The sequence below is a fragment of the Pinus tabuliformis genome, chromosome 2_2, assembly GCF_031772625.1.
Source record: "Pinus tabuliformis cultivar Carrire ecotype Pingquan chromosome 2_2, CPIR1, whole genome shotgun sequence".
Classification (NCBI taxonomy): domain Eukaryota; kingdom Viridiplantae; phylum Streptophyta; class Pinopsida; order Pinales; family Pinaceae; genus Pinus; species Pinus tabuliformis.
In genome coordinates this window covers 786497278-786641456 of record NC_142300.1, presented here as the reverse complement: position 1 = coordinate 786641456, position 144179 = coordinate 786497278, and positions in this window count along the sequence as shown.

Genomic DNA, 144179 nt, shown 5'->3' with positions numbered 1-144179 from the left:
GGTGATCTCCATTGGGCTTTTGCTCATTCCTCCTTGCTGCATCGAGATAACTCTTTGAGGTGGATGCTTGAGATGCTTCTCCATTATACCCCAGACCTGTCTTGATTAGTGGAGAACGCTGTACATTGATAATCTCATCCAGAGTTTCAGATCCTTTAACAAATTTAAGATTAAGAGCCTTTGTTTTCTCAATTTCTTTTCTAAGGCCAACAATTTCACATTCTAACTTCTCACGAAATTTTTCATTTTCATCAAGTTGAAATTGCAGAGTATCAATGATCACATTCTTTTCTTCTAAACATGTTTTGAGTCCAGAAATCTATTCATAAAAGCCATCCATATCTATAGCATCCATGTAATCATCATCTTCAAAAGCCATTAAAAGTTTATAGTCATTACCTCGTTCATCTTCATCACTATTTGAAAGACCATCACTATCTTCATGAGTATAGTAACTTTTCTTAGTTACATTCTGTTTCTTGTTCCATCTAACAGGTTCCTTCCCTTTGTCAGTTTTATCCTTATGAGGACATTTGGCAGCATAGTGACTGACTCTCCCACAAGCAAAACATTTGAAAGGTAACTTACCTCTGAATCTTCCAGTACCCCGTTGAAGGTTTTTGACAAAATTTGATTCTTCTTCCTCTTCTGACGCATGTCCTAACTCATAGTAGTCTCCTTTTCTTGAAGCCTTGAAAGCTGCTTCTCTCCTGTCTGATGGTCCTCCCTTTCTCATTTCATAAGTAGTTAGAATCCCATGTAGCTGTGACATGGTAAGGTTTCGTAGATTCTCCTTTTCTTCTATTGCAGAAACTTTAGATTCAAACCTAGGGGACAAAGATCTTAAAACATTTTCAACCACAACAGCCTCTTTTATTTCTTCACCCAAATTTTTCATACAATTAACAATCTCATCTACACGAAGGAAATAGTTAGCCACACTTTCATCATTGTGCATTCTGAGATATTCATACTAAATCCTGAGGGTTTGAAGTTTTGCTCGTTTTACCTGTCCATCTCCTTCATAGCTCAGAACAATCTTGTCCCATATTTCTTTTGCGGATTTATACTACATTACCTTGACAAATTCTGATTGAGATAGGCATCCTAATAGAGTATTGACTGCTTTTGCATTTGTTTCATATTTCTTCTTCTCATCCGGATCTGTAGGAGTTGCTGAAGGAAAAGTGTACCCTGTATCTATGATATCCCAGACTTTTGTACCAAGTGATTGAAGATAGGCAGTAACTCTTACCTTCCAATATACAAAGTTTGTCCCATCAAAAATCGGTGGCCTGATAGATGCTTCTCTCTCGTAGTTGCTCATGATGATGGATCTTCCTCCAAGCGATCAAGCTTCTTCCGAAGGACCTACTCTGATACCAATTGTTGGAAATAATACTGAGAGGGGGGGTGAATGTTATCAAATTCTTTTCAATATATCATCCAGATTTATACTTTAAGTTATTCTTCAGATATTGATCATTAGTTTGTATGTCAGTACCATATAATAATGAGCAAGAACAAGAAAAACAGATAATAACACCAAAGAACACCAGATATAAGGTGGAAACCCAATGTGGGTGAAAACCACCTGCTGTAATATCTCTCTATCTTCTTTCAATTAGAAACTTCTTTTACAATGATTTTGTATTGGTGCAGTCCTTTACCAGTACGCAGGCTGCAACCTGCAGAGAGCTACAACCCTCTCTCGTTTTCCAGTCTCTCCTGGAAGGGAGCTACAACCCCTTGCTTCTTTTCTTCCAAGGACCACTTTTCATAAATTTTCAAACTGGATCCATGAACATCAAATAATTATCAAGTACATGTAACTCACCCAATCAACTTTTTCAATCAACCAATGAATCAACCAATAACTTCTTAGAATGCAGTAACTAGATCAGCAATTCCAGTAATCTAAACCCAGAACTCTTCAGCAATAGATAAAAGATAGCCAAAAAATGTTTCAAGAAAGGTCTGCAACTTCACCAATAGAGGCCTGCGAATATCCACAGCTCTTCTGTGTCTAAACTACATAGATCCGAACCTAGTCCTTCTGCTGCCCTGCGTACCCCCGCACCTACTCCTTCTGCTGCCCTGTGTACCTCTGCTTAGATCCGCAACTGCACTGTCTACCTGACAGCGTACCTCCGCACCTGGTCCTTCTGTTCCCCTGCGTACCTCCGCACTGTGCCTTCTTCTGCGCTGCGTACCTCGCACCTGCGCCTTCTGTTGTGCTGTGGATCCTCGCACTTGCGCCTTCTGCTGCGCTGCAGACCTTGCACCTGCGCCTTCTGCTACGCTGCGGATCCCCGTACCTGCGCCTTCTGCTGCGCTGCGGACCCCCGCACCTGCATTGTGGATCGCATGCAGACCTCTGAATAGAGCCAAATTAATAGTCCTCCAATGTGCCACAGACAGTCAGATCCACATATCTGATCATGCGCCCGAGAGATCACGACCTATCAATAGATTCGCTTTAAAATTCACCTTGATTTAGATCTAGCTTTTAAAACCGATCACCCAAAATTTCAGATCTTAAGATATTCAAATTTCACAAGTGTCTAGCCAAGTGATCTCCTTTCCTTTTTATAGGCAAGCCCTTATTCACACCATGGGACAAAACCATCGAAAACCAATACAAGGGATCCAAACCGGGGTTCAATACTTTAGATCCTATACCACGGACCAAAACCATAGGATCATGATCGACGGGCTAAATACCAAGGGCCAAACATAAGAAACCCCACGTGTGCGCGCTTCTCTGCATTGGAGTGAGTGAACTGGGGTCCACACCTTCTAAACGGAGCACCTGCGGATATGTCCGCACTTCTTGGTCGGCGTACCTGCAGGTCCGCAGCTTCTCTTAGGATCACCTGCAGGTATCTCATTTTCTATGATTTTGAGAGCTTGAACAGAGATCTGCCACTTGAGTGAGTTGCCATCAAGTACAACACCTGTGCCATAGCACCAAACCTGAATCATAATGCCAACATCTTCTTCCCTTTTCCCTTCTCCCCCTTTCCAACAAAGGCAAAAATTTCTTCATCCTGTGCTTTAGATGAAGTTCCATCCAAGTTATTTCTCCTGAACTCTTCTTGAGCCAAATCATACCACAACCTTTCCTAATTTGGTAAATTTCCCTTCCATTCACAGAGTCCTGGTAGTTGTGCCAGGATTTTGGAAGACCTAAAAGAGCTAGGCTCACCAGGTCATCTTCTGCAACAGTCACACCAACCCTCTAAACTTATCCCGAACTTGTGTAAATTTAGTGAGATAATGTGAAATAATATAATTCATCTGCATCTTAATGTTTTTAAGTTTGTCTTTGAGGGCCAATTTCTATGGTCATTGCTATTTTCAAATAGCTCAGTCAACGCCTTCCACATAGAAAATGGTGTCTCTTTTCCATGGAGATTTGAGACCACATGGTCCCTCACACGTTTCAGAAGAATTTTGTTGGTCTTTGCAACATCCTTCTTCCATTGGGATAATTGTTGTGCATCCGATTGTGGAGGTTTTGCAATGTCAGTTTTAACATATTCTAACACACCATTGTCATCGAGCACTGCTTCCATTCGATCCTTCCAGGCTATGAAATTTGAGCTACCCTCCAGGGCATACTCCAATCTTAGTCCATTGAAAGACATCCTCTTGATCCTGAAGAAAAAACTGTTGCAAGAAGTCTGCAAATTTGAAATTATTGAGAGACAAGTTCGAAATACTAGTTCTAATGTGAATTTAGGGTTCTGATACCTTGTAGAAATTTGATAGAATTGCAATTGCTCAAGGAATTTAATCTAAAATTAAGAGACACAATTCTACTTTACTGATATGCAGAATGAAATTCACAATTTAGAACTACATTCATAGACATGCAATAAGAAAAACCACAAATACACAATGATTTCTAGGGGAACCCAACTGGGAAAAACCCATCAAGCCTCTTTGCATTAATCAGATGAGTAAAGAATCTATTACAATTTCTAGCTCCAGCTCTGAGCTCAACCTGCAAAAGAATAACTGTTCTCTTTGCTTAATGACAGACACTGGCTAACCCTTAGCCAAATATCAGCTCACCAAGGCTTCTATTTCCTTGCACAATTCTTGAGGAAATTAACACCTATTATTTAGGAATTTTCCTCTAATTGATTGCGCAGTTCCCAAGGATTGATCATCTAACTGCATGCAACACTTGTACACTCAAACTAGTTTACAACTACTTGTTACACTACTTTGTCATCTCCACTTTAGTTGAGGTGTTGAGAAATCTAGAGCATCATGTATCTAACTTGATTTCTCTTCTATTATGACATTATCTTATGATGTTTTACTTGTTATATCTTCTTTCAATTTGTTATGTTCTTATCATTAAGACTAATGCAAATCCATGAAGATCACAAACAAAAGGGAAAAAAAGATGCAGACACACTTCCAGGAAAAAACCGCAAAGTAGGGGAAAACCCAGTCAAGAACTCTTCTTTCAGTGGATTCATATCATAGTGAGACAACCAAGACTCTTGACACCTAGACCAAGAAACAACCTTCCATCCATCAAGTCAGCCTAGCTCACATATGTTGGTTCATTTCTTCATATGTAGTTCATCTTGTCTTTCTTATACTTTGGCCTTGCAATAGTTGTCATCTTAAACTTTAGTCCTGTAACTGCATGAACTCTTTGACCTTAGTCCTGTAGTCATAAATCACAGTCTTGATCTCTAGAGTACATAAAAACTTCACTCCTATGTAATATATACTTTTGTACCATATATGGACTTCGGTCTCCTGTCATATATATGCTTTGATCCTCTGTAATACATATATAAACTTCGGTCTCTTGTCATATATACTCTAGTCCTATGTAATATATACTTCTATACCATACATAAATCATAATCTCATGTCACATATATATTTCGGTCCTTTGTAATACATTTATTTAAACTTCGGTCCTTCTGTAGTATATATGCACTTTGGTCCTCTGTCATATTTCAATTATGAGATAACTTAAGAGTTATGACCCACAAACTTATCCAATACTTCGACCTTGTGAACTAGCACTCCATCGTTGTCCTGCAATCCGAGTTGCTCTGAAGTAGATATCCAAACTTTTATGTGATTTCCATTTGGGTTGAGATCATGTTTGTATATACAGTTGTTTCTATGAGTCGACATAAGTAATTTAATGAGCTGACATGGAAACAATAGAATTTTGAGGTTGACTTGCAAGGCTTGACTTGATGGAAGAGGTAGGACTTTAATTTGACACTCAAATATGTTCTCAAGAAGGGTTTCTTACATCAAATTTTGACTTTTACTCAACATAAGAAATCCTAGAAGCCTAAAATGAAGGCTTGTCCTATGACCATTGACCCAAACATGAAATCCATGTTTTAATAAGTCAATTTAATAATAAAAAATCTTTTTGACAAATATATTACATCTTGACTTAAGTTCAGTTATGAATACCGACACTAGTTACATTTTCCAACATGAGGAACTCAAATTCTTTGCATGCACTAGCCATTTTAGGTTGATTGATCAGTTAACTAACAAATCTCTGAGTTAGACAGATGTCCCACTACACAAATGACCTTTAACTGACTCCAACAATAGTTAGAGGCCAGTTAACTAAATACAACTAAAAATAACTGGTCTGGATTACTAAAATTTAGCAATCACAAATTCTTAACTGAACTCCAAGTCCTCTAACTCGAATTCACTGAGCAAACTTAGTGACACAAGCCATGCCACACTAGTTAACTACCTACAAGTTGTCTCGCTGATGTGGAAATTTGATTTGCTCAATTTGACTAAGGCTAAAGTCAAATTGAGCCTTTCTTGCTACATTTTTTCAACAATTGGTATATATGATCCCAATAAAATGTTAATTCTAGAGAAATAATGAAATAAGATAACACAAAAGCACTAAGACAAAACAAATATTTATGTGGTAAAACCTTGACAGTGTGTTAAGGAAACATGCACGTCCGCGGGATATGGTATCAATATTCTATTGCTCAATGGACAAGATTACAATCTTCATAGATCATACTTACAACATTACATCCTCTTGGTACCTTAGATATATATCTAACTTGGCACCGTTACATACATTATATGAACTGCCATGGTTCTCATGTCTACATCATTATACAAACTACCAAAAATTTATGTGAAGTAACTTTTGATTCTTACAATATATTTTTCTTTTGAAATTGTTGTCATGTGACCATAAATGTGAGAGTTAATAACGTGAAACTTGGTTTAGAGAAAGGTTAGGTTGGTTATTTCCTAGAAAAAAGAAGAAAATCACAAGCAATACTCATTTTAAAACCCGTTGGTTTCTTGATTGGAACAAATATCATGACCATGTTCTCTCTCTCTCTCTCTCTATATCTCTTGTTCTGTGGTTGACGGTCCCTGGAGATTAGTGATCACTACATCCACAAAATAATTGTACTAGACATATTTATCCGAAAGGATCACTTCCTGTGGGCTCATCGATAGAGCCTGGACTATAAAGTTCATGCTTGTATGATAGGAATGATACATGGAATCCATTCAAAGTTTATTCAAATATGTTGAATTCATTACTAATTCCATCAATGAGTGGTTGTTTGTATTGGTTGAAGAACTGTTTAGACACCATGCCTACTTGGTGCACCAGTTCCTCTTTCAACAACATGAAAAATTTGAACACCATGGATTGAAGAAGGTAAATGAGATGTGTAAAAACCATTTTTTCTATCCCTCTTGTAAATGTTGATGCCAATATTGATTCATGTAAATTATGTGGAAAATACAAAGGACGACTTAGTTGGAGGAGTGGACATGAATTCAAAGACTAAGGAGGAAAGGTTGCTGGAATGTGATTAGCACAGACCACTTCTTTTATTTATTCTATCGATTCCTTGATTGATTAAATGGTCTACACAACAAACAATGGAGTTGCGTATGGGTAGTCTGAGTGAAGGATGAGCCCATACTGTCCTTGTCCTCATGGGACGTGTTGGTGAAGTCAACATACTATAGAGAAGAAGAAGAAGGAGGACGAGGAGCAATAAAAGGCAGAAAAGCATGAGCATGGAGCATAGTGTGGTATGAGACACACAGAAAAGTCGAGCGCAAGGAACAACGAACGAAAAAACTTGTGGAGGAGCGAGAAGAGAAGACAAGATGACAGTCTTTATGACTTTTCTGGTGTATCACTGATGTTGTTATTGGTTTTGGGATGGCCTAGTGAAGACTCAGTGGAGAAAGTGACTCTCTAGAGCTAGCTGTGTCAACTGATAAACCTCTTAGTGCTTTCCTTGGGGCTGATAAATCACTTAGAGCATGATGATTGGGCGGAAAAACCATCGGGGTGCTTGTTTGAAGGCTCATAAACAACTTAGAAGGTGGAGACATTGTAGTTCATACTACTGGAGACAATTGATAAACCACTTGGACAATGTGCTCTGGATACATGTAGTGCTTACTTTGAAAATTTAGCGGATAAACTACCTTTAGAGTGAGATCATATTCCTGGATTGAGAAGCCCTTCACTGTGCCTAGGGTGAAACCTTGTGATCTATTCCAGTGAGATAGAAGAGTCACTGTGGCACTTACTGCAAGAGGCATTTAATAAAACCCTTGGACAATGCACTCATTCTCTTGTCTAGTTGAATTGATATTGGTGTGAAATTCCCTTGAGAACTTAACTCCTTAGACTCTGAATCCATCTCGGCGCCGAAAAACATCAAGAAAGATTGCAGTGTAAGTGGCCTATGGTTGGGTGTAGAGTTAAAGTCCCTCGCTCAATTGCCAGTCATCCAAGTTAATAGAGTAAGTGTATTTATTTGTATATATGTTGCACCATGAATGGTGAATATTGTCTGGAATGTATTATGGCCATGGTTGCATCAACACTATTGATGGAGGAATGTTGATGCTCCTGTATGCTTATGACTAGTGTGATATTTTGCATGGTCATGAATGTATTGAATTTTTGGATGCTGGAGTTCACTGAATTTTTATTTATAGTTAGAAATACGAATCCGTATGATTATGATTAGGATGACATGAGTATGTGTAATATGATTATGGACTGTTTTGTCTAAACATTATGGCTATGAATGATCTATAATGCGATAGTAATCAGGTTAGTCTGAATAACTGTCACATTTCCTTGATTGAGTCTAGAATGTTGTCTAAATAATTATTGGGGCCCTTGCCCATATTCGTGTCTTTCAATCCATGAACTTTGGGGGTTAAGAGGTGCTTGATATATCGCCATTGATTGATCACCATCAACAAATGTTCTATCTTAGGCCTTTGTACCTCAAGCCAATGATCTGGGGTTAACTCATTGCCCCATCATGTTCATTGCGAGTAGATGTCGTTGACTGTTTTGCAAGCCTGCGACCCCAGGCACTCTAAGTCAACTTAGAGTTGGGGCTAGATCCAGGATGAGTGGAAACAAGATGACGTAATCATGGCCCTAGGGATTTCATTTTCAATTGAATTTGGCATGGAGAGAGAGAGAGTTGCTGGGATGGGATGACGTGTGCACGTTCTAGGCCCTCAAAGTTAAGTCCAAGGAAGGCATAGTTGAGAATACTCGCAGATGGTATGCAATATGCGTGAGAGGATTCTCCACTAATATGACATATTTTTGGGTGGATTTCCTATTGGGATGACGTGTGCATAGGTAAAAGCCACCGGGTGTGTGCAGGGTGGCATTCTCTGAAGGACCTAGAAATGCGACAACACAAAAGTTTGCAGTTGTCAGGAAAATCCACGACATTTAACAAACGTCTTAGTCACATGACCCCACCCGCTTATGTTGTGGTATTAAGTGAATGACCTAAGAATACACAATTGTGATCACTGTGGTCGATTTGTTGGTATAACAGGGTGTTGTCATAGAATCCTATGGCACTTGGTCTACATGGAAGCCATGTGGGAGAATGTTGTTGGGGTGACACCTTTTAATTAGTCGAATATATAGAAGGGAGTAACTCTCAATCCAAGAGTCGAATTGAGGTGAAGTTTATACCATCGGAAATATTGACAGGAAAAGTTAATATCATTGGAAAGCTTGTCAAAATGAATAAGTTGGTGTTATTAGAAATTAATTCCGTAAATGTGAGAGGAGGATTTTGGTAATCCCATCTTCATAATGAGACCATGGAGGTCGGTTTAATTAAAAAGTAACACTTGCCACAACTCGAGGAGTCCAAGCGGGTGGGAGGAAGCATTATAGTGTGGTATCAGAGCTAAGGTTCAATACTATACCTTTGGGGAATAAATTTGGACCTTTGTTACAGAGTGACCTTAGAATGGAGGTTCTATAATAGGCCTTTGGGGAAGATAATATTAGAAGTCTGTTAGGATTGCAATGTACAATACTTAAGATGATAATTGGTTTTTGGATGCATATGTGTATTGATTGTAGAATTTTGACTAATGATTGTGTTCCTTGCATATATGTGTTGATGTCGGAATTGTAAAATGATAAAATGGTTGGCCTGGCAGATTTTGATATGTTAGTTTGTTTCTAGACTGGCACATTAACTTGAGGTTTGATGCTTTAGATATACCCACAACATGCTTATTGCAAATATGCCAAGGTGATGGGTAAATATGCTTGATGATGTTTCGATTTGGCTAATAGTTATGTGTGTGTAACAACACATAAGAAAACACCAAGGTGTAACAAGAAAGAAAACAAATGAGTCACAGGATGGTGTAGTACAACACTGATAAATCCTAGCATTTTCAAAAAGAAGAATCAGTTGGGAAGAGGAGAGATGAAGAATCCCTCAATTGGCTAGACACCCTTAGAAGATTTAGGGCTGAATTAAGAAGTTGTAAGGCAAACATTGAGAAGATTATCAGATCTCAAGAGAAGCAAGTATAAGTAAATGCAGTAATATTGCAGAGTTTTTCATATCTACAAAGTAAGAAATAACATGAAGTAGGTTCCATCTACCTAGGAAAATATAAGTCCAAGCAGAGTCCATTTGGAATTTTGAAACATGGATTTGAAGATAATAAGAAAATGCATAGATAAGAAAGTGAAGATATGATGAGAGGAGGAAATCCACTCAATACTCTAGAGAGAAGAGCAGGTCATCATGAGCAACTGTCTAGTGCTACAACTAAGAGACACCACAAGTAGAGGAGGAATGAAAAGAACTCGATGTAGTGGAATTTAGGAAGGCAAATCCTCCTAATTTTTATGGAGAGGTCAAAAAGGACGGATAAAAGAACCTCTGGGAAAAGTACCTATCTAGAAGGTACTATGACAACAAGGTTAAAGAGTTTCATGAGCAAAAACTGTGACAAATTACACCTCACGAGTACACTAATAGATTCTTGGAACTGCTAAGGTATCTACCTTACATCAAGGATGAGAAGGTGAATATCTAGAGGTATCTCAGTAGGTTGCCACAAGCTTATGAGGATACAATTGAGTTCGATCAGACAAAAACATCAAAGGACACTATTTGAAAAATGAAGTATTGCTGTGAATAGTCCAAGCATAATGCAAGAGGTAAGTCTGAGTTGATTGGAAAGCAAGAGGTAAGTCTGAGCTGATTGGAAAGCAAGAGGTAAGCCTAACTTTAAAGGAAAAGGGAAAAAAATCTTCAGGACATTAACTAGGGGGAAGGAATGTGAAGTTTACCATTTCTGCCAAGGGTGAATTTCAACAAAAAACTACCATTGCTAGTAGAGAATCTTTCTCTAAGTCTGCAAGAGAGGAAACTGAGGGGTTTAGGAGAGGAACCATACAATGTTGGACTTGTGGATCAAACCAGATGCAAAAAGATTGTCCTTAGCTACAATAGAATAGTCCAATAATGTAAAATGTGCAAGAAGCATAGACCATGAATGCTGTCACTCATAACATGCCACAAATATATGCCATGTTGGACAATAGGTAGTCTGATCACCGTGCTTTAGTGATCGAGATGGAAGGTGCAGCCAATAACCAATCTATTTCGATTTTGATTGAATTAGGCTCTAATTTCAGTTATGTTAGTTCGAAGGTTGCAAAAAAATGTGCGTTTTAGAAGAAAACCCATGAAAAATCATGGTTGGTTTAGTTGGCTACAGGGACCAACGTGCGGGTTTAATATTGTGGTGAAATCATTCCTAGTAGTGGTCACATTAATGAACCTGAAATTGTTTCCATTGGGATAATACAACGTGCTAGTGGGGATGGACTGGCTAGCATCCAACAAGATAAAAGTCGATTGCTACAACAAGTTGTTAGATTGCCTCGACGATGAAGGAAAGAAAGTAATGTGGAATAAGAAAGGCAATGACTATTAGGCAAATATCAATGTTGCAAATGAAAAGTTGCAGCTGGAAGGGATGTGAATTGTATGTTGTCCAAGTGACCAATGTATAAGAAGCTAAAGGAGATAGAATAAAGGAGCATCCGATATTGAGACAATTCAGTGATGTATATCTTGAGGAAATGCTAGGATTGTTGCCAATAAGAGAAATTGATTTTTCAATTTAATTATTGCGAGGATCAACATCAATGTCAAAAGCTTCATACACATGAGCAAACTAGAGTTGGTGGAATTGAAGTTACAATTAAAGGAATTGCTGGACAAGTGGTATACAAACCTAGTGTGTTGCCCTAGGGAGCCCCAATACTATTCGTGGAGAAAAAGGATGGCACATTGTGCATGTGCATCAACTATAGAAAACTAAATAAAACCATAATAAAGAACATGTACCCCTTATTTTTGATGACTTGTTTGATCAACTTAGAGGAGTTGCAGTATTCTCGAAAATAGACCCGAGGCCTAGGTGCCATTAAGTTTGGATAAAGGATGAAGATGTCCACAAGACAATTTTTAGAAGTATATATGGACATTATGAATTTGTGGTGGTGCTGTTTGGACTCACCAATGCTCCAACAACATTTATCTCTCTGAAGAATAATGTCCTTAGCCCTTATTTGGACAAGTTTTTGTTCGTCTTTTTTGTAGATGACATCTTTGTTAAGTAATACACCGAAGAACATAAATTAATATTGAGATTTACGGAAAGGAATAATAAAAATAACCAACAACAAGTATTCACATAAATAATACGCACAAGATTTAACCAGGAAAACCCCAAATTTGGGGAAAAACCCAACCCAATGAGATCTCATTAGCCTTGGCCAAAACCCTGGCCAAGATGGCCAAGTGAGCCTTCACTGCTCACCTCCCAGGCCTCTATTACAATGGCCTATTCCTAGCATTTTATAGGCTCCATTACATGCAATACCATAAGCAGAAAAACATGGGTGCACAATACCATGTGCCCAAAAACCATAACTGTTTAATGTGGTCAACTTTGACTCTATCCCGAGTCACGTTTACCTAATAATTCCCCCCTTAAACTTGACTTGGGGTTCCTTGACTAACTCCAGCCAAACCTACTAAGAGAGACAGCCTTGCTCGCTGTACCCCTTAACCCCCTCAAAGTTTTTTACTCGAGATATTGTTAACCTGACATTCCCCCTATCACCTAGGTCTAACTGAGACTTTACCAACGATTACCCAGGGTTACGCATGCCTTACCAGGTCTTACAACAGTATGCCCATTTACATGCAATAAAATTTGACTCCATTATATATATATATATATATATATATGTCTATTTTGTTTACCCTTGTTGCTGTATTTGTACATATGACATCAATGTCCATATAAAAAGAACCCATCCACTGGATTACATGGGTCACCAGTTGCTGTAACCACTTGTCCTCTAGGAGTTCTCTTCAGGTACATGGTTCATCAATTAATTAATCCACGTGCACATATCCTCTCTCACTTTTGATTGCTCCATACAGAAGCGAAAGCTTTGAAAAGTAAACTGCTTGAATTCCCATTAAACATCACTGTAGAATTATCATCTACCATGCATTCCTTCATTCCTGTGTCGAGTTAATAACCTTCCTCAACCCGTGCTGCTTGATTCAAACATGTCATCATCACCATTACAGTGTCTCCATTATTCTAGAGGCGAATCCCTAACCAGCTGGTGGCTTCCCTTATCCAAATGTAGTGTCTTCATCTCCACCACGGTCACCTTGGCATATGCTTCCTCGGATCTGACGACAAAACAACGTAAAACCATAGATTTTCCTACCAGAACATCATCGTCATTTTCATTGACGCTGATGTTCAGCCCTCTGTCGATTCTTTGACGCAACACTTAGATATCTTGCTTCCTGTTGCCTGTCAGCCAACCTCTACGCTCATATCATCATTCAGGATCTTGTGAACTCAACAACAATGTTTTTTCATGCCAACGTGTGCATATTTTCTCTGATATGTCGATCCACACTTATCAATAACTTAAAAACTTGCTCCAGTTTCAACGTAGTCCTCCTCAACAACCGCTTGCTGGCACCATTATATATCAGGGCATCATCGTTTGTCTCCAGCGAGTCCACCTACTATAGGTACCTCTAGTTCAGGGCGTCGACACCTCTGCTTCAGGGCGTCAACTTCAACCATGTACAAGATCCAATAATATTCTTCTTGATGCTAGATTTCCATCGGTGGAAATACTAAACAGTGCCACTAATCGTGACGAATTTGCAGCCAGTGAGACAACCCTCTTCCCTTGCATCCACCATTTTTGCAAAAAAAAAGTTGCATCGACCACGCGATCACGCCATAGGAACCAGATCTAATGGGTAGCTTAGTTATCCCTTTAGTAGCCTATATTTCATTCTTATGCAAGTCACAATTCAAGGCATTTTGTGGCATTTAGTCACTCCACTTTTCCATGCAGTTCAAATATTTGACATCGACAATCTTGGGGCACGCTGCTCTAACTCATAGTTCAGACCCCATGTTAATTAACAAGATCCATCGTCCTGGAGGTGACACACGAGAAATCTCAGACTCCTCGTCGCTGTGCTACTTATGTAGTGCGTGTCATAAATTGTTTTATGTTCCTCACCATGGAGACCACTCTTAGGATCAAATCCTAAAGATATCGTTTTGCTGGTAGTGGACATAAATCAATGTTTGGTTTCCAAGCCTCACAGGCTTTCCACTGCCAACCTGACAATAGCATTTTTAATTACACCACAATCATCCACACTTCGTTCTAACATCCATCAACATGCATCCACAATCACACATCATGGGCTTTTTATAGTGCTCACATCTCTCCATCCACCACTGGCTCTGACAGTGTGCAATGCAATTATCGTCACAGGCCTTGACCACATAAACGTAACACCAATATTCTGCGACCATCATCGTTGATCCAGATCCATACCAAATTTGAATTCGATTAGCTCTTCAACCATTTTCAATGGTGATATCACGAGAAACAACAACAAACTTTTGCGCCGATCTTTCTATCCATTGGGCCAAAATAAATCGTTCATTGCAGAGGCGTACATCCAAAGCCCAAACCCTCTGATACTAGTTGTTAAGTAATACACACCCTCAACTTGGCTCTGATACCAATTGTTAAGTAATACACCAGAGAACATAAATTAATATTGAGATTTACGGAAAGAAATATTAAAAATAACCAACAATGAGTATTCACATAAACAATACACACAAGATTTAACTGAGAAAACCCCAAATCCAGGAAAAATCCCAACCCAATGAGATCTCATTAGCCTTGGCCAAAACCCTGGCCAAGATGGTCAAGTGAGCCTTCACCGCTCACCTTCTAGGCCTCTATTACAATGAAGAATTCCCAGCCTTTTATAGGCTCCATTACATGCAATACCACAGGCAGAAAACCATGGGTGCACAATACCATGTGCCCCAAAACCATCATTATTTAACTTGGTCAAATTTGACTCTATCCCGAGTCAAGTTTACCTAACAATCTTGGTTTATTCCTAAACCAAGAGCATGAGCAACATTTGAAAGCAATATTACAATTGTTAAGAGAGCATAAGTTCTATGCAAAACTTAGTAAATGTGATTTCTTCCAATCACAAGTCCAATACTTAATGGGACATATTGTTTCCAAGGAATGAGTGGTAGTATATCTTGAGAATATTAAGGCCATCATGGATTAGCATAATCCCTAGAATGTTGCAGAAGTTTGATTCTTCATGGGATTGGCTAGGTATTATTGGAGGTTTATTGAAAATTTCTCAAAGATTGGGCATACAATCACAACATTGTAGAGAAAAGAGCCAAGTTTTAATGGACATTAGACTGCGTAGCTAGATTTGAGCGATCCAATCACAACATTGTAGAGAAAAGAGCCAAGTTTTAATGGACATCAGAGTGCGTAGCTAGATTTGAGAGGTTGAAACACTTGCTAACACATGTTTCGAGATTGGATAACTGACCTAAAAAAAGATTTGATGGTTTGCACAAATGCTTGCAAAGAAGGGATTTGTGGATTCCTAATGCAGGAAGGACATTTTGTTTGTTATGAATTGAGAAAGTTAAACAAGCATGAGAGGAATTATGTCACACATGACTTGGAGTTTGTAGTAATAGTGCATGCATTGAAAATATGGAAGCACTACCTGCAAGGAAGGAATTTTTTTGAATGCCATATCATGGAGGGTTGAAATATTTATTTGACCAACCCAAGCTAAATGCAAGACAAGAAAGGTAGCTACCATTGATTACTGAGTTTTACTTTGAAATAAAATAGATCAAGAGAAAAGAAAAGAAAGCTGTAGATGCATTTAGTAAAATGCTACAAGTGGCACAATTGATAACAGTAAGTGCTTGTGAAGTTGATATCAAGGAAAGGATTAAAGAGGAATTGTTCCAAGATAAATGTTATCATCATGTGAAGAAATGCTTGAAGCAAGAGCCAGGAGCATTAAGTAAGAATTATTCACTCATGGATGATGGTATGTTGAAATTAAAGGGTAGATGGTATACACCTTGCATGTGTGACTTGAAGAAGTGCATCTCCAATGAATTTTATAAAAGACCTTAATCAGGTCATTTTGGTTATCAGAAAATGATAATAATGATGAAAAATATGTATTGTTGGCCTGGTATAAAAAAGGAAATTGTTGAGTACATTGCCAGATGTCTGTAATGTTAGCAAGTTGAAGTGAAGTGTATGCATCCAATGGGATTGTTACAAAAAATCCCTATTTCTGAGTGGAAGTGGGAAGTCATTTCTATGGACTTCATCATAGGATTGCCAAGGATATCTAAACAACATGATGCTATAATGGTGCTAGTGGATAAGTTGTGTAAGACAGCCCATTTTATAGCTATTAAGTCCACCCACAAAGCAATTGATATTGCTCAGACTTTCATAAAAGAAGTGTTTAGATTGCATGGTGTACCCAAGAAGATAATATCATATTGGGGCACCAAGTTCACCAATTTTTTTTGGAAATAATTGTTTGTAGGTTTTGGAACATAGTTGGCTTTTTAGCACAACATATTACCCTCAAATAGATGGAAAGGCTAAAAGAGTAAATAGAGTTTTGGAAGACTAGCTGAGGATGTATGTCATGCATTAACCCAAGGGGTTGGAAGAGTTCCTACCCTTGGTAGAATTTGCCTAAAATAATGGGTATTAGGAATCATTGAAGATAAGTCCTTTTGAGGATTGATATGGCAAAAAATGTAGCACACCCATTAGCTAGAATGATTTAGTGAGTAGGGTGGTTCTTGAACCTAATATGTTGAAAGGAATGGAACATGAAATAATTACTATTAGGTAAAAATTGAAAACAACCCAAGATAGCTAAAAGAGCTACGTAGATCAACATAGGATGCATAAGGAATTCCAAGTAGGAGAAAATGTGTATCTTCATATTTCTTTACCTAATAAGCATGTGCATTATGCTAATCACATTGTTGATTGTTTTGTGATATAGGTGGAATCTGAGGGAGAATTTCAACTGGAACCACAATGCATTATGGATAAGAGGTATATCACGCTCCAGAATTGAGTAATAGAGCAGGTCAAGTTGAAATAAAAACACTTCAGACCAGATGAAGCCACTTGGGAAATGGTTGATTAGATGATGATATCTTACCCATTTTTGTTTACTGTGTAAATGAATGTAAAGAGTTGTGCGTATATAAAACTCTAGGTTGTATGTTGGATTCTTTGTACAAAACACCAAGGATGATGTTCCTCTAAGGGGTGGGGTATATAATAACCATTTTTTCTATACCTCTTGTAAATGTTGTTGTGAATATTGATTTATGTAAATTATGTATACAAAGGGTCACTCCTCTAGAGGTGTGGACAAAGATTCAAAGATTGAGGAGGAGAGGTTGCTTGGGATGTGATTAGTTGAGGCCACTTCATTTATTTCTTTTACCCATTCCCTGACTAATTAAATGGCCGACACAGTAGACAAAAAAAGTTGTGTATGGGAAGTTTGAGTGAATGATGAGCCCATACAGTCTTTGTCCTCGTGGGATGTGTTGGTGAAGTCAACACACAATAGAGAGGAAGAGGAAAGAGGACGAGGAGTAACGGATAAAAAACAAGCATGAGCATGGGAGCATTGTTGGAAATACTGAGAGGGGGGTTGAATTAGTATTTCTTTTCAATTATTAATTTTATCAGTTAAAACATTCATATTTGGAACACAAAAGTAGATAACAGAAATAGATGCTTTTATTAATGTGGCCTTTGCAATAAATCAAATACAATATATATACATATATATGGTTTCAATCAGTTTCCAAGCTCCAACTTGGACTTTGTCTTGTCAAGGCACCAACCTTGAATTTAGGAGCACCAACTCCTAGGACACCAATCCTTTTAGTTCTGAGGAACCAAGTGCAAGGGATCTAACCCTCTGCTGTAGACTGTCTGGATTTGTTTGGTTGTAATTCTCATCTCCCAAGCTTGCTGGACCTGTGACTACTTCTGTCTTCCTGCTTCTTCCTCCTCTGCCAGAACTTTGGCTTCCTCTGTTTCTTACGGTTTTGCCAGTAACCCTCATCATTCCTTGTTCCTGACGCCCCTGGCCTTTGGCTTCCTTTCTCCGCTGGCTCTTCGGCTTCCTCAACGCTTGCTTGACCTTTCAGCTTCCTCTGCACTCACTCTTTGGCTTCCTCTGTCTCTTCAAATCCATCAATACATATAGGACACGTTAATGTGGAAAAGAGGCCGAATAATAATAATGTTTCATATTAAAGAAATGACTATATCAGAGAAGCCCCCTTTTTTTTCAATATACAATAGTAATCCCGCAATCGCAATCGCAATGGTTCAGGCCCACTAAACTATCGGAAGCATTTATTTATGCGTTTGGCCTTAAAAAACCCCGGGCAACACATTTATTTGAATACACAGGAATACACGGAAAAAACCCGACTGAACGCTTAAGGCTGGACTTCAAATGCATTACGCTTGCATCTATAACTTCATTGGTCCACTCCTCCACAACTTTATCACAATCGGCAAATTTTCACATAACATAGCCAATTCTCCGATACCCGGACGCGATATTATTATAAGTTGTTTTTAATAACTCCGTTGGGTCCATATATATATATCACAATCGGTGGTTCGGGGGTGACAACCCTTTATACATTGCGATTACTGTGGATGCAACATTTGATTAAGCCATGCTATAATGGTGTAGTAGGGTCCGTAATTATATCACAATCGGCATTTTAATGTGGCAAGGCTTTAAAGCCGAAATACGAGGATACATATGAAATAGACTGACAACTCCACTCCAAAACACTTAGCCGGACTTCAACTATTTATACACCTAGACAAATATATCATTGGGTCTGCACATGCACATTTTTCGATGTTTTCCTTTTTCGGATCAATCAACCATCGTAGATATTACCTTCCCATCCGACTGTTGATATTACACTCGACCAACAACACTGCTCGGTGATCTTGCACCGTAGATCAAAATGCATTTGATCCAACGCTCGACAATGATATCGGGTGAGCTATATGCACGAGGATTACCTGCCCGATAAGGCGGTTTCCTCTCTCCTTCTCCTGCCACGCGTTAGTTGATGAATGGTATTGGGTGAGTCTGCCCGAAAACCACTTACAACCTTGAGTCTGCTCGAAAACCATTGTCACTATTTCAAACCTGCTTTTTATGCTTCTCTGCTATGTGTTCCTCTTTGTTTCTTTCGTTGAACTTCTTCCTCTGGCTTTTCTAGATTTTTGCCTCTTTACTTGGCCTGCCAATTTGTGCATAAACATTTTTGGTGCTGTTGCCAAGGCGACAAAAAATCTACCTTCTTGGTCTAAATATTTGAAGTGGACATTTATACCGCGACAATATAGATCCTCTTCTGGAAACTCCACATTGCTCCCATGGAGGTTGAAAACCCATCCATTTTAACTTATCAATAGAGGGGTGATGAGCTTCCTCATGCCCCTTTCATGGATAGGTTTGCTAGGTGAAGAGTCTTATTTTCATGAGAAAAATGCATGATCCATCCATTAAATTTTGCAAGATATTAGGAGAACCTCATCGCCCTCTCCCAAATCATCAAGGATTACCAAAATTCTATGGAAGAAAGGACGGAGAATCCCAAGAGCATCTCACACATTTCAAGTTTTTCACAAGTAATCCAAACTTTGAAGAATATGAGAACATGATCATGTTTTCCCACACAATTAAAGGATATGCTCTCATATGGTTCCGATCATTAGAGCGGTTGCCTCTATTTCCTCATGGAATGATTTAATTATTAAGTTTAAAAAGAGATGATTTAAGGAGAAAGATGTCGTTGAACTATACAAAAACTTCCTCTCTACTAAAAGAGAAGAAGGATAGTATGTTAAAGAATTCAACCAAAGGTTCAACACCCTCATATATCTCATTCCGTAAGAACTCATACCCCTAAACAAGGTCATCCTTGTAGCGTACCTTAAAGCATTTACTAGAAAATTAACATTTGATGTGAGGAACAAGAAACCTACTCCTTCAAGCTCAGGACATCATTTTTGATCTCGATCAAGCTATGAGGGAACCCTCCATAAATATTGTGCACTTGGATGATCAATATGACCTTACAAGTGAAGGTGAACCATCCCCTAGTAGGGACCTTATAGTGCCCAAAATTGGTAAAGTGAAGAAAAAGAAGCACAAAGAAAAGTCTTGTGGGATTACTAACATTGACCCTACAATTGTGCTGAACTTGGATGAGAATAATACTTTCTAAATTTCTTTAAATATCGATGAATGTGTCCTAAGAAATTGCATCCTTGATTTTGGGTCTCAGACCAACATCATGCCTTCAAGAATAATGCAAAACCTAGGGTTGGCCATATCTAGGAAATACTCAGGTAATTTTATAATTGACTATAACGAAATTGAAGTCCATGTCATGATAAATGATAAGAAAGCATACTTGTAGGATTATCCTCCAAAGGAGATTATCATGGACAATAGCTGTGATACACATCCCTCCCTCATGGGGAATGGTTTTGTCCAAGCAATTCATAGAATACCTCAATATTGTCCAAGTAGGAGGAAATGTGTATCTTCATATTTCTTTACCTAATAAGCATGTGCATTATGCTAATCACATTGTTGATTGTTCTGTGATATAGGTGGAATATGAGGGAGAATTTCAACTGGAACCACAATGCATTATGGATAAGAGGTATATCACGCTCCAGAATTGAGTAATAGAGCAGGTCAAGTTGAAATAAAAACACTTCAGACCAGATGAAGCCACTTGGGAAATGGTTGATTAGATGATGATATCTTACCCATTTTTGTTTATTGTGTAAATGCATGTAAAGAGTTGTGTGTATATAAAAGTCACGGTTGTATGTTGCATTCTGTGTACAAAACACCGAGGACGATGTTCCTTTAAGGGGGTGGGGTATATAATAACCATTTTTGTTATACCTCTTGTAAATGTTGTTGTGAATATTTATTTATGTAAAATATGTATACAAAGGACCACTGCTCTAAAGGTGTGGACACAGATTCAAAGATTGAGGAGGAGAGGTTGCTTGGGATGTGATTAGTTGAGGCCACTTCATTTATTTCTTCTACCCATTCCCTGACTAATTAAATGTCCGACATAGTAGACAACAAAATTGCGTATGGTAAGTTTGAGTGAATGATGAGCCCATACAGTGTTTGTCCTCATGGGACTTGTTGGTGAAGTCAACACACAATAGAGAAGAAGAGGAAAGAGGATGAGGAGTAACAAATAACAAACAAGCATGAGCATGGGAGCATAATGTGGTATGAGACACATAGAGAAGCCAAGCACAAGGAGCTCAAAAATTAGTGGAGGAGCCAAAAAGAAAGAGAAGACAAGACGATGGTCCTTGTGACTTTTATGGTGTATGACCGATGTTGTTAGTGGTTTTGGGATGGGCTAGTGAAGACATAATGGAGAAAGTGACTCTCTAATGCTACTTGTCCCAACATGTAAACATATAAGTTTTTTCCTTAGGGTTGATAAACCACTTAGAGCTTATTGAATGGGTGATTAAACCACAGGGGTGCTTGTTGGAAGGTTGATAAATCACTTGACAGGTGGAGACACTGTGGTTCCTACTGCTGGAGGTAGTGGATAAACCACTTAGAAAATGTGCTATAGATTGTTGTAGTGATTTCCTTGAAAATCTAGCTGATAAACCACCTTTAGAGTGAGATCATGTTGTTGGACTTGGGAACCCTTCACTATGCCTAGGGTGGAATCCCGTGGTCTATTCTAGAGAGGCAGGAGAGTCATTAGAGAAATTTTGAGGTAAAAAATGGGCCTCAAAACAAAAATGAAAAACCAAAATAAACTTTATAAGAACCAATAGGATTCAAGATGATGATGTCAACCATGGTGGATGATTCGCCATTTTTGGAGTAAGAATGTAAAAAGATTAAAAAATAAAAAATATAAAAACTACATTTTCAGCTCGTATTTCAACTTATCTCCATATGTTTTTACTCAAATTTCTAGCAGGATCACTCATTGGATGCATAATTTAATTCCTTATCCAACGAGTACCAATGTTGCATACTTTCGATGGACCCTGCTACATGAAAAATGAGAAATACATGAAAAAATGTGATTGCAATAACGTTTTTTCATGTATTTATCATTTTTCATGTAGCAGGGCCCATTGAAAGTATGCAACATGGGTACTACTTGGATGAGGAATTAAAATTTTCATCTAACGAGTGCCCCCCCCCCCGAAATTTGAGTAAAATCATAGGGAGAAAAGTTGAAAATATGAGTTGAAAAGCAGTTTTTTCTTTTTTCTCTCTAAACTTGAATGATGTAATCTAATCTTGTTTTATTATTTCCAATATTGTTTTCTAATATTACTTAGGAGGCTCATTTTAGATCTCAAAAATTCTCTAATGCACTGTGGTGCTTACTGTAGGAGGCAGTTGATAAACCACTAGGAAAATACACTTCCTCTCTTATCTGCTTGACTTGATATCAATGTGAAATTCCCTTGAGCACTTAAATCCTTAGACTCTAAATCCAAATATGGGGTGGACAACTATAAGAAAAATTGCAGTGTGAATGGCCTATGGTTGGATGGAGAGTTGAAGTCTCCCCTTCAATTGCAAGTCATCCAAGTTAATCAGATAAGTGTATTTACTTGTATATATGTTGCACCGTGAATGATGAATTGTAATGTACCCCCTTCTAATCCTGTCCCAAAATGAAGGTTAGATGGAGGTAGTTATCGTGATGACCCAATCTCCATGGTTCCGTTATGGAAATGGGGTCTAAATTTGTTCTCTTTTTCAACTACGTCATAAATTAAAATGGATGACATCATTGTGTTCGTCTCGTTGAGACTTTTCCAATGATATAAATTTTTCCTTGATTCGACTTCCAGGTCAAGAGATATGACCATTTGAACCGGGACACTAAATTCCATCGTGTCATATTTAACCTCCACACTCCACATGGCAACCCATGTAATACCTCTGAGACCAGTTGAGGTCGAGATTCAGTAAGGGGAGTCTGTGTACTCTAGAGACTTGGGGAATCCAAGTTTAGTCCTACTGATCATTATCTGTTAAGTGAGACTCAATTTGAGCTCACTATTGTAAAAATCTTCTTTTTAAGACATAATAGAAAGGCCACCACTGAAGGCTGGACCAGAAGACGTAGCCCACGAGGATTGGGTGAACTACTTATTAAATTTGTTGTGTTTATGTGTTTGCTTACTGTGTTCTCTTGCTGTTTCAGTGTCTATGTATTTCGCAATCTTATCGATCCGTTGCATAAGATAACATAGGCACACCCCAACACTTGAGTCTGTAATACCTTCATTAATTAACTGAGATCATTCACGAGTGATTTCAAATCAAGTGGTATCAGAGCTCCTAGGTTGTTAAGGTTAGACAAGCTTGTGCTGGATTTTGTTGTTGAATGCTAGCTAGATCAAAGCTTAAATTAGGAGAAGGAGAGTTGGTCGAAACTAACCCGGAAATTGGAAGAGTCTGTCCTAAGAAGAAAATGTCGAAAGAAAGTCCCTTGGGACCAGACCCCCAATTCATAGATAGTTTCCTGGCCATGAGGTCCATGGTAGAGGAAATGTACAGGCAGTTTAAGAAAGGTAAAGATGAAGATTCATCACACTCCAAAGAAAAAGGAGAAGAAGAATCTCTCCTCCATGACCACTCAAAAGGCAAAGGGAAAGAAGAAAACTTTCTCACACCTCCTAATAGCCCTAAACACAAAAATAAGACATCTTTGATTAAATTAGATGTTAAATTTGATTTACCAATATATGATGGAGAGTTGAATGCAGAGAAGCTGGATAATTGGATCAGACAAATTGATGTTTATTGTAGAGTGCAGAGTATTGACTCAGACAAGAGTAAGATTCAGCTGGCCAGCCTATGCCTCGGAGGCGCTACCTTGGTATGGTGGAAAGGCAGGACACAAGCTGACATGAAGAAACATGGTAAGATTCTTTCTGTTTGGAGTGAATTTGTTTCTGCAATCAAAAAGCAGTTCTATCCACTAGCTTACATGCAGCAAGCCATGATGAGTTGGAAAACTCTTCGCCAATTGAAAGGGAAAAGTGTACAAGGTTACACCCAAGAATTTAGGAAAAGAGCTTTGATTCTAGGAATTTTATTAGACTCCCTGAGACTCTGTTGAAGTACATAGGTGGTTTATACAGCTACATGAGGCACACTATCCTCATGTTTAATCCCACTAGTATAGATGAGGTATTTGTTCAAGCTACGCATCTAGAAGCTAGAGGAAAGAATGGGAACCTAGAATTTGGAGAATCATCCAAGCCCATTGAAAGCAAGAATAAGGATAAAAGAAAACAGAAATCGAAAGAGAGGAAGGCAAACACTGCATAGAATAGCAAGTCTTCATGCATTCATTGTAAGAAGGATGGGCATGATGATGAGCATTGTTGGATTCTACATTTGGAGCTAAGACCTAAGAAGTTCTAGGGCAAGAAGAAGAAGACCGCTGCATCTATTCAGAAAGATTTGGGGTTGGACAAAGGAGATGAAACAACCATTGTAGCCACAGGTATAAAAGGTAAAAATTCTAAAGCATCTATTAGTAATTTTGCACAATCTATTAATGATGAAGAAAATGAGAGAAAAAGACATGAGCTTTCCCATATTCGTGTTATTTCCAAACATCAAAAGATTGATACTTTGTTTGATAGTGGCTCACAAGTAAATTTAATTTTTGAAGCAATTGTAAAGAAGTTGGGATTACTGACTACACCTCACAAGAAACCATACCCATTAGGTTGGTTAAGTGATAAAGCACAACTACAAGTGACTAGACAATGTAAACATAATTTTTGTTTTGGGTCAGCATTTATAGATGAGGTTGAGTTAGATATAGTTCCTTTGGATATATGTGGAATTGTTTTAGGAAGTCCTTACTTGTATGATAGAAAAGCTATTTTCTATAGAGCTGAGAACAAGTATCTACTCGTTAAAGATGGAATCGAATACTTTGTAAGGAATCATAAGCTCAAGAATAATTACACTCTCATAAACTCAGGGCAGATGAAACGAATTGTAAATTCATGCAAACAATTTTTACTGATGGTTGTAAAGGAAAAGAAACCTGATAAAACCAATGTATTTGAGGGTTGTGATGCTAAACAGCAAGCTGATTTAGAAAAAGTTGTTTCATAATATGATATCTTGTTTCAAGAACCTAAAGGTCTGCCACCCAAAAAGGAAATAGTGCATGATATTAATTTGCAGCAAGATGCTCCATTTCCCAACATTGGAATGTACAGGTTGTCCGCTTTAGAGAATGCAGAAATCAAGAAGCAGGTGCGGGAGTTGCTCAAGAAGGGGTTCATCAAGCCTAGCACACCACCATGTGGGTCTCTAATCGTTTTGGTGAAGAAGAAAGATGGCTCGTGGAGAATGTGCATTGATTATCGAGCACTCAATAAGATAACAATAAAAAATCGTTATCCCCTTCCTCGCATAGATGATATATTAGATCAGTTAAAGGAAGCTGTTATTTTTCCAATTTAGACTTTCATAGTGGATATCATCAGGTCAGAGTTGTAGAGCAAGATGCATGGAAGACTGCTTTCAAAACAAAGCAGGGATTGTATGAGTGGCTGGTTATGCCTTTTGGCTTAACTAATGCCCCTGCTACTTTCATGAGAATAATGAATGATGTACTCAGACCTTTTCTTGGTGATTTTGTTATTGTATATCTGGATGACATTCTTATATTTAGCAAAACATGGGAAGAACATTTAAAGCATGTTAAGCAGACACTAGATGTTTTGAAAAGAGAAAAGCTTTATGTTAATCTCTCAAAATATGAATTCGGCAAAACATCTTTGAATTATTTGGGACATATAATAGGGGGTGGTGAATTGAAGATAGATCCCTCTAAGGTGGCAGTCATTGTAAATTGGCCAAAACCCAAATCTGCTACAGAAGTTAGAAGCTTCTTAGGAGCAGCACAATATTGGAGAAAGTTCATTTCTAACTCTTCCTTAATTGCAACTCCCTTACATGCTTTAACAAGATTGAACAAGGTGTTTCAGTGGGGAGGCAAACATCAGAAAGCCTTCGACACCTTGAAAGAAAAGATTAGTACAGCACCAGTACTAGCACTGCCTGATCTTCAAAGACCATTTGAGATCCAAATGGATGCCAGTGATTATGCCATGGGAGCAGTGTTGATACAGCACGGTAAACCCGTATGTTATCATTCTGAGACATTTAATTCTGCAGTAGTTAACTATCCCACATATGATAAAGAATTGTATGCATCAGTGCAGAATGTGAAAAAGTGTAAACATTACTTAATGGGAAAAGAGACAGTTGTACATACTGATCATTAACCACTTCAATATCTACACTCCCAAACTAAGTTGCAGCAATCAAGACACTATAGATGGATGGGTTTTCTACAATAGTTTCATTTAGTCATCAGATATAAAAAGGGCATACACAATAAAGTTGCATATATGTTATCTAGACCTATTATAAATGCATCCACTATACTTAAGAATAATTCAGTGCTGCATGAGAGCTACATTGAAAAATATGCTCAAGATATAGATTTTAGAGATGTATATGCAACTTTAAGTCAAGGCAAACGAGTAGAAGAATTGGATTATCACATTAAGGACCAACTCTTGCATCATTTTGGGAAGCTATGCATTCCACAAACTGAAAGAGTAAAGATAATTCGGGAAGCACACACTTCTCTAATATCAGGTCACTTTGGTGTAAGTAAAACGATTGCACAACTGCAAAGATTTTGTTATTGGCCATAAATGAATGAGACAATTTCTAGACATGTAAGAGGGTGTACCATGTGTGCTAAAAGCAAGCCCAACAATAGAAAACTAGGCTTGTACACTCCACTGCCAGTTCCTTCTCATCCTTGGGAAAGTGTTTCCATGGACTTTGTTGGAGGACTGCCTAAATCTAGGAAAGGTCATGACTATTTATATGTTGTTGTGGATAGGTTTAGCGAAATGTGTATTTTGATACCTTGTAATAAATAGATTACAGCTGAACAAACTGCAAAGTTGTTCTTTTAGCATGTATGGGTTCATTTTGGATTACCCACTTCCATTGTATTTGATTGAGACACCCGATTTGTTAGGAAGTTTTGGTCGAGTCTGTGGGAACTGATGGACACCAAACTGAAGAAAAGCACAACCTTTCATCCACAGACAGATGGCCAGACAGAAGTAGTCAATAGGACAGTAATCTAGTTGCTTAGAGGCTATTGCAGTAAGCATCCCAAACTTTTGGATGAACATTTGTGTTATGTGCAACATGCTTACAACTGAGCAAAACATTCTTCTACACAAATATCTCCTTTTGAGACTTGCTTTGGTTTCACACTAAGGTCTCCCTTGGATTTTGTCTTTGGTAAAGACATAGTAGTTGATGGACACAGTGATTTAGACAAGGAAACCAAGTTCATTGAACAAATCCAAGAGATTCACCAGGCAGTACAGGATCAACTGGAAAAGAGCCAAGCCAAATACAAGGCAAGGCATGACAAGCATTGGATGGAGCATAATTTCCAAGTTGGTGATCAAGTCTGGCTGTATATCAGCAGAGACAGAATGCAAGGTGAAGGTAAAAAGCTAAAGCCAATAAGATATGGACCTTTCAAGATACTTGAGAAAATTGGTGAGAATGCTTTTCGCCTTGATTTACCAGCTTATATGCACATCTACTCAGTCGTTAATGCAGACAGCTTGAGACTATTTGAACCTTCATTAATTGAAGATCTCGAAGAGCAGAGTCAATTGCCTTCTATTGATGATCTGTTACTTGAATATCTCAATGAATTGCAGGAAGATACAGTTCTGGATAGGAAGGTGAGGACGATGCACAATAGAGATGTTGAGTACCTTAGGATTGGTCTCGAGGGTTCAAAGCCAAGCAATGAAAAATGGATAGAGATTGGACAAGTGAGACAGCTATACCCTCACTTAGTCGATGCTTGAAAACCAACTTTTGGTGGTCCAAAAGCTTTTTCAGTGGGAAGGCCATGATCTGAATTGAATCCTCAAACACTCTTAAAAGTTTCTTGAACTCTGTAAAACTCATACCAAAGTTTCAAAGTGCTATGGATGTTGAGCTTATTAGAAATAACCTTTGAACAATGGCAATTTGTGGTCAGCACAGAGCAACGAGGACCCTCGGTCAAAGCGTGCAGACCGTTGGCCCATGGTAACTGTGTGCTGGCACAAACTGGAAAAACGGGAAGTCAGATCCAAAAACAGAGGCAGTTTCTTGCAGGGCGTCCCCCTTAGTGAAGGAAAGCCCCGAGCACTTGGTCACGGGGAAAAGCATAAAACTGAATGGAAATTGCTGATTCTATCAGAAGGCGAGCCTCGCGCTAAAACTGGCAGGATATCGGAAGGCCCTCAAGTAGTAAGCGGGTTCGGTCGAGTCCCGCCCGATTCCATACAACGGGTGACACGTGTCCAGTGGATGAGAGAGAAAACCACTCTCATCGCGCGGGTAAAGGTCATGCTACTTACCCGCGCGATATGGATGGAGACCGTAGGATCTGGAGGCCCTAGATCAACGGCAGAGAAGAAATCCGATGGGTGACCGGATTTGACAGGGAAATAGGTTGAGGCGGATAAGATTTGAGATCTGGCATGACTGATGAGTTGGCAGAGGAATCAGTTTCGTGGGCAATCTTGGAGCAACGGAAATAACGACCGTTCAAAGAGAACTGACACTTAGTTTGTGAGGAAACAGGTGGCCACCTCTCTGTGAAGCATTACAATGATGATGACATAGAGCAGGGGAATTCCAACGGATAGAGGTAGGAGATCCAGAGAGTCGGGAAGCAGAAACGAACAGTCAGGGAGCAGATTGGCTTTAAGCCACGAACAGACAGAGAAAGCAGAGGAAAAAAGGAGAAGCAGGAAAAGAGAGCAAAGAGAGAGAGAAGCAAAAATTGCAGAGAACAGAGAAGCTGAGCTGACCTATAGAGCAAAGGTAGCATCGAGCAGACAGAGACAGAGAGAGTCCGAGAGTCTGTGAACTCCAGAAAAGGCTTGAGAGGTTCAAGCAACTCCTCTGTGTATACTTGTCAGGTATTGAGTACCAAATTGGACTCATACCACTGAGACCAGTTGAGGTCGAGATTCAGTAAGGGGAGTCTGTGTACTCTAGAGACTTGGGGAATCCAAGTACAGTCCTACTGATCATTATCTATTAAGTGAGACTCAATTTGAGCTCATTGTTGTAAAACTCTACATTTTAAGATACAATAGAAAGGCCACCACTGAAGGATGGACCAGGAGATGTAGTCTAGGAGGATTGGGTGAACTCCTTATTAAATTTGTTGTGTTTATGTGTTTGATTACTGTGTTCTCTTACTGTTTCAGTGTCTGTGTATTTCAAAATCTTATCGATTCGTTGCATAAGATAACATAGGCACACCCCAACTCTTGAGTCTGTAATACCTTCATTAATTAAATGAGATCATTCACGAGTGATTTCAGATTAGTATGTGGTCTCTCACACCTTCTAGGACAATCCTCGTTGCTTTTGCGGTATCCTTATTCCACTGGGCTAACTGATGTGCATCCAATACTGTTGGATTTGGAATGTCAATTTTGGTGTACTCCAACACACCATTATCATCGAGCACTGCTTCCATTTCGTCCTTCCAACCTATGAAATTCGTGGTTCCCTCAAGGGCATATTCCAATCTCAATCCGTTGAAAGACATTTTCCCACACACAAGAAAAACTGCTTCACTTACTCTGAAAATCGAAATCTTTGAAGAAGAAGCTCTATTGACTAGTTTCTAGTGTGATTTATGCTCTGATACCATGTAGAAATTAATAGAATTTTCTACTACTGATGAAATTGAACTGAAATCAAGAGATTATAAATTTCCTCTACCATCATGTAGAATGGAAATCAAAATTGAGAAACACATGTAATGACATGCAACCATTAAAACACCACAATAACACAATGATTTACAGGGGAACCCAACTGGGGAAAACCCCTTCCATTGCTTTTCATTAATCAAATGATAATGAGAAACTATTACAATGTCTTGATTCGATCCTGAAGCACACGCTACAGTGTAAACCTATTCTCATGCTGATTGTCCTCCTGGCCAACACTTAGCCAATTCAAGGCCCTAACTAGATCCTATTTCCTTGCGCAATCCTAGAGGAAATTAGCTCCTAAAAGATAGTAATTTTATCCTATTTTATTGCACAGTTCTCAATGAATGATTGACCTACTTAACTGCCAAGCCTGTACACTCAACTAGTATATGATTGATAATTACAATGCACCTTTTCCTCCACTACAGCTAAGCAATTTGAATTCCATGCATGTTTGGGCTATTTTTAGTTGATTGACTAGTTTAACTGAGAGATCACTGAGTTAACAAAAATTCTACTTCTCAACTGACTAATCTAGGTACTTGAGCTCAGCTAACTGAGTTCAAATGAATATAACCAAACTATATTATTAAATTTTAAGAATCACTACATGCACAACTTTACTTTTGGCCTATAACTCAAATTTACTGAGTAAATTAGTAGAAAAAGCCATGTCACACAAGTTAACTACAATCCAGTCATCATGCTTATGTGGAAAACCAAATTACTAAATTTGACTAAGGCACAAGTCAAATTTAGTATTTCTTGCTACAATTTCTAATAGACTGCGCTACCGGGCTCGACTAGTTCAACCATGACCTAGTGGGTCGTACTTGACCTACTATGGGTCCGACTGGTATTTTGGGTTTGACTTAGCCAATAAGGTTGACTAGCCCAATCTATGACCTGACGGGTGTCGTAAGTTGTTCTGACCTGTTCTACGAGTCGTTTTGTACTTAGAAATTTTCTAATTTCTTTGGGAACGCCCAAGCTTGAGGCCTTCATGGATCGATTTCTTGGTTAACTTGGACATCAAAATGTTGAGGATGAAGGACCTATTACCCACCGCCAGTGGGTGACTACATGGGACAAGACTTCTCTTCAATTGACAACCAACAACCCCTTTGTCAGCCACCATATGGCTTTGATGTGCTAATTGTCTCTGCGACCTAATCCAGCCATTGTGTACCCTCACTCATCTATCATGATCGTATGTTTGAAGGTGGGCCATCCAATCCCAAAGGTATTATTTTTCATTATGTAATTGGGTGTTTTAGTTAGGTGGGGAGGTTTTATTACCATAGGTCGTGTGGTCCAATCTCGGGCAGGGGCAGGATTGTGTATGCCTAAGAGCTGCTCGAGGCACAATTTCTTCAGGTGAAAAAAATTGGGTGTTTATGCTTGTTTTTTTTTTTGCACACTTAGGCATGTATTACTGGAGAATTGGAAGAAGAAAGGGATTTGATTATACTCTTGTTCCATTACCTCAACCGGGGGGGTTAATCCTGAATCCTAGTCCTGCGGAATCTCCTTTATTGACTATTAGCTTTAGGAGTGGCACTGCATGGGAAACTATGATTTTGGTTGTGGGGTCCCACTTCCCAATACCATATATCCTACTCACCTCTTCTCATCACAAGCACTTTTTCACATTTTCCTATCTGGGTCCACATTTTTCCATTAGGTCGACAAGGTGATAACACCCGTCTTACCCTTGTCCACACCTTGGGTCAGGCCTCGAACAATGCCCCAAAGGTTGATGTAGCTAAAAAAAATATAAAAGAAAAATATGGCCACATATAATAAGAAATGTACCACAAAATGCAAAAGATCACCGAGACAATAAAATTTAGCATGTGGGAAAAAGCCAAACATGAGCTCTACCCCCTATCATCATGGCCATCACCCTGGTTCCTAGGGCCCCTATGAGTGCCCCTTTCATCATTAAGGAACCCACGAAGGTCCCAACCCCTGGTGGGAAATGAACTGCCCCACCTTAGGGGGTAATCACTGCTATATCTCACACATCATACTCTCATCCCCTTGAGCCCTGAGCAGTAAAATGAAGAAAAATCAATAAAAGTAAAAATACAAATGAAGAAGAGTGGAAAACAAAGGTTGGGTTAACTCATGTACCATGATTTTTTACTCATACATTCATATACCCAAGGTGTGGGCTTTCCTCACCATAACTTCCCTTGTACCATGACATGTGGCTTGGAGCCTTCCCTTTGTCCCCCCTTCGTTCCATCATTATTTCACATGACACCTCCCATTTGAAGGGTGTACGTTGGACCTGTCATTCCCTTATAGGTTTAAATCACCTAATAGGGTCCTTCTTTAACCTCTCCTACCTAGGAAGGTAACACTAGTACATGTTCAAAGCCCCAAATTTGGAAGGGAAATCCACTATCAAGTGCTCATTGTTTCCCTCGATTTTCAAGCTTATTTACTCAATTGCACTAATGAATAATTTATTGGAAGGGGAGGAGACGCATTGGAGCTTATACAGGATTACAGGTGGGTTTTCATCATGGACTTGGCCTCCCTATATGAGATCTGAGCCCTATAGATGATCACATTGGCATTTGTAGGGTGAGCGTTGAGAGCCATGGGCCTCCATCCATGTAGAGCATTGATTTCCATGCCATGGGCGTCCATCCATGTAGAGCATTGATTTCCATGCTATGGGTTTCTTCAACACCACCATTTTCTTGCTCGTGCTACAGTTATTTAGATATGATGATTCACTTGGACCACATTTTCCTAGCTGGCTACACATTGCACCTAACTCTTTACAGCAGTTCCGAGGCCCAAAGGAGGGTATGCCTTTCATAGGGAGACATGGGAGGGCATGTATCATCTTCTAACCCTCATTGATGGAGAATTGACTTGATATTGAGCCACCTGGAGACCCATGAGATCCATTTGGAGCCCACAAAGCCCAAATAGTGGATTGGAGTTGTTTTGCAACATAAGGGGGGTACCACATTGTTATGGAGAATTTACGATTACAGACAAAAGTATCTTCCCTAAACCTGGAGAACTGGTCTAGAACAATAGAAAGAAAAGAAGATAGGGTTTCCCATAGAGAAATTGAATAATGGGAAAGAGGCTTACTTGGAATCTATCGCAAGCTTCACTTTCCTCCTGTCCTGTAAGCTCCAATCGTAGCTCCGTTTGCTATAATTAGAACCCGCACATATAATCAGAACACGCTAAGGATCCTCAAAATTTGTGTAGCATAATTCAATTACTCTATTCAATGAATTAGCGAGACATTGAAATACATGAATGCAAATGTAACATAGCACATAGGAAAACATTATACTCTTTGTATTAATAGAAATAGGAGAGAATTTACAGCCAATAATAATATATTATCTTGTAGATATCTCCCCAAGTTAACTTGTCCTTCCTTATCACAAAGCACACCTCAATTTCACCCTAATGCATGACGATGATGACTCCCTTAGATTCAAGGTAGCACCATCAGGGCATGAGTTGTCTCCAAAAGCCAACCTTGATGTTGTCGATGGTAGTAAATTTGTTAAAATTGGCAGCCAGGGCAAAACTTCATGTGGGTCATCTTATTCATGGCTAATAATATTTTTATTAGATTCCTCTCGTCGAGAGGTGTAGGATTGATATAAAGATCATCCGATTCCGATAAGTATTCATGGAGATATGAATTTATTTTGATTATGGAATTATTATCAAGCCAACCTACAACTCATGTAGGCTCAGAAGCCCAACAGTCGCATCTATTCACCCACCAACGTTGTGTATAAATATAAGAGGAATTTTCCTCATTTGGACTCACTCATCTCATCACATCTCTCTCTCTCTACTGCGCAGATATGAGTCTCTTCTCTACTGCGCTGAAATGGGTCTCTCTCTCTCACACATGTGAAGCCGGAAGCTGTTGAATTTGAAGCTGCAACTGCAGAAGTAAAGATTGACTTGCGTGGCCTAGAAGATCTCCTCTTTGGAACTGCGCTGTAGGTTCATCTGAACCTCCTTTAAAAGCCGCAACTTTTGGTGGTGGAATGAAGTCAATCCGACGAACGGTTTGCAAGATATCGACTGCCCTAGTTTGAAGCCGGAAATTGCTGAAACTGAAGCTGCAACTGTAGAAGTAAAGATTGACTTGCGTGGCCTAGAAGATCTCCTCTTTGGAACTGCGCTATAGGTTCATCTGAACCTCCTTTGAAAGCCGCAACTTTTGGTGGTGGAATGAAGTCAATCCGACGAACGGTTTGCAAGATATCGACTGCCCTAGTTTGAAGTCGGAAACTGCTGAAACTGAAGCTGCAACTGCAGAAGTAAAGAATGACTTGCGTGGCCTAGAAGATCTCCTCATCTGAACTACGCTGTAGGTTCATCTGAACCTCCTCTAGAAGTTGAAACTTTTGGTGGTGGAATGAAGTCAATCCAACTGTCGGTTTGTGAGATATGGTCTGCCCTAGTTTGATAATGAAGCCGCTAATGCTGATGCTACTGATCTAGGGTTTGCTACTGCTGATATGAATCAGATTTGTTGTACTATTTCTCTCTGCTGAATTATTGAAGATAAAAGAAGATTTGATCAAAGGGTTTCCCCACACATTGTGGGGTTTGTCCCTGGCTAGCCGCCACATCTTGTGTCTCTTGTCTTGGCTTGTTTTTTGTCGATCGTTTAATGTTCTATCTGCACTTTACTTTATGTACATGTGATTGCTAATCGGTGGAATATAATAAGAAAAAGAAGTAAACTGTTATAAGCATAGAACATACCATAACTTAACATGGTATCGGAGTTGAGGTGAAGACAAAGCCCGAGCAAGAGCAAGAGCAATCATTGAAGAGAAGATTGGCAAGGCTATCCTAAAAGAACTATGGGGTCCTCAACACTCTTTCCTGCCGAAGACAAGCTCCATGAGAAAGCTGACTATCATGGATGGAAGATGTCTATCGATCTAACCCTTGAAGATCAAGGAGTGCTGGACCATGTAAGAGGCAATATTGTTGAGCCTTCATCAAATGCATCTGCGGCTGCTTGGAACAAATGGAAAAATGGAGAAGTCAAAACAAAGAAGATCATCCGGGACTCTATCGACAAGCGCTTGGTGGCCTACATCTCTGATCTAGACACCTCCAAGGAAATCTACGACAGACTGGTGAGTTTATTTAAAGTTAATGATGCAAATCAAGTTTTGTTTTTTAGAAATAAGCTGAGGGAAATCAAGAAGGGTAAAGATGAAAGTATGCAAGCATACTTCTTAAGAATCACCGAGATCAAGAACGATCTCCTATCTATTGGGGAAACTATTACTGACAGAGAAATGGCACTCACAACTCTTGAAGGATTACCATCTGAATGGTATGTGTTCCAGACTACTCTTCTGAACTATAATGTAATTCCTGGTTTCGAGGAATTAATGGCTAGATGCATTCAAGAAGAAACAAGGGAAGAAGTGTAAGAAATGCCCATGCCTAAAGGTCCTCCTGCTGCCTTTTCTTTTCATGCAAAGAAAAGAAATAATTCCGGGTCTAAATCAAAAGGAAAGGCTGGACCTAAGGCTAGAAGAAAATGACGATGTTACATTTGCGATAAAGCAAGTCACTATGTATGAGATCATGAGCATCATGATGAATGAGATCATGGACATAAAGGGCAACATGAGATCATGGACATATAGGATAGCATGATGATGATGCACACTAGTTTGAGCAACATTATGATGGATAAAATCATGGACATGGGCAGCATGATGATAATCATGATTAGAGAAGCATGGTACAGTATGCAGTGGTGCAACTTGAAATCCCTCTGATGGCAATCAAAGGAATGAAAAATTCAATAGCAAAGGTAAGAGGAGAGCTGGGAATCAAGGAAGAGGACAAGCATTCAAGAAGATGTATGCACCTGACCTCAAAAGGAACCTAGTGTCCATCTTGGCAATGGAAGACAGAGGCTACAAGGCAACCTTCAGCAATGGCAAGGTATGTATATGGAAAAATAATGTTAAAGATGCCTTTACTCTTGGGTTTAGTGTTGAATCATTATATCAGGTCGATGGAAGTCCGCTTGGTGTCATGTCTTGTGACACAACTCTTTAGTCCGAACTTTGGCATCGGAGGTTTGCCCACCTTCATTACAAAGCTCTACTCGATGTAAGACAGATGGTAACAGGGATGCCCGAATTCCAAGTAGAGAAAGAAGGTGTATGTCCGGGATGTGCCAAAGGAAAGCTCAAAAGGGGACCATTCCCCTCAAGCCAAAGCAAGACCTCCGATATATTACAATTGGTTCACTCAGGCATACCTGAGGTTGGCATTAAGAGGGAGACTACTACACCACATACTCCTGAGCAGAATGGTGTGGTGGGAAGGAAGAACCGCACGATGATGGAAGCTGTCTGGGCCATGCTACATGATCAAAGACTTCTGATGTTTCTATGGGCTGAAACTACAATCACCGTCGTATATGTACAAAATTGATGCCCTCATCAAGCATTGGGTTCCAAGACTCCTGAAGAAAAATTCACCGGTAAGAAGCCTGATGTTTCTCATTTTAAAATTTTTGGAAGCCCTGTATACTTTCATGTGTCGAAAGAGAAAAGAAATAAATTGGGAGCATCTGGAAAGAAGGGAATTTTCGTGGGCTATGGTGAAAATACTAAAGGCTATAGAATCTATGTAGCCGGTCAAAGGGAAGTCATAATTAGTCATGATGTCACCTTTGACGAAGATATGGCTCTCAACAAGGTGATCAATCTTTCGAATTTGAGGAGCTCTCAAGAAGCCGATACCAGGGAACCGAAAGAAAAGGGTGATGAATCAATGCCTGATGTATCTTCCTCTTCTAGGAAGAGGCCTTCATGGCTTAAGGGGTTACTTGAAGATGCTGAAGGACATGCTGCACCCTGAGGAACCTTCCATCAAAGTAAGAAACTTAAAAGGTATCAGGGATACCTGACCATCATGAGCACGATCATACAAAATGAACCTTCATCATTCTTAGATGTCATCAAGCATTAACTATGGAAGGATGCTATGACCATAGAATATGAGTCTATTATGGAGAATGATGTCTGGGAAGTAGTTCCTAGACCCTGGACAAGACAATTGTTACTTCAAAATGGCTTTACAAGATAAAGCATGCAGCAAATGGAAGTATGGAAAAGTATAAGGTTCATTTTGTTGCTCGTGGTTTATCCCAGAAGGGAGGTATAGACTATGATATTTGCACTTGTTGTCAGATATACAACCATCCGCTTGATCATAGCCCTTGTGGCTTAACAAGGATGGAACCTACATTAGATGGATGTTAAGACCGCGTTCTTGCATGGTTCTATCAAAGAAGAGGTCTATGTGGAGCAACCTGAAGGATTTGAGATTTATGATTGAAAATCTCATGTATGCAGGTTGAAGAAGGCTCTCTATGGGCTGAAGCAAGCACCCTGAGCATGGTATGAGAGGATCGATAGATACTTGATGAAGTTGGGATTCACTAGGAGTGAAGCTGATCCTAACCTTTACTTTAAGGTTGAAGATGACAAGCCTCTCATACTAGTGTTGTATGTGGATGACCTCTTTCTAACAGGTGCAAACCCTCTTATTCACAAATGTAAGAGGGAGATGGCTTTTGAATTTGAAATGAAGGACCAAGGACTTGAAGTATGGCAGAAGCCAAGGGAAATTTTCCTATCTCAAGGGAAATATGTGGTAAAGATATTGGAAAGATTTGGTATGATGGACTGCAAGCCTGTGACTACCTCGAGGATCTTAACTTTTAGAAGTTATATGGTAGTGATGTCGGACCAGATTTAGGAAATGCCTCTGAGTTTCATAAACTCATTCGCATTGATGTTCTTGGTGAACCTCCGTCCGAACATATTTTTTTGCAGTTAGCATTGTGAGCTCATATTTGGTAGAGCCTCACTGGATTGATGCCAGGAATCTTCTGAGATGTCTTCAGGACACAATCTCTCATGGATTAAGATACACTGCCGGAGATGTGAGACTACTTGGATATACTGATGTTGATTGGGCAGGCAGTGTGGTGGATCGTAAGAGCACTTCCGGGTGCTGTTTCACCTTGGGATCTGCTTCGATATCCTGGATGAGCAGGAAGCAGAAGTCAATGGCTTTGAGCACCGTCGAAGCAGGATATATTGTTGCTAGCATAACCTCGTGTGAGGTAGTCTGGTTGTGAAAGCTCTTCAGAGAGCTGTTTGGATTTACATTGGATACCACTGTGATTCTCTATAACAACCAGAGGTGGGATTCGATTATTGAGGAATCCCGTATTCGTCGATTGCTCCAGCAGATAGACATCATCTTGGATATGGTAAGTTGATGAGCAAGGAGGCTCCATCGCATTAAGATGATGTACAGGTTGATACACCTTGTCAAAGCCCCGAGGAAAGATCTAATCTGTGATTTTCCCAAACGACTTGGAGTCGGCAAGAAACCCTTGTACAAGGGTCCTGCATGTTGCATACATTGAGCTCTGGGAGCTCTGAGGGTTTGCGGTTCCTACTGGAGCAACATACGACCACAGGGTGACTCACCCTCCCCTGGTGGTGCACACTGGAATAAGATGATTCGCTCTCTTGTGGGACAAGATGATTCGCTCTCTTGTGGAACAGGATGATTCGCTCTCCTGTGTAGCAGGATGATTAGTTCTCTTGTGAGGCCTGGATTGATGTGTTCTCCATGGCGGCTTGGATTGATGTGTTCTCCATGGCAATTGTAGCAGGATTGATGTGTTCTCCTGTGAGGCCTAGATTGATGTGTTCTCCATGGCAATTGTAGCAGGATTGATGTGTTCTCCTATGAGGACAGGATTGATTAGTTCTCCTGTCGAGGCATCCTACCCATGCAGTCTGGGACTCATGGGAAGTACCTCTCATCTGATCAATGAGCAGGGAAATGAAGTTAGGGACCATAGTAGTACCGATGGACGCATCGTTGTAACTACCGTACTCCCTACGCTAGGATGACCTCCATTGATCTGGGATCAATGATACTGGTTTGGGACCAGTGGTAGGAGTTGTACCATACTATGACGCTGACTTCGGGTCGGTTGAGACTGGTCTGGGATTAGTGGTACATACTCTGAGATTGACTTTGAGTCAGTGGAGGATGATATTGGTATGGGACCATTGGAGTTGTACTCACTATGACGCTGACTTTGGGTTGGTTGAGACTAGTCTGGGACTAGTGGTACATACTCTGAGACTGACTTTGAGTCAGTATGATACATCCTCGATCATTTCTTCTTCTTCATAATTAAGACAAAAGCAGAGTAGAACAGAACAATGCAAGACCAGAGCAGAACATAACAAAACAGTACAGATCAGTGCAGGGCAGAACAAGACAAAGCAGAACAGGCAAAATAGAGCAGAGCAAGGCAAGGGTTAGGCTGTACAAGGCAGTGCATTTGATGGATGAATAGTAACGACCGATAGACAGATTGCAAATGAAGTTCTCCATGGTTGAGAGGGAGTGTTAAAATTGGCAACCAAGGCAAAAATTCATGTGGGTCATCTTATTCATAGCTAATAATATTTTTATTAGATTCCTCTCGTCGAGAGGTGTAGGATTGATATAAATATCATCCGATTCCGATAAGTATTCATGGAGATATGAATTTATTTTGATTATGGAATTATTATCAAGCCGACCTACAACTCATGTAGGCTCAAAAGCCCAACAGTCGCATCTATTCACCCACCAACGTTGTGTATAAATATAAGAGGACTTTTCCTCATTTGGACTCACTCATCTCATCACATCTCTCTCTCTCTACTGCACAGATATGAGTCTCTTCTCTACTGCGCTGAAATGGGTCTCTCTCTCTCACACATGTGAAGCCAGAAGCTGTTGAATTTGAAGCTGCAACTGCAGAAGTAAAGATTGACTTGCGTGGCCTAGAAGATCTCCTCTTTGGAACTGCACTGTAGGTTCATCTGAACCTCCTTTGAAAGCCGCAACTTTTGGTGGTGGAATGAAGTCAATCCGACGAACGGTTTGCAAGATATCGACTGCCCTAGTTTGAAGCCGGAAACTGCTGAAACTGAAGCTGCAACTGTAGAAGTAAAGATTGACTTGCGTGGCCTAGAAGATCTCCTCTTTGGAACTGTGTTGTAGGTTCATCTGAACCTCCTTTGAAAGCCGCAACTTTTGGTGGTGGAATGAAGTCAATCCGACGAACGGTTTGCAAGATATCGACTGCCCTAGTTTGAAGCCGGAAATTGCTGAAACTGAAGCTGCAACTGCAGAAGTAAAGAATGACTTGTGTGGCCTAGAATATCTCCTCATCTGAACTGCGCTGTAGGTTCATCTGAACCTCCTCTGGAAGCCGAAACTTTTGGTGGTGGAATGAAGTCAATCCGACTGTCGGTTTGTGAGATATGGTCTGCCCTAGTTTGATAATGAAGCTGCTAATGCTGATGCTACTGATCTAGGGTTTGCTACTGCTGATATGAATCAGATTTATTGTACTATTTCTCTCTGCTGAATTATTGAAGATAAAAGAAGATTTGATCAAAGGGTTTCCCCACACATTGTGGGGTTTGTCCCTGGCTAGCCGCCACATCTTGTGTCTCTTGTCTTGGCTTGTTTTTTGTCGATCGTTTAATGTTCTATCTGCACTTTACTTTATGTACATGTGATTGCTAATCGGTGGAATATAATAAGAAAAAGAAGTAAACTGTTATAAGCATAGAACATACCATAACTTAACAAAATTTCTAGGAGAGGTATGGTAGTTTAGGATTTACTATAATGAGCTTGAGATCCACTTATGATGGGAGGATGAGCTCAAGGGATAAGAGGTGATGTATCCAAGGTAGGAACAGATAGGACTCGAGCTTCTTATCTAAGGTAAATGGTTAAAACAACCCCTGAAATCTTATGGAAGAGGAAACTTCAGATATATTTTCTTTTAATTTTCCCGAATTTATTTAATCAACGCAGTCCCAGCAAGGAGCAAGCTGTTGCTGATGTTGGAAATAATACTTGGGGGGGGGGGGGTGAATCTGTATTTATAATTCAATAACTTTTCATTTCCCAATCATATTTATATACGCTACTTCAGTGAAGTGAACTTGCGTGTGCACGTAACTGTGATTAAATAAACCAACGTATACCTAGAGAACTTATGATTTATTTAATTCATCATGCGTTGATTTTCAATTAGTGCATCAATACTTTATTATACAATAACTATGTGCAGTAATAACATAATAAACCATCACACATAAATAACACACATTAACACCAAGATTTAAGGTGGAAACCCAATGCAGGAGAAAAACCACCTGATGCTATCGTCTTTGTCTTCTTTTTAATATAAAGAAAATCTGTATACAATCTTGTACTGGTGTAGACTCATATCAGTATGCAGGCACCCACCTGTAGAAGGATACAACCTTCTCTCTTTCTCCAGCTTCTACTAGAAGGGAGCTGCAACCCCCTAGCTCTTGTACTAGCTGATATGTTTACTAGTATGTAGGCACCGACCTATAGAAGGCTACGACCTTCTCTCTTCCTACAGGGACCACGTTTCATAAATTTTTACACTGGATGCTCCTGGTATACAACAACACACTATGAAGGCCTCATTTTATCAAAATTTTACACTGGACCCATCATAAACTTTGAAGCTCAAAACTTTATAATAATAACTGCATCAACCAATAATCAATCAATCTGAATAGTGAGATCACTGTCACCAAAACACTGTGTTGAACCCAAAAACCTGCATTATCATTCAGAACCAGCTGCAACCTCAAACATCATACATCAGAATGCATATGCTACTTTAATGAACTTAACCTGCATGTATATGATACTTCCTTTAATCAAAACCTACGTATACCTCCAAAATTACTGAATCATAAAAATTTCTGAATCAAATCTGTACCAATTAGTAATATTTTGAACATCTATTGTCAAATTATAGAGATCGAGATAGTCAACAGTAAAGATCACCCTTCTCACTTAATCAATCATTCAATCAGACTCAATTTCCTTATGCATTCAGTTCTACTTTCAGATCTAAGAATACATCATTGACAAACAACAATAAACCAGTAACACTGATCAGATAGATCAGTCATTTCTAAATAACAGGATTTTCTTTTTTATATGCTACTTGGAAGCTTCGAACCATTGTGTATACGTGCCTTCAACAAGGCAAACTAGCATATAGATCTGCAAATACTAACTTACAACTTCGCTGCTATTCCAGATTTCAGACATACCCAGATCATGACATTTAAAGAATAAAATATGTGTAAGCAATCAGATCTAGCCTAACCAATATCAAATCATTCAATGATAAGTCATTTCAGGTCTCATGATCCTGATCCAACATTGAATTCAAGGTGCACACAATATTTCAGGTTATATCATAATCATAGCCCGTGCAACATAAAATATACTTCAGATAGAAGTATTTTTGAGAAACCCTTTCACTTGCACACTTGGCCCTTTGATCTTCTCCTCCTTATATAGTTTTTGGCCTTTCTCAATACCTCGGACCAAAACAACACTTAGAACCTGTGGTATTCTTGGACGGGATCAAATAGTCGTTACTTCGCTCAATATTGTGGGCTAATAACATGGTATTGACCCTTGGTATTCTTTAATCTTGAATTTCCTTGATTTTCCAACCCATACACGCTTTTCCTCTTGTGAAAGTGTGTGCATACGTATATGTTCTTTTTGTTATGTTAACCCACGTGTATACGTTGCTTTGACAAGATGAACCTACATATACAACTTAAACTACCTTACAACATCCTTTTCCTTCAACTTCTTAATTCTGATTAATAGACCTTTGTTCCAACTCCCTGTTCTTCTGTACCAATGCCTTGTTACCTCTGAATTGACCCGTTATAATGTGAGTTGTCCTTTATCAAATCTGAACTGACCTGTGAGTGAGTTTCCATCAAGGACAACACTTGTATCATAATTCCAACAATCTCCCCCTTTGGAATTGATGGCAACCATATTGGTGTTGATTACTTCAAGTTGTTGAACCTGTTAGATATATCAAGCAACACCAAAATACTCTCCCCCTTTGACATCAAGGGCAAAGGGCAGACCAAGATATTCTTCTTCTTGAGATACACTATGCTATCCATGCTCCCCCTGAGTACATGCAAAGTTTGCAGAGATATTTTTCAAAAGAATAACATGACTCTATAACTCAACTATGTGAGTATGACCTTCCTATCACTAATGACTCATACATACATCAATCACCCAACCAAGTGGGGATACACCAAATTTGACTCATCCACCCAACCAAGTGGGGATATACCAATTGTTTATACATGACTGAAATATAGAAATTATTACATCATCCTTCCCATGCATAGTGGGGATACAAATTACATCATATGTCCAATAGGACTCATTCAAAAATAGACTATGACAGAAGGAGACATATTACATCCTAGATCTTTACATGGCGTATGCAACAAAGAATATCTGAAACCATAATTGAAATCAACAACCATAATGCCAACAATGCAGAATGTTTGTGAAGGATAATGCTCCCCCTGAACCTGTGCTACCTATGCATTGTCAACAAATCATTCATCAAGGCATCTTCATCAGTCAGATAAAAATAAATGAACAAAGCATATCAACAGATTGTAATCATCAATATCAGACTAAGCACCCATGTCAGAGTTTGACCCACTGTTTTTCTTTCAGAAAAAAATATACGCTCTTAAAGCCACAGAAACTCGCATATATACGCGATTATCCTTCATGAAACCTGTGTATAAGAACCTTCCTCTGAAAACTGATTTAACAGCAGGATGATGCAAAAACTACTCCTAGCTTTTGTCTGAGATATTCAAATGTTTCTCTGGGAAGCAGTTTGGTAAATATATCAACAACTTGTTCTTTGGAGGGAACATACTCCAATTTAACCTTTTGTTCAAGCACTTGTTCTCGTAGAAAATGGTACTTAATGGGTATGTGCTTGGTCTTGGAGTGCATGACTGGAATTTTTGAAATGCTAATGGCACTTGTATTATCACATAGAATGGAGATGGGTGGAGAACATGTGATTTGAATGTCTTGCAATGTTTGCATCATCCAGAGTAGTTGTGTGCAACAAGATGCAGCAGCCACATATTCCACTTCAGCTGTAGATAAGGCAATCGAACTTTGTTTCTTGCTGAACCAAGATACTAACCGTGATCCCATATAGAATGCACCTCCACTAGTGCTTTTTCGATCATCAACATTTCTTGCCCAATCTACATTTGTATATGCATGAAGAGTAAGATCTGTATCTTTAGGATACCATAGACCAAAGTCTTGAGTTCCTTGAAGATATTTGAATATTCTTTTTACATCCTGAAGATGTGATTCCTTTGGATTTGCTTGGAACCTTCCAACAATTCCTACTGCATGCATGATATTAGGTCTGGTACTTGTTAGATAGAGCAGACTTCCAATCATAGATCTGTATGCTGGTTGATTCACTGTAGGTGATTCATCGTTAGAACTGAGATGTTACCATTGGAGTACATACTGGTTTAGAATCTTCCATTCTGTACTTCTTCAAAATCTACTTGAGATATTTAGTTTTTGAAAGAAAAATACCATCTTTTGTTTGCTGTACTTGTAGACCTAGACCAAGAAAATAAGTAAGTTCATAAAGTAAGGACATTTCAAATTCTTGTTGCATAACTGAAGCAAAATTTAGACTCATAGATTCTTCATTGCTACAATATATGATATCGTCAACATAAACAAAAATAAGTAGTAGTTTATCATTCTCAATCTTGTTGTATAAGTTGCTGTCTGCAGATCCTTTTGTTGAACCCTTACTGTTGTATATATTTGTCAAGGTGATAATACCAATCTCTTGGAGCTTGTTTCAGTCCACAAAGAGCCTTTTTGAGCTTGCATACAAGCTTTGCATCATTTCCTAGAATGAATCCTTCTGGTTGTTCAATAAAAACTTCTTCTTCTAACTCTCCATTAAGAAATTCAGATTTTACATCCATTTGATACACTTTGAATTTCCAAAAACTTGAAAGAGCAAAAAACATTTTTATGGCTTCAAGTTTGGCAATAGGTGCAAATGTTTCTTCAAAGTCTATACCTTCGTGTTTAGCATACCCTTTACAAACAAGTCTTGATTTGTTTCTAATAACCTCTCCATTTTCATTCAATTTATTCTTGAATATCCATTTTGTTCATATAACATTTTTATTAAGAGGTCTAGGAACCAGTTCCCAAGTATCATTCTTTTCAATTTGGTGAAGTTATTCATTCATTGCCTTAACCCAACATTCATCTTTGCTAGATTCATTAACATTCTGTGGTTCTATGGAGGATAGTAATGCTAGATAACTGGAAGTTCCTACAAGAGTTCTTCTTGTCTGTACTCTAGACCCTTTTTCTCCTAGAATTTGAGATTCTGGATGATTCTTTTGAACATACCTGGATGGAGTCTTTTCCCTGTTAGTTGTATCTTCTTCTGATGCTTCATTGGTTTCTTCCTCTATATCATTTTGATTTGATATGGGAAATCATTCACCATCTTCCTCATTGTCATCATCCTTTGTTGACTTTATCTGTTCTGGATTTCTACATGCTTCATCAATTACTACATCAATGCATTCAACAATTTTCCGAAGTCTCTTGTTATAACATTTGTATCCTTTACTTCTAGATGAATAACCAAGAAGAATTCCTTCGTCTGCTCTGGGTTCAAACTTACTAAGTTTTTCATCAATCCTTTTGATGAAACATTTGCTTCCAAAAACTCTAAAGTGTTTTACAGTAGGAGGTTTACCATACCAAAGTTCATATGGAGTTTGATCACTTTTTATCCGAACATTAGATTTGTTGATAATAGTCACGACAGTAAATGTAGCTTCACCCCAGAAGGTGGCAGGATTTCCAGATTCATCAATCATAGCTTGAGCCATTTATTGAACTGTTATGTTCATTATTTACACTATGCCATTTTGTTGAGGAGTTCTGGCAACAGAGAACTACCTTTTCATTCCATGTTGTTCACAAAAATAAAAAAAATCATCTGATATGAATTCTCCCCCTCGATCAGATCTGAGACATTTGATTTTTTGATCAAATTCATTTTCAACTAAATATTTGAAGGCTTTAAACTTTTCAAATGCTTCATATTTATGATTTAGTAGACCCATCCAACACATTCTAGAAAAATCATCAATGAATAAAATAAAGTATTCTTCTCCACTAGGTGACTTTACACAAATAAATATGAATGAGTTCAAGAGGCTTACTTGCTGATCTTTCTTTTTCATTGAAATGAACTCTGGTTTGCTTACCAACTTGACATGGTTTGCAAATGGTATTTTCTGGGATGCTGATATTTGGAAGATCACGAACCGCCTTGAGCCTGCATGCTTTTCTTATTTGAGAAAAGATTAGATGCCCCAATCTTCTGTGCCATAACCAATTTTCATCTATTTTGCTTAGATAACATTGTTTTTGTCCTCATTTTAGTATATATAGATTGCTTGGAGTTCTTGTACCTTTGATTACGGTCTTTCCTATATCAAGCTCACGAACCACACATTCATTTGATCGAAACACAACTTCATTTCCTTGATCACACATTTAACTGACACTCAACAAGTTATGTTTTAAGTGATCAACATACATGACATTTCCAACTTTAACCTTTTCTTTCAAATAAACAGAACCTTTACCTTTAATGATAGCTGGTGTGTCATTTCCAAAGGAGACATTCTTTTCCTTTTCTAAAGCATTATATGAATGAAGTTTCTCTTTATCACTTGTCATGTGTTTAGAGCATCTGTTGTCAATGTACCATTGATTTTCTTGTCCTTCTGCAAACAGAGCTATGCCACATCTTTCTGATTGAAATTTCTTCTTTCTCCATACCTTGGAATTTGATGATGTTTGCTCCTTTTGAAGTGTTGGCCGAAATTTTCTCCTGCATTCAAATTCTTCATGACCAAAGTTATTACAAAACGAACATTCAATTTCATCTTCAAGAGGAGAAAAGTTATTATAATAAATTTTCTTGATTCCTATTACGCTCCTTTGATTTCATGCTTCTCTAGTCATGATAGTTTTGTAAGCAACACATTGAGCAGCCTTATGCCCAAAGTTATGGCATGAAAAGCATTGTCCATTAAAAAAGTTTCTGTGATCATAAAATCTTTTGGTATTGTTTACCTTTTGGTTGATGCTTCTATTGATGTTCATCCTTGGAGTAAATTGAGCATGATTTACCTGATGAGTACTTTTAGGATTTTACTGACGATTGACATACTGTTCACTGGTCTTTGCTGCATCAAGATAGCTTCTGGTGGAGGCTGACAAATTTTGTGATTGGGATGATTCTTCAGTATATCCAAGACTGGTCTTTATAAGAGGAGAATGCTGAACCTTGATGATTTCATTTAAAGTTTCCAATCCTTTAGAAAATCTAAGATTAAGAGATTTTTTCTTCTTAAGTTCTTTTCTTAGATCCACAACTTCACATTCTAGTTTTTCATTGTGCTTTTCTCTTTCAGTGAGTTGATGTGTCAACCTTTCTATGATCATATTATTTTCTTCCAAACAGATTTTGAGTTTAGTGATTTCTTCAAGAAAGTTTTCCTCTTCTAAGGCATTGGAAAAATCATCATTGTCATAAGCCATGAGTAGTTTATAATCTTGTTCAGTTTCATCCTCATCAATATTAGATAATCTATCACTATCTTCATGAGTATAGTAACTTCTTCTATTAACAACTTGTTTTCTATTGCCTTTTGCAGACTCTTTTCCTTTTTCATGATTATCTTTATAAGGACATTTTGCAGCATAATGGCCAACTCTACCATAAGCAAAGCATTTGAATGGTAGCTTACCTCTGAATATTCCAGAACCCCATTGAAGCTTCTTGACAAATTTTGCCACATGTTCTTCTTCTAAAATATATAATGATTCATTGAGCTCTTCCTTTTCTTTTCCCTTTGCTGAAGCTTTGAAAGCGACTTCTCTCTTATCTGATGGACCTCCTTTCCTCATTTCAAAGGCAGTTAGAATTCCATGAAGTTGAACAACAATAATAGATTGAATATCTTGCTTTTCTTCTATGGTAGATACTTTTGAGTCAATTTTAGAAGACAAATATCTCAAAATTTTCTCTACTAAAGTAGCCTCCTTTATCTCTTCAACCAGATTATTCATACAATTAGCAATCTCATCTACACGTAAAAAATAACTAGCAATACTTTCATCATTATGCATCTTGAGAGTTTCATATTGAATTCTGAGAGTTTGGAGCTTAGCACGTTTTACCTGGGAGTCTCCTTCGTAGCTTTGAATGATTTTGTCCCATATCTCTTTGGCTGTCTTGAGCTGCATGACTTTGACGAATTTTGATTCTGACAAACTTCCCAATAAAGTATTGACTGCTTTGGCATTGGTTTCGTATAACTTCTTACCTACTGTATCTGTAGGTATTGCTGCTGGAAATTGGTATCCTCCTTCCACAATTTCCCAAACATTGGCTCCAAGCGACTGAAGATAGGCTTTGGTTCTTATTTTCCAATATACTAAGTTGTTCCCATTGAAGATTGGTGGTCTAATAGATCCCATGCCTTTGTGATTGTTCATCTTGAAAGATCTCCCTTCAAGCGATCAAGCTTCTTCTGAAGGACTTGCTCTGATACCAATTGTTGGAAATAATACTGAGAGGGGGGGTGAATCAGTATTTACAATTCAATAACTTTTCATTTCCCAATCAGATTTATATACGCTACTTCAGTGAAGTGAACTTGCATGTGCACGCAACTGTGATTAAGGAAACCAACATATACCCAGAGAACTTATGATTTAGTTAATTCATCATGTGTTGATCTTTAATCAGTGCATCAATACTTTATTATATAGTAACTATGTGCAGTAATAACATAATAAACCATCACACATAAGAAACACACATGAACACCAAGATTTAAGGTGGAAACCCAATGCGGGAGAAAAACCACCTACTGCTGTCATCTCTGTCTTCTTTTTAATATAAAGAAAATTTGTTTACAATCTTGTACTGGTGCAAACTCATACCATTACGCAGGCACCCACCTACAGAAGGCTACAAACTTCTCTCATTCTCCAGCTTTTGCTGGAAGGGAGCTGCAACCCCCTAGCTCTTGTACTAGCCGATATGTTTACTAGTGCATAGGCACCGACCTACAGAAGGCTACGACCTTCTCTCTTCCTCCAAGGACCACATTTCATAAATTTTTAGACTTGATGCTTTTGGTACACATCAACACACTATGAAGGCCTCGTTTCATCAAATTTTCACATTGGACCCATCAAAAACTTTGAATCTCAAACTCTATAATAATAACTACATCAACCAACAATCAGTTAATCTGAACAGTCAGATCACTGTCACCAAAACACTGTGCTGAACCCAGATCCCGCATCATCATTTAGAACCAGTTGCAACCTCAAACATGATACATCAGAATGTATACGCTACTTTAATGAACCCAACCTGCATGTATACGCTACTTCCTTTAACCAAACCTGCGTATACCTCCAAAACTACTGAATCATAAAAACTTCTGAATCAAATCTATACCAACCAGTAATATTCTGAACATCTACTGTCAAATTACAAAGATCTAGACAGTCAGCAGTAAAGATCACCCTTCTCACTTAATCAATCAATCAATCAAACTCAATCTCCTTATGCATTTAGTTCTACTTTCAGATCTAAGAAGACATCATTGACAGACAACAGTAAACCAACAACACTGATTAGATAGATCAGTCATTTCTGAATAACAGGCTTTTCTTTTGTATACGCTACTTGGAAGCTTTGAACCAGCGTGTATATGCGCCTTCACCAAGGTGAACTAGCGTATAGATATGAAAATACTAACTTACAACTTTGCTGCTATTCCAGATTTTATACATACCCTGATCATGACATTTAAAGAATAAAACATGTGTAAGCAATTAGATCTAGCCCAACCAATATCAGATCATTCAATGATAAGTCATTTCAGGTCTCATGATCTTGATCCAACATTGAATTCAAGGTGCACACAATATTTCATATTATATCATAATCATAGCCCTTGCAACATAAAATATACTTCAGATAGAAGTATTCTTTAGAAACCCTTTCACTTGCACACTTGGCCCTTTGATCTTCTCCTCCTTATATAGTTTTTGGCCTTTCTCAATACCTCGGACCAAAACAACACTTAAAACCTGTGGTATTCTTGGACGAGATCAAATAATCATTACTCCACTCGATATTGTGGGCTCATACCATGGTATTGACCCTTGGTATTCTTTAATGCTGAATTTCCTTTATTTTCCAACCCATACATGCTTTTCCTCTTATGAAAGTGCCTGCATACGTATACGCTCTTTTTGTTATGTTAACCCACATGTATACGCTGCTTTGACTAGGCGAACTTGCGTATACAAATTAAACTACCTTACAACATACTTTTCCTTCAAATTCTTGATTCTAATCAGTAGACCTTTGTTCTAAGTTCTTATTCTTTTGTACCAATGCCCTGTTACCTCTGAATTGATCCGTTACAATATGAGTTGCCCTTTATCAAATCTGAACTGACCTGTGAGTGAGTTGCCATCAAGGACAACAACTGTATCATAATGTCAACAATTGACTGACGCTGGTGCAAATGGAAACCAACTGTTAAACACACATGGACAGCACAGGAGATATGAAAGATAAAACATGCAATACATTTTTATTAACAAGAGATTTACATTTATAGTACATTCTGTGACTCTTGGGTTTCAGATCCCAAGGTCTCTTGGACTGCTTAGTCTATTTGGATTCCACACTAACCCATTTAGGATTAGGTGTCCAACATTCCCCCCCTTAATCCGAAGGGTTATGTATGAGTCCAAGAAGAGAGCTGTAATACAAAATGTGCAAAAAATGCATGGCAGCACTAGGCTGAATGTGCTCTATGAAATGTTGGTATAAAGGGCGGTGGTTTAAGGATGACCACCAACACTGGAACGCTTAGTGCAGTTCCCGGAACTCTTCCAAAACTGGCAAGACGCTGGTGTCTTCTGCTAGAGGAAGTGATCCTATTGTTTTAAAGAGGGAAACCTTCAACCATAAAAGGGAGGTCTCACCCCGCATAAAAGGTAAAACTTCAACCTGAAAAGGGAAGTCTCAACCTGTGATGGTTTAAGGATGACCAACAACTCTGGAATGCTTAATGCAATTCCTGGAACTCTTCCAAAACTGACAAGAAGCTGGAGTCTTCTGCTAGAGGAAGTGTTCTCAATTTTGTTCCCGGAACTCTTCCAAAACTGGCAAGAAGCTGAAGTCTTCTGCTAGAGGAAGTGTCCCAGATTTCCAACTGAAGGCATGTTCAGGCATCTTTGTCTCTGGCTACAACTCTGAAACTGGTGTGGCAGGTTGTGGCTCAGGCTCGCTTGATGTGACTTTGAAGCTTGTAGATGACCATCATTTCCCCCCCTGTCAGATACAAGGTGAGATGATGGAGAAAACTCAACTGTAAGATTGTTCAATACTCTGGAACAAGTTCTGATATGTGTTTGGAATATCTTCTTGGCTGTTGATGCCCATTTCCAAGAAGCGATCCATCCAAGGTGAATCTTTGTTCTTGCAGGACGTTTATTTTTGAAGCATCTGTGTGAAGAATGACTGGTTTTATGACAGTGCTCACATGGATGAAGATCAAAACAGTGATCTTTCAAATGGCCAACTTGGTCACAGTGTTGGCATTTCTCAATCTGTTGTTGTTGTTGTTGCTATGGAAGAGGGGTAGAATCTGGAACAGCTGGAGGTGAACTGTCATGAGGAGCAGCTGAACTGTCATGAATGAATCCAACACTCTGAAACTGAATGGGCTTTGAGTAGTCTGGAATATGAAAGGACAAGTCCTTGTCATATCCAAGACCAGTTTTGTGCTTGTTGTGGACAAGCTGTTCCCAAGGTCTGATGATGGGCTTGGGAAGTGCAGACTGAGTTTCTGCATCTGCATGTACAACTACTGCTTTATCGGGTACTGGATCTGAATGAACTTGAACAATATTGACTTGCTGTTTATGGGAGTCTTCTTCATTGTTCTGAACAGAAACAGGTTCAGAATGACTCCTTCGTTTTAATTCTTCTTGCTGTAGCTGTGTTTCAAGCTGCAAAAAATCAATTTTCTCTTGCGCATATTGTAGACATGTCTAAATTTCTGAGAGAGAGCCTTTGCTGATTTGGAATGTTTTATGATTAGAGGAATATATCAGAGTTTTTAAGAACTCTAATATTTCAGTAATTCGAGGCATATTCTTCATTGTCAAAATTGCACCCCTTTAAAAGACTGATTACAACTATGACCCAATGAGTAAAAGTAACACCACTCACAGTACAAAGACACAGAAAAATCCTTTGTAAATGTGCAGCAAATGAATCAAGGAACATAAACTATAATGAATTTTAAATGCAGTTCCACAACTGGGGCAGCAGCAACTGCAAACTTGTTTGGATCCTTCAAGTACTCCTTCAGAAATGATGGCTATCAAAACTTCAATAATTATAACACCATGTCATGGGCATTCTTTGAATTGTAATTTACAACGGTCAACCTCAGCAAAGCATTAAACACATGAATGGCACCAGCAATCAAATCGGATCCAACTATAGGAACAGAAGCACAGAATCTCGGTTGCAAATGGAATTCGAACTATTCAAAGTGTATTTGAAACCAATCACCATACCATTGGATTGTATACCATTCAGGCCTCATACGAACTTATTTAAAAATAGCAGCTTCAACGTCAGGCAGCATTAATCACAATTTTCGATGCATTCAATACAGCATATTTTGTATCTAACTACAAATATTCTTGATAGATATCTTTCTATTCAATATATATCAAGGAGCGACTGTCAATTAGTAGGTGCTACTGCACTGCTTCTAGCTTCCAAGTACGAGGAAATTTGGGCTGCGGAGATAGATGAATTTCTCGCAATCTTAGAAACAAATATTGAGAGGAAACATGTACTGCTTTATGGAAAAGACAATGCTCAACAAACTGAAATTTCACCTCACAGTCCCAACCCCATATGTATTCCTTGTCCGGTTCCTCAAGGTTGCAGACTCTGATGGAGAGATGGCAGATTTGGTATTCTTCTTTATGGAACTGAGCTTGATGGAATATGTAATGATAAAGTTCCCTCCATCAATGCTTGCTGCTGCTGCAGTCTACACTGCTCAATGCACTTTGGAAAGGAAGCCACTCTGGAATGATGTACTTAAAAACCATTCAGGCTACTCTGAAACAGACCTCAAGGAATGTGTAACACTGATGGTCGAATTCCATCGGAGTTCAGTAGAATGCAAAGTGGAAGAGCACCAGGTGTTCCAGTGATTCTGCTCGGCTCCTGGAACTTTGATCTACTTCAGCGTTCATTCATATACCACATAATTTTTATTATTCACGGATTTCAATACGACCATTAAAAAATCACCAACGCATATGCAGGCCATTCAACACTAGTATTGAGGTATTCTTCAGTTCAATGCACCACCGTTTAAAAACAACTCGCAACATAATGAAACGATTCCAGTGCACAATTCAAGGCATCCAAAATTGATGTAGGTTTATATGGCTTCAATGGCTTCAAGCTTTGAACAGCTATGATTTGAAGCGATTCAAATGTTATTATTCAAACGCATTCAACATAGATACCATGTCAAGCATATGACATATAAAATTTGAACAATGCATAGACAAACTTTGATATAACAGGCCTCGCAGAGATAGGAGCAAAAACAGAGTTTGTAGGGAAGTTGCTGTAGTTATGGAGGAAAATATCTGGAAAGAGCTCCCTGGGGACCTTCTCGAAAAAGTGATTGCACGGTTACCTATTCCATCTATTTTTTCCGCTTCCGATTAGTTTGCCGTAGTTGGAATTCTTTGCTAAGATCCCACAAATTTCTTCAACAGTTTGCAGAGGTTCGTCCTCAATCCCCTTGGTTTTACACCATAACACACGGAAACATATCTAATGGTGCAATCTATGATCCATCAATGAACAAGTGGTATCATTTATCACTGCCATCTCCTCCTCCTAAAACCATCATATCATATCACGTTGCTCTGGTTGATTAAATTCAGATTGCCAACACAAGAAACCACATGACTGATCCACATGTAATTACTGAAGAGACTTGTGAGTTAGCTGCAGATTCCCAGCTTCGACGCCCGTAAATTTTTCTAGGCGTCGTGGGTTCCATTTCCAACCACTCCTCAGTTCTTCATTTTGGCACACGAAGTTGGCAATGCCACGAAAAAAGAAAAGGTCCACGCAAGGCAGTCTTCGGCTGGAAGAAAATGTTAATGAAGGTTTTGATGTCGACGAAGCCGTTACAACCCCAAATTCGAAGAGAATAAGAACAGTCCGGAAGGAAGAATTTGACGCTGAAACTCTGGGAACTCAGGGTTGTGGTCTACCCGAAATTGAGGATTTTGGATATCAAAATTTTACAGCTTCCACAGTTTTGAGTAAGAGCTCAAGAGCTTCAGTTCACTTATGCGGGATGCCACCAAACTGGAAAAAGGTGCTTGATGGCATCTGTCAAATGAGGGCTTCCCAGGGTGCTCCAGTGGATTCCATGGGGTGTGAAAAGGCTGGAAGTTTTCTTCCGCCAAAGGATCGAAGATTTGCAATTTTGGTTTCAGCACTTCTCTCAAGCCAAACCAAGGATGAAGTAACTCATGGAGCAGTGCAAAGGTTAAGTCAAAAAGGTCTGTTGACAGTCGAGGGGATTGCTAATTCAAGTGAAGCAGATCTAAAGGATGTTATCTACCCGGTAGGATTCTATACACGAAAAGCAGCAGCCGCAGACCTTAACTTGCTAGATTATGAGATTCCTTTCGCTGAGCACACGGACGGTTCCAACCGGAGACTAGAAATCCGCAACAATACTCAACAGAAAATTTTTGTTTTCATGGCAACGGGTGGCAGACATAAAACACCCCAACAATTCTCAGCATTGTATACATTATGAATTCAATATAAGCAGCGTTGTATACATTGTATATTCAATAACTGAACCGACAACGTCCAAGGCATATACAAACAGCGTGTAAACAATGCATATACAAACCCGTTACCAGTTTTAATGCACTGCACATTCAGAACGATGATACCAGCTGCGTCCTCCACAATTCTTTGTCAGGCAGCGTTCAACAATCCAGCTGCGTATGGAGTCTCTCAGAACGGTGAGAGTGTCAGGTGAGAGAACGTTAGGGCAGCACAGGCGTGGCAGAGACGCAGGACAGAGGCGTTCACATTCAGTAACGCAGGTGAGAATAATCAGGTGAATTGTCAGGCAGTAGAGGCGCAGGAAGGCAAGGTGCTCAGTAGTGTTAAGTATGCGTGGAACGTTACAGATAATGAATACCAGGCCAGCGCTATTCAAGGCAGCTCAGACACAGGTAATGAAGACCACGTCGGCGCTATTCAAGGCAGCTCAGACACAGGTAATGAAGACCACGCTGATATATTTGAATTTGCAGATCTAGCACGCCAATTTTACTATTTCAGGATTATGGGTAGAGGTGCAGCACTGACATGCACATAAAAGGCCACAGAAAAACAAGCGGCTCTGATACCATGTTAAACACACATGGACAGCACAGGAGATATGAAAGATAAAACATGCAATACATTTTTATTAACAAGAGATGTACATTTATAGTACATTATGTGACTCTTGGGTTTCAGATCCCAAGGTCTCTTGGACTGCTTAGTCTATTCGGCTTCCACACTAACCCATTTAGGATTAGGTGTCCAACACCAACGTTGAATGCAGGTCTTTAAAAGGGTAGGGCACGCCGGGGCTTAAAAGCTTGATTTTAAGTAGTTAGACTCAGAAACTCAGACATTTTGGAATGCTCCTGCTTAGGGGTTTGTGTAGGGATGATGAAAACACGTTCATGGATTTGGATTGATCTGATTTGTAGGCCTTTTGACCATATGGGACAAAATGGCCTATAACATATTGCCCCCTAAAGAGTAAAGTCAGAAGCAATGGCTGATGACTGAAGTGCTTTACCTTGTGACAATTTCAGATTAAGAACTGGTCGAGATCATCATCTGTTACAATACATTTTTATCATGATATATTTGCTAAGGGAGGCATACCCATACTCAATACATAAGCTAACATTATATGTACATTAATCAAGAAGTTGGGTCCAGTGATGACATAGACTAGACCCATGCTTGGATGACTGTCCTGTGTGATCATAACCACCATGCTTTGTAATTTTGCATTAATCTTGAAGTTACAACATGATGGATGGAACTAGATCTGGGGTCTTCTATCTCATTCACTCGATTTTCCAATGTACGAGTGTAACCATGCGAAGAAATGAGTTGGAGTGGTAGACACAATCTAATTACCGGCCAATGATGTAAGCCATTAATAAATGTGTGAGAAACCATCAATGATGTTAATGTCTCTCAAGGTACAAAAGTACAATCTGTATGGTGTGAATGAATGATTTGAATTTGAACACCACATAAAATTTATCGGTCGAAGGCCATTGATGAAAACTTGTGGTCGAGAGTGATGAAACTTTCCATTGATGTATGCAAGCCCCAAGGTACCAAAATGAGAGTTTCTAAGTCAACTTCCTAGATAATGAGATGATGTTGACAAGTAGTGACCCATCACAGGAGGGCCTTGATGTATCCCCCATCAACGACACGAAACATGTATCAAGATTTGAGGCAAAAGGACATTGATGTGGAACTGGTTCAGGAACGATAGACATGAATGAAGGCTTAAGAGTATCATATCAAATATCAACTAAAGGACTTTGCTTGAACATATCAATGACACTGAATGGAGCTGGAATCATTGAACCAAAACCAAAAGTAGAGGCTTTGATATGGTGTGATGAACCAAAAAAAAAAAAAAATTTCTCAACCCAATAGCCACATAGATGAAGCAGAAGAGTGTCATGTTCAAGAGTGAATCGTTGCCATTAATAGGTAGAGTACCCTATTTCCCAATTTCCCTAACCATTTCTGGTCAGTACCTCTTTATTTTTTAACAAGCTCAAGGAGGATAACATATGTTTGATTTGTGAGTTCATCCTTCGAATGAATCCCTCTGAGTATTTTTAACAAATCCTGAGAAGGAGTGGTTCAGTGTCGTCATGTTTGACGAGTCCATCGTTGTTTGATGTTTTTAGGAGTCTATTGATAGTCTAACTGGGCTTATTTTTCATGTTTAGAGAGTTTGAAATAGAGGCAAAAAATAAAACTCCAAAGGTTCCTTTTCGTAAAGTTGTCTCTTGAGTTTGAAAATGCAGAAAACGATATTTAGGAGAACCTCTTAGCCATGTTTGACTAAGGTATTCCTTTTTCGTAAATAATCTATCTCAGTTCGAAAGAGGGTTAAACTTATACTAAGTAGTCATCTTTTCATTTACTTTAATGAGTTCAAAAAGACAAGTGCTCGACAATATTTTCATATTGGGAGTCTGAAAAGAGATGAAAGAGAACTCCAGGGGATTCCTTTTTCAAAAGTTTATAGAGCCCGAAAAAGGTGATAAAAGTATTCTTTTTGGTCAAAATGATCCGTTTTGATTCAGAGATCATCAAATTCGTTAAAAAAATATCAACCTTTTCAGAACATCACCAAAAGGTTAATAATACTTGATGCATGATAAAATCAGGTCAGTTTTAGGTCAAAATATTAAAATATTAATAAAATAATCATAAAAATGACTATAATTTGGAAAAAAGTAATTCATTTTTACCATTGTACATTTTACCTCTTGGTGAGTGAGTTCTGAGTGCTTTTTCCCCCCGATTTTTCTGTCGCTGATTGTGACCAATCTGGTGGATCATTTCGAGTGTTGTCACTTCCAAGTAGGAGATCTCACCTTCCTCTTGCTTTCTACAATTCCGTTTTTACATTTCATGGATTTTTTTTGTCTTTAGTTTTGGGTGAACTAGGGCTACATTTTTTCACCCTAGCCTTTGCGCACCCTAGTAGTGTCGAAAGGTGCACTGGGAAGGAAAAAAATGAACCATCTAGGGCGCTGCAATTCAATGTATCCCTTTAGTAGGGTGCACTAGGTGCATTTCACAAGTTTGTTTTGCCTCTTTCACTCAAAATGATCCCAATTTTTTGCATGAGATTCACCCTAATGTTTATTCTTGTCATGTTTCAGATTTATATTAGAAAAAAATGGCTTTGATATGACGAGAAATAGAACATTAGGAACAAGATATGAATGCAACTAATGATCCAACCACTATCCAAGCATTAAGAGATTGCGGGCTTCTGAAATTATTCTGGCTTCGTGAATGAGGCAACAAATTGGGTTGTTAGAGTATCTATTTTGAGCATGGGATGTTCAGGAACAGGATTTCAGGCTTGGAGCACACCTGCTTATGATACCGTTGGAAGACATATATTTCATAAAAAGTTTATCGAGAAGAGGTGGCCTCATCTTGTTATCTGGTTTGAGGAGGGGTGGAGAGACAATCAAGGATTATGTTAGTGCACACTGTATACCTTGATCCCAGTCAACCAAGGATGGGAAAATCAAGATAAAGGATGTGGTCTATTTTCCTTTGAGGATAATCCTATTGATCATTGCTATATTGGTCGATAACACTACCCTTGATTTGGCCAACAAGTCACAAATGTAGTATGCTCTAGAGTGCATAGAGATGAAAATGTTCAACTGGAGTGAGGGAGTACTGGCCAATATGAAAGAAAATCTTACCAAGGAAAATGATGGGCGGTTGAAGAAATTTGGATATGGTTTGATTTTGGTTTCGTTTGCCTTGGAGCAGATTCCATTGCTCTGACCACAACATATCTCACTTGAGCCTGCAGATCCGAGAGTCCCACGGATGAGGAGATGGGTGGATCTCATGTCTAGACATGCATGTCCATTATCTATGAGCTTCACACCAGTCTTCTTCCGATGGTTGCGCATGAAACTTACTATGATTGAAGGCTATCCATACGAAGGGATGGATTTCCCTGGAGACCTAAAGCTTGTGCTTCCTTATGCTGAGCGATGGGATGCCATATGTAAAATAAAACATTTTGACCATTTTTTGAGTTTTACAATTTTTTTTTGTACTTTCTATGTATCCGAGACTAACTATTAATTTTTACATGAATAAATTTGACCCATTTGACTTGTGGGTTACTCCTATATTCAACGTGCATGAGAGACACAATAGGTACCAGTCGGAGTACACATTGCTGCAGGGGGACGAGAGGTGTTGCAAGATCTCAATGTGGCTAAAACTCTTATAGAGGTCGAGCATCACATGGAGGGGTTGACCCAGGGCATCGTTGGGTGTGTGTTATATGTTTCCACAACTAGCCCCACCTACCTATGGTTTTGTGCATGGATTTCACAAATGGTTTTGGGCATGATGGTTTTCTGCCCATGGTATTTTGTAGATCCGGTCAAGGGAACTACGGTTATGTTCTAATCCAGGGTTAATGGATTAGGGTTTATGGATTCTTTGACATGTCTATATATATATATATATATATATCTATATATATATATATATATATATATATATGTATTGTAACATGAATATAATGAAAATTCAATCTGGTAGTCCCGAGTTTGGGATCCAGGGAAAAATCTCTGTGTATTTTTTTGTGTTTCTCGCCATTGTATATTTTTTGTTTTTAAGAATTCATTTGTAGGTAATTTCTGTATAGGGTTAAAAACTACATTTGATATTAGATTTGTTTCGGCTTCAAGGGACACCTTTGCTGCTGAGGGGTTTTTCTCGGTCCTATGGTAGACCCTGTTCATTGGGAGATCTGCGAGATCGATTCTTGTGGTGAAAGAATATGGTGAGCAGTGGAAAGATAGAGATCAAGAAATTTAATGGTTAGAGTTTTGAGTTGTGGAAACTCAAAATGGAGGATCCACCGGCGGATAAAGATTAGTGGATCATGATAGATCTATGTACTAAACCAATAAAAATGTCCAATGAAGATTGGAAGAAGTTGGATTGGAAGGCAAAGAGCATAATACAGTTGTGTATCTCAGATTTAGTATTGTTGAATGTATCAGGGGAAGCTTCGACGAAGGATTTGTGGGACAAGTTAGGGGCTTTGTACTAATCTAAGTCTCTGGTGAATAAACTGTTCCTATGGAAAAAGCTGTATAACTTGAGGATGAAGGATGGAGACTTGATGATAGAGCATCTGAACGCCTTTAATACTATGGTAAGCCAGTTTTTATCTGTTGATATTAAAATTTTAGATGAAGATAAGTGCATCAGTTTGCTGTGTTCTCTACTAGATTCGTGGGATAGTCTGGTTGTTGCAATAGGTAGCAATACAACTACCTTGTAGTTTGATGAAATAGTCTCATCCTTGCTGTCAGAGGAGATGAGACAAAAAAATATGAAGGGCTAGAATGGAGATTCCTTGTCTATACAAGGACGGTCCCAAAGTAGAAACAAAAGTAAGTCCTCGAGTGCAAGATCTAAATCTCCAAAAAAACTTGTAAAGGTGTGATGGAAATGAAGAAAGTGTTAGCAATGTTGCACGAAGCGGGAGCGAAGCGGAAGCGTTTTTTGGAAGCGGGGACGCCGAAGCGTCATTTTCCAAAAATCTAGGAAGCGAAGCGTCCGCGGAAGCGTCTGCTATATATATATATTTTTATATTTTTTTGCATTTATACTCAAAACAAACATCCCAAATACCAAATTAATTGTAGAAGACATGAAAACATGCATATTTTTGCATAAATCAAGATAGATATGGCATCCATGATTCCATTGTAGTTACTAGTATGTACAACAATCATCTATATTCTAGCTATTACAAACATACATCAAATTTTTAAGCATATTATAAAACATAAAACATTTAAGCATATTATAAAACATAAAACATAGAGCCTATTATGATTTATCTAGCAAGTGAGCAACTGTCAACATTTGTCATGTCCAAAATTCAAATAATAATGTTTACAAAATATGTCACTTGGTCACCGCCAAGCCAAAAAGGTTCAAAATTCAAATTCACAAGTCTACAAGTCTAATGAGTAATCTATGACAAAAAGTAGTAGATTGTGAATATATCTACTAATCTCTCCTCCTTCCACCACGAATAGAACGTGGTGGCGGGCCTCCACGTGGTGGCAATGAAGAAGATGGTGCCTGTGGAAGTCGTGGCACTGAAACTGATGAAGAAGAACCCCCTGCTGTTGGTGTTGAACCATGGAACCTAGGAACCAAGGGACCAGATGGGGGTGGGGGTGGTGGCATATCAACACGGTCATCATCATCCTAGAATCGCTCAAAAAATTCATGCAAAAAAAAAAACACTAGTTAACAAAAAAATTAAAAAACATGAATTAGAGAAATGCTTTATAAGGGAAAATTGGAAAATTCATACCACAATGGACATACCTGGAGAAGAGCATCCTCTAATTGCTCTAGTCGCAACACTCCATCCTCCAAATTGGGCTCCTCTGGATTCTTGTCCCAAATCAACAAGTCTTTATTAGACTTTGCATCTTCACAGTAATGGGACAACAATCGCAAGTTGTAATGAACATAAACCAAGCTCTCTGCCCAGTCTAAACTCAACCTGTTCCTTTTAACACTGTGGATGAAAGAATAAGAGCTCCAACACCTCTCTGCAGAAGAAGTGTTTACCACCTGTGATAGCACCCGCAATGCCAAACTCTGTAGAAGTGGAGTACCCCCTCCATGCATGTTCCACCACTCAAGAGCAGAAAAAGTCTCTCGATCTTTAATTGCATGCATGCTCCCAAATGGACCAGTGTTGAGCGTATAGTTGCTCACCTGTCTCCGTACCAATGCAGCCTCCTCCTCATCAGGGATTAATTTACTCAATGCAGCCATATATTTTTGGTGAACCTCTTGATCTTGGTGTGGTTTTCTCCTGCTTCCCCCCCCAGGTGCTGGTGTTGAAAGCCATGATGGATGATAGTATTTAGGTGTCAAAACAGATGCTAATGCATGCAATGGAATATTTAGCATTTCCCATCGGTTTTGCACCTCTACACGAATATAATTGTACAAGGTGATATCTCTAGGCTCAACAATGTCTTTAATCTGCCCCAACATGCTATCCATTTGCTCATACACCTCCCCAATTACTGGTCGATCTGAATCTGCAAACTTGATCATGTAATAAATTGGTTTGGTGAATTGCAAAACATATTTAACCTGTCCCCAAAAGTAACTGTCAAGAATAGTGTCCTTGACTGCATTAGCACCATCTATGTCAGTGTTAGTTTCATCCCATGTTTCAGCACACACCAGATTAGTTAAAGCTTGTCTCACCTTCACTAGCCGCCTAAAGGTGAGGTAATAACTAGCAAATCTTGTCTTTGCAATTTTAAGCAATTGCAACTTGGAGTAAGTGCCATAGAAATAGTTTACCCTTGTATGCCCTGTGATGAATTTAATGAGCTGCTTCCCTCTCCTGTAAACCTCAGCAATCCACCCACATTCTTTGTGTTTCACAATATCATGCATCAAAAGGTTCAATGTGTGAACCAGGCACCCAGACCAAAAGATGTGTGGTTGAGTACGCTCAATAATTTTTCCTGCTGCCTTACAATTTGCTGCATTATCTGTGATCACTTGAACCACATTATTCGGACCAACATCTTTGATTGATTTCAATAGGAGATCTGCAATGTTTTGTGCAGATGCAGTGATGGAGGAGGAGTCATGACATGAAATAAATACTGCACCACTAGAAGAAACACCAAGAACATTTATCAAATGTTGGTTTCTAATATTTGTCCACCCATCTGATACAATGGATACCCCAGAATCTACCCACTCATTTGTAAAACGTGTCAAAGCTCTTTGAACCTTAGCTTTTTCTCTTTCTAATAACACTGTTCTAGCTTTCTCATAGTTGGGGGCCTTGTATCCTTTTGGGGCTTCATTGATGGCCTTTACCATTTCATGCCAATAGGGAGAGCGAAGCACATTGAATGGTACACCGCAAGCACAAAGAAAATGGACTATCTTTCCATCCACATCATCCCTCCCAGCAACATTAAGGAAATCCCCTATTGTTCTTCTACCTCCAGAGCTTGCAGAAGTACCATGAGGAGATGAGCAACTACCAAATTTAGAGGTTGCACTTGATTCAGAATGAGTTTTTTGTTTCTTGTTTTTTTGTTGTGCAGCCATCTCTATTTGGATGTATTTTCTTCTTTCTTCAGTTGAAATGTTTGGGCAAATTTGTACCCCCACAGAACCCTTTTTTTCATCACTGTCCAGCACCCCACAAAGATGCCTCCTCAGACGGGTATATGAACCACAATATGGTTTTCCTCCATGACAACCATGAGGGCACACAAATTTGTAAGATCCACCACCCTTTCCCCCATCAAGTTTGGTCACATAGTTCCACAAGGGTGTTGATGTAGCTTTCCCATCTTGTGTTTCAGTGTTCCCTTCAAGTTCATCCCCTTCCTCTTCAAACCCTTCCTCCTCATCATACATTGGGTCACTACTATTAGGACCATCACCAATGTCCTCTTCTGTTTCTTCCCTTCTATTCCTCACCCTTGCCATCATTAAAACCAAGAGTGGAATGATACATAGAAGCCAAAAGAACACCATCTTGGAATATGGATATAGGTGGTGGACAACGGCAACCTGTAAATAAAGGAGCAAGTAGAAACAATGGGAAAGAGTAGGAGAGGGAGGAGAAAAATACAATTTTTTTTTCAAAAAAACAAGGGAGTTTGGGGTTTGAACTTACCTCTTTAGCTCTTGTAGATGAAGTCCTCCAAGCTCTTGCTCCAAGCTCCTCCTCCTTCTCCTAGCTCCTCCTTCTTCACTCCTCCAAGCTCTCCTCTCTTCTCCTCTCCTTTCCTCTCTTCTCTTCTCCTCTCCTCTCTTCTCTTCTCCAACTCTCATAAACTCAAAGTGAGAAAATGAGGAATGAATGGGGGCTTTATTCTTTTCATTCCTCACCTTAACCTCACTCTAACCTCACCCTAACCCACCCCCTTAAGTTGAGTGAACATAACTTAAAAAAAAAATTAAAAAAAATTTGTTTTTCTCCCTTGGGCGCGCCCCTTTCCGCCGAAGCGTACGGAAGCGCCACGCTTCGGCGGCCCGAAGCGCCGTACGAAGCGCGCTTCGGAGCCGACGCTTCGGAAATTCCAGGAAGCGCAAAAAAATTTCCGAATCGCGCTTCCTAGGCGCTTCCGTACGGGGCGCGCTTCGGAGCTTCGATCCGGGGGGGGGGGGGGGCGCTTCGTGCAACACTGAGTGTTAGTGTCAGTCTTTCCAGCCTTCCTCCAGTGATCAAATATGCTCTTACAAAGTGATTTTGAAGTGTCAAGGTCAAATTTTGTCATTTCAGTGAGTCTTCAAGCAAAATTTGGTCACTAGGCATTAGGTCTAGGGTTTGCTTTCACACTTTTCAAAGTTGTCCAAATGTCAGTCCATGTCATCATTCAGCTGAGCCTATCATCATTCAGAGGGTTTCCATCATCATATTAGGTTCCATTGGGTCATGTTACACCTTATTCATGCTTCAGTTGTGCCTAGGCAAGGTCATTTCCCTCTCCTAGGGTTTTGAAGGCAATTTCTCTTGGATGGTCAAATCACCGGCAAAACTTGTTTCCTGATGTTCATACACCTTCCCCTATCCTTAAAGTACCTTATCAAACACTTCCCATCCCTTAGATCCGCCAAATTCCTCATTTTTGCACAAACCCTAGTTTCTAGCTACAACCTGGCAATTTTCTAGGTTGGGCCTGTGTTTTGCCCTTTTGGACCCCTTCCCCTCACTCAATCTCTGAGATTCCACTTTCCCCTACTTCCTAACATCCCTCCCTACTTCCAAAAATTTCCCCAAGAATTTAGAAGCCCCCTATTCCCTTCATTTCGCTCCATTTCGACAAAATTCCTTGTTTCACACATCGGGACAAGTCGCACTCAAATGATGTTCCAGAGCAATAAAAGATGAATTTTGGAAAACTGAGAGAGATTTTTATCCACAACATGCCAAGGAAGAAAAACCTCCTTCACTTTTTGCACAGGTGTCATGGTTTTAAAGAAATGTCAAAAATACCGGCGAGAACGAAGGTGCTCCAAGGACGGTTGGCCAAAGCACAAAAACGAAGGAAAACGCCCGATCCACTCCAAATTTTGGCCAAAGCCTCTTTGAATGAGCATGGTACTTGATTGGGGACTCCTAGCCCAAATTTCAAGAAATTTGGAGAAAATTTTGTCATTTGTGAATTTTTTATGCCAAACACAGGTTTTCTCCATTAACGGGTCTCACCCCCTGCGCGACCCTTCATCCTGGAAACTCAATTTTGCAAAAACTCAGCATTTCCAGATTTTTCATGAGAATTTACATATTCTCATCAATGGACTTGAGATTTTATGAAGTTTTGGGCCTCCAGAAAGTCAAAAAACAAGCAAAAAATGACTTTCTGCCACATTTTTGAGTTACAGAAAGCAGTCTTGGGAGATTGCAATTTTGGAGGGGAAAATGACCACCAAATTCAAAAATTCCAGTTGGGTTGGAAAGTAGACTCACATACCTTTCCAACAAGCCTACTCTTGCTCAATTTGGACACCTGGAAGTGCCCCAAAAGTGGTCCCAAAGGCGCGCGACCCGTCAGGCAAATTTCTCCAAATTTCAGTGTACAGCTCAGAAAAACGCAGTTTGACCCTGTTTGACTTTTTGGGGTGGATTATTATCCTCTTTGATGTAATTAATGTACTTTTATGACACTTTTACACTTATGTACCTCTTCTAGAAGATTCATTCATGAAAAAGGTGAAAATTAAATGAATGAATTGGTTTCCTAGCTTATAGAGGCAAGTTGTTTTGACTGCTTAGTTTGTAGTGCTTAGTTTAGAAGTGGTTGAAACAACTCCTAGGATAGTGAGCTCGACCCATGGAGGCAGGGAAAGAGGTTAAATGATCTATATTATGTACTTTCTTGCTCATTTTCATGGTTGGACTCTTGAGGGATAAGCTATCATTGTATTATTCACTGTATCTCTGCAATTTTTGGCTAAGGAAGACCAGGGTTTTGCAGTCCTTTTTGGGATTCTTGTGGTTACATGTATTGATGGTGTGTTTCTCTATGTACCTGTAAGTGTGTTATGTGAATCATTTCCTTTCTTTTCCTTCTGCACATTAAACAAACGAAGTGTTAAAGTAAGAATTCATGACTGTCATGCTCTGCTTTTAAGTTTGTTTAATTTCAATGTTTTCTACTGTTTAAGGAGAATTCAAAGTTATTGTTTGCTCTCCTTAGCTCCTCACCTGTCATTCTGGACCATCCACCTCAATCAAAAGCATCAATACTGTCTCCTACCTCGCCCCAAAGAACCCCCTGCAGAAACTATGTCCAATCCCCGCACCCAAAATTGCCATCCCCTCAATTTGCCACCAAAAACCCTAAAAACCCCAAAGCAACCTTTTTGATCAGTTTACTAGCCTAAAATCAGTGTTACCCTATTGGTCATCTCACCAATTGAAGATCTTTACCGAGATATACCGGAGAGAGCCCTCTCCAGCCCCGTAGGGCTAGCTACGAGGCTAAGTGGTTTGATGTTGCCTTGAGGTTTACCTTTCTTAGCCTGAGATGAAATTTCAAGCGCTAACATACTGGCGACCATACTGGGGAGAACAAACTAATCGTTTGCTCATTGACGTGTTATTTCATAAGTCTTAGACGGAGTCTGAAGATACGTCAGGTAGCCTTCGAAAACGCTCTTGTTTTACATCAGCGTTAGTAGATAAACGCTGCTTCAGTCAATCTCCGTGAGCTTGTGAACATAGCGCTTCATTGGCACTTTAATCCCAGTATAATTGTTAACTCTGAGCCGTGGATGATAGGTTGAGAGTTTTCACAGGCTGAAATCATCCACCTGGCGACTCCTTTCACTGAAGGATCCAGCAACCTGTGCTTCATGGTTACTCCACCGCAGAGAGATCAGTAGCTTTGCGATTTTCAAGATGGATCAGCTTGCAAGAAGATATGCTCCCATGAGCCGAGATCACATCCCTGGTTTTCCAAATAAAATTCCGAAGGTAGATTGGTCAAGGAATTTTCCTATATTTAACGATGATGGTAGGAAGGACGCTGCTCTACATTTGGTTAGATTTCACATGCATATTCGCAAATTCAAGATCGATTTTCCTGAAGATTGCTTGATGAAGATATTCTTGGCCACTCTGGAAGGTGAAGCCCAATCATGGTATGAAAGTTTGCCGCCTGCTTGTATTTATTGTTTAAAGGATTTTCATGCTATGTTCATTGAAAGATATAAGGACTCTTATCCATCATTGAATTTAGTTCAAGACTGTTGCAAGCATGCCTATAGTTTTATTGAAAGCCTTGAGAAGTTTTATGAAGATGATAATTTCATGGATGAAGAGATCATGGAAGCCCTGTATGAAAAGCCATTTTAGCAGCACATAGAAATCTTAGAGGATACTTGTCAAGATCAGCAGGTTGAAGATGGCCATATGGCTGTAATTGATGAAAGAGAAGAGCTTGTTTCAGATCTGCCCACAGAAGAAGACAGCGTGCAAGGTAGCCAAGATTCAATTTTAGAATGTAATGCAGTCAATTCAGCTATTTCAGATCAAAATTCAGATCATGGTGACCAAGAATACATTGTGTTGAATCCTATAAAGAAGAACTCGACTGTTGAGATCAGCTGGCATGAAGAAAACGAAGTTACAAATCTAAGTGCTCCCACCTCACCGGAACTAGATCTTCATGAGGAGGTCATTCAGTCAGCTCATGAACAACAAGGTGAGATCTTTGCTCAAGCAAGTGAAAAAGTTTTTCTGCATGAATTTGTGATAGACGATATAAATGATCATCTTGTGCTTCAAGGACCATCTGAAGTTTCTTCTCTTATGATTGATGAATGTAATAAGGAACATGATAACCTGGCCCTCATGTCATATACAAATGACCTACAGCACATTCACACCACAGAAGATCAAAACATTCAGGATTTCCTTTCAGATTCTTCATATGTTTCATGTGCTGAAATGTCTTTCCAAGAAGAGATCGGCTCATCCATTTGTTCAGATTTTTTTGAAGCCCATGAGCGTACTTTTACTGAAGCACATGATGAAGGCAGATCAAAATTTGAAATAAAGGATTACTTGTTCTTTCAGCAGAAGGTGGCAATGGCAAATCTTCATGTTTTTCACGATCCTCTAGCAAGTTTGTTGCAGCCAGCAGTGACAGTGTTTATTGCGATGTTCAGTGATGAAGGAGATCATGGTCAACTATGTTTTTGGATGCCCAGTTACCAGTATCTATTGTTGATCATGAGATCTGATTGGGAGAACCAGTCAAGAAGGCATCTGCTTGATTGGTTACATTGGCATTATGATATAGTTTGATGGTAGGTTGTCTTGTAAGAAACATAGGCGGTTATGTACTGCCATCAAGTTTTAAATTTTAAGTTCAGGTCTTGAGTTAGTTTGTTAGAGTCAAGTTTTTCCATCATTTCAATTTGTCATCGAGTCGGTTTGAGTCAAGTTTCAGTTAAGTTTCAATCACTTTTTAGTCAAGTTTTCATTCAATAAATGTGTCAAAGGTTTTGTGTTCTTCGTTCAAAATAATGACTCCATTGCCCAATGATTGTAAGGCACTGGTCTGCTCTCCCAGAGGTCTAAGGTTCTTGGCACCTCCAAGGAGCTACCATCCCCATTGGAGCCAATGTTAGTGTCAGTCTTTCCAGCCTTCCTCCAGTGATCAAATATGCTCTTACAAAGTGATTTTGAAGTGTCAAGGTCAAATTTTGTCATTTCAGTGAGTCTTCAAGCAAAATTTGGTCACTAGGCATTAGGTCTAGGGTTTTCTTTCACACTTTTCAAAGTTGTCCAAATGTCAGTCCATGTCATCATTCAGCTGAGCCTATCATCATTCAGAGGGTTGCTATCATCATATTAGGTTCCATTGGGTCATGTTACACCTTATTCATGCTTCAGTTGTGCCTAGGCAAGGTCATTTCCCTCTCCTAGGGTTTTGAAGGCAATTTCTCTTGGATGGTCAAATCACCGGCAAAACTTGTTTTCTGATGTTCATACACCTTCCCCTATCCTTAAAGTATCTTATCAAACACTTCCCATCCCTTAGATCCGCCAAATTCCTCATTTTTGCACAAACCCTAGTTTCTAGCTACAACCTGGCAATTTTCTAGGTTGGGCCTGTGTTTTGCCCTTTTGGACCCCTTCCCCTCACTCAATCTCTGAGATTCCACTTTCCCCTACTTCCTAACATCCCTCCCTACTTCCAAAAATTTCCCCAAGAATTTAGAAGCCCCCTATTCCCTTCATTTCGCTCCATTTCGACAAAATTCCTTGTTTCACACATCGGGACAAGTCGCACTCAAATGATGTTCCAGAGCAATAAAAGATGAATTTTGGAAACCTGAGAGAGGTTTTTTTCAACAACATGCCAAGGAAGAAAAACCTCCTTCACTTTTTGCACAGGTGTCATGGTTTTAAAGAAATGTCAAAAATACCGGCGAGAACGAAGGTGCTCCAAGGACGGTTGGCCAAAGCACAAAAACGAAGGAAAACGCCCGATCCACTCCAAATTTTGGCCAAAGCCTCTTTGACTGAGCATGGTACTTGATTGGGGACTCCCAGCCCAAATTTCAAGAAATTTGGAGAAAATTTTGTCATTTGTGAATTTTTTATGCCAAACACAGGTTTTCTCCATTAACGGGTCTCACCCCCCGCGCGACCCTTCATCCTGGCAACTCCATTTTGAAAAAAATCAGCATTTCAAGATTTTTCATGAGAAGTTACATATGCTCATCAATGGACTTGAGATTTTATGAAGTTTTGGGCCTCCAGAAAGTCAAAAAACAAGCAAAAAATGACTTTCTGCCACATTTTTGAGTTACAGAAAGCAGTCTTGGGAGATTGAAATTTTGGAGGGGCAAATGACCACCAAATTCAAACATTCCAGTTGGGTTGGAAAGTAGACTCACAGACCTTTCCAACAAGCCTACTCTTGCTCAATTTGGACACCTGGAAGTGCCCCAAAAGTGGTCCCAAAGGCGCGCGACCCGTCAGGCAAAGGCGCGCGACCCTTCAGGCAAATTTCTCCAAATTTCAGTGTACAGCTCAGAAAAACGCAGTTTGACCCTGTTTGAATTTTTGGGGTGGATTATTATCCTCTTTGATGTAATTAATGTACTTTTATGACACTTTTACACTTATGTACCTCTTCTATAAGATTCATTCATGAAAAAGGTGAAAATTAAATGAATGAATTGGTTTCCTAGCTTATAGAGGCAAGTTGTTTTGACTGCCTAGTTTGTAGTGCTTAGTTTAGAAGTGGTTGAAACAACTCCTAGGATAGTGAGCTCGACCCATGGAGGCAGGGAAAGAGGTTAGATGATCTATATTATGTACTTTCTTTCTCATTTTCATGGTTGGACTCTTGAGGGATAAGCTATCATTGTATTATTCACTGTATCTCTGCAATTTTTGGCTAAGGAAGACCAGGGTTTTGCAGTCCTTTTTGGGATTCTTGTGGTTACATGTATTGATGGTGTGTTTCTCTATGTACCTGTAAGTGTGTTATGTGAATCATTTCCTTTCTTTTCCTTCTGCACATTAAACAAACGAAGTGTTAAAGTAAGAATTCATGACTGTCATGCTCTGCTTTTAAGTTTGTTTAATTTCAATGTTTTCTACTGTTTAAGGATAATTCAAAGTTATTGTTTGCTCTCCTTAGCTCCTCACCTGTCATTCCGGACCATCCACCTCAATCAAAAGCATCAATACTGTCTCCTACCTCGCCCCAAAGAACTCCCTGCAGAAACTGTGTCCAATCCCCGCACCCAAAATTGCCATCCCCTCAATTTGCCACCAAAAACCCTAAAAACCCCAAAGCAACCTTTTTGATCAGTTTACTAGCCTAAAATCAGTGTTACCCTATTGGTCATCTCACCGATTGAAGATCTTTACCGAGATAGACCGGAGAGAGCCCTCTCCAGCCCCGTAGGGCTAGCTACGAGGCTAAGTGGTTTGATGTTGCCTTGAGGTTTACCTTTCTCAGCCTGAGGTGAAATTTCAAGCGCTAACAGAAAGGAAGGGAACTTCAAAAAGGACTGTAAATCTAAAGCTCTTGAGAAACGAAAGGGATCTGATGATGCTCCTTATGTAGAGGCAAAAACCACCTCAAATGAATGTGGAGATTTTTATTTGGCTTCTTCTTCAAGTACACATGTATATCATGAGGCATGGTTGATTGAATCAAGTGCATCCTTTCGCTTCACTCCCCATAGGTTGTGGTTCTACGAGTATGAGAAATATGATGGTGGTGATGTCTTCTTAGGGGATGACAGGAAGTCTAAAATTTTTGGATGTGGAAAAGTAAAGCTGAAGTTGCAAGGTGGAAGGATTGGAACACTTCTGGGTGTTCTGCATATTCCTGCATTGGCTAGAAATTTGATTTCTGTAAGCAAGATGGATGATGCAGGTGTAAAAATAGTGTTCGAGAAAGAGACATGCAAGATGTTTTGGGGAGCACTAATATTGATGTGGGGAGTTGGAATTATAACTCTTTACAATCTTCTGGGTAGCACTATTATTGATGGGTGCAACGATTTTGTGGTTCTTGAAAGTGGAGAAAAAAATCTATTGGTATTTGGTGAAAAGACCATGTTATGGCATCAAATTCTTGGACATATTGGAGAGAAGGGCCTTCTAGTACTTCATGGTAATGGTATGGTAGAAGGTATGTCTAATTTCTCTCTAAATTTTGATTTCTGTGAACATTGTGTATATGGGAAGCAAAATCAGGTGAGTTTCCCCTCTACTGCTGAGAGGGCGAAAGGGATATTATAGCTTGTGCATAGTGATGTGTTTCGACCTATGTTGGTTCCATCACTGGGTAAGTCTGTGTATTATGTATCATTTATAGATGACTTGTCAAGGAATACATGGATATATTTCCTCAGGAAGAAACCTGAAGTCTTTGACAGGTTTAAAGAATTTAAGGCTCTGGTGGAAAACTAGACAAAGAAGAAGATAAAGGTGTCGAGGACAGATAACGGTGGAGAGTTCTGCAAGAAGGAATTTGAAGAGTTTTGTAAGAAGTGTGGTATAGCACAACAAAAGACTACTCCATACACACCTTAGCAAAATGGAGTTGCAGAAAGAATGAATAGGACGTTGATGGAAAAGGAAAGAAGCATGCTTAGTGGTGCCGGGTTAGGACAAGAATTTTCGGTAGAGGCGGTGGAGATTGCATGTTACCTGGTCAACAAATCACCTTCATCAACATTGGAGGATAAGTCTCCACAAGAGTTATAGAATGGTGAGAAACCATCTCTTTCACATCTGAGGGCATTTGGCTATGATGCATATGTACATGTTCCAAAGGAGAAAATAATCAAGTTGGATAGTAAATCTGAAAGGTGCATCTTTATTGGGTATAAGGATGGTTTAAAAGGTTACAAGCTTTGGAACCTAGAAACAAGGAAGGTTGTGTACAACCACGATGTGGTGTTTAGAGAGGTGAAAGATGTTATAAACATGAAGTACTACCAAAGGAACCTGAGAAGATAGAGTTTGAGCTAAAAGAGGAAGAATCGAACTCTACAACATAAGAAGAATTAGAAGATGACAAGCCACAAACTCCAGCTAAGGAAGATCCATTCGAGAAAGGAGGCAGCCATAAAGGTATAGTCTATCTACTTTTTTGTTAAAATTTTTCTTTATTTATTACTGATGATGATCCTAGAACTTCAGGGAGGCAGTAGATTCCGTGGATGGCAAAATTTGGAAAGAGACCCTGGTTGATGAAATGGCATCTATGGACAAAAATGAGGCTTGGGATCTGGTGGAGTTTCTAGCTAGAAGGAAACCCATTAGAAGCAAATGGGTGTTTAAGAAGAAGATGAATGTATAAGGCAAGGTGGATAAATACAAAGCTCGGTTGGTAGCAAAAGGTTATTCCTGGGTGCGAGAATTGATTTTGGTGATATTTTTTCTCTTATTGCCAAGGTAGATTCTAATAGGTTACTTTTATCTATTGTTGCTACTTTTAATTTTGAGGTAGAACAGATGGAGGTGAAGACAACATTTCTTCACGGGGATATGGAAGAAGAGATCTACATCAAGCAACCTGAAGGCTTTGTGGTGAAGGGTAAGAAAGAACTAATATGCAGGTTAAGAAAGTCTCTGTATGGGTCAAAATAGTCACCAAGGATGTGGTATCAACAATTTTATACATATATACGGGGACTTGGCTTCACCAAAAGCAAAGTAGATCACTATATGTATTTTAAATTAATTGGTGGTTGTGTTATTTATTTTGTGTTGTATGTGGATGATATGTTGCTGATTAGAAATAGCAAAGAAATTATCCAGGAATTGAAGACCTAGTTGTCCTCCAAATTCAACATGAAAGATCTTGGTGCTGCAAACTATATTTTGGGCATGGAAATTAAACAAGACCAAAAAAAGAGGAAGCTCTGGTTAAACCAGAGGAAGTATGTCGAGTCAATATTGTAGAGGTTTAATATGTAGGATAGTAAACTGGTGAAGGTTCCTATTCGTGTAGGTGTAAAATTATTTGCTGAACAATGTCCCAAGAAACAAGAAGAGGAAGAGGACATGTCCCGTGTTCCATATGCAAGAGAAGTTGGTAGCCTTATGTATGCAATGATATATACTAGACCAAACATTGCACATGCAGTAGGAGTATTGAGTAGGTTTATGTCAAAACCAGGGAAGGAGCATTGGATAGTAGTGAAACGGGTTTTGAGGTATTTGTGTGGCACTAGTGATTATGGTTTGTGCTATGAAGGAAGACCAAGATTGGATAGAGTTTTGGAAATCCATGGCTTTGTTGATGTAGATTGGGTTGGAGATCTGGATAAGAGAATATCTACAAGTGGGTACATGGAAGGCACTCATGCAAGCAAGGAAATAGTTTGGTTGCAGAGATTATGTTCAAGTATGGGGTTAGTATAGTGAGCTATAAGGATAGACTATGATTTCCAAAGTGCAATTTTCTCGGCAAAGAGCCCTACTTATCATTCAAAGACAAAGCACATTGATGTTCAGTATCACTTTGTAAGGGATATGGTTGAGGAAAAAAAGGTGTTGCTGGTAAAGGTGGACACAATACTACAGATGCATTGGCAAAGCATGTGAGCACTGAGAAGTTCTATTGGTGTAGAGAAACAATGGGCATTATAGGTCTGGACCAATGACTAAGCTCTCCTATGGATCCATGTGGAAAGAAAACAACAAGTGGGAGAATTTTGGGTGTGTGTTATATTCTTTCAGACACCCCTTCATTACGATGGGCGCAGCTCCCCCTGTCAAGGGGTTCGGGGCAGTGCCCCAATTTTTATTTTTGACCCTATATTAGGTGGGCAGGCCTACCTATGGTTTTATGAATGGATTTTTTACATGGTCATGGGCATGATGGTTTTCTGCCCATGGTATTTTATAGATCCGATCAAGGGAACTACGATTATTTTCTAATCTAGGGATTAATGGATTGGGATTTATGAATGCTTTGACATGTATATATATGTATTGTAACATTGAAAGGAATATAATGAAAAATCAACCTGGTAGTTCCGGTTTCGGGATCCAGGGGAAAATCTTTGTGTATTTGTTTTGTGTTTCTTGCCATTGTATATTTTCTGTTTTTAAGAATTCATTTGTAAGTAATTTCTGTACAAGGTTACAACCTACAATCATAGTCGAGAACAAGGTCGACTAAATCCCTATGAGACTACAATGTCATACTATTTGCATGCCTGGACGTATCAGTCGACTTCTTTGCAAGATGGCTTACACAATTGCTTGTTGTCATGAGAATCATGATTAGTCAACTAGAAGGTTATATAACCATATTTTGACTACATGTGTATTTTTTGATATGACAGGTTGTGTGGCCATATGTGTCTCGAGCACAATTTTTTGTAAAACCAAACTCTAATATATATATATATATATATATATATATATATATATATATACAACGATCTACTTATCAATGTTTCTTATGCATTCTATTATCTCGTTCAATGTATTTGATGTGAATTTAATTTAGTTTACATATGTCACAAATGTATCTAAAACATGATTTGATAATGCATCTTTCAATGTATTTAGACTTCTAGAAACGTGTTGATATTGGATATAATCAAAATCTCTTTCCAGAAGGTGAATCCTCAAGAAAATACAAAGCATAGTTAGACTTCAAACTAAATAGACATTAGTCAACTGTAGTACAACAAGTTGTGAGTAAATTTTGATAACTTTACAATGGATACCATGAGAAATAAAATTAGACAATAGCTCGACCAATGCGCTATACTCACCGATATTATTTGTAGAGCAGCCGATACAAATCCCTTGTAAACTCACCAACTGACCATTAAGAGGATATATAGCCCATGTTGTGGAGGAGAGGTTCTGAGTACTACAACTAGCTCCATTAGCATAACCAACATACGGTTGAAGGGATGCCAACTTTAGCAAACCAAATGTAAACAAGATTAACACAAACCGTAAGAAACTTTGAAGGAAACACACTGCAAACACACTCAACACACCTATATACAACATTTACACAGTGAACTACGTAAAAATCACTTAAGCATAGTATTTTTTAAGGTACAACCCATTTCTAGGCTACACCAATGGAATTCCATCGAAATCAACAAGCTCATAGGTCCCCTTAGCAAGAACACATTTAACAATGTATGGGCCTAGCCACATTGGCTCGAAATTTCCTAATCCTAAATTTTCAGACTCTTAATCATACAACAAGACAAGTTCACCTTATGAGACGACATGAGGATTTACATTCTTTTTATATTGCACCTTAATGCGTTTCTTGTGGGCTTCATTAACCATTGTGACATCATGTCAATTTTCATCTAAGCACGTCAGATGTAAGAGACACTCTTCTTCTGCACAAGTGGCAGGGAGGAGCTTGACAACAAGTTTCATAGATGGAATTTCACACTCAATAGGAAGGATTTCTTCTAGACCGTATACCAATTGGAATGGTGTGAACTTGGTAGCAGTCAAAACAGAGGTTCAATATGCCTACAACGTTGCATAAAGGATCAAATGTGAGTATGATTTGTGGACCACTATCATGTGTTGAGGCATTGTTTTCAAAACTTTTTTGATGGCCTCAACTTTCCCATTCACCTGGGGGTAGTAGGGAGTTAAGATCTCATGGGGGAGGCCCAACTTGGATATCAGTTCATACATCATGTGGTTAAGGAACTGTTTCCCATGGTGTGTAACCATATCCTATGGTACACCAAACCGTGCAATGACATGATTGAAAAAAAAGAGAGAAATTGTTTCGCTGGTGTTATTGTATGTAGACATCGGCTTGACCCACTTGGTAAAATGGTCTACCACCACAATGGTGTAGCCATGCCCCCTGACTGAGTGAAGGTTACATGTCATATAATCAATTCCCCATTTTGAAAAAGGTCCAACAATGATAACAAGGTGTAAAAGAGCAGATGGAGCATGGGTTTTACGATCATATATCTGGTATGCATGACACTTTTGGACCGCGAATATGCAATCGCAAAACATAGTAGGCCAAAAGTAGCCAACACACAAATGCGGTGGCATCACCAAACATATATACACCACATGCCCTAACATGGCATTCATTTAGGACTTTCTCAGCCTCCTCATGGGTGAGGCACCTTCGAAAAATCGTATCGATACCACAACAATAAAGGGTGTCACCAATTGTAATACAATTTTTAGCTTGATATCAGATACGTCACTAATCAAAGTGAGAGGTATCAGACTAGAAAGTCTGGGTTTGGAGATATATGATAATGTATCCATATGATGGTTCAGATGACATGATAAAAAATGAATCGCCTCGAATAGAATTGTTAGGCATTGTTTTTGTTTTAGTAGTGGGAAGGTCGCAGATCAACTCAAAAAAAACTATGGATTTCTTCGACTTGGATTTGATGAACTCCAAATCAAACTCCTAGAGGATGAAAATCCATTTGGAGTACTTTCCCCCTAGTAATTGGCATGACAAGATGTATGTCATGGGGTTGCAATCAGAAACAACCATAGTTTTGTGAATCAGGATATAGCGATGAAATCTTTGTACAGTCTGGACAACTGCCAAAGATAACTTTTCGATGTGAGTATATTTGTTCTCAGTATCATTTAAGTTCCGACTCAAATAATAAATAGAGTGTTTGGTCCCTGCATCATCCTCTTGCAACAATACCATAGTGATGGTAGTAATTACAACAACGAGGTATAAGAAGTAATCGCATTGGTAATCCACTGGATACAACAAGGATGCCCAAATGAAAACATCTTTCAAGGAATCAAATGAATTTTGGGTTGTGTCATCCCAATGGAAGGGAACCCCTTTCTTTAACAAGCTAGTAAATCCTTTGGTCAATTTGGCGTAGTTGGGAACAAATCTCTGTAGAAAGTTAGCCTTCTCTTGGACTTGTTGAAGCTGAAGAAGGGAGGAAGGCACATACAGATCTAAAATCACTTGGAATTTCAATGGGTCAATAGGAATTCCATGTTTCGATACAATGAAACCAAGAAGTCCACCAAATCTTACACAAAACACACACTTGTCTGGATTGAGCCTGATTTTATAGTGCAGACAATGTAAAAATATAGCCCTAAGATGCATCAAATGATCAACACAATGTTTTGATTGAGCTGGTAGGTCATCCAAATATGGTTGTACAATGTGTTTGATGTCATGGAAGGTATAATTCATTGCCATCTGGAACGTAACCCAAATATTTTCAATCCGAAAGGAAGCTTTTGATATGAAAATGTGCCCCATGGAAAAATAAATGCGGTTTTATGTTGGTCTGATTGGAGAATGTTGATTTGATTGTAGTTGGAAAAGTCATCCATAAATGAAAATATTTCACAACCAGTACAATCCTCAAAAATTTGGTCGATGAACGGGGTAGGATAATTGTCCTTAGGACAAGCACAATTAATGTCCCCGTAACTGACACCGACACAAAATTTTCCTTGTTTCTTCACGACATGAACAAGGTTGGAAACCCAATCAGTTAGAGGTACTAGGTAGATGAAACCAATGCGTAGAAGTTTTTCAACTTCAACTTTAATAGCGGAAACCTTATTGGGATAGACTGTATGAAGGCATTGCCAAACTAGTTTAGCATCAGGATATGTCTTGATTTCATGTACACTGATGTTTGGATCGATACCTAGCATCTCTTCATAAGACCAAGTGAAAATGTTTCGAAACTCCTGGAAAAGGGATTTATAGGTCTTGATCTCATCGGGAGAGAAAGATGCACCAATATGTACATTCTCAACAATTTCGGGTTTTATCAAGAGGGATGGTCTCTTCAATATTTGAAAAATTCTTCTCAGAATCGATATCATGGATGGACAAATATTTCACAGACATCTCAACGACATTGGGTTGATAGAGTTCACTAAGATTATCCTTAAAGGAATCTGGCAAGGAGGAATGATGATGATGATGATTGTCCCACGACACATAATCCGACACCATGATCTCCATGATTTTCTCATAAGTAAAAAATGTATGAGAGAAGGGATCGGAGGACGTGTTGTAATCTAAGGAATGATCAACCTAATTGATCAAAGAGGAGAGAGTAGAATGCACCACATAGGATGAATATATGGCTTCATAGTCAAATGAAACTGAGCGACATGCGGTCACAAAAATTGTCAATATTGGATTCATATGGAACTATCCAAGGACCATATGAGGTAGTACAAGAAGATATCATGTTGACATGGGAAACTGGATTAGAGTTGTTGGGAGAAGGAGGAGGAAGAGAAAAGGTTCCCATGAGGGAAGAATCCTTAAGAAATCCCACCCCGACATGTTGATATGGATGTGGGGTTTCTCCCACAAGAGGGATGCTTCCAGTAACTTGAGAATTGGTGGCAAAGAAAGTGAGCTGATCAATGGCTACTATACCTCCCTTATGAGGGAAAACAATAATTCTGAAATATGTCAAAACAACAACAACCATAGCATAAACCCACGTACGACCCAATAGAAGGTTATAATATAATGGTCTGTCGATGACTTCTACTTCTACCGACACCGTCTTGTCACCTAATTCTACTTGTAACGAATTCAAAATTCCATAAGGCTTGAATCCTCTTCCGTCAAAAGCCTTTAGAGTAGTTGGTGACTCATTTAATTGGGGAGAACCAATGGCCTTCCAGCAATAAAGTGACATGATACAGGTTGAAGCTCCTTTTTCCATAATGGAACGATGGATATTATTACCGCAAATGACAACTTGAATCATGAAAGCTAATTGGGCGGGAAGTAGAGGCGTATAATTCTCGTGGTTAAAAAATAAAAGGTTGGAATCTAAGGGATCAACACATCTAATTGCATAAAGCAAAACCTTCTTCTAGTCAGGACAATTTTGAAACACCTCAAGAGTTGACATAGCTAAAGGAGCTTGAGTGATATCCTCAACTACATTATAATTGTGAGAAACTCTTGCACGAGGGTTGAATGCAGATTTATGGATAACGCCTTTGGGAGGATTAATCGTCAATTTGATAGGAAACACATTTGGAGTATGATCCAATGGAGATGCTGTAGAACTAGCAAGTTGATCAGTAGATTGACCATTCGATTCACATTATTGTAGTCTTTATTCCTGGTGGCCACCATAACGTCATTTTTCAACTTAGCAGAGGAAAGCATCAAAACCGAGTTAAAGGAAGTAGTATCTTGAGCAACCATATTGATCTCCTTATTTGGAAACATATCTGTCAACATAACAGGTGCAACAGATGACTTAAGAAATTGATTCACTTCCATCTGATGTGGAAAGTCATGAGTGAAATGATCCTCATTACAAATCAAGCATTGATAATGAGGTTTCCTCTTTTCTTCAGAAGATTGATTATTTTGTTTATCATACGAAGGATTATCTTTCTTATTTTTACCTTTTCATTTCTTCTTACTTCCTGGTTGTTGAGATTTCCCTTGGAGGATTGAGCAACATTTCTCTCAAAAGTAGAAGCCGCAGGAGTAGTGGATGGAGGGTTTTGGGAAGCCATAACAAGAGTCGAACCAAATGGTTTACTCACAGACTGCTCACTATAAGAATCTATCATTCCATCAATGACATGTGATTCTTTATTGGGAGGTTGAGGAATAGTATTGGAAGGTCGCGAAGCATTTGGTATTTTATCATAGAGTGCACCAGATTGGGTCTAAATAAGATCCAAATACTGGGCATGAGAAATTACCTACTCTTCGGCCACAACTTTGCTCTTAGCAACATCTTCTGTTATGGATTGTAACAGGGACTTAATATACCATTCAACTAACAACTGATCAGGAACAAAAGTTTTAACCAAACGACAGGGATGTCGCCACTCATGAATGTGATAAAAAATGTGAGTGGAATCAGTTTGTTTGAAATTGGTTGAAAGTTCAGTTCCAGTCTCATATCGAATGAGTAACTGAAAATGCATTAAGAACGTGGTAGCTAAGGCGCTAAAATTATCAAACGAAGCTCATGGTAGTTCAATATACCATTTTGTTTCCATATCGATAAGTGTGTGCTAGAAAAGACGTAAATAGATAGAGTCATCATTGAGAGAGTTTGAAGAACACCAAAAATGATAAGTAAAAACGTGTGTAAATGGGTCTTCTCCGGTATTTAAATTGAATTTAGGGATATCACTGGGAAATGTTGTAGGAATAACCGACCACCAAGGAGAATGGGCAATGGGATCATTGGTAAGCTGGGTCAGATCTAGAAATTCAAGAATTTCTACAAATGACAATTGCTTGTTGAGGTCCGGTGGAGGATACCCTGGGTTAGATGGGATGGCCTGAGCAATAGGTATCTTTAGTCCAAGATAGGGAGGATTATAATAACCAAGATACACACAACCTTGTTTCCCAGCTTCAAGATAAGCTTGTAAAGGTTGAAATGACTGGGTTTGGATTCACTAACTGTAAGGCATTTGAGGCATACCTTGATACAATTGACACAATTGCCCTGTGGGATTTTGCATAATCCCAACCTAAGGTTCGTTAGGTTGTGCGTGCACCATACCATATACATTCTGAACCACTTGAGTTTGACGAATGGCTCGACCAAGCAATGAAGATTGTAAGCTACCTTAAGAGGCTAGGTAAATGGGGCTTGAGAGGTGCCACATACTGATAAAATAGGTTGAGTTAAAGATGTAACTTGTGAAGTTTAGCCTACATTAACTTGAGCTTGAACAAGTTGGGGTATATATTGATGAGCAGGAATTTGAGATACAAATGGAACATGTTGAGATATTAGAGATGAAGCCATAACCGAACCAGGTTGTACGGATAAGGTAGGTTTCCAAACATTAGCAACCATTCCTGAATGTGGAGGACTAAAATAAGGCTGAGCACTAACCTATAATTTTTGATGAGGAGATGGAAATATTCCCGCAACATGTTTCACCCCTATCGAAAGAGGAGGGAAATACAAAGGAAATTCTCCCCCAAGGGGAGGGTTCCCAATATGAAGTGGATTATGTGGTTGTAGGTGTCCATACCCACTGACACAAGGACCAATTTTCTGTTGAATTATAGGTGTATATGGAGGAGAAAGAGAAGACTGTGTAGTGCTCATCAAATAAGTGCCAGATAGGATTCCAAAAGAGGATGACATGGGAGAAGACCATGGACTGGATGATGTGCCAGAAAAGGTACCAGATAGTGATTGGTAACCAGGTGGGACTGATGAGCCACTATACAAATGTGTCTTTGGTGATATTACAAACATGGATGAAGTTGCAACATGGGTTATCTCGGTCATAGTAGAAGATATAGGTTGAGAAACCATAACATATTCAATCATTGTTAACTATCTTAAAGAGGATTGTCTAAGGAAATCAAAGGTGAGTTGAAAGGAAATGAACCAGACAAAGTAGCTTATGATGCAGTATGAGGAGAAAGAAAAGGATGGGCTTGATAAAAATGAGTTCCTCCTGGATGAATAGGAGAGGAGGTCAAGGCTCTTCATGAGGAATCTCTTCAATGCTCACAAGGCTGGGTGGAAGTGGTTCATCATTAGGTCTAAGATATATAGGTTGTGGTTGGGTCTGAGATAGAGGAAGAGAAGAAGAAGGTCCTAAAGTAACATATGTGGACAAATGAGGTGCCTAAGGTTGTGTAACCTAAATTTGTGTTGTATTTGATTCAATATAGTTAGGTTCAATAACCTCAGGTAATTAAATCATAAGTGCTTCTATTTCGACTGTGTTAGATTCACCAACAAATGAAGAAGTAATCTCGGGTTTAGTACTCACAAGAAGGGATGATTCTGGTGGATCTATTTAAGGTGGAGGACCAAAAGTGGTAGCTCCCGAGGTACTAGATTCAATATCCAACGTAGTTTTGTTCTTCTAATGCGACCAAGAGTTGCCTCAAGTGGAAGAGGAGGCTTATTTTACATTCTACACGAACAATGAAGTGTAGGGTGTTGTTCTTCCACATTGGTTTAATAAATTTTAAAAATTAACAACAAAAATAAATAAAAAAGGGTAATCTAGGCATAAAGGTTTACCAAGCAATTGTGAACTGCAATATACCACCTTGGAGAACCAAGGATTTACATACAGACATGCAATCTCCCCAAATGTTGTGTTCGATGTATCACAATATACAAGGTGGCCGACTCAGTTACCTATGGTGAGGATAGCAACCTATGGTGGACTTCCAAAATATACTCGATGGTATGTGGAAGTGCAATCTGTGTTAGTGTTGTCTAATGTGTAATCGTACGGTGAGAGTGTTCCACTATAATTTTCATGCGTGGAGTGTCATCCAATATACTTAAAGGTACGTGGAGAATGATCTGATACACTTATGTACGTGGAATGAGATATCACCCCTAGAATGAAATGCTGGAAAAAACTACAACTCCTACGTTTTTAGACGCCGAAAAACTTCTATAGCCTAGAACTCTAGATGTTTGTGTTAATGTTTCAAATGATCCTTAAGATTTATTCAATAAATTTTAAAGTTTATCTTGAATTATGTTTCAATTTTCAAGGCTCACCGTGAATTTCACCTAAATATCCTAAAGATGCAAACTAGCATGACAAAATGAAATTTTCTTTTCAATGAAAATCTATGTATGGGAGGGAAGAGAACAAACAGTGATCCAACATACAAGATGCAACAAAGAAAAATTGTTAAGTCAATTCTCCTAATTCAACTGTTTGATTTTTTAATTTCACACACAAAACCCTAAATGCAATGCAAAATGCATGAGATTTTTCATTTTGATCCACTTAATTTTCAAATGAAATGAAAACTACAATGCTTGGTGAATCAACAATAAAAGAAACTATACAAAATGATGACTGTAATATCGATTCTTTCAAGCAATCAATGATCAAGAAAAAGTTTGCTAATGACCTAATTGATAAGAACAAAGCAAAATCCAAACAAATTCTTATCAAATGCTATAAAAACCAAAAGAAAACAAAGTGAAGGCTTTTTAGAGACCAAGACACACTCAGGGATAGAAGGAAAACTAGTTGGAACTAAGAAAATTAGAGAGCAAGGCACAAAAGACAATTTTTTGCATCTAACAGGGGCCAACACAGGTGCAGAAAGGGCACCAGTGCTCTGTAGCGTAGGTGCAAAGAAGGCTAGGGTGCGCTGCAATTCTTTGTCTCCAGACCGGGGGGAATGCTAATGTAGATTTTGCCAAATTATGACATAAAACATCAATTCAATCTCAGAGAAAGGTCTTCCTAGGGTTAATCTAGATCTGAGTGAGGCAATGAAGGTCTGTTGAAGAGGTGAAACAAGTGCTAAGGTCAAGGAAACCACTAAGGGAAAGAATCGATCCCTAGTGGATTCGCCAATTTGTTATGCATAATTTACGATTGCAGACAAAAGTATCTTCCCTAGACCTAGTGGACTGGTCTAGAATAACAAAAAGAGAAGACTATAGGGTTTCCCTTAGAGAAATTGAAGAATCAGAAAGAGGCTTACTTGGAATCCGTCGCAAGCTTCACTTTCCTCTCGACTTATAAGCTCCAATCATAGCTCCAATTTCTATAATTAGAACCTGCACATATAATCATAAAAAGCCAAGGATCCACAACATCTATACAACATAATTCAATTACTCTATTCAATGAATCAACGAGGCATTGAAATACATGAATGTAAATGTAACATAACACATATAGGAAAACAATATACTCTTTGTATTAATAGAAATAGGAGAGAGTTTGCAACCAAGAATAGTAGCTAATCTTTTAGATATCTCTCCAAGTTGACTTGTCATTCCTCGTCACAAAGCACACCTCAATGTCACCCTAATGCATGAAGATGATGACTGTCTTATGTTGAGATGGAAGTAAATTTATAGGAGAGGGATGGTAGTTTAGGATTTACCATAATGAGCTTGAGATCCACTTATGATGGGAGGGTGAGCTCAAGGGATAAGAAGTGAAGTATCCAAGGTAGGATAAGATAGGACTCACACTTCTTATCCAAGGTAAGTGGTTAAAACAACCCCTTGAATCTTCTAGAAGAGGAAGCTTCAAAAATCTCTTTAATTTTCCCGAATTTCTAGAATCAGCGCACCCCCATCAAGGAGCAAGCTGCTGCTGACCAACATTGGTGCAGAAGGAAGCAACCAATGCTGAATGCAGGTATCTAAAGGGACAGGGTGTGTTGGGGCTTAAAAGCTTGATTTTGAGCAGTTAGACCCAAAAACTTAGACATTTTTGAATGGTCATGCTTAGGGATTTGCGTAGGGATGATGAAAACACGTTCACAGATGTGGATTAATATGGTTTGTAGGCATATTGACCATATGCGAAAAAATGGCCTACAACACACCTACTTCATCATTATTTTTGAGGCCCTCTCTCACATTTTTAGCACAAGGCCTCAACACTGCCCCTCTAGACCTCCACACATGCATGATGTTAGCCTTGTGTAGGCCTAAGAGGGAAATTCAATTTGATTTTTGAGTTATCATGGTTGGCTTATAACTATGGGAGGGTTACTTAGCATGTTAAATACATGGAGGGGCTTTGTCTTTCATAATTTTAACTCTTAACTCTTGTATAAATAGGAGGGACCTTTCCTCATCCTATCATCACACGAGATTTTCGATACCTCATTAGAGATTTTTGGGCTTGCTATTTTTGGATGATTTTTGGAGATTTTGGATGAATTTTGATGTTTGTATAATTTCACTATCTTTCTTGAAGCTTCTATTTGGCATTGTTATGGATGGATATGTTCTTCACTATCTTGTAAGTTCTATTTATTGATGAATTTCTATTTTTGTTAGCCTAATGCATGGAATATTGTATCATGGTTATTAATATAATCTAATTGATGAAATTTTGTCTAGAAATTCTACCTATTGAGAATTTTTGCATGTATTACTCATATATAGTGAATGAATGAATGTTGCTAGGGTATTTTTTGCGTATGCATCCTTGAAAATCCTTTAACAAGTGTAATTTAAGTATAAATATCTAAAGGTTTTGTGCCTTAAAAGAGCAAGTTGGAAAAATTGAGATTATCCTTGACTCCATAACCTCCCAAATGGTTAGGCACTGATCCTAAATCCTTGGTGATCACCTTTAACTTGAAAATCATCTCTGTTTTCACCTTTATTCCTCGTCCCTTTAAGGATAAGGAGTCCTCTTTAGGGCTTGGTGGGAAATCCTTTGGAAGGAGGCAATTTAAATTCCGTTTGGATAAGATTCTTCCTTAGTGTCTCCTCTACGGATCCTCAAGTTTTGGAGGAATTCCCATAATGGAATCTCCATAAATTTGATGCCCCAATCATCACATCAAGAGGGAATCGAAGAATCTAATCCTTCAACTTGGGGATTCTTTGAAGGCATTTCCTCTAGTACTTGTTGAAGTAAATCATTCATCACCTTTTCTCTTATCTACCTTGAATTTGGATGCACTCATATCTCGTTGAATATCTCAACTCTAGGTATTGTGTAGCTATCTTTCAAAGGGGTTTTTCGTGGAAGGTCTTACTAGCATCTCCTAAAGCTCATACTTTTTTTGAACCTTTCCATTGAATGAACCACCTTTCCTCACTTCAAACCTATCATAGGTCCACATCTATCACATGTGGGTAATATTGGGATTCCTCCCGTTGGTGAAAATACAATAAGAGTAGGGGACTTAGGCTTTGGTAATTGTGGGCCTCTATCCAAAGTGTTGTTGTGCCCTCTAGATTTTTGCCTCTTTACTTGGCCTGCCAATTTATGCATCAACATTTTTGGTGCTGTTGCCGAGGCGACAACAAATCTAGCTTCTTGGTCTAAATATTTGAAGTGGACATTTATACCGCGACAATATAGATCCTCTTCTGGAAACTCCACATTGTTCCCGTGGAGGTTTAAAACCCATCCATTTTAACTTATCAATAGAGGGGTGATGAGCTTCCTCATGCCCCTTTCATGGATAGGTTTGCTAGGTGAAGAGTCTTATTTTCATGGGAAAAATGCATGCTCCAGCCATTAAATTTTGCAAGATATTAGGAGAACCTCATCGTCCTCTCCCAAGTCATCAATGATTACCAAAATTCTATGGAAGAAAGGATGAAGAATCCCAAGATCATCTCACACATTTCAAGTTTTTCACAAGTAATCCAAAATTTGAAGAATATGAGTGCATGATCATGTTTTCCCACACAATTAAAGGATATGCTCTCATATGGTTCCAATCATTAAAGCAGTTGCCTCTATTTCCTCATGGAATGATTTAATTATTAAGTTTAAAAAGAGATGGTTTAAGGAGAAAGATGTCGTCGAACTATACAAAAAATTCCTCTCTACTAAAAGAGAAGAAGGGTAGTTTGTTAAATAATTCAACCAAAGGTTCAACACCCTCATATATCTCATTCCGAAAGAACTCATACCCCTAAACGAGGTCATCCTTGTAGCCTACCTTAAAGCATTTACTGGAAAATTAACATTTGATGTGAGGAACAAGAAACCTACTCCTTCAAGCTCAGGGCACCATTTTCGATCTCGATCAAGCTATGAAGGAACCCTCCATAAATATTGTGCACTTGGATGATCAAGATGACCTTACAAGTGAAGTTGAACCATCCCCTAGTAGGGACCTTATAGTACCCGAAATTGGTAAAGTGAAAAAAAAGAAGCACAAAGAAAAGTCTTGTGGGCTTACTAACATTGACCCTACAATTGTGGCGAACATGGATGAGAATAATACTTTCTAAATTTCTTTAAATATCGATGAATGTGTCCTAATAAATTGCATCCTTAATTCTGGGTCTCCGACCAACATCATGCCTTCGAGAATAATGAAAAACCTAGGGTTGGCCATATCTAGGAAATACTCAGGTTTATAATTGACTATAAGGAAATTGAAGTCCATGTCATGATAAAGGATAAGAAAGTATACTTGTAGGATTATCCTCAAAAGGATATTTTCATGGACAATAACTGTGATACACATCCCTCCCTTATGGGGAATGGTTTTGTCCAAGCAATTCATAGAATACCTCAATATTACCATGAAAAAAAATAAATCTGGTATTAGGGTGCCTGTTGACAACATAGAGGTGGAACAAAGTTGCAAGCTCAAGCAGATCCACTAATGATGAAAGCAACCTTGGATATTGAGGCTATGAGGTGACGACGTGACATGGAGACCGCGTGAAGACAAAGAGTGGAACAAAGAGGGAGTTGCATGTGCTGAAGCATCAACTCAAGGAAGAACATGAGCTACATAGACAAGTGAATGAGATGTAGCAGGAACAGGAACAACAAGGGGCACAACATGCACTCATGGATGAAACTATGCCTGTACAAGTTATAGATCCATCCCAACAGTTGGCACAGAGCTGACATGGTGAGCAGTTTTGTTGATCACATGCAAGGGATTCAACAACATGCATGTCATTGTGTGCACACATGCAATCCAACCAATTCAACACACTCACCAAGGCGAGGACAAGAAGCAAGTCCAATTGGAGCTGAACATGTAGTTGACAGTTGATGCGCATGACCACCAACACACACTAGAAGATCAACATGGACACTATGCATCAGTGTGTTGCTGGTTCAATTGCACCAAGAAGACGATGCGCATGCTAGTAGATGATTTGGATGAAGGAGCCACACCAATGCACCCAGATGAAACAGAGGCAAGAGTTCGCTTCAGTAAGATGTCACCATGGGGTGCATGCACACCATCATGGACGACCAAGCTTGGCATCAAATCACAAGCATTTCAAAGAGTTGGTCTCACCTCATTGGACCGAGTGTCAATGATGTCTTTCATGGCTTGCTCAAGCCATTTTGTCTCACATGAGCACATGTGCATTGTAATGTAACGTCGTGTCAAGTGGAAATTCAAGTGTCAATAGTTGGATGTAACAGTCATAGAGTAGATGAAGGGTCATGAGGGTAGATGAACTGTCACAAAGGGGAATGTCAAGGGTCACCCGGCCCTTTGCTATAAATAGAACCTCATAACTCATTGTAAAGGCTTTTCGTCAGCCAAGATTCGATAGGAGTATCTTAGAGAAAGCTTGGACAATATTCTAACGAGCCTTGGCTTCTCCACTATGCAGAGCTAATACATCTCTTTGGAGGAGCAGGCAGTTGTGGCTGTAACGTTCCACTATTGGAACTAGTGCTTGGACACGGATGTATTGTATGACTGGGACTTACACTTAATATAACAGAGCCAGCATATTTCATGCATATATTGTATTGTATTCTATGCTATCTGGTTTACTCTAAATGATATATGTATTTGTTTGCTTACGCATCCATGTATGGACTATTCTATATAAGTATGTATGAATCTTTCTGAAATGTGCTGCTGGTTTAATCATCACTTTGGATTTCTTGCTAACTTTCTTTCCAACTTGTGATGCATCTTCGCTTGTGTGTTCCCTTCCAAGCCGCGTACTATTACAGGTTTCCAAGGGGCGCACTCACCTCACCCTTAGTGTGTTAGAACCTCTCATGCACCTTCCTTAGCTTGCTGTAGCTATCACATCCTTGCTACCTATTGTGGCCACAACTACCACCCTATTAAAACATGCTTTGATAGCAAATTTTCAATGGGTCCCCTAGAAGTTTGATCATTCATCTTTTGGAATGATCTATTTTATCACATGGATGTTAACTCTTTGCAGAGTCAAATTTTCAATGCCTGATGGCTAAGCCATTGAATAACTCTCTGCTACATGGTTCATTCATGATGCAACCTAGCCCTGCATTCATTCCCTTCGTCAGGAATTCTCAAATCCTCATAAACATCCATAGTATATTTATGCTCGCATGCATAATCACCCCCACCCCCACTATAGTCGTTTGTGTACTTAAGAGACAAAACCTTCTGGCGCGCCTCATTTCCATTTAAACTCTTTGCAATGAAAGACTCCACAAACATACATAAACCATCCCTCTTTCGCTTATCACACTCAATTTGGGCACATAACGCACGCCATAAGGCACCGGACCTGACGACATTATAAACCATAATATACATATATGTCAGGTTTGAAACCCTGTCGCATATCGTAATCGGTCTAGGTCTAAGGCTTATACATATAAGGTGCGCCACTATGCTCCGGACCCGACGACACCTTTAACCATACATCATACATATGTCGGGTATAGGGCCATATCACATATCACATATCGGTGGAGCCCAGGCCTTACACACAATGCGCGTGGCTATATGGCAGACTCGCCGAGCCTATCAAATATGGTATATATATTTTTGGGTCCGAAGCCCCGTCGCATATCGCAATCGGCGGAGCCCCAGGCTTGTGCATATTGTGATATGCGATATGCCAGACCCGACGATATTTATAAGCCCCGATATATAAAATTTGAGGTCTGGCCTGAGTGATCGGGGCAAGATTTTCTTTGTTTTCCTGTGTTTTTCAAAATTCTCAATATAACAAAGGGAGTGGGTTTTTAGTGCAAAATGCGGGCCTGTGGAGTCTCGATAGTGTAATCGCGCATCGGGGAAGTGGAAGGCATAGATATTGCGACCCGCGGAGGGGCCGCTACTCGATTACGATTAAAAGAAGCCCTAAAAAACCATGCCAAGCCTATGGATTGAGCGAGAAATTGTGTGTTGCTTGTGTTTTATGTGTGAGAAGTAAAGGACGTAGGAGTGGATTCAAAGAGCCATGTATGTAGAAGCATTGTGTTGGAAGGTCCAACCTCAAGCGTTCCGGGTCGGAATCCCACGCGTTTCTTGTACATTCCGAAAGCAAAGCTATCTTAGTTCTCATCATGGGAAGGTGACACATAGTCACCCTTTTTACCAACATCTGTTCACTTCCTCAGGAAATGAATTGCTCCAGCAGATATGATTTCTACGTGTCAGCAGTTACGCTGACGATCCTATCTCTGTATACTCGATTTGCATATCGAAAATAGTGGGGAAGATGAAGAGGCAGGGAAGAACTAGAGTCCAGGGCTTTTGCATAAATATTACCTTCGAAGAGGAGAAGGGGCTTTTTGTTTTGGAAGGAGCAATTTTGACTTATTATGAATAAAGAGGACTATTTGGTTCAAGAAGAGGCCTTTAATTTCTGATTTATTTTCCTTTTTCTTTGAGGTGTTTTGAAGTAGGGTGTTGCTGCTGGCATGAATATAAATGTGATTTGTGTTTATGCATATTGATGGCATACTGTTCATGATTAGTCCTGTTTAATTGAATATGATTTAATTACATGGTTAACTTATGAATGATCTCTGATTCAAAATCGTATTAAACACCAGTTGCTAGTTTATTTGTATCGAAAGGAATGTGTATTCCTGTATGAGTAATATGAGTGCAATCAAGCTCTAACACAACCTTGTTCATCTATGAACTCAGTAATTGATTCTTTTGGACTTGGAATTTATTTATGGTGTTTAATCTCTTTTATTTTGCTCCTGCAGGATAGATTAAGATAGCTAGGACTAGATTAGAGTAGTTAGAAGTAGTGTAGATATAATTTAATACATAGAGGTTAGCTGTTTTATTTTGTTGATTTAATTGAAGTCTTCCTCTCGGAAGCAATCTATCAATGCATTTAACAGTTTACAGGGTCCCTTAAAACCCGTTGGAACTAGCCATTCCAAACGAAAGTAGGTCTAATTGGGGCTTGCGATCGGGTTAGTTCCCCTTGTTGGCATAGTGAACATTCGCCATGTCAACAAATTGGCGCTAGAAGGAGGGCCTGAACCGCCTTCCATAGATTTTCAAGATTTCATCCATAAGTGCCACACATGGATTCAAGAATATTAATACATGGATTGTGAAGGTTGAAAAGACCCTTCCTCTCATTCAGAAAAGCCTCATTTCGAAGAAGAGACACTATGGGAGTATCCTGTCACTCAGGAACAACCAGTCAGAAGACTTACTTGGGCTTACGCTCGTTCCCTATCATAGCTCCCTATCTTTCAGTCTTTACCTCTGACAACAAAAAGAAATCCAAGGGTCTATCACATAAACGAAGAGACATCTGCAGCCCCTTCTCTTGAAGATATTGTGCTTGATTCTTTGCAGAGTATCGACTCTCCTTGGGAAGAAATTCCTGAGGGTTCCCCTTCTGAGGGAAATCCCTGGCCTGATTTGGAAAATCTTAACGAAGAAACCCTCAACCAAAACATCCCTATCCTCAATATGGCTAATATTCCTCCATCAGGTGGAAACCAACTCCCACCTCCTCCGGGAGCACTGCCTCCCTGGCTCGCTCAGGATGCCGTGGCGATACCTAGGCAGCAACATCCCTTACCCAAGAATGCAGAAAAGGTACTACCTAAATTTGACCCTGAGCGAGGAGAGACTGCTGAAAACCATATCAATTCATTCTTCCTGGCCGTGCGCATGCTGGGGGTAGCTGATGAAGATATAGTTTGTCGCCTATTCCCTTTTACCCTAACTGGTGCAGCTTCCACATGGTACTTTAGCTTGAGAACAGGATCAATCACTTCGTGGGTTGCCTTTCAACAGGCCTTTTTGGACAAGTATGGTGATGACAAAACCCCTGCTGCCTTAGTTCTAGAACTATCCCATTTGAAAATGGAAACCAAGGAGAAGGTTAAGGATTTTAACATCCGGTTCAACACCTTGTTCAACAGAATCCCAGCCACCGCTAGACCTACTGAGGAGGTGCTCATGGAATTCTACATCACTGCTCTCCCTGTTCCTACTGTGATGTGGGTTAAGAGGAGTAACACACGAACCTTACAAGGTGCTATCGATGAAGTAGTAAAGGTCGAGAATGAAATGCTCAGTCTCACAGCATGCCACCCTACAACTGGAGAAAAGAAAGCCTCTCAGACATCCAAGAAGAATAATGGAAATGATAACAAGGGGGCTGAAACTAAAGAAAAGGACACCATGGATGTGGAAGGTTTGCATCGGATCATTAAGAAACTAATGAACATAGTCATTGATATGAAAAGGAATCATGGAGAGAGTACTAGTGGTAGTGGAGGAGACTATAACAACAGAAAGCCCTTCAAGCCTTTCTATCGTAAGAAAATAGAAGGTGGTCATGGTCAACTTGCGCTGCCTGCTCCACCCAATGAAGGGGATTTAAATATGGAAGAGCTGGCTCTTATTGGGTCGCTCCTTAACAAAGAAGAACCTGTAGTGGAGCTGGAACCAGAACAAGAAAATGAGGAAGAATATCAAGTAGAAGAGCCCGTGGACGAAGAATCTCAAATCAACGTGCTGTGGGATTTCTATACAAATGAGAACGATGATGACCAAGGAGACAGTATGGCAGAAATCCACACTAATGAGATCCACACACGAAGCAAAGGGCCACTTGCAGGTGTGATGAAGCCTGCAGATCAGACCAAGAAAGATGTCCGCCCTGTGAAGACACCTGCTCCCAAAGTTCTTGTTGAGAAGAGTAGACCCAGTGGTCAATCCAAGAATACCCCTATTGCAAACCATCCAGAAAAAGAAAATGCATCTCCCACTGCAACGAAGGCTACTCAAGATGGTAAACTCCCACCTAAGAATGGAAAAATAGGTATGTTTACTCTGCCCTATCCTATTTATAACATTGATTACAATATTGTGGATGATCTCAAGAAATCTAGGGCTAATATCACATACTTTGATTTGTTGAAATTAACGCAGCAGAGAGATTTGCTCTTGAAAGCTATGAATGAGCGGAACTGTAAAACTCCTACCATCCCGAGCAGCCAAACCCAGAAGTCAGTCTCCAGACCTATTAGTACTCCTAGCACAGCCCAAAAGCTAGCAGCCATGGAAGCTACCCTATCAAAAATGAATCGAAAATCCCAAGATGTCAGTGCAGCCATGATAGGAAGGAAATCTAAATCCATGACTCCCCCTTTCCTAATCACATTTGAAATCTTTAACATGAACGTACACAACTGCTTGGTAGACTCAGGTGCCTCATCCACTGTGATGCCTTACGTTGTTGCTAAAAGACTTCATGCGATACCTGAGAAAACTGGAACTCGAATCATGCAATTAGACAGGACAAATGTGAAAGTGATTGGGGAATTGAAAGATGTATTGATTCGGATGACTGCTAAGCCTCAATACACACAAGTCATAGATATAGTGATAGTCGATATACCCGAGGCTTATGGAATGCTTCTTAGTAGGGATTGGTCAGCAAAACTGAATGGATACTTCTCAACTGATTGGTCCCATCTCTTGCTGCCTCAGAAGGGGAAAGGTGATATGCTGAGAGTTGATCAGGAGAGATACATGAAGTATGTAGTGACGGAGCTACACGGTCCCAACGAACCTGTAATGTTTACCAACTCTATCCTTGGGAATTATAGTTTCAATGTTTATGCCACAGAGACCTGTTTTGGAGAATTCCATGCAGAAACAGTTGAAGAAACTTTGACATACACACAGTTGGAAATTCCCTCCCATAATCCAACTGATGAACTATCCTGTATTATAGTAGATGATAGGACTAATTTCTTAGATAGTAGTTCAATTGATGTAACGTTAGGCTCTAATTTTTGGACACTCTATTTTAATGGTTCTAACTGCCTTGAAGGCGTAGGTGCTGGGAGCATTCTTATGGACCCACAAGGGAACCAACATTCGATGGCCAGCCGATTGGAGTCTGCGTGCACCAACGACACAACAGAATACAGAGGCTTGCTACAGGGCTTGAAAAGGGCCCTTGATATGAAGGTGAGAAATCTCAAAGCTTCTGGTGACTCACAGATAATCGTGGACCAGGTGAGGGAAAGGATACATCACAATTCACCATACTTGGAAAGATACCAACATGAGGTATGGAGTTTAATTAACAGTTTTGATTCTTCTAATATCATACACATACCTCGATGGAAAAACCAAGATGTTGATCTGACAGCTGGTATGGCTGCAAAATTTTTCCCTGATTTTAGATTGAAAAGGAATAAATGTTATATTGAATTGATTTTTAGACCATCCATGCCTGATGACATCTCAAATTGGCAGGTGTTCGATGACGACAAGCTTATGAACGGGAATAAAGAGGAGGCTAAGCCCCACCAACAAAAGCTTCGTAAGGTGCATCCAAGCCTGGGACCGTTGGTGAAGAAAGAGTCAAACAAAATGCTGGATGCTAAAATCATCTTTCTGGTCATACACGCCCCCTGGGTAGCCAATCTCGTGTGAGTAAGGAAGAAAATTGGAGACATCAGGTTGTATTTCAATTTCAGAAACCTGAACCAAGCATCGCAGAAAGATAGCTACCCTGTCCCTTCTACAAAACACATTCTTCAGTGCGTTGCTGGGTCTGAAATGTTGTCCTCATTAGATATGTTTTTAGGATGTAATCGAGTATTGGTGTCTAATGGGGATCAGCGTAAGACAACGTTCCAACACTTATGGCTGAGCCCATTCCAAGTTATGGAAAAAATTGGTCAGGGAACTTACAAATTGAAAACTTCACAGGGAGAAACTGAAAAACTCCCTGTTAATGGCCAGCATCTCAAGGGACACTTCCAGTAGCCACCACACGGTGGCTACCTCCTGAGTAGGATAGGATTCATTTTAGTTTTGCTGTTAGTTTAGTTGTATTTATGTCTTTTCCTTTTGTTTTCTGCAAAGTCTATTTTCCTGCTGTTTTGAATCACAGTCCTTTCAGCTAGCTGATTTTGGTCCTCCAGTCTCGTTCTACCTTTCAGATTTTCCCTCATTCACCACATTCAGCCTTTCCCTCCCTCATTAACCTGCTGATGATTCTGCTGTTTCTAAACCCATCATTACCTTGCAAATCAAACAAATTTTCAATCAGCCCATGAGAACTTGAAAATCAGCTGTGGAGTTCAAACCAAAGCCGCTCATTGGCATCTGTTAAGAACTGGGTAAGATCTGTTGATAACCTGGATATCTGGAGCATGTAGGGGCAACTTTATAAAGCAAAAAATGTGTAACTACAGCTGGACTGGCATGGAGGAACACTGCATTTTTAATAAATCCCACTCAGACCTAGCCTATACTTGCCTATAAGGTTTACAGTCATTCTCCATTGGTCCCATCCACCACACTAAATTGTCCAATACCTATTACTCACAAGTAAACCTCCTTTCATGGGCTAAGTTCACTGTCATATACCCTATGGCAAATCCAATTGTGCTCTAGTCCTTGTGCCGGAAACTAGAAGGACTTATCTAAAAGAAATGAAATGTCAAGTCCTTGTGCCAATCTGGAAGGACAGGTTGTTTGGGAAGCCGGTTAGAGTAAGGACTGTTGCTGGCCTCAGAGTACCGGTTGACGCAACATGCCCAACCTTGCCCATTCAATCAATGAAAATATAGCACTGAAATTCTCATATAAAGTGCAAGATGAACATGTCTACATCAAGCTTGATGATCAATAAAGAATTGAGGTACACAACTAAATAGGTATGGAAAGACCAGTGACGGCCCCAAAAGGATTTTTGAAAGTGGGAAACAGGTAAAGGAAAGCCAATAAACCCCATAATACTGCCATTGGAGAATGCCTGTCAAAATCATATCAGTAAGTAGAAGCTATTTGTCTCTATCCCTCTTGAAGCAGTTAATGCTTAAGTGGAACCCATGCTTGTCTATCTATAGAGTTTGCATTTCAAGTTTATCTTAACACCCTGATGTTTTATTGATATAAGGATTATTCGGAAACAAAGATAACTGGTTCGCCCAACGGTTCGCCATTTGTTGTGGCCACAACTACCACGCTATTAAAACATGCTTTGATAGCAAATTTTCAATGGGTCCCCTAGAAGTTTGATCGTTCATCTTTCAGAATGATCTATTTTATCACATGGATGTTAACTCTTTGCCGAGTCAAATTTTCAATGCCTGAAGGCTAAGCCATTGAATAACTCTCTGCTGCATGGTTCATTCATGACCCAGCCTAGCCCTACATTCATTCCCTTCGTCAGGACTTCTCAAATCCTCATAAGCATCCTTAGTATGTTTATGCTCGCATGCATAATCACCCCCACCCCCACTATAGTCGTTTATGTACTTACGACACAAAACATTCAATTGCGCCTCATTTCCATTTTAACTCTTTGCAGCGAAAGACTCCACAAACATACATAAACCATCCCTCTTTCGCTTATTGCACTCAATCTGGGCACATAACGCATGCCATAAGGCACCAGACCCGACGACATTATAAACCACAATATACATATATGTCGGGTCCAAAACCTTGTCGCATATCGCAATCGGCCTAGGTCTAAGGCTTATACATATAAGGTGCGCCACTATGCTCCAGACCCGACGACGCCTTTAACCATACTTCATACATATGTCGGGTCTAGGGCCATATCACATATAACATATCGGTGGAGCCCGGACCTTACACACAATGTGCGCGGCTATATGGCGGACCCATCGAGCCTATCAAATATGGTATATATATTTTCGGGTCCGAAGCCCTGTCGCATATTGCAATCAGTGGAGCCCCAGGCTTGTGCATATTGTGATATGCGATATGTCGGACCTGACAAAATTTATAAGCCCTGAGGTCCGGCCTGAGTGATCGGGGTGGGATTTTCTTTGTTTTCCTGTGTTTTTCAAAATTCTCGATATAACAAAGGGAGTGGGTTTTTAGTGCAAAAGGCATGCCTTTGGAGTCCTCATAGTGTAATCGCGCATTAGGGAAGTGGAAGGCATGGGTACTATGACCTGCGAAGGGGCCGATACCCGATTGCGATTAAAAGAAGCCCTCAAAAACTGTGCCAAGACTATGTATTGAGCGGGAAATTATGTGTTGCCTGTGTTTTATGCGTGAGAAGTAAAGGACGCAGGAGTGGATTCAAAGAGCCATGTATGTAGAAGCGTTGTGTTGGAAGGTCCAGCCTCAAGTGTTCCAGGCGGAACCCCACACGTTGCTTGTACATTCTGAAAGCAAAGTTGTCCTAGTTTTCATCATGGGAAGGTGACACACAGTCACCCTTTTTACCAACATCTGTTCACTTCCTCAGGAAATGAATCACTCCAACAGATATGCTTTCTACGTGTCAGTGGTTACGTTGACGATCCTATCTCTGTATACTTGATTTGCATATCGAAAACAGTGGGGAAGATGAAGAGGCAGGGAAGACCTAGAGTCCAGGGCTTTTGCATAAATATTACCTCCGAAGAGGAGAAGGGGCTTTTTGTTTTGGAAGGAACAATTTTGACTTATTATGAATAAAGAGGACTGTTTGGTTCAAGAAGAGGCCTTTAATTTTTGATTTATTTTCCTTTTGCTTTGAGGTGTTTTGAAGCAGGGTGTTGCTGCTGGCATGAATATAAATGTGATTTGTGTTTATGCATATTGATGGCATACTATTCATGATTAGTCATGTTTAATTGAATATGATTCAATTACATGGTTAACTTATGAACGATCTCTGATTCAAAACCGTATTAAACACCAGTTGCTAGTTTATTTGTACCGAAAGGAATGTGTATTCCTGTATGAGTAATCTGAGTGCAATCAAGCTCTAATACAACCTTGTTCATCTATGAACTCAGTAATTGATTCTTTTGGACTTGGAATTTATTTATGGTGTTTAATCTCTTTTATTTTTCTCCTGTAGGATATATTAAGATAGCTAGGACTTGATTAGAGTAGTTAGAAGTAGTGTAGATAGGATTTAATACATAGAGGTTAGCTGTTTTATTTTGTTGATTTAATTGAAGTCTTCCTCCCGGAAGCAATCTATCAACGCATTTAATAGTTTACGAGGTCCTTTAAAACCCGTTGGAACTAGCCATTCCAAATGAAAGTAGGTCTAATTGGGGCTTGCGATCGGGTTAGTTCCCCTTGTTGGCATAGCGAACATTCGCCATGTCAACACTACCAACATAGACATCTTACTTGCCTCTGTGCGAAATCGTGGTCAAGGCATTACTGTACGACCCACTGTTGGGACTCCTACACCAAATAGTCTGAGGTCTAATTGGGACTTCTTACCGGGGAGATCCCCTTACATGTTGGTGGGTTTAGCACCGTCAACATTTTGGCACTAAAAGGAGGGCTATATGAAAAGCTGAGTCCTCACATCTGTTTTGAATCTCTACACATCTATCAGGACTAACCACTGAGCTACTCTTCCGGAATGTATGTCTTATGGAAACAATTTCACTATCTTGGAAAATTTCTCGGATAACTTCTCTCATAAAACACTTGATAGTGGAGGCTATGCACCCTTGGTTAGGCTCACGGTCGGCATTATAGGCTCATGCGAAAGATATGGATTCTTTGAGGAATACATGAGCTATGCGCTGTTCATCTACATGTTTCCAGGGCAGCTAATGCACTGGTGTGCCACACTGCCCGAAAAATCTATTCATTCTCTTCTTCATTTGGTCGCCGAGATAGACCATGATTTCAGTCACTTTGACCATGAAGCACTTGATCAAGAAATTCTGAAATTATGAAAATCACCTGATGAATCTGTTGATCAATTTTACACACGCTTTTGTAATCTTTCACACCGATTTTTTGAAGATGAAATTGATTGGGAATTTCTTTATGGAATATTTGAGTATCTTCTTCACATATCCAAACCCCACTCAACACACTTTGGTGATGGAGCTGCGCAATCACAAGTAGGGACAGTCACTATCACAAGTGACTGTCTGCCTTCACCTCATCAAATAGCTCCACCATCGCAGAGTGATGTGGGAGATCATGCACACACCTCTGTTGAACTATCACATCTTCCCACCACACCTAATCTGGATATATGTGCAAATTTGGCTTGCAAACCTGTTGGTTGTAACGTGGATTCGTTCCCTTGACTTCCATCCTCTCGTTTTGTTGATCCTCCAGATTGTACTGTTTTGTGTTCTCCCATTTCGGACTCTTCACCTGATGTGAACGAGGATCAAGTTGTTGATAGAGTTGGTGTTATGCAGCCAACCTGCGCCATCATTCATGATGAGTGTGTGTGGGAATCTAATGAAGAACTCATGGTGAAGGATGACTCCCTTCCAGCATTGCCTCATCCTCTTCATTGTGACATCCCTTTTGATTCTGCCACTACTGATTTCCCCTGTGAAAACCCATTTCTGGATGTTTCTACTTCCGATCATTCACAAGACACGTCGGAAGCCAGTTTGTCATTACAGTGTGGAGAGGACACATATTCCTCAGAAAATCTGTCCAATCTGTCATCTATCTTTCCTGAAAAAACAGAGGGTGAACATCTTTGCTTCCCATCTACCCCTCTGCCTGATTCATCAAATCATAAGGAAATCGACAAACATCCTGAATTTTTTGATCCTGGTTTTTGTGATCTATTCACTTCCTCATCCGATTACGATGTTGATTCAATAATTCTTAATTTGTCTAAGACACTGGTCTACGATGATCTAGTTGTCAACGAAGTCGAAACCCCGCAGATTTTTGAGGCACTTCAGCGCGAGCTGATGGTTATCTCAGGCCCTCGCTGTCCTAGGGTTGGTTTCACTTCTGGTTAGGAAATTGTTGAAACACTCAAGGCTCTTCATCACTCTCTTCTTTGCATTGAATATCAACCAAACACCTAGATTTTGCTTCCTCCACTCGAACTACACAATCCCATTGCTCATGCATTGGAGGAATATTACACAGCAAGCACACATGCACAAAACAAGCTGTCTACCTTTCTCACGTTTGCTTGCATGTCAGAGTGAAGAGAATGCACACACTCAACATCTGCATGCAGTGTAGCACAACACCCTAGAAGCTCCACAGAGTGCATGTCATGCGCTTTCACTCATCTCTGTTCTGTGGTCGCTTGTAAACTTAGATTGTGTTTGTCTTCAATGTTATATCTTTCTTGTTTGCTGGTTCGCATAGCTGTCCTATTTGCAAACCATGCCTTCACCAACATGGGTCAACCAATGCACTGGTGGCGGCATTGGAAGTATCACTTCATGTGAGATGGTCCATGCACCGTTAGCTTAGGAGTAGGAGTAGTGTTTGCTTTCAATATATTTGCTTGCATGCTTGTTTGCTTACTTGTTGGTTTGTTTGTTTGTCTGCTTGCTTGTTTGCTTACTTGCTTTGCTTTCTCTTTTTGCTTCTTCTCTTGCTTTGCTTTGTTGTTTGTTAGTTCGCTTGTTTCGTTCGTAGGTTAGTTTCGCATGAAACCATGTATGACTCTTGAAACAAGCTGGGTAAAGTACAAGAGGACTTGTACAACTATCAAAATTTGGTTATCTTTTATCCGCTCTCTTATGTAAAACTTGTTGTCTTTAGTCCATGATACATCAATGGAAAATATGTACTGTTCGAAGTGAACCTTAGTGAAAAAACAATGCTTGAGCGCTCACTAGTGTCACCTACTATAGTCGGTTGTTTTTGGGTTAATCCTTGTCAGCTAAATAAAGTAGAGTAAGGTGAGGGGGAAAACCTTAACATGCACGTCAGAGGTATAATAAACTACTTCTCTATAGGAACAACCTCTTCTGCTCTCAATAAGTCGGGATCCCTCTTCTGCCTCTGAAATGAATAAGTGCTATGCACAACTACGAATATGAAAAATGAAAAAATGAAAAAGTGAAAAAAGTTTGAAAAAATGAAAAATGAATAAGGCGAAAGAAGAGAAAGGCTTCCTGCGCAAAGAGGTGATGCAAGTAATTCCATCGGGGTACTGACTAGGCTCGCTGGCAACGGAACCATGCATGTGTTCCTATGTGACTTCGCTGGGGCACTGTGTAGGCCTGCTAGCAACGGAGCAACACCAGAGATGAAATTAAGACTCTGACGACTATACTGCTTATGCACCAATATACCCCTCAACCCCAATCAAAACAACTGTGTTGACTTGGCTTGTAATGTGTGTCAATCGACCAAGAGCAAGGAAAATGCTACATCTTACAATCGGGCAAGTGTGGAAACCAAGACAGACTAAGAACTAAACAATACTTTTGGAGGTGTTAGACTTGTTTTTCAAAAATAAGGTCCATTCAGAGAGCTGGAGTTCTAACTAAACAATACTTTTGGAGGTGTTAGACTTGTTTTTCAAAAATAAGGTCCATTCAGAGAGTTGGAGTTCTACCAGTGTGTCGCCAAGTATTGTAGCGGATACAAACACCCTCCAAATTTTTTCCCTAGCTTCATTTTGGAGCCTCCCTACCAACCTTCACAACAACATGTCTTGCTTCATCAAGTACACAAGCTCTAGTGATTTTATTGCAAAAAGATAGCCTGTCGATCAAACCTTGTTGCATTCCTCACAGGCTGTTCATTCGGAATTGGTCCAACAGCAGGCTGAGAAGATCCTTCAAGAATTTGCGCAAATATGGAGGGAAACCAACTTTCCCTCCAGAAATTGTGCAATACTAACTGGCAGTCTGTTGGGCCCCAGAATTGTGCAATTTTGCTGATCAAGCTTCACTCAGAAAATTGCTCCATCCTTCCCAGCTGGGCTGCTCAACCCAAAATTTGTGCAAATCTAGGCAGTAGTCAGCTGCTCTGCCTAGAAATTGTGCAAATCTTCTGAGTATCCATCCCAGTTCCCAACTAGAAATGCACATTTTCTCCCAACTGTTGAGTAGTCTCTTGCATGTGCAACTGAGTTGACTGGTTCCCTTCAGGACTGAGAAAAACAGACTTGCATGCATGGGCTGCTTCTCCCAAGGTAGCATGCAAAGGCATCCCTTGTTTCAAGGATCTATTTGTGGTAGTTGGAGGTTGCATGCAAGGATCATTTCAGAAACCTCCCACCAAGTGTCACTTTCCCTAGATTTGTGGCATGTATGTCACAACCTCAATTTTATCAGAACTCATCAAACAGACGCTACATAGCTCATTCCTCACATCAATCTTATAGCTCTAACATCACACATCACATCTAGGAGCTATCGACACATTCAGCTCAACTGTTTTGGGGTAAGCCCACTTTCCATGTCTTGTGTTGCAGTTCTGGCACTTTTTGTGTTTCGCTTCGTGTGAACACTATCTTCTTGATTTCAGTGACCGCTTGCTGTCGTTTTGATACATACTAGCTTGTACTAGCACTATTTCAGTTTTGCACGAACGGTCGCTAATTCGGCGACTCAATTCACCCACATGCATGTTGATCTTTTTACTGAATCTTTCATTCAATGTTTGCATGCACTATCAATCACTTCTATTTTCACTTAGTGTCGCCATGCATTCATTGTCATATTTGCTTTCAGTTGCCCATTGGCAAGTCTGGCCAACCTTGGCTTTGACCTTGCCTTCACTGAGACAACATTGCGCAATATGGGGAAGGAAGGCTCTATCTTCCTCTCTAGAAATGCGAGGCACTGCCCTCTAGGACTGTTTTGCGCATTTATGAGGGACAATGACTGTTGACCCAGAAAATTGCACAATGCAGTCACTGAGCCTGCAGCCATTGCTAGCTGAAATTGCGCATTGCGTAATTCCAGCAGTCAAAAGCTAGACTGGACTGTGCATTGCGCAGTTCTAGTAGTTAGTCGGCCTTCTAGCAGCCCAGACTATGCCTTGCGCAGTCAGTCTCCCGACCTCCTGGTTGAAATTGCACAATCTTCATGATCAATTACCTAGGTATGTTGCAAGTCAGTTCTCAAGTTCATTTTGGTTTTTGAATGATATATTGCTTGCCATGAGTGTGGCCATGTCTCTAGGTATCGTAGGTGTTCATACGCCTCTCAGCAGTACATGTACAATGGTTTCTAGGAGATTAGAGACGAAGACACCATTTAGAGCACACTTGGGGATGCAGTCGATCAAGTGTCTATGAACTTGCCTACCCACGAAGACATCAAGTTGTTCGTAGAAAAGGACATCAAGATATGATGACAACAACATCACAATGATAAACATCATGAACATCAGTTGAAGGCAGCATACTAGATGCAACGAATGTGAGAGGAAGGTTGTTGACAACATAGAGGTAGAACAAAGTTGCAAGCTTAAGAAGATCCATTGATGATGAAAGAAACTTTGGAGACTTAGGCTATGAGGTGACGATGCAACATGGAGATCGCACGAAGACAGAGAGTGGAATAAAGAAGGAGTTTCATGTGCTGAAGCAACAACTCAAGGAATAACATGAGCTGCACAAACAAGCGAATGAGTTGCAGTAGGAACAGGAACAACAGGGGGCACAAAATGCAATCACGGATGAAACTACGCCCGTACAAGTTATAGATCCATCCCAGCAGTTGGCACAAAGCCGACATGGTGAGCAGTGTTGTTGATTGCATGCAAGGGATTCAAAATCATGGTTGTCATTGTGCGCATGCATGCGATCCAACCTATTCAACACACTCACCAAAGCGAATACAAGAAACAAGTCCAACTGGAGCTGAACATGTAGTTGACAGTTGATGCGCATGACCACCAACACACACTGGAAGATCAACAAGGACATTATGCATCAGTGTGTTTCCAGTTCAGTTGCACCAAGAAGGCCATGTGCATGCTAGCAGACGAGTTGGATGAAGGAGCCACACTAATGCACCGGGATGCAATGGAGGCAAGAGTTCACTTTAGCAAGATGTCACCATGGGGTGCATGCACACCATCATGAACGACCAAGCTTGGCATCAACTCACCACCTTCACCATCACAAGCATGTCAAAGAGTTGGTCTCACCTCAACGGACCGAGTCTCAGTGATGTGTTGCGTGGCTTGCTCAAGCCATTTTGTCTCACATGAGCACATGTGCATTGTAAAGTAATGTCGCGTCAAGTGGAAGTTCAAGTGTCAATAGTTGGATGTAACAACCATAGAGTAGATGAAGAGTCATGAGGGTAGATGAACTGTAACGAAGGGGAATGTCAAGGTTCACCCCACACTTTGCTATAAATAGAACCTCATAACTCATTGTGAAGGCTTTTAGTCAACCAAGCTTTGATAGGAGTATCTTAGAGAAAGCTTGGACAGTGTTGTAATGAACCTTGGCTTCTCCACTATGCAGAGCTAGTACATCTCTTTAGAGGAGTAGGCGGTTGTGGCTGTAACGTTCCACTATTGGAACTAGTGGTTGGACATGGATGTATTGTATGACTGGAACTTACACTTAATATAACAGAGCCAACACGTTTCATGCATATGTTGTATTGTATTCTATGCTATCTGGTTTACTCTAAATGATATATGTATTTGTTTGCTTACACATGCATGTATGGACTATTATGTATAAGTATGTATGAATCTTTCTGAAATGTGCTGTTGGTTTAACCATCACTTTGGATTGCTCACTAACTTGCTTTCCAACTTGTGATGCATCTTCTCTCGTGTGTTCCCTTCCAAGCTGCATACTATTACAGGTTTCCAAGGGGCGCACTCACCTCACCCTCAGTGTGTTAGAACCTCTCATGCACCTTTCTTGGCTTGCTGCAGCTATCACACCCTTGCTACCAACAGAGACATCTTACTTGCCTCTGTGCAAAATCGCGGTCAAGGCATTACCGTACGACCCACTACTGGGACTCCTACACCAAACAGTCTGAGGTCTAATTGGGACTTCTTACTGGGGAGATCCCCTTACATGTTGGTGGGTCCAGCATTATCAACAATGACCTTGGGAGAAAATTCTCATGCCATAATACCTAGACATGAATTCACTAGATGAATTATTACATGCTCATGGGAGTCCGATGAGTATTTGAGGGAGGAAGACTATGAGTTCGGTGAATGGAGATTAATTAAGAATGATCCCTCCACAATCCCTATGCTTCCTGGGATGTGGACTATGTACTTTAATTTAGCTTTCTCAAAAGATGGTTTTGGGGCCGGTGTGGTCCTCATTTCCCCATTTGAGGACTACATGCTATTTTCACTAAGGCTCAAGTTCAAGTGAATTAACAATATAGCTGAATATGAAGCCCTCTTATTAGGACTTGATGCCACTAAATCTAAAAAAATTCAACGATTGATCATTATAGGTGATTTTGACCTGATTATTTCTCAAGTGAAGGGATCTTTCAACACCAAGCATGAAAAAATAAAACCATATAAGGAGAGGGTTACAAATGTACTCAAGGATTTCCAAGAATTCTATATCCAAGCTGTCCGTGGAAGCCTTAATTCCATTGCTAATACCCTTGCTATGGATGCATCAAATTTCCAATACCTTGATGAAAATATTTCTAGGTTAGGAAGATGCATCGTAGATACCATGTACCGACTAACCATTCTTGTTTACGATAAACATTGACCTTTTTCAAGAGTGACGATGAGGTAACTGATTTTCTCCAAAAACATGACGAATCACATAGCTGAGAGGAACATTTGGTTAATGAAAAACACTTCAATAGGATAATAGTATAACCAAACTTGAAGTTCATGACTCATATAATACCGTGGATCTCAATATAGGGACTTCATCTTCACCCGAAATGGTAAAAATAGGAAAAAGGCTATCCAAGCACGAAAGGGATGATCTTGAGCATTTTTAAAGTGAATTTGAAGATGTGTTTGCATTGTCTTACGATCACTTGAAAGCGTATATCCCAAAGATCATACAACACACTATCCCTCTCAAAGAAGGGGCAAAGTCTATTAGGAAAAAGTTAAGAGGGATGAATCCTAAGCTTTCCCCCTTGGTTAAAGAGGAGCTTCAAAAGATGGTGGATGCATGCATCATTGCCCCTATTTGTCATTCTTCATGGATCTATAATCCCGTGATTACCTAAAAGAACACTCGTAACAATAGGATGTGCATTAAATTTAGATATCTTAAATAGGTATGTTTGAAAGAAAATTACGTATTTCCCAACATGGAAAACTTGTTGCAAAGAATAATTGGTTCCCAAATGATGTCATTTCTAGATGGTTTCTCTGGATATAATCAAGTTGTGGTAAAAGAAGAGGACTGATTAAAAACAATATTCACCACCCCTTAGGGAGCTTATATTTATCATAGGATGCCCTTCAGTTTATTAAACACAGGATCCACTTTCCAAGGAGCCATGGATTTTGCCTTCAGAGAATTTATTGGGAAAATCATGGAGATATACCAAGATGAATTAATTGTGGCATCTAAGGAAAGAAGGGATGACTGTAAGCATTTGAGAAAGGTGTTTGAGAATTGTAGGCAATACAACATATCCCTTAATCCTAAGAAATCCATTTTTGGGTTCGATCAAGGTAAATTATTAGGCCATGTTGTATCCAAAAAAGGAATTATTATCGACCCTGAGAGGATTGAAGTAATAAGAAGATCCCCACCCCCAAGGACAAAGGATCTTTAAGATCATTTTTCGGCAAGATCAACTTCGTGAGAATATTCATACCTAAATTTTCAGAAATTTTAAAACCAATCAATGATTTATTAAAAAAAGATGCAATCAAGGAAAGAATTTCCTCTACCCATATCCTAGCCAGTCCAAATTATGCTAAATATTTCATCATATACTCCTTTGCCTCTAAGGATACTATTGCCAATATACTTATGGAAAATGATGATGAAGAAAATGACCGACAAATAGCCTTCATGTGTAAACATATACGAGATGCTGAGACAAGGTATACTATTACTGAAAATCAAGCATATTCCCTTGTCAAATATGTTAAATATTTTAGAGCATATGTAGGGTACGACAAAATATATGCTTATGTTTCTTACCCCGTTGTAAAAGATGTGCTATCACAAACTTATTGCCTTGGATCGAGGGGAAAGTTGGTGGAAAAAATACAAGAGCATGATTTAGACATTTTCCCTAAGAAGTTCATCAAAGGGCAAGTCTTAGCTGAAATGTTGACTAAAAATAAAAATGAGGCTACCCAAGAAGGAGAGAAGGAGAAAGTGTGCACCACTGCCATTGAACCTAAAAATCATGAATGGTATTCCAATATCATCTACTACTTATGCAGCTTGTATGCCCCTCCTCACTTAGTTGATCACAAGAAAAGAGCTCATAGATTGAAAGCAACCAAGTATTGCTTGACCTAGGAAGGGCTTAGTTGGATGATCCTAGATGAAGTAGTCCTCCGATGTGTAAGTAAAAAGGATTCCCAAAACGTAATAAAATAATTTCATGCTAGATTATATGGAGCACATTATATTGTTAGAACTACTACACAAAAAATAATAATGGTAGGATATTATTGTCCATCCTTTTTTGTTGATACTTTAAAATTTGTCAAATGATACAAACCCTACCAATTATTTGCAGGAAGGTAAAAAATTATAGTTGTTCCCCTAAAGAATGTCATTATGGATGCACATTTTCAACAATGGGAACTAGATTTCATCGGTGAGTTCAAGGACAATTCAAGCAATGGGCATAAGTGGATCCCGACCGCCATCGATTCTTCACCAAATGGGTGGAATCCATACCTACTAAGAAGACAACTGATCAAGTGGTCATGGATTTCCTTGAGGAAATAATTATAACTAGGTTTGGTGTCCCCACAAATATTATAAATGATAATGCCAAAGAATTCGATTCTATGGCCCTGACATCCCTATGTAATAAATATGGAATAATCTTGTCACGTTCATCTGACTACTATCCATAAGGAAATGGCCAAGATGAATCAAGTAATAAGAACCTCATAAAAATCATCAAACAAATTGTATGTGAAAACAAATTAATTTGGGACAACAAGAGTAAGTATGCCTTATGGGTTGATTGCACCACTGTAAAGGCCTCAACTGGATACAACCCATTTAAATTAGTCTATGGAGTTAAAGCTAAATTACCTTTCCAACTCCAATTACATGTACCATTAAAATCAAGAAGGGTGGAATAAAAGGTTAGGATAACACATGTACCATTATTTCTCCCTCTTGCTTTCATATACCTAAGGTGTGGTCTTTCCTCATCATAGCTTCCCTTGTACAATGGCATGCGGCTTGGAGCCTTCCCTTTGTCCCCACTCCGTTCCATCATTATTTCACATGACACCTTCCATTTGAAGGGTGTACCTTGGACTTGTCATTCCTTTAGAGGTTCAAACCACCTAATACGGTCCTTCATTAACCTTTCTTACCTAGGAAGGTTATGCCAATACATGTTCAAAGCCCCAAATTTGGAAGGGAAACCCACTATCAAGTGTCCACTTATGCCCTTGATTAACAAGATTATTTACTCAATTTCACTAATTGTATTGGAAGCTGAGGAGACACATTGGATCTTATACATGATTGCAAGTGGGTTATAATCATGGACTCGACCTCCCTATATGGAATCCAAGCCCTCTATGGGACCACATTGACATTTGTAGGGTGACCGTTGAGATCCATGGGTCTCCATCCATGGAGAGAATTGATTGCAACACCATGGGCTTCTTCAACACCACCGTTTTCTTGCTCGTGCCCTAGTTATTCAGATATGATGATGCACTTGGACCACGTTTCCCTAGCCGTCGACACATTGCACTCGGCACTTGGCAACAACTCCAAGGCCTAGAGGAAGTTATATCTTTCCTAGGGAGACATGGGAGGGTATGTATCATCTTCTATCCCTTAATGATGGAGCATCAAATTCATCTTGAGCCAATTGGAGACCCATGAGACCTATTGGAGTTCGCAAAGCCCAAACAGGGGTTTGGAGATGTTTTGCAGCATAAGGAGGATACCACCCTCTTCATTGTGATTTTTGAGGTCCTCTCTAAAATTTGTAGCACATGAGGCCTCAATGCTGCGCCTTTAGGCATCCACACATGCTTGACGTCAATCTTGCATGGGCCTTTGAGGGAAATTTGATTTAATTTTTGAGTTATCATGTTTCGCTTGTAACGATGGGTGGGTTACTTAGCATATTAAGTACATAGAGGGGCTTTGGATTTCATAATTTTAACTCTTAACTCTTGTATAAATAGGAGAGACCTTGTCTCATCCTATCATCACACTTGGTATTTTCGATACCTCATTATAGATTTTCAAACTTGCAATTTGTGGATGGTTTTTAGAGATTTTGGATGAATTTTGATGTTTGGATAATTTCGCTATCTTTCTTGAAGCTTCTATTTAGCATTTTTATGATATGTTCTTCACTATCTTGTAAATTCTTTATTGATGAATTTATGATTTTGTTATTATCTAATGCATGTAATATTGTCTCGTGGTTATTAATGTGCCGTTATTGATGAAATATTGTCTATTGAGAAATTTTGCATGTATTACTCATATATAGTGGATGAATGAATGTTCCTAAGGGATTTATTTCATATGCATCCTTGAAACTCCTTTAACGAATGTCATAGAAGTATAAATATCTAGAGGTGTTGTGTAGCTGTTTCCTTTAGGTCTCCTTAATAGAGTGAGTTAGAAAAATTGAGATTATCCTGGACTCCATAACCTCCCAATGGTTAGGCACTAATCCTAAATCCTTGGCGATAACCTTTAACTTGAAATTCATCTCTATTTTCATCTTTATTCCTCAACCCTTTAAGGATAAGGAGGCCTGTCTAGGGCTTGGTGTGAAATCATTTGGAAGGTGGAAATTTAAATTCTGTTTGGATAAGATTCTTCCTTAGTGTCTTCTGTAGGGATCCTTAATTTTTGGAGGAATTCCCACGTGGAATCTCCATAAATTTGATGCCATAGCCATCAAATGAAGAGGGAACCCTATAAGATAATACTTCAACTTGGGGATTCTTTGAAGGCATTTCCTTGAGTACTTTTTGAAGTAAATAGTTCATCATCTTTTCTCTTCTCTACCTTGACCTTGGATGCACTCATATCTCATTGTATATCTCAACCCTAGGTCTCATGTAACTATCTTTCAAAGAGGTTTTTTGTGGAAAGTCGTACTAGCTTCTTCCTAAGCTCATACATTTGCTGAACCTTTCCATTGAATGAGCGACCTTTCCTCACTTCAAAACTATCATCGATACACATCTATCACAAATGATGAATACTGGGACTCCTCCCGTCAGTGAAATCTGAGAAGAGTAGGGTACTTAGGCTATAGTGACAGTGGGCCTTTGTCCCAGCTGTTGTTGTGCCCTCTAGCTTTTTGCCTATTTACTAGGCCTGCTATTTTGTGTAGCAATAGGACCAAATTATTTCTCCTCTTTTTGGCGCATCATGGCCATGGATGCATGACTCAACGCGATTGGAAACATCAACTACATTTACTGAAAATACAAAGAACTCCTTTTGTCAGAATCCACTAGAACAAATATAAAATTTTCCATTAGCTTGCTTGGTAAAAATACTCAAAGAATTTGAATCTAAGTACCCTTCTCAGAATCATAGGGAAATCAATCCAATTTTCCCACCCATAACATAATCAAGTATTTCTGTTCATGCAACGTGGCTCACATTCACAGAGAAATAATTAGTAAATGACTAGTGGGTCATATTCATCAGTTTAGTGGAGGAACACAAAAATTATGCTCACACAACACTTACAGGAATTCAACCATTCTTCAGACATGCATACAAGAAATATAATATCCATTAGCGCACAAGAAATCACATTCCTTAATATCAACAGGACCATTTATCCAATACCATACACATGTACATATATTTTAAAATAAGAGGACTAAGTAACTTTATTTAACTTATGTGGTGAATAAATGGGCGACTAAGAGTGGGACTTCAACTCTCCACTAAACCATAGACAAGATACTTTTGATCTAGATTGTCATTGATGTCAATATGGTAATATTCTGGGATACTATTGTACTACGAAACAACCCCCCCATTTATAAAGAACAATAGCTAAGGTTACAATTATAAATGGGGACCCTTTTAAATTTTTAGGCTTAGGATAATAATACCTAAGTCTAAGAAAATACATAGCAAAACCTTACAAAATGAACTAAGGATGAAATCCACATCGAAAATAAAAAATCACACTTTTCCGCATGACTATTTTAAAACACCTTCAAAAAATTGCGATATGCGATTAGGTCTCCTGTTGCGATAACAACACCTTATCATTTCGCAATTGCATTTCACACTTCGTAGAGTTCACAAGAAACTTAACCATGCCATTAGAATGACTGTTAGCGATTTGCCAAATACGATATTGCGATATCCACAATCACATTTCGCTTGATGCATCTGGTAGTGCTATACTGTATCCCTTTAAAGATTGCGATGTGTGATTAAGAGTGGTAAAACGTGTGAAATAAGTATGTTTTAAATACCAAAACAAACAAGTTGACAGGTTAATAAATATTTAGCGGCCTAAGGAAGGATAATCATTTTCCAGGTTATGGGTAGTTATAATCGAGTATCTCATTAAACCTTTCTCACGATCCAAAGTCATTCCTGAGAAGCTTTCAGTTTTAATTACTTGATATCGTCTGCACTAATATATCTTGTCTATTTCAGGCAAGCGACAAAAGACATGTCACTAAGAAAGGTGATGCAGAAACAGAGAAAACAGACCATTGTTGAATCTGAGTTTATAGAGATGGCTCCTATCTTTGCTGATATAGTTTATAATGCTGCCAGAGGCGCAATAGCTTGGGAAGTGATTTACAATTGGCTGGACGACGAGCGTCCTAAAATCACTGTTACGAGAACAATAACTGACTCAACAAGGCCTTCAGGACTTCAATGCAGAGATGATTCTTGTTCTTTCCTTCAAAGGATAGGAGTAAGAGCTAAAATCCTCCCATACACAGATATGATTAGATGGGTGATCAACAACCTTATCATAGAAGATAGGCAGTTCAAGAATTCAAGAATGGAGCTCATAGGGTTGTTAAGAGCAGAGGACTCAAAGAAAATGTACCACATACCTGACCCGCAAGATATCTACGACAACACATTTGTGGCTAACTTCGCAAAGAAGAACCCAAACCCCTTCAAGCTAATTCAGGGTTGGAGAGTGTTGGACAACAAATTCAAATATGACAAATCAGGTATGTATGCTATAGCCTCTTTGGCAAACCCCTACAACTATGCAACAACCATGTTATGTAGATTGTATGGGATACCTAATAATACTAAGTTTTCAATAGAATGGATTCCTCTGATTGATGCTTGTGTTAATTCCCATATCATGAATTGGCCTTCCATCCTATCTGACAACCTAGCCACCACCATTTCCGAATATCGACAGAGGAAAGCCTCCTCTTCTGATAACCTCCTTCCCTTCTATTTTAGTGCCTACATTATGGATGCTATCTGTTTTTGCATGACATTTCCAACCATGGGTTGGAAATGGACCTTACAAGATCCTTACCCAATCCATCTCAGTCATAAACAAATATGGGAATCACATTACATACCTCACTTCTATAAGATATTTCATGCTATTGTGTTGCCCCTACATCAAATAATTTTCAATAAGAAAGCCCCTAGGTTTTCCCAAGAAGTTGCAGCAGACCTGCTTACTGTTGGCAAGTATTTCATTGAAGAATGGTTCACCTACATTAGGGTTTTTGGTAGCACAACCGATCCACACGTCCTTCCTTAATATGTTTTTGATAAGTTATTAGCAAGAGAGACTACCTACCAGACTGTGGGAAGGGGCCTAACTAAAGTTCTCAAAGACGACAAGAAGTCATTATGACCCACTTTCCCTGTCAAATGCGGTTCTTTTTCTTTAGCAAATTTTGTTCATGCTACTAAGGAATCAACACATATGGAAGCCCTCAGGCTTCATACATTGCCTAAGAGGTAATTTGATCCAAACAAAGTGGCATATAACGTAACTACTGGAGTAAAGCTCAAGCCATACAATCATGAAGATAATTATTTTGAGGATTTGTTATAGACAACTGTATCCTTCGAACAAGCGTTCAAATGGGAAAAGGTGAATCTAAAACATGAAGATTTTCAAAGATTTCAGGAATTCAGAAATGAGAGGCTCTAGGTGATCCCAATGCATCTATTAAAGCCTGAGGATAAGTCTACACCAAGTGTCACTATTGATAGTGGAGGTCCTAACTCTCAAGTAGACTCTCAATTAAACACTGAGAAGACACTAGACACAGGAAAACCCCAAGACGCAGACAACACGACTCAGTCCAGCATGAAGTCAACTGAAAAACAAGTGATGAGCACCCCGACTACAGAGATCAGTTCAGAGGTCAAAGGCAATAGTTTGGAGTAGGAGTGGGATCAGTTTAATCATAAATTGCAAGCCACTCCCAAAGCCTTAAATACCCAAGAAATAGAGGAATGTAAAACTCCTCTGTATTTTCATAAGGATACAGAGCCCAAGTCTATCAGCGAATAGTCCATGCCTATGGAGGAACAAGTAACAACGTCCCAACATACTGAAATTATCCCTGCTCTGCCCACATCAAAAATTGTTCTAAGAGTAACTAAAATACCTCCACTTGATGTGTTCTATAGCCCTCTCCACAAGGCTGTAGTTAGAAGGCAGAGAAAAAGGAGAAGTTTAGATACACTTGAATTCCCACCTAGAAACCAACCAATGGACATTGTTTGGAAGGACATTCCTTTCAATCTGGCCGAAAATTTGACTAGATTATCACAGTTCACAGGAGCATATGCATCAACCAGTATGGACAAAGTTAATGAGGTCTCTACTTTACTAAGGGAGAAAGAGGAGAGGATTGCGCAGCTCGAACATGAGCTTGAGACAGAGAAAGAAAGCACAAATAGGTAGGTGGATGAGCAGCTCGTACAATTGTAGAAAGACATGGAGGTCCTGAAAATAAACCATGAAGCCGATGTATCGGCCAAAAACATGCAACTCTAAGAAATGCAGCAATCCATGGAAAGATACAAGGATGTTCCCACTACTGAGGAGTTTATTAAAGAGGCCCTGGAATTAAATTCCCTTCTGGTAAAACAATAGGAGTATTTCTGCCAGAAGATGTCACACATTACTTCCTATCTGACTACTAGTGACCAGCTAACAAATAAGGCAATCAACCAGAGAAATTTTTTTAACGATTAAACACCAAAATCTCTGAGTTCATCGAATGGTAGGATACAACAGATGGAAGGAAAGCCAATATACCTGATATTGAGGAAACTCATAAAGACATTCTCTTCACATATTGGGATGTGAGAATCAAACATGCCAAGCTAGCAATCGCAAGGGCAGTTGGGGTATCAAAGAATATCATTAAGGTGATGAATCACATCCTGTTCGCCACCAATCTCATTAAAGAAGGCATTATGAAAGAAATGCCCGATTTAAATGCTCTATATAAAGGATGGCAAGAAAAGGCGGAGAGTCAAAGAGAGGTAATTACAAAACTGACCACGACCAACTGGGAGTCATATTGGCAGTATCTTCTTAGTCCCCATAGCCAGATTATGACTCTCAATTGTTCCCTTCATACGACTCAACGGATGCTGCCACCACTCACTGATGCAATCTTCATAGGACAGCTTTGGACACATTTCGGGGCACCTCCTCAAATTTAACCGATGATCGATATTTGCGATTTAAAGGAGAAGCTGACATACAACAAGTCTTCCTCTTAGTTCTATTTATTTAGCCTCTATTTATTTTTGGAGTTAGTTACCTAGTTAGGAGGAAGGTTGTTTGAAACCTCCTCAAATTTTGTATAATCTGTTTTTGCACATTAGTTAGAATAGTATTTATACCCTTCTCATGCATTTAGAGAAGGGTCTAGAATTTTATCAAAAACAATTGCAAAGAATTCACTATTGTAATTTTGTGAATTCTTTGGTGAAATTATGGGACATGATCATTTATTTTAGATATCAGACTACTTTCCTTTGTTGATGCACTTTTGTATTCTTGGGAGACAATTTGATTTGAAGAAAGAAGTTGGTCTATGTCGTTTGTCAAATGAGTAGGATTTCACACATATGGTACTATTATCGTGTATTCTTGATTCTGTTTAGATTTAATTAGTGGCAAAACTTTACTTTCATGAATTATATGTGAGATTTATTGTTTCTGTTAAAGCGTTAATTGCACTTTTGTATGTTGCCTAACTGAAATTGTGATTTTCATATATAACTCATCATATATGCAATATATTTCATAAATTCCTTTGACTAACTATTTAGTCAAAGGAATTATCTTTTACGTTATCACACTGTTTAGTTGTGTTCAATCTTTATTATCACATGTTAAACAGATATCTTTGTAGATCGCATACCATACAGGAATACTCGGGTTTATATTAGAATTAGTTAGTTAGAGAAATTGCCTCATAGAATAGGTCACTTAGATGATCATTATTCTATTGCAAACACTCATGAATCACCCACTCTCATTTTAAAACCCACAATGGGAAACTGGTCCCATTATCCCCAGTGGGAGCTGTCTAGTCAATTTAATGTCTTAAATTGCTCTACATAAATTATCAATGCGGGTATCGTAAACTGATGAAGTGTGGTGCACCATATGTGCTTAGTTAACATTTTTCTTACTTCGTTGTTTTATAGATTTTATTTTGTTTTGGGGTTTTGTTTTTGTTGGTTTCCTAAAGTGTCTAATGCAAATGGAAATCCTATTCTAAGGTCTTAAGAATACTTTTAAAGGACAAGTATGGATGGAGACTTCAAGACAAGGCCTATGTCCCTAATGGTAACTTCCAAAACTTAGCACTTCAAAAGATCTCAAAACATGTTATTGATGGAATTAGTACTTAAACAAAAGTGTAAATATGCAGCTACTTCAATCAAAATGGAATGCAACAACCAATCAATGAGCTAGTGACTATGAAACCCAGTATCCTTGCTGCTGTATAAAAAGAAAACTGAACTTAAAGCAATTCAAAAACTGTAAGCAAAGTAAACTAAATCATATTACATCAACTCATATTTTGACCCCTCACCATTCGACTCGCTCTGGCTATAGGAGGTAATCATAAACAAATTGAGCAATCTAATATCTAATTTGCATAAAATGAAACTACTATTAAACTACACATTCATACTTCAATCCCTCACCATTCGATTCGCTCTGGCTATAGGAGGTAACTGAAAATGACATGAGCAATTCAATAACTAACTTGCAGAAAAATAAACTAATATCAAACTATGCATTCATACTTCAATCCCTCACCATTTGAGTCGCTCTGGCTATAGGAGGTAACTGAAAATGACATGAGCAGTCTAATATCTATCTTGCAGAAAAGTAAATGAACAAAACAAAACTGAAAGAAATAAACAATGCTGGAATTAGAACTCAGAAAATAAATCAGCAGAAGGACAAGATGATTCCATCATGTCATTAGTCATTAAAAAGATATGTGCATTACTAATCTACAATCAACCGGTTGAACACACTTGCATGAATTAAAATTGCATGAATGAAAAATCTAATCTATCAAACTTGAAAGCAATCAAATGACATAATGAAATCAAAGCAAAATTTACAAAATGAAATCTACTCTACCTTACATTCTAATATGCTCCATGACATCTACTTCACATCTCCTTCCATGTTGAGAACATCAAATCTTTATTCAAATTCTTCAAAATTACAAAGTACAACAAAGTTCTCCAAAGCTTTCAAAAGCCATCAAGGAAGAACTACAAACTCCAAGCTAAAGAACTCACAAGCTAAAAGACTAACAAATGAAGGAGAGAGATCTCCTATTTATACAAAAAGATGAGAAGCCATCTCATTAATGAGAGTCCATGAATTTCTCCCTCTACCTCTAGAGTCCTAATCAAAATAGGAACTGATAAGACACATGTCTTCTTAGAGTTACAATACAATTAGGAGATGTGACACATATCCTCATGATCCCATGATTCTTTCCACTCAAATTCGAATTTGGCCTTAGAGTGCCACATAAGAGTCTTCTAGAAGCCTCCTTTCAACCTACACATGTCAACAATCTCAACCCATTTGTTAGGTATAAGCATATGCACATTATTTTCTAATTTTTAACCACAAATTCACTTAAAAGGCTTAGAGTTAATAAAGATTGGAAAAACATAAATGTGGCCCAATGATAATGAAAGTGGGATGAATGTTGTGACATAGTAGTGAATGGAGGTGATATAATGGACATAATAGTGAAAGTGTAATGGAAGTGAATGACATTTTCAAGACTTAATAGGAGCCACTACTTTAAATGTAAAAGGAGATGTCTTAAGGTCTGGACCGGGTGGTTATCCCCCATGTTTTGGCATTAGAATTTTGAGGCTGCAACATTTTGGCGCTAGAAGGAGGGCATTCAACTATGAATGGCATATAAAACTAAAGATCATTCGAAAAGTATTCATAAGAGTCCAAACCCCTCCACTGTTTCTACACCTCCTGAAACTCATTCAGAATCTCTTGATCGAAAGTTTGAAGTTGTAGAAACATGTCCCTTGTCTCTTGAAGTAGTAAGGAAACCACCCTTTCTAGTTTACACTCCCGAGTCTCCCGAAGTTCATTCTTTGATACATAAATTGGAATAGATATCCATTTTTGTCGAGAAACCAGAGAGACCCGAAGTGTCTGAAGAAAGTGTTACCTCCTTATTACAACAAACTGGTGTATTGACTAGACTGCAAAGTGAAAGACTTGGGGTTACCACTTTTGAGTTCCCCATTCATCCACGACGTAGGAAAATCACTTCATCAACATTTGAATTAGACACCAGTGAGATCACATCACCTTTCCATCCATTTACTTCCCCATCCATTTCTAATCAATCCACGACTTCTCGAATATCCACTTCTCCAATTAGTACTACAATTAATAGTGCTAATCTAGTAGTAAATTCTTCGCCATCTATACCTACTTCTGGACCGTCCTTCCCATCTTCTCAGTTACCAACTCAAGTTATGGCTAATAAACCTTGGACAAATCCTGGTGCTGTCCTAATTGAAAATCCAAATGCACTCCCAGCAAACCCATAAAAATGGCTGCCTAAGTATAATCCTGACGATGCTCTCCCGGCTGAAGAACATCTAAATAATTTTATGTTAGCCATGAAACTCAATGGGGTTGCACATGAAGATGTTGTAATCAGACTGTTTCCTTATAGTTTCCAAGGATCTACTAGGTCTTGGTATTTTTCCCTCCCAGCGGGTTCAATTAGAGTATGGGATACTTTTCAGGAAGTATTTCTTGCAAAATTTGGTGATGATAGGACCATAGCATCCTTGATCAATGATATTTCTAATTTGAAAGCTAATCCAGATAAAAAGACCAAAGATTTCAACTCTAGATTTAACAAATTGCTAACTAAAATACCAGCTTCCTTTAAACTTGTTGTAGATATACAAATAGAATGGTACATATCATCTCTTCCTTCTAATATTGCAATTTTTGTAAATAGAACCAATAAGGCTACCCTTGTAGAAAACATGAAAGAAGCCCTGTCTGTAGAAAGAATAATCATAGACTTGGAAAAGAGATCACAAACAAATGAAAGGAAGTCCAAGAAAGTAAAAGTTAAGGATGACTCTAAGAAGAAAGCTTCAAAGGACCCTTTCGATCTTGAAGGCCTTCAGAAAGTGTTAAAGACAATGTCTAACAAAATGGTCAAAATTAAAAAACAGGTCACATAATCCTTTGTGCCAAAGAAACCTTTTCGATCATTCAAAAAGAACCCTTCTTCTGCATCACAACCCCCAATCACCATTTCAAATGCTAAGTCTGACCAAGAAGCAGAATAAGATTCACGAAATGAAGAGGAAGCTGAAACGGAAGAAGAAATTGAACTAAATAGGATGTGGGTTTCATCCTCCCAACTGAAGAAGAGGCATAAGCAATGCCAGTGACTACAAGAAGTAAAAACTCTCCTGACATGTCTATGACAAATCAGAAGAAAAAAGCTACTACTCCTGCAAAGGAGAAAACAATAGCTAAGAAATCTAAGACCATCCAAACCGATCCTATTCCTCCAGATTCCCAAAATGTCTCAAAAACATTGGTAATCTTAGATACGGTCGAATATAATATAATGGAAGACATGAAAAAGACTAGAGCTAACATCCGTTGCATGAGCTCACTAAACTCAAAAAACAACAAGAAGTTCTATTAAGAGAGTTGAAAGCAGTTCCAATATCTCCTCTGCCATCTTCTGTAGTTACTCAAGCTACCTACAATATGGGAGAACCTCCCTCATCCTCAAATAAAGTAGATCCTTCAGATCTAGTTCTGATTAGTGATAGGTCTATTTCTCATGTTCCTCCATTTCTGCTCACTTATGAAATTTTCAACGGGAATGTTCACAACTGCCTTATTGATTCAGGAGCCTCCTCAAATATAATGCCAAGAACTGTGTGTACCAAATTGAACATTACACCTCAAAAATCTGCAGTACACATAGTTCAGTTAGATAGGAAAAAAGTAGAGGTGCTTGGAGAAATAACATCAGTTTCAATTAGGCTTTCCTCTAATCCAAAAGTTTCACAAATAATTGATATTTTGGTGGTTGATATCCCTGAATTTTATGGTTTAATTCTCAGTAGGGATTGGTCTGAAAAGTTGCATGGTTATTTTGCAACTGATTGGTCTCACATGTGGTTGCCACACAATGGTAAACCAAACCAAATTAGGGTAGACCAAGAGAAATTCATGAAATATACAGTCACCGATAATAATATCACTAATAATATCATTGGAAATTACTCAGTCGAGTCCTCTTTGGGATCCTTTAATGCTTAGAGGTCTCCCTTTTTAGATAACGTTGCAGTTTCTCAAATCGAAATTTTTTCACAAACAAATGCTTCCAAATGTCTAAATTTAGTAGATAAAGTTTCTAATAAATCTCCCTTCTGGACTCTCTATTTTGACGGTTCTAAATCAGAAGACGACGCAGGTGCAAGATTCATTTTGATCAATCCACAAGGAGAGAAAACCATGCCGACCTGCAGACTTGAATTCCAGTGCACTAATAATATCGCTGAATATGAAGCACTAATCCAAGGAATGTATAAAGCCATTGGTCTTAATGTCAAATACCTGCAAGCCTATGGTGATTCTGAAATAATTGTGAAACATGTGAGAAATACAATCCATTGTGCCTCTAGGCACCTTAAACACTATTAATATTTAGCTCAGAAATTGACTTCTCATTTTTCTGCTTTCAACATATCTTGAGTCCCTAGAATGCAAAACGCAAGTTCTGACTTACTTGCTAATGTGGCATCCAGGCTTATACCCTTAGAAGACTTTAGTCCAGACATATTTTCAATAGAGTTAATATTTAGGCCATCTATTCCCGACAATGTAACAAATTGGAGAGTATTCAACAATGATGCAGATAGAGTTAATTTCCTTACATTAGAGGGATTGTATGAAGAACAGATCTTAGATGAACATGAGCATGATCTAGAAATCAAGCATAATCATGATCAAAACCCAATCCCAAAGTCTGTGGTTAAGATGGAAGATATTTATGATCTAAAGGATAGGTTCAAGAAAATTACTAATTCCAAAACTCAAAGTTCTACTTTGAGATTTGAAGTAGTGAACCTAGGGTCAAATGAAAAACCTCAAAATGTCAACTTAGGTCTTGACCTTTCATCTGAAGAAAGAATATCATTCATTAGGTTATTGAAAACATATAGAGGTGTCTTTGCTTGGGATTATGTAGATCTCAAAACCTATGATACCTTTATAATTCAACATACCATACCCATGACTTCAAATGAAAATACAATTCAACAGAAGCTTCGCAAAATTCACCCAAACCTTGAGAGTCAAATCAAATCTGAATTGAACAAGCTTCTGAAGGCCAAAATAATCTTCCCTGTTAGACATTCTAAGTGGGTATCGAATATGGTACCCGTAAGGAAAAAGAATGGTGATATTAGGATTTGTATTGATTTTAGAAACCTGAATAAAGCTTGTCAAAAAGATAATTTTCCCTTGCCTACTATGGAACAGATATTGCAATTAGTTGCAGGTTTTGAATTAATGTCTTTTCTAGATGGATTCTCAAGATATAATCAAATTATTGTGCATCCATATGCCAGATTAAAGACAACATTCATGACCAAGTGGGGAACATATGCCTATCAAAAGATGCCTTTCGGACTCATTAATGTTGGTGCCACATTTCAGCTTGCTATGGACATTGCCTTCAGAGGACTAACTAATAAATTGGTTGTTATTTACTTGGATGATATCATAGTCTATTATAAGGATAGGAACAATCATTTAAGTGACCTGAAGCACATTTTTGAAAGATGCAAGAAATATGGGATTTCCTTAAATCCCCCAAAAATCTTATTTTTCTTTACCAGAAGGCAAACTCCTTGGGTGTAAAGTATCTAAGAAAGGAATTTACATTGATCCTGATAGAGTCCAAGAGATTGAAAAGATTCCCCTCCTACACAACAAAAAAACCATGCAATCATTCCTGGGCCAAATAAATTTTGTAAAAAGATTTGTCCCATATTTTTCACAAATTGTCCTACCCCTTCAAGCAATGATAAAAACACAGTTTTCAGATGGAACAAGGATGAAAGAGAGTTATTTGAATTGATTAAAAAACCATTATTAATGCTCCTTCATTGACGACCCCTGACTTTCTCAAACCTTTTGTATTATATACTTTTTCATTCGATACATCATATGCAGCAGTTTTGACACAGCTGAATGATGAAAATATTGAGGCACCCATCTCATTTTTCAGTTCTAATTTGCAAGGTGCTGAATTAAATTATTTAGCTGTCGAGAAACAAGCATTTGTTGTTGTTAAAACTTTGAAACATTTTAGACCTTTTCTTCTTAAAACCTATACAAAGATAGTTGTACCCTACCCTGTAGTAAGACAACTATTGATCCAAAGAGAAGTAGGGGAGAAAAGAACTAATTAGTTAACTACACTTCAAGAATATGATGTAGAAATCCGGCCAGCTAAAATTTTCAGGGCATAGAGTTTTTGCAGGATGTTAACAGGAGCTTCCCAGTTACCACCAGAAGAAGATCAAGGTAATGAAGTGAAAATATCAGAGGTAAGCCTCAGTGATACACAATCACAATATGTTGATTTGAAATTTTATCTAAAAAATGGATATGCTCCTATGCATCTTAATTATAAAACAAAGCGAGCTTTAAGATTGAAATCAAATCAGTATGAGCTAGTTAACGATGTATTGTTTATGAAAATTTATTGCTAAGATGCATAGAGAAACCTGAAGCTGAAAAGGTCATGCAGGAATTACATGATGGACCAGCTGGAGGACATTTTGGAGGAAATTACACTGCTCACAAAATCCTACATGGAGGATGTTATTGGCCAACGATATTTAAAGATGCACATGAATATGCAAGGAAGTGCAAAACTTGTCAAACCACAGTTGGAAGAGCAAGAAAACCAACATTCCCTTTACAACCAGTTAACATCCAACAACCATTCGAACAATGGGGATTAGACATAATTGGTGAGATTGTTCCTAACTCTTCCAAAAAGAATACGTACATCCTTACAGCCACTGATTATTTTACAAAGTGGGTAGAAGCTGTCCCATTAAAGATAGCTAATACATAAAACATCACAGACTTCATTGATCAGTACATAATTTCCAGGTTTGGCTTACCCTCAGCTTTAATGTTTGACAATGCATCTTACTTTTCTGGAAGTACAATGGTAGAATTTGCTCTTAAGTGAGGTTTCAAGTTGAAATATTTAACCAATCATTATCATCAAGGTAATGGATTAGCAGAATCAACAAACAAGAACCTCATCAGAATTGTCAAAAGGACTATTGATCAAAATCACAGGAATTGGCACAAAGCATTAACATTTGCTCTAGGGGTAGACATGATTACTCAGAAAGCCTCTATTGGTTCTTCTTCTTTTGCTTTAGTTTATTGAAAAGAAGATGTTCTTCCCACAAACGTAGCAATCCCATATCTTGCCATAGTACAATTCATCGATTAAAACCCTTCATCTTCTCTCCAGGCTAGACAATTTCAAATTCTCAAGATTGAAGAAGAAAGAGAAAAGGCTAAAGCAACCCACTTCCATCATCAACAATTAGTCAAAGCTTCTTTTGACACAACTTCTTCCAGTCAAAAAACTCTTGAAGTAGGTGACTTGGTTATGAAATGGGACAAAGCACACGAGGAAAAAGGTAGACATACAAAATTCCAAAGACTTTGGCTTGGCCCTTTTCAAATCATTGAAAAAATTGGACAATCAACCTTTCTTTTACAAGACTTGTCAGGTAAGAAGGATTCTTTGCCCGTTAATGGACAAATTTTGAAAAAATACTTTTCCTAGGAGATAACCTCTTCCAATTTTGTAACATATTTCTTTTTAGGAAAATAATGGTTAACTAGTATTTATTTTTGGCTTTTCAAAATAAAATCTTTGATAACATTTCTGTTTTTTCGCTTTTATAAGAAAGTAAGAGTTAAAAGAAATAATTAGGACATTTGCGTACTAAAGTAAACTTGATTTCTTTGGAAAAATTTGATCTTACTTATAACATTTATTTTACGAAAAAAATCTTATCTTTATAGAATATGAAGGTTTTGTTATCAGTCAAGAAAATAATCTTTAACCTAGTAAGGACTTTCTGCAGATCAGTGTCTTAAAAAACTCTATCATTATCACCCAAAACTCTCAAAAGAGCCAATGATCAACCCCATCTGTTAAAATTTTCCTTTTTTAGAGTGTAATTCTAAAATATATAAACTTAAAAGATAAAAAGTCTCATTACGAGCTTGTTTACCATGTTCATAGGGATGTGATTAAAATTGATATTACCAATATTGCATATCAAACAGGGTAATCGCTAATTATCTCCTCGATCAGAAGACAAGGGGTCTCATCAAGAGCTAGCTTGTTCAGTTTAGTTACAACCAGTGAATGGAATTGTCATTAGTAGGTTACCACGCCTAGATAATGTCTTTTAAGAAACCAAAAAAGAAAAAGATTACATTCAAAAAAGGAAAAAAGAAACAAGGACCAAATGAGATTCAATCCAAGTGAATATCATTTTGAAATTTGAAAATTCATATAGATGGGATAATGAATCATTGTTGGTTAAAAGATAACCTTGTCGAGGCTATGAACGCCTGCAGGCAGGATAAATGAGTAAACACCAAAAAACTAATATGCAAAAGACACCTACTATATTACTTTAAACCTTATTATTGGCTGATGCGAACATTTATACTTCTATCATTACAAGAGTAAAGTAATTAAGTAAATAAGTTGAGCAAGTAAAGATGATTATAGAGAAATGTTGTTTACCTTATAACTCATGTAATCATTATTCTTATAACTCTAATTACTTTGAAAGTTTTTAGAAATTTCAAAAAACTACTCAGAGATAACTGGTTCTCCCAAGTGAATCGCCAATTGTTGTACTACGAAAAAACCCCCCCATTTATAAAGAACAATAGCTAAGGTTACAATTATAAATGGGGACCCTTTTAAATTTTAAGGCTTAGGATAATAATACATAACTCTAAGAAAATACCTAGAAAAACCTTGCAAAATGAACTAAGGATGAAATCCACATCGCAAATCACAAATCGCACTTTTCCGCATGACTATTTAAAACACCTTCAAAAAATTGCGATATGTGATTAGGTCTCCCGCTGCGATAACATCACCTTGTCATTTCGCAATTGCATTTCACACTTCACAGAGTTCGCAAGAAACTTAACCATGCCATTAGAATAACCGTCAGTGATTTGCGAAATGCGATATTGCGATATCCACAATCACATTTCGTTTGATGCATCTGGTAGCACTATAATGTATCCCTTTAAAGATTGCAATGCATGATTAAGAGCAGTAAAACGTGTGAAATAATTATGTTTTAAATACCAAAACAAACGAGTTGACAGGTTAATAAATATTTATGGGTAGTTATAATCTGGTATCTCATTAAACCTTTCTCACGATCCGAAGTCATTTTAGAGAAGCTTTCAATCTTAATTACTTGATATCGTCTGCGCTAATATATCTTGTCTATTTCAGGCAAGCGACAAAAGACATGTCACTAAGAAAGGTGATGCAGAAACAGAGCAAACAGACCATTGTTGAATCTGAGTTTACAGAGATGGCTCCTATCTTCATTGATACAGTTTGTGATGCTGCTAGAGGCGCAACAACTTGGGAAGTGATTTACAATAGGCTGGAGGATGAGCGTCCTAAAATCACTGTTACGAGAGCAACAACTGACTCAACAAGGCCTTCAGGACTTCAATGCAGAGATGCTTCCTGTTCTTTCCTTCATAAGATAGGAGCAAGAGATAAAATCCTCCCATGCATAGATATGATTAGATGGGTGATCGAAAACCTTATCATTGAAGATAGGAAATTTAAGAATTCAAGAATGGAGCTCATAGAGTCGTTCAGAGCAGAGGACTTGAAGAAAATGTACCACATACCTGACCCGCAGGATATCTACAACAACACATTTGTGGCTAACTTCGCAAAGAAGAACCCAGACCCCTTCAAGCTAATTCAGGGTTGGAGAGTGTTGGACAACAAATTCAAATATGACAAATCGGGTATGTATGCTATAGCCTCTTTGGCAAACCCCTACAACTATGCAGCAACCATGTTATGTAGATTGTATGGGCTACCCAATAATACTAAGTTTTCAATAAAATGGATTCCTCTGATTGATGCATGTGTTAATTCCCATATCATGAATTGGCCTTCCATCCTATCTAACAACCTAGCCACCACCATTTCTGAATATCGATAGAAGAAAGCCTCCTCTTCTGATAACCTCCCTCCCTTCTATTTTAGTGCCTACATTATGGATGCTATCTATTTTTGCACGACATTTCCAACCATGGGAATCACATTACATACCTCACTTCTATGAGATATTTCATGCTGTTGTGTTGCCCCTGCTTCAAATAATTTTCAATAAGAAAGCCCCTAGGTTTTACCAAGAAGCCACAACAAACCTGCTTACTGTTGGCAAGTATTTCATTGAATAATGGTTCACCTACATTAGGGTTTTTGGTAGCATAGCCGATCCACACATCCTTCCTTTATATGTTTCTGATAAGTTATTAGCAGGAGAGATTGCCTATCAAACTATGGGAAGGGGCCTAACTAAAGTTCTCAAAGATGACAAGAAGTCATTATGGACCACTTTTCCTGTCAAATGTGGTTCTTTTGCTTTAGCGAATTTTGTTCATGCTACTAAGGAATCAACACATATGGAAGCCCTCAGGCTTCATACATTTCCTAAGAGGCAATTTGATCCAAACAAAGTGGCATATCATGTAACTATTGGAGTAAAGCTCAAGCCATACAATCATGAAGATAATTATTTTGAGGATTTGTTACAGTCGGCCGTATCCTACGAACAAGCATTCGAATGGGCAAAGGCGAATTTGAAACCTAAATATTTTCAAAGATTTTAGGAATTCAGAAATGAGAGGCTCTAGGTGATCCCAATGCACCTATTAAAGCCTGAGGATAAGTCTACACCAAGTGTCACTATTGATAGTGGAGGTCCTAGCTCTCAAGTAGACTCTCAGGTAAACACTGAGAAGACACCAGACACAAGGAAACCTTAAGATGCAGACAACACGACTGAGTCCATGACTGAGTCCAGTAGGAAGTCAGCTAAAAAACAAGTGATGAGCACCCCAAATATAGAGATCAGTTCAGAGGCCAAAGGCAGTAGTTTGGAGTAGGAGTGGGATCAGTTTAATCATAAATTGGAAGGCACTTCTAAAGCCTCAAGTACCCAAGAAATAGAGGAATGTAAAACTCCTCTACATGTTCATAAGGATACAGAGCCCAAGTCTATCAACGAACAGTCCACGCCGATGGAGGAAAAAGCAACAACGTCCCAACATATTGAAATTATCCATGCTCTATCCACATTAGAAATTGTTCCGATAGTAACTGAAATACCTCCACTTGATGTGTTCAATATCCCTCTCCACAGGGCTATAGTTAGAAGGCAGAGAAAAAGGAGAAGGGTAGATACATCCGAATTCCCACCTGGAAATGAGCCAATGGACATTGTTTGGAAGGACATTCCTTTCAATCTGGCCGAAAATTTGACTAGATTATCACAATTCATAGGAGCATACACATCCGCCACTATGGACAAGGCTACTAAGGTCTCTACTTTACTAAGGGAGAAAGAGGAGAGGATTGCGTAGCTCGAACAAGAGCTCGAGACAGAGAAAGCAAGCATAAATAGGTAGGTGGCTGAGCAACTCGCACAATTGTAGCAAGACATGGAAGTATTGAAAGTAAGCCATGAAGCCGATATATCGGCCAAAAACATGCAACTCCAAGAAATTCAGCAATCCATGGAAATATATAAGGATGTTCCCACTACTGAGGAGTTTATTAAAGAGGCCCTGGAATTAAATTCCCTTCTGGTAAAACAGTAGGAGTATTTATGCCAGAAGATGTCACACATTACTCCCTATCTAACTACTAGCGACCAACTGGCAGATAAGGCAATCGACCAGAGAACAAAGTTTAACTATTTAAACACCAAATCTCTGAGTTCATCGAATGGCAAGAAACAGAAGATGGAAGGAAAGCCAATATACCCGAGATTGAGGGAACTCATAAAGACATTCTCCTCATAGATTTGGATGCGAGAATCAAACAGGCCGAGCTAGCAGTCGTAAGGGAAACTGAGGTATCAAAGAATATCATTAAGGAAGTGAATCACATCCTATTTGCCACCAATCTCATTAAAGAAGGCAATACAAAAGAAATGCCTGATTTAAATGCTCTGTATAAAGGCCACAAGAAAAGGCAAGGAGTCAAAGAGAGGCAATTACAAAAATGACCACGACCAATTGGGAGTTGTATTGGCAGTATCTTGTTAAGCCCCACAACTAGATTATGACTCTCAACTGTTCCCTTCATACGACTCAACGGATGCTGCCATCGCTCACCGATGCGATCTTCACAGGACAGACCAGGACACATTTCAGGACACCTCCTCAAATTCAACCAATGATAGATATTTGCGATTTAAAGGACAAGATGGGAGACATCAAGTCTTCCTCTTAGTTCTATTTATTTAAACTCTGTTTATTTTTGGAGTTAGTTACCTAGTTAGGAGGAAGGTTGTTTGAAACCTCCTCAAATTTTGTATAATCTATTTTTACACATTAGTTAGAATAGTATTTATACCCTTCTCATGAATTTAGAGAAGGGCCCATAATTTTATCGAAAACATTTGCAAAGAATGAACTATTGTAAGTTTGTGAATGCTTTGGTGAAATTATGGAACATGATCGTTTCTTTTAGATACCAGACTACTTTCCTTTGTTGATGCACTTTTGTATTCTTGGGAGACAATTTGATTTGAAGAAAGAAATTGGTCTATGTCATTTGTTAAATGAGCAGGACTTTACATATATGGTACTATTATCATGTATGCTTTATTATGTTTAGATTTAATTAGTGGCAAAACTTTACTTTCATGAATTATATGTGAGATTTATTGTTTTTGTTAAAGCGTTACTTTTGTATGATGCCTAACTAAAATTGTGATTTTCATATATAACTCATCATATATGCGATATGTTTCATAAATTCCTTTGACTAACTATTTAGTCAAAGGAATTATCTTTTACGTTATCATCTCTGTTTAGTTGTGTTCAATCTTTATTATCACATGTTAAACATATATCATTGTAGATTGCATACCATACAAGAATACCCGGGTTTAGATTAGAATTAGTTAGTTAGAGAAATTGCATCATAGAATAAGTCACCTAGATGATCATTATTCTATTGCAAACACTCATGAACCACCCACTCTTATTTTAAAACCCACACTGGGAAACTGGTCCCATTATCCCATGTCGAAGCCACCACTTTAAACAGAAAAGGAGTTGTCTTAAGGTCTGGACTGGGTGGTTATTCCCCATGTTTCGACAACAGAATTCTGAGGCTGCAACAGATACTAAATATTAATGTGAAGCCAAGGAGAAGTAGATCCGTGAAGTAACAGGAGCAAGAAGCCAAGGAGGAAAGCCATTGGAAAGACATTGAAAGACATTGGAAGTCAAGAACAAGAGCAGTTAAAGAAGAGCTATCAGAAGAGTTCATTGGAAGTAGGTTACTGGAAGTCACAGGAAGAACAATGATATCAGAGGAGAAAAGAGGAACACATCAGTGGAGAAAGAGCTAAAGTGACAAAGATCCATAATCGAGGAGTTAACAGTGTTATCAAAGGAATTATATCGATGACTTTATTATGCGTTACCACTCGAATTCCCCAATTGCGACATGAGTATTGCAGACCCAATAGTTCCATCACAATATGCCCTAATCAATATCGCATCCGACATAACGAAACCTTCACATTGCAAGTTATATAGGTCTGTCACTTAAATGCGGACCCAACTGTTCCAATAGAACATGCCCTAATGTAATATTGCTTCCGCCTCGTCAGAAGTCATGTACCACAAGTCTTAAAAGGGATGTCACTTAAAACTGCAGATTGCGATATTATTACAAACCACCTATTGCAATAAAGTTGTGGACCCGACAGATTTATTAACAACTGTTTAATATCACATTACATCCACTCCATAAAAAATAGGGGCATCGACTATGTTATATCGTGAAGCCAAAAGGGTTATGATTGCGGGATTTTCATAAAGTTTCGATTGTGGGATTTAAGCAGTGACATGACATGTGGGACCTCTCTGTGAGTGTATTGTCTTCTTTATGTGATTTCCGTGAATAATCAGGTCTATGATATAATTGGATGGAATAATCTTCGATATATTTTAAAATACAAGTTGGACTCCCTCCAATAAACATATCTTTTCCATCATTGGTGAAACTCATATAAATACAATTTAAGATGCCTCATTTCTAAAAATTGAATCTCGGGCATCGAACACAAAGCAGAAGGAAAGTTCACAACTCGTGAACATGAAGGAACATAAAAAGGTTGAGCGAGCAAAAGAGGAAGCCGAAGGTTGAGCAAGTGTAGAAGGAAGCTGAAGGTCCAACGGAAGAAGAAGGAAGCCAAAGGCCGAGCATTCTGTTGACTAGGTTATTCATTGAAAGGATTGAACCTAGAATGAATCTGTAGAAGTGCAGCTCGTGATCTATTAAGAAGACTACATAGATAGGGTCATTTTAATTGAATACACAACTTGTAGCTGCAACAATCACTCCTCTAAAGGAATTACTCCTGAAGCGCCACTCCTGAAGCAGTTACCGTGACAATAAGAACAGAGGGTCGAAACAAAGAGTTGTTTTGTAAAGACATTGAGGCACGACGTAAATATCTTGTTGATAAGAATCAATAGATCTTGGAGACTTTATTGAAGATCCTGATGCATTGTTGAAATCATCATGAGGTAAAATTTGCAGACTTTGTTGGGAAATATGAAGAATTATGAAGACTCCTTCATATGAAAATAGGTTGTCATTGATGATGTAGCATGGAGACTACAATGAAGCTGTAGATTAACAGAACTTAATGAAGAATATTTTGGGAGCCATGAATTACTATAAAACATATCTAGACAAAGTATAACAGTGGGTTGGAGCCCAGAGGGTTGGTGCCCTGAAAACAAACAAGGTAGGTGCCTTGAAGGATAGGGTTGGAGCCCTAGAGGATTGATGTCCTCAAGAAACCTGGTCGGACCCTGTAGCAGAGAAGGTTTGGTGCCCTAGGGGTTGGAGCCTCTAAACGCAAGGTTGATGCCTTGAGAAGATAGGGTCGGTGCCCTAGAGGTTGGAGCCTCACAAAAGACCAAGTTGGTGCTTGGAAACAAGTTGGAGCTTGGGGAATTGAAGATCAATGTTTTCATCAAGGGTTGGAGCTCTATATATATTGTATTTGATTCATTATAAAGATTATATTAATAAAATCATTTGTTCCTATTGCTCATTTTGTGTTCTAAATATATTTGATTTAACTGGAAAAAGTAACAATTGAAAAGGAATATCGATTCACCCCCCTCTCAGTATTTCTGACAATTGGTATCGGAGCAAGTAACTTCAGTCAAAGCCTAATAAATTGAAGGTTGATGAATTAGAACACAAATGGTGAAGCCAAGGAAGAAATTCTCCAATCCTCCTAAAGATGTGTCTACCTCAACCACCGAAGTTGAAATTAATCAATTTGTGAAGGCTCCATTGTTTAATGGAAAATTTGATATATGGGAAGCAAGAATGCGGAATTTCTTAAAGACTCAAGGCATTGAAGTTTGGAAATCAATGATTTTTGATAACATGATGGATGGAGAATCCAAGGAGTACAATGCAAAAGAAATGAAGGAAATCTTGAATGGGCTACCAGATTCTATAAAGGACAATTTAGAAAAGTGTTCTTCAACAAAGGGTGTATGGGAAAAACTTCACGATCTTCACTCAAAAGGAGCATTGACAATGATCTCTAGTTAAGAAAATGATGGAAATCAAGAAGGTAAGCGAGACCCCATCGAGGAAGGTGAAGATAAGAGCGATAACATCAAGGCTAAAGAAGACCTAGAAGATGAAGAGAATGAAAAAGATTTTGAAGAATATCTCCTCACTAAACTTATGGCTGCCATGGAAGAGATTATTAGTTTGAAAAAGGAAAATGAGGAACTTAAGAATGAAGAACTAGCTGGTGACCAAGATCAAACAAGGAAGGAAGTTGACCTTGTAAAGCTTGAAGTACAAGAAAGGAATGAAGAGATTGCCAAGCTTAAGGAGGAATTTCATCAAAACAAAAGAAAGCATCATGAAAAAGTCATATCCATGACAAATCAATTGGATAAGGCAAAGAAACAGGAAGATACCTTGTCAAGCCACCTTGAACAAAGGCTCAAAATCTTGAACAAACTTGAAGCAGAGATTGGTCAATATGAGGAAGATGTATCCTCTCTTAAATCTCAACTAGAAGAAGCAAGAAAGCTAGTGCAAGGAGCTGAGAAGACAATGGAAGCATTGGCAATCATAGAAGGATAGGTTGATGAAGCAGAAAAGGAGAAAAACACCATGATATGTTAACTAAAAGCAAAAGATGAAGAAATCTTTAAACTAAAATCTGACCTCAACCTTCTCAAGGTCGAAACATGTAAAGCTACAAGGATCATGGAAGAAATGGAGAGCAGTCTAGCTAAGGAAAATGAATAATTTTTCAGAATGAAATCAGAGATCACCTCCCTTAAAACAGAAGCAAATGAAGCAACTTGTATCAAGGAAGAAATTGAGAAACAACTTGCTAAGAAGAATAATGATTGTGAAAGATTGGAAGGAGAGATTGTCTCCCATAGGAAAAAGGTTGAAAGAATGGACAAAATCTTGAAGAGATCTCAAGCCTTGGATGACATGCTCAACCATCAAAGATCTCTATTTGATAAATCAGGTCTTAACTATGAAGGTGAATCCTCAAGCAAGAATGATAATGCTTCAAACAACAAGGATGTGAGGAAGCCAAAAATAAATGTTGATGCTCGCAGTTCTAGCAAAGGCAAGGATAAGAGTCAAGGCAATAATGAAGGAAGTACAGTTCCAAGAAGAAATGCAGATGGTGTCAAGGATGTAAGAAGCAATGGTTATCATCAAAGGATCTCAAGGCAAAAAGACTTCAAAAGTACATCTAGGAAGTCTCTATCTCCCAGGTACCAAAGTTTATTTCTTGGTTATTTTTATGCTTGTACAAACTTTGGACACATGGAAAAAGATTATAGGGCATATCACAAAGATAAATATTATGGTCCTCGACAATCTCCAAAAAGCAATTTTGCAAGAAATCATGAATTCTTATTCATGAACAACATAGAATGCTTCATGTGTCATAACGTTGGTCATATGTCACATGATTGTAACTTGACTTGGGCTCCTACACAAGCTAAAACCGTGCCAGAGAAGAAAGTTACACAAGTATGGAGAAAGAAGCAAATTGGATTAGCGCAACAAAAGCAATTTTATCTGTCTCACATATTTGGTAAATCATAATATGTCATTTTAATTTTTTATTTTCTCTAAATAGTAATATTTAACCTTTGTGTTTTTTCGAAGGGATGAATGTGAGTTGATTCCAAGGTTTGACACATAAAAGCCACTTATTTCCTCTTTTTTCCTTTTTGGAAAGAAAAACAGATATATTTACCTCTAATGTTTACCGGGATGAATGTGAGTTGATTCCAAGGTTTGACACATAAAAGCCACTTATTTCCTCTTTTTTCCTTTTTGGAAAGAAAAACAGATATATTTACCTCTAATGTTTACCGGGATGAATGTGAGTTGATTCCAAGGTTTGACACATAAAAGCCACTTATTTCCTCTTTTTTCCTTTTTGGAAAGAAAAACAGATATATTTACCTCTAATGTTTACCTTTCTCTATCTCTTGCACATCTTTCCTTGTATCCTATCCCACTGCTAGTCTCTGGTGCGTCTAGAACCCTACATCTATGTAACTGTTGGTGATGGATGATTGTTCTTCAAATTCAACTATAATAGATGTAAATGATCCAACTATGTTTGTGCCTTTTTCTGGCTAAGGTTATGAATTAAGAGAATGCGTGTGTTTTCTCTTGCCGCACGACTATGTGCATGTTAATAGAGCATTGTTTGAGAGCCGACTAAGGTTTCAGGCAACACAAAAATTAAATCATTTTAATTTGGTGAGGTGTGTAACGTACAAAAGAAAATGCACGAAGGAAGAGTAATCGGAATCAAACCTAAAAATCAATCACAAAATATTATTTCCCAGTTCGCACAACTCTTGAAATCTTTTCTTACAAATATTATTTCACACTCGCACTGTCCCCAAAATGCTTCCTCATAATTAAAATTCGACACTTTGTTTTCATGTTAAATTTATATAGTTGCAGAGAGACGTGTTTTTATATGAATTAGATTAAATTTTACACATTACGTTTACGTTTATATTTACATTTACATTTACATTTACATTTACATGTTTACGTTTTTTACGTGAGATCTACCCCATACATTTACATTTACGTTTACATGTTTACATTTTTACGTGAGATCTACCCATACTTATGTAAGAACTACCCCATGAATTAGATTAAATTTTACACATTACGTTTACGTTTATATTTACATTTACATTTACATTTACATGTTTACGTTTTTTACGTGAGATCTACCCCATACATTTACATTTACGTTTACATGTTTACATTTTTACGTGAGATCTACCCATACTTATGTAAGAACTACCCCTGTACGCTTCTCTCGGAATAAATATTCATACCTTAAAAATATGGTTTCTAGAATTTAATGTTTGTAGATATAGATTTGTAAATTGATTAATACATATATGACATATCGATCCATTGTGAATGGATATACCATTCACTTAAATTTATGATTTACAAAATTTAATATATATATAATATACCATGCACTCAAATTTATGATTTACAATAAATATATATATATATATATATACCATGCACTCAAATTTATGATTTACAAAGTTTAATATATATAAATAGATAGATATGTGTTTATATAATTATCGATATTATGATTGATTTTGATTGAAATTTCCACACAGATAAGGTTTCAAATCTTTGTTTTATGGATCTCAATCGAGATTGATATTTAACCCTATATAGATTTAACCCTATATAGATTGAGATGTTCATATGTTGAACACAACTGGGGGTATTGATTTTGGTTGAACTTTCCACATAGGTCAAAGGTTTCAGATCTTTGGTTTATGGAGCTCAATCAAGATTAATATTTAACCATATATAGATTGAGATTTGTTCAACATGTTCTTGGGATATATTTCTGGTAAGACGATTATGCGAGACTCAAAGTCCGCAAACCATTGAGATATCCAAGTTGCTCGGGGATGTGACCAATGAGGCTGTTTGCCGAGAGATCCATGAAGGTGTCAGTCAAGAGGTGTACGTATTGATATTGCATTTCCTGACCCTTGTCCATCAAAAAAACTGAATCCCTATAATAGGAGAGCCCATATAAGTCTGTGGGCGCAGACCTTGTGAAATTTTTCTCTGTCATTACTGATAAGTTTGAAAGTTGCAGCGGTATTGAACCAGACAGATGGTTCATTGCCAGGTCAAGTATTTGGAGTTGGATCAGTATCTCACCTTCAAAATTATTTGCTCTGAGAATGAGTATGTGGAGCTTGGAAGGATCACCAATCCAGTCAGGCAGTTTGCCTGATACAATGTTTCTACTCAAATCTAATGTTGTCAACATTTTGCAGTTTAGCAGGGCCGAAGGTATATGTCCAGTTAAACTGTTGCCACTGATCTGCAATGTCTGAAGTTTGTTCAACTTTCCCAGATCGGCCGGTATCTAACCATCAAAATTATTACGTGCCACTTTCAACGTATCCAGAGATTGGCAATTGCCCAAATGTGAAGGCAGTTTGCCATGGAGTTTATTGCCTGAAAGATCCAGAAACTCTAGTTTCTCATTCTGCTCACAAATGCAAAGAGGAATGTAAGAAAAAAATGCTAAGGAAAATAAAAACCAGTATTTTATGTTCATATTAGAGAATCATAAATCGTCCACCATATAGGTTCGATCCGGAGAGAATACATCGTGCAAAAATATACAAATAAATGCCAGAGCATACAAGGTATGGATCCACAAAGCCGCAACCAAAAAAAGTATTGACTGGCAGTATTTAGAGGGGATTGAACCTGTAAAGCATAGTGAGCGAGCGTTGCTGGTTGCAAACGCTCCGTCCGATCATGCATAGTTATCGGTTTTATTGGACAAAAAGATTCCGAGGTCCAATTCCATTTTGACGTTGACTTAATTAAACATCAAATTCAATTTATTTATTCATTCAACATGATGGTCACTTATTCCTTCAACATGATAGGTGTAAGGACCTGCAGTCCTTGAACGCGCTCCCGGCTTGAAGTGCGATGACAGAGGAAGAAGTGCGAGCTCAAAACTACAACGCGACGGAGTTATGTTATAATGCGAAGTGCGTAGGAGGAGAGAGAGCTGTTTTATAGGGTGGGGAGCATGAACGCTCAACCCACGACCGACCAACAAATGTAGCAAGGCCAACTTGACTTGTGGGCATTTGGATGATGGCCGACGAGATGTTTAGAAGTGTTTGCGATGAAGTTTGAGGGCGTGGGCAGGCCGGTTGGGTAGCCACAACCTTGCCTTGCCACTCGTATATATTGGTGATGCGCAGAGCTCATTTGGACATCGCATCATCGCTCAACGAACTCACTCATGAAGAAGAAGGTGCAGATCTAGTGCGTGGACGCAGCAAGAGGTAAAGGCGCAGAACTTGGGTGATGCGCCCGTTCTTGGGCAAGGCCGCACGGAGGTAGCGCGTATCTTGGTGTTGGGTGAGGGCGCGGGTAGAGGTCGCCTGCCGGTTGGAGAAGGGCGTGCACGGGTGTGGTGCCCGGTTTTGCGAAGGAGCGCCTGACGGTTGAACGAAGGTGTGGGTGTCCAGTTTGTGCGGCGACTTGGCATGGGTTCTTGGGTGACTCGGGTGAGCGCCTGCTCGTCGTGCAAGTGTGCATGGTGAGACATTTGGTGAAGCCAGTTGTGTGAAGAGGGTGTCTTGGTGACTTGGTGGAGTCACCCGCCTATCTTGCACGAAAACAAGGTTCGGTTGTGAAGTGCGGAAGGCGGCTCGTGTGAGGGCGCGTCCGCCTGCCTTGGGCAAGGAAATCTTGGGTGTCTCACGGAGGTGTGACAAGGTTGTAAATTTGGCTAAGTATGAAACTTGGAGTTTCCAAGTATACTTGTAAAGCATTGTAACCTTGTAAAGTTGTATAATATATTATTCGGGCAGACTCATTGTTCAGGGAGTTGCCCCTCCCTTTATACTGTGCAATTGTGTTCTTTTGTATAATTGCTGTTGATAATGAATGTGTATGGGTATTCATTGGTATAAAGGAAACATTAATAATACTTGGTTGCGAAACACAAACTAAGTAGGATAAGTGGTTAGGCGTAGTCCACGAACATAAGTATTGGTGAAAAGAAAGTGTTCGGTGGTGCCGCACCTCGCCAAGAGCGGTTGAAAGACTACTGCAGGCCTGGGGGCGTGACAGTTGGCATCAGAGCTAGTATGAAGACTTGGAGGAGTCTTGCAGGAAGCTGGGTGAAGCAAGTGTACATACATTTGATAGTTGGTGACAGTGAAGCAAGTACTTGCAAGTGAAGGAAGCTGTTTCACATACAAGTGGAACAAGGGCTGGTTCAGGTTGCAGGCATCTTGGTGAAACTGTTGGATGGTCGAAACTAGATTGCAAAGAAGAAGGAAGCTGTTAGCAATGGCAGCTGAATCTCAAGCTGGGTCTAGTCACGGTGCGAAGGATGCTACTATGGCATTCATTGAAAAAGTGTTGGAGAAAATGGAGGACTTAGAAGCTTTCTGGACTAAGAAGATGGACTTGGTTGAGAGAGATCAAGAGGCCAATTCGAAGATGAGGGAAGAGCTCGAGGAACTCTGGACTCAACACGAGTACACTGATCTTTTGTGTACACAACTTGAAGTAAGGGTCAAGGAGGTTGAAGAGGAAAGAGACCGAGGTCTTGCAGAGATCGTGGACTTGCGGGAATCTCTTGACGAAGCATAACTCAGGTGGAGGAGTACCTCATGTGAAAGTCAAGGAACCAGAATCTTATGATTGTACAAGGAGTGCAAAGACTCTTGGCAACTTTCTATGGGACATGGAACAATACTTGGAACGATTGGGTCTATCTGATGATGAGACGAAAGTGAAAGTAGCTGCTCAGTTCTTGACAAAGGATGCTAAGGTGTGGCGGCGAAGACGGATGGATCAGATTGCCAATGGCAGTGCTGGTGACATTACTTCGTGGGATGAGATGAAGAAAGCTTTGCAGACCCATTTCAGTCCTCAGGATGAAACGTGGGAAGCAAGGATGAAGATTAAGTTCATAAAGTAGACAGGGAACCTTCAAACATATCAGCGGGAGTTTGCAAGTGCGGTTCTGGAACTTCCTGACATGGCAGAGAGGGACAAGGTGTTCAACTTCATTATTGGATTGAAACCTTGGGAACACAATGAAGTGAAGAGGCAGAAGATAAAAACACTTGAGGAAGCTTTTGCTGCTATGGATAGGTTGGTGGAGCATTATGATGAGACTTCTGATGATAGGAAGAAGAAGTCCGATAAGTCGAAAGAGAAGAAGAACGATGATGCTTCGAAATCGGATGATAAGTCAAAGACAAAGAAAGCCTTGAAGTGTTGGATCTGTGCTGAACCACATACGGTGAAGAATTGTCCTTCGAGACCGGAAGTGGTTGCTATTGCATAATCTAATGCGAAGAATGAAGAAGCTTCTATGGGGATGATGCAGATACTTGGTGGTGCTGCTGCTACAAAGGTGGTCTCTCGGAGAGATCCTGAGAGGAATAGTTTGGAGTATGTTCGGATGAAGATTGGGGGTGATTATATACTCACTATGGTGGATAGTGGGGCTACTCACAACTTCATGGGCGAAGATACTGCGAGAAGAATTGGGCTGAAATTTGTACCAGTGAAGGCACAGATGAAGACAATCAATTCTCCTCCTGATAGTGTTCTTGGTGTAGCTGAAAAGGTGGACACAACACTAGGTGAGTGGACAGGGAAGGTCGACTTCACTATAGTGCGGATAGATGACTATGAGGCTGCGCTGGGAATGGAATTCTTGAAACAATTCGATGCTATGATTGTTGCACATTTGAAGAGGCTGTACATTTACGATGGAAGGGAGGATGTACCCATTGGTGTACCAACCATTGGAGTGACAAAGCCTGATTGTAAGTTGGTAGTAATGCAAATGGAGGATGAGAAGCGGATGGAAGATATGAGTAAGTGGTTGTCTATGGTTGAGACAAAGCTTACTGAGCAGTCATTGGTTATCAGGACACTTTTAGATAGTATCTTGGATTTGTCAAGAAGGCTAGAAGTGGTTGAGGAGAATGATGATGATGATGAGGCATATGTGAGGCCGAATGTTTGGGAGGAGGATCGGGTCACTTATCCACAGAGGATGGAGATAGAAAATCCTGATAGATGGATTGAGATGATTAGTGAGGGTGAGCCTTCAGGCTCTACTCCCTCCACATCTTCTTAGATGGAAAAGAAGATGGGGCTCATTGTTAGCTGCTCATGGCAGTGAGTCCTTAAAACAGGTTGAGCAGGTATGGCAGATGGTGCAGGGATGGTTCGGCATCAAGCATCATGACATGTTGCAGATGGGATGGAGTTTCCATGGACCTGAGCATGGGAGAGATTCTTGGTGAGTCTAGGATGTGGTAGAATCCGAGATAGACTGGTGAAGGCATAAGGATGGACATTCTTATGATTTGAGCGTGACAGTTGGACTGATCACCCGACTAGTTCAAGTCATGAGGGCTAGCAGTGTACCAGAGAGATGTTGACATCAGGCAGGCAGGAAGGATGACAGTTCACAGGATGGGACGACACATGATGGAGATGGAAGTTCTACATATGTTGTAGGGATGTTTGCAGTATGTGGAGGAGTTGACATCATGGACCAAGGATGAGACAGATATTGATGATGATCTTGGTGGATGGCTACCAGGATGGTATGTTGTCGAGGACGACAACGACTTCAGGTGGAGGAGGATGTAAGGACCTGCAGTCCTTGAACGCGCTCCCGGCTTGAAGTGTGATGACAAACGAAGAAGTGCGAGCTCAGAACTACAATGCGACAGAGTTATGTTATAATGCGAAGTGCGTAGGAGGAGAGCGAGCTGTTTTATAGCGTGGGGAGCATGAACGCTCAACCCACGGCCGACCAACAAATGTAGCAAGGCCGACTTGACTTGTGGGCGTTTGGATGATGGCCGACGAGATGTTTAGAAGTGTTTGTGATGAAGTTTGAGGGCGTGGGCAGGTCGGCTGGGTAGCCACGACCTTGCCTTGCCACTCGTATATATTGGTGATGCGCAGAGCTCATTTGGACATCGCATCATCGCTCAACGAACTCGCTCATGAAGAAGAAGGCGCAGATCTAGTGCGTGGATGCAACAAGAGGTAAAGGCACAGAACTTGGGTGATGCGCCCGTTCTTGGGCAAGGCCGCACGGAGGTAGCGCGTATCTTGGTGTTGGGTGAGGGCGCGGGTAGAGGTCGCCCACCGGTTGGAGAAGGGCGTGCATGGGTGTGGCGCTCGGTTGTGCGAAGGAGCGCCCGACGGTTGAACGAAGGTGTGGGCACCCGGTTTGTGCGACGACTTGGCATGGGTTCTTGGGTGACTCGGGTGAGCACCCGCCCGTCGTGCAAGTGTGCACGGTGAGACATTTGGTGAAGCCGGTTGTGCGAAGAGGGTGTCTTGGTGACTTGGTGGAGTCACCCGCCCGTCGTGCACGAAGACAAGGTTCGGTTGTGAAGTGCGGAAGGCAGCTCATGTGAGGGCGCGCCCGCCCGCCTTGGGCAAGGAAATCTTGGTTGTCACACGGAGGTGTGACAAGGTTGTAAATTTGGCTAAGTATGAAACTTGGAGTTTCCAAGTATACTTGTAAAGCATGGTAACCTTGTAAAGTTGTATAATATATTATTCGGGCAGACTCATTGTTCAGAGAGTTGCGCCTCCCTTTATACTGTGCAATTGTGTTCTTTTGTATAATTGCTGTTGATAATGAATGTGTATGGGTGTTCATTGGTATAAAGGAAACATTAATAATACTTGGTTGCGAAACACAAACTAAGTAGGATAAGTGGTTAAACGTAGTCCACGAATATAAGTATTGGTGAAAAGAAAGTGTTCGGTGGTGCTGCACCTCGCCAAGAGCGGTTGAAAGACTACCGCCGGCTTGGGGGCATGACAATAGGTATATAGTTGATTTATAGTTGATTATGTGACTGTCAATTCATTCAATATGATAATTACATATCAACTAATATGGTTGTGTTAGTGGATGATTATGGAACAAATAATAGTATAATTAAAAAATATAATGTGTATTAATTATATTTACTAATGTGATTGTCAATTCATTCAACATGATAGATATATATCAATTAATGTAGTTGTGTTTGTGTTAATGAATGAAAGTGAAACAAAGAATAATATAATTAATTATGATTTATAATAATTTACTATAATTAAAAATAATTATAAAATTAATCATGATTAATATTAATTAACTATAAAATAATATTATAAAATTACAAAATCAATTCTCCTTCACACACCATAAAATTGTAAAAATCAATTTCACATAAAACCAACAATAAATCAAGTTCAAGCAAATTTACATCTTATTCAACCATCACTATGTTTTTGCATAGTCATTAAATTTCTTTGAAATCTTATCACTCTCAGAGTGATTATTTTTATTATAAAACTTAACACTTCAAAAAAAAGAGTATACATATTTGATATGATGAAGATGTGGTAAAATTATTTCATTCTCATTCTTAGTCATAAATAAAGTATTTCAATATCCACTTAATTTTATATTAACTTTAAAGATATAAAGTAACTAACAATTAAAAAAAATTATATTTTCACTTTTAAGTATGTATTGGATGTATAATTTTTACACTTTAAAATTATTTCAATATAACACTTAAATACACTATTTGAATATCTATATTAACTAATTTTTTTTCAAAATCAATTTCATATACATAGAGAGAAAGTGTGTGTGTGTGTCTATATATATATATATATATATAGATATAGAGGTAATAATTTAGCTAGAAATATAATTTTTTAGTCAGAATCCGAAAATTTTCGGATTGTAAAATTTTAAATTTTTAGTGTTTCAATTATGATTTTAACACTAGAAATGGATTCAACATCATCATAAACAACTTGGAGCATACCAAATTCCACAACTTGACAAGACAACATTTTCCTGGCGAAAATATTAATATATATAACAATAGAATTGCAAGTTTAAGTTGTGCGAAAATATTAATATATGTAACAATAGAATTGCAAATTTAAGTTGTGTGATCTACGCAATTCAAGTAGCTAATTTTTTTTTCAAACAATTTATTTAGACATTTAAAAATGTTATTTAAATAATTAATATAAAACCATAAAAAAAATCATTTTAATTACTAATAACAAAAAAAAATTATACGTATTTTGATATCTTAAAAGATATGTCCATTAAAATCCAAAATATTCTTAAAATAATCTAAAATAAAAGTAACATAAGCAAAGACATATTGTTCATCTACTTAATGATGGCCATCTTCTACATAGTCGCCTCTGCCCCACTCAGACTTTTTCAATGTTGACTTTTAAACGCCATTGCCTCGTCCACTTTTTCATATATAGATTGAGATGTGTTCATATGTAGATAATTTTCTTACATTTGAATGATTTGTATATTGACGATTATGATTAATTATGTATATTTATATCAGGATTAAATGTGGCCAAACTCCACAAACGTGTTAATATAGATAATTTTCTTACATTTGAATAATTTGTATATTGACGATTATGATTAGTTATGTATATTTATATCAAGATTAAATGTGGCCAAACTCCACAAACGTGTTAAAGATTTAAAATTTAGGTAGTAGAGTATGGAAGTGATTAATGTTGATATTTACATTCATTAAAATTTGTGTATATATTGATTGATATATGGAACACATGTAAGTGAATATTGGAGATATTGAATCTATGGCTTATGTAGCTTATCATAGGTGTATATTTTTAGTGATTTGATTTTTATTAATTAATATTATTTTTTATATCAATTGATATAAAGACATTATATTAAAAATAATATCACATGTTAATTTATAATAATGAGTTTTGTCTTTTAATCGATGACTTAAATGATTTTAAAACTCATTTAATTTTAATAGAGAAAATGTGTTATCATTACTTGATTAAGATAATTGATATTGACATAAAAATTAAAAGCTATGTTTTTTTGTTTTGTTTTTTTAAGATGAGGAAGTCACTTATTAACTTTTTTCATTTACAATATTTTATCGGAGTTTTAAGAGGAGCTTCTACCAATGCAATATTTTGATGATTAGGGAATTTGTTAATCCAATTAAACTTGAATCTAAGAAATTTTTATGATCAACTATATTGTTAAGGTTTTTAATGTTGATTCAATTGATAATTTGAGGTGGAGAAGACAAATCACACATCAATGTAAGGTTCAGGGAGAGAATGATAATAAAGTGTCAACGAAGGTTTTTGGAAAGAATGTTGATGTGATGTTAGTTTGGGCCCATGGCGAGAATGTCAATGTGTAGCAAGTTTCTACACATCAATAAAATCATTCTGTCGAATGAGAATGATTGCATGAAAACATAATTCTATAAATGAAATTTTCTCTGCATGGTAGGAATACTCAACCTGAAAATATCCACCACATGGAAATAAAATTAAATTGGAACTTTAGTTTGAGGAGCATTAGGGGGCCATAGATAGAAATCAAAAGGAATCACATAGATAATGAAGGTAAAGTCAATGTTGGGATGGGAGTACCCAATAAGGGACTTCTTGAGTATTTCCTAGAGGAATACCGAATTGCATAACCAATAATTGGAAAATGTTCTCGATTCCAATGTATTGAGTGCCTAGATAGACATATTAGTATGCGTGGGTTATCATGTGTAACATGATCAATAATTTCTAGCAAGGGAGGTTATGGATAATATTATTCATTATTGCATCACTTTCAATGAATAATTTTAGGTTGAGTCGAACTTCTACTTTGAAATTAGATCAAATTCAATAGGAGGTTTAATATGAGCAAGCATATGGACTACTAGAGGCCACTTATAAGAATATATATTCCTAGACCTAGTTTAGCATTACTGATATTTTAGTTCATGTATGAGGGCATAAGAAATCATAATTTCTTGTCATTATTCCAAGCAAGTGGGAATTGTGTGAATCATAAACATGTATCACATATTTTTGCATCGTAATTTTTTGTGGAGATTGTGGAGGAATGGAAGTGCTATTACCTAAAATATGCTCACTTGTGACATTTCTGGCAAACTTACTATTGACGATGCCAGAAATTTGTCAACCAAGGGTGTTTCCCCATTATGAAGTCCCAATTGGACCTCATGCCATTTGGAGTAGG